This window comes from Thamnophis elegans, chromosome 5 (genome assembly GCF_009769535.1).
Source record: "Thamnophis elegans isolate rThaEle1 chromosome 5, rThaEle1.pri, whole genome shotgun sequence".
NCBI lineage: Eukaryota > Metazoa > Chordata > Lepidosauria > Squamata > Colubridae > Thamnophis > Thamnophis elegans.
This window is the reverse complement of record NC_045545.1, coordinates 63,622,710-63,750,988: the sequence shown is the minus strand read 5'-3', so window position 1 is coordinate 63,750,988 and position 128,279 is coordinate 63,622,710. Positions and strand designations below refer to the sequence as shown.

The 128,279-nt window shown below is 40.7% G+C and overlaps 3 protein-coding genes across 3 annotated transcripts; 2 read left to right on the top strand and 1 right to left on the bottom strand.

The window, feature by feature from the left end:
• Positions 1 to 21,323: 21,323 nt before the first annotated feature.
• Positions 21,324 to 36,439, top strand: PTPN7 (protein tyrosine phosphatase non-receptor type 7). The gene is made up of 10 exons (XM_032217280.1): positions 21,324 to 21,408; positions 21,868 to 22,098; positions 25,965 to 26,148; positions 27,117 to 27,201; positions 29,003 to 29,079; positions 29,176 to 29,313; positions 31,124 to 31,234; positions 33,071 to 33,228; positions 33,398 to 33,511; positions 34,649 to 36,439. Exons 2-10 carry the CDS (start codon positions 22,007 to 22,009, stop codon positions 34,740 to 34,742), a joined length of 1,053 nt encoding a protein of 350 aa, XP_032073171.1. The 5' UTR covers positions 21,324 to 21,408; positions 21,868 to 22,006; the 3' UTR covers positions 34,743 to 36,439.
• A 9,208-nt stretch (positions 36,440 to 45,647) lies between these two features.
• On the top strand, positions 45,648 to 87,780 carry ARL8A (ADP ribosylation factor like GTPase 8A). Its single transcript, XM_032217955.1, has 7 exons — positions 45,648 to 46,069; positions 61,803 to 61,883; positions 62,881 to 62,954; positions 67,816 to 67,909; positions 69,609 to 69,676; positions 84,948 to 85,018; positions 85,839 to 87,780. Exons 1-7 carry the CDS (start codon positions 45,947 to 45,949, stop codon positions 85,886 to 85,888), a joined length of 561 nt encoding a protein of 186 aa, XP_032073846.1. The 5' UTR covers positions 45,648 to 45,946; the 3' UTR covers positions 85,889 to 87,780.
• Positions 87,781 to 96,080: 8,300 nt separating this feature from the next.
• On the bottom strand, positions 96,081 to 110,983 carry GPR37L1 (G protein-coupled receptor 37 like 1). The gene is made up of 2 exons (XM_032218962.1): positions 110,204 to 110,983; positions 96,081 to 96,890 (listed from the first exon to the last, which is right to left on the bottom strand). The coding sequence occupies exons 1-2, from the start codon at positions 110,981 to 110,983 to the stop codon at positions 96,081 to 96,083; spliced, it is 1,590 nt and encodes a 529-aa protein (XP_032074853.1).
• Positions 110,984 to 128,279: the final 17,296 nt, after the last annotated feature.

The window sequence follows — 128,279 nt, the reverse complement described above, 5'->3', positions numbered from 1 at the left end:
AAACTCAATAAATTTCTCAATTAGCAGCATGAATTTTGGGTTCAGTTGTGGTTGTAAGTTGAGGATTATCTGTAGTTATTTTCTCCCAGAAACATTGCCAGAAACCAGTCAAGAAAAAGAAATATAAAACCTTTCTAGTCCTAAGCACTGATTCCAGATCTTCTCAGACAACTGATGCCAGCATTTCCATTGATTTCGTCTTTGCGAGGTATTTCTGGAGTATTTTAAGCCTCTCTGCTATACTTCTGATTTGGAGGAAGGGAAGGTCTGCTTGCCAGAGTTGGAGAACATAACCTGCAAGGAACCTGTGTGTTTCTCCATTCATGCCTGACTGAAATCTAATTCCTGTTTATAGTTTCCTGGGACAATGAGAGATTTACCAGGCATGCATTATGCATTAGATTTTATGGGAAGAAAGCTTCTGTGACAGGAAAGAATCTGAGATGAAGAAATAGGTTAACATGTCTCAACATGAAGAGACAGGAGCAAAAGCTTTTCTGTTATTATTAATAGGCATATTAATACAATTTAGGAGGTAATGGTCCCTCAGAAGTGAATTACCTATTTTAAAAGAAACTACCCTGCTTTGAAAACATGTAGGGCTAATAAAAATATTTGGAAAATTGTTGCAAATATTTTCAACTTTTTTTTAAAGATACCGGATCTGCCCTCCATAGTGTGGAATTGTTTTTAAATTTTACTACATCTCGGTAGGCTTGATGTATCTCGTGTCAGCCCCTTGTGGATAGGAACAACCTAGGGAAAGGAAACTTTCAATGGGCAAAAATGTTGGTTGCATAAAACATGTTCTAAATGACTCTCTTGCTCTCGGTTGTGTGCTTAACAAGGAGAGAATATAAAATGTGTTACCCAGTTTGAGTGGTGGTATGTTGGCGGTCATAAACAAAATAAAAAGTCATTTTATGGATTAAATCTTAGATCTGCGATGGAGGACCTTGGTTTTACCTTGCTAAAGGAACTGCTCAGACCTGCGCACCCAAATGTCATCATGGATGTTTCCCAAGGTCCCTATGTTGGAATAGGGCTTTATAGGCTGAACAGGCTAAGGTTATGTGACCTAAAACCATACTTCTCTCTTACTTTTGTTTAAAAGACATAATTACCTGCCTAACATGCAAATTATGAGATGATCATTAAGTGTTTATGCTCACGTTATGAAGAGTTTGCTCCAAATCACCACAGAATCTGCCTTCCCCCGCCCCCCTCCAAAGGATGGAATTTAGGTTTAACTTCCAGGCGAACTTTTTAATCCTAACTGACAATCAAAAATCACATGCTGATATTTCTGTGACCACATTTTCAGGAATTTCTTTCATGTTAACAGACTGCAATCCAACAGTTATAGTTCTTATCAGTCATTTGTATAAATGTATACATCCGATCTATAAAGATGGTTCAATTCATAACAAAGCAGCTTCACATACTTTGTAATTTTCTTGGTTAATATGTAATTCCCTTGATTAAAAAAGAAGATCCTGCCTCTTGCACACAGTTGCTCTTCTGATGTTATGCTAGTTCCGTGGGCTGATAACTTGCTTGAGCAATATAATTACAGGTTTAGTGAGCTATTTTAAATCAGTAATGGCTTTTAGAAACATTCCACAGTGAGTAGGAAGCAGCAGCAGTCCCTTTGTGAATTACTGGTCTGCTTTCCATTATTTTGGTTATTTAATAAAGGAGGAACTGAAATGCCTACCTTATTTAGGGGTGCAAAAATTGTAGAAATTTCCTTAAAACCATAGACAGCTCTGTTGGAAGAGGCCAATATTCTATTAAATCTGTGTTCTGTTTCTAACTATGGCCCATCAGATTCTTCTGAAAACTACAAGGTTAGGTTTGTTTTATTTATTTTATTGTTTTATTTATAAAACCTAAGGATGATTAATATCTACAAGCTGATATGTAGACATTTCAGATCCAATAAAAATAAACAGATTCCCTACATTGTTAAATTATGTAGTTCATATACAACCGATATAATTGCAGTTATTAATCAGGATGGTCTTAAAAGATGAGGGGATAAAATAGCTTCTAGAAATGATGGCTGTAACTCAATTCCAGGATGGGAGGAAGTATGCTTCTGAATCAGTGGTGGGATTCAAATTTTTTTTACTACCTGTTCTGGGGGCGTGGCTGGGTGGGCTACTGTAAAATCTCAATTCCCACTCCACTCCAAGGAAAGGTTATTGCGAAATCCTCATTTCCTCCCGATCAGCTGGGACTCGGGAGGCAGAGCAGGACCAGTCAGAGGTGATATTTACTGGTTCTCCAAACTACTCAAAATTTCTGCCAGTGGTTCTCCAGAACTGGTCAGAACCTGCAGAATACAACCTCTGTTCTTAATGTTAGTTACTGGAGAATGCAAGTGGAATTGTTCTATAGCATATTGTCTTGCATGAGAGTGTATTTTTGACCACTGAATGTTAGGTGATGTAGAACTTTGATCTGAACTAGCAAAACTGATCACAGATGTTATATTCGAATGCAAGAAATATGGTTAACTCTGCTAGAGTTTTTTAAAACTTCATTTACTTGGTGATGATAATGGTTGAATATCAAACTTTTTTTAAAGCCAGCAAAATATACATAATCATTTACATATTGTTTTAATCCATTGCAACTGAGGAACAATTGCAGAACAGCAGTACTCTTTCACACTAATTACCACAAAATAAAAGCATTATACAACCTCATTTGCCTTCCCAACTTTCCCACAATTTAATTTGACTGGCTATAATTTTATAATCATGTCACTAAAATTTCCTCTGGAAATGCAGCCCATAATAATGCAGTACAGCTGTGGGGGGAGGGAGAACCTGAAACAGAATCTCTGATGTCATTCTAGATGATTGGGAAGAGACTTACTGGTCAAATATAAAAGCCACCAGAGCCAAAAGGCAGTCCTGTTGGTAGCATATAAATATTTTCAATAGTCAAAGCTATCAAAGTCTGAATTACTTCTAATCTATGATTATAAATGTTAGATCGGATAAAGGAGGCACAAAAGGCTTCAGTAAACAACAGCTCTTTATTCCAAGTCAAGTAAACATCTGGCTGGAGAATAGTCGGACAGCATCCCCTTTTAAAGGGATCTGACAGACCTCTGGGCCAATGAGATTCAACCTCTGTTCCCGCCAGAACAGAGGACCTTGGTGGAAACCTCTGTCAGTGGGGGGGGGGGGTATTTAACAATAAATTCCACAAATTAATTTTTAGATGCAGAACAGATGCCTAGGGTTGGGAAAGAACTTTCTAGACCTAGAGAGTTATTCAATTATATGAACTAACCTCATACTTAATAATAAAATAACTTCAAATATTTGCTCCAAGTACTTACTTTATCTGGGCACAAGCCTACACCAAAACAATTGCACTGGAAAACAAAAGGATTAGGGGAAGGTTTATAATATCTAAAAGCAATTTTCTTAAAATGGTACCGTACAATGTGTTGGGTATCTCCCATCATTCTCATGTTGTATATGTTTAATGGGTATTATAGTCCTTGCAGTATAAACTGTTGCAATGTGCTCTACATGAGGCTGGCTGGAAGCTACAGCTGGTCCAAAATGCAGCAGTACAAGCAGTGGTGGATTCATTAAGCCCATATAGCTTAGAAAGAAACTGTATGAATCATACCCTGTTCTTGGTTCTTAATAATAGCAAAACTACCATACCTAAATCCAAATCTGAATATATCTTGAAAGGGCTCTCTTTAATTGGGTAGATATATGCATCAATAGTACACAGACATTTCATCTCTATTAGGCTTTCACCCCTCCCCCCAATGATTATATCTATTTGGCTACATCTCAAAAGGACTCTCTTTGTGAGAAGAAGCTCAGTGGCAATTGACAAAGGACCTGGAGGCTATGGATGGCTTTGCATTGGGTTTGCACATTCAGGTGACTTTTTCTGCTGGATAATGGGGGAAGAAATGAGGGAAGGGGAGGGGATGGAGCTTCTTGCCAAAGCAGAAGAGGAGCCAGCTGGCTTCTGGATGGGTAGCTGTTTGGAAAGGCTGATTTCCAGGAGTCTGTGGTTGCAAAGAACCAGCTCAGGCTTTTCATTTCTCTTGGAACTGGAATTGCTTCCAGCTTTAATCCCTCAACTAGGCAGATCTCAGTCAGCATAGTATATAATAAGGTATCTTCTGTAGCAGAGCTAAGTAGAAAGAACCAAAGATGGGTTTTTAACAGACATCCTTAGCAAAAGTAAGGGTAGAGGAAAACGGAGGAAGTATTAGCTAGTTTGTAGTTAGAATAAGAATTATTCTTCTCAGGGTTTCATGTGCTTATGAATGAAAAAGGGGAATCTGTTGGGCTCCAAGATGCTCCAGCCTAGTTCCATGAACACAAAGCAAAATTGGATTCTGTGCACATGATGTCAATCTTTTTTTTTATTTTAACTATGAGTATAATGTGTTGGAATTTCAATTTCCATAAGCTGCCAGGAGGATGACAACACATCAGAAGGACACTGCCCTGGAAAAAGCTGAGCTGTACAGTGCAAGAGTCTTGATGCAATAAATATTGTCCAAAGCTTTGAATATGCAGCAATTTATTTTTGAAAAGTCAATTCAGTTATATATAAACATCTAAAAAAATATTCATATCTTGTCAAACAAATTACAAATAATTTTAAAACAACCAAAGCATTTTATAGAGTATGACAGAATTGTTTAAGTGAAACAATTTGGTGTGCCAACTATGTACTAAAACTTGGATTTCTTCCATTTTAATATTCATAATCTAAAGTAGCTTATCCAGATTTGATGGAATTTCATGAAATGGCCTCCCTTTAGCAAAAAGTTAAAAATAAAGAGTGAGGCTTCTGAGGATTGTCAAGAATAATTTTAAATTATAAAGAACTGGCCATTAAGGTCGCTAATTGAGGAAAGGGAGGTCTTGAGGGAAATATTGTCAGAGTGACATTTCAATCTACTCCAAGGAAAAACAGTTAAAGAACATCCATGTAATGGCCATAAAAATACTACAATCCATACCATGTGCAAGTGTTTAAAATCTGCTGATTTCTCTATCAGTCCTCTCTCACTTTCCATCTTAAAAGTTTGATCATGTAAACTTCTGTATCACATCATATTTTCCCCTCTCTTCTCTCCTTTTTTGCATTATTCTGCCTATCTGTTCTCATTTCATCTGTTTCACCCACATATTACCATCTTTGAGCTTGGAAGCAGATACTGTCAACATGCTTGCTCTATACCCAAACTAAATGTTCCTCTTGGTCTTCATTGACTTACTACACCTGCTAACACATGTTAATAAATTTAATTCAGAACACATCCAAATCCTTTCACTTCAGCCACTCATTAGAAAAGACGAGAATGCTATCACCCTTATCTTGCAAGGAGGCAAGATATATAGATTTAGATTTAGATTTAGATTTTAGATTTTATTAGTATTTGTAGGCCGCCCTTTTCCCTGAGGGGACTCAGGGCGGCTCACATAAAATCGGGGAAGGGGAATACAGACGTTAAGATAGAGACATATAATAAAATAGTAAACAACATACATTCATCATTCGGGAGGGGTAACTATCCTTGTCCCCAGGCCTGACGGGCGAGCCAGTTCTTAAGGGCTGTGTGGAAGGCCTGGACGGTGGAGAGGGTGCGAATCTCTACGGGGAGCTCGTTCCAAAGGGTTGGGGCTACTACTGAGAAGGCCCTCCTCCTTGTAGTTGCCAGCCGACATTGGCTGGCCGATGGAATGCGGAGGAGGCCTAATCTATGTGATCTTATTGGTCGCAGGGATGTAATTGGCAGAAGGCGGTCTCTCAAGTATCCAGATCCACTGCCATGTAGGGCTTTATGGGTGACTAATAGCACCTTGAAGCGCATCCGGAGATCAACAGGTAGCCAGCGCAGCTCGCGGAGGATAGGTGTTATGCGGGTGAACCGAGGTGCACCCACAATCACTCGCGCGGCCGCGTTCTGTACTAGCTGAAGTCGCCGGATGCTCTTCAAGGGCAGCCCCATGTAGAGCACATTGCAGTATTCCAGCCTAGAGGTCACAAGGGCCCGGGTGACTGTTGTGAGAGCCTCCCGATTCAGGTAGGGTCGCAACTGGCGCACCAGGCGAACCTGGGCGAATGCCCCCCTGGTCACAGCCATTAAATGGTGGTCAAACGATAGCTGTGGATCCAGGAGGACTCCCAAGTTGCGAACCCTCTCTGAGGGGTATAAAATTTGACCCCCCAGCCTGAGAGATGGAATATTGGTCGAATTTTTGGGAGGGAAACACAACAGCCACTCGGTCTTTTCTGGGTTGAGCACAAGCTTGTTAACCCTCATCCAGTCCATAACAGCTTCAAGGCCTCGGTTCATCACGTCTGCCGCTTCATTGAGTTGGCACGGGGCGGACAGATACAATTGAGTATCGTCCGCATATTGATGGTATCTAATCCCGTGCCTGCGAATGATCTCTCCCAGCGGTTTCATGTAGATGTTGAATAGTAGGGGGGATAAGACCGAGCCCTGAGGCACCCCATAAGTTAGGGGCCTAGGGGACGATCTCTGCCCCCCCACTAACACCGACTGCGACCTGTCCGAGAGGTAGGAGGAGAACCACCGCAACACGGTGCCTCCCACTCCCACCTCCCGCAGTCGTCGCAGAAGGATACCATGGTCGATGGTATCGAAAGCCGCTGAGAGGTCAAGGAGGACCAGGATGGAGGAATGTCCTCCATCTCTGGCTCTCCAGAGATCATCAATCAATGCGACCAAAGCGGTTTCTGTGCTGTAACCGGGTCTGAAGCCTGACTGGAAGGGGTCTAGATAGTTTGCTTCCTCCAAGGACCGCTGGAGCTGGAAGGCCACCACCTTCTCAACAACCTTCCCCAGGAAGGGGAGGTTGGAAACTGGACGATAGTTATTAAGGATAGCTGGATCCAAAGATGGTTTCTTCAGGAGGGGTCTCACCACCGCTGCTTTCAGTGCAGCGGGGAAGTTCCCCTCCCGAAGCGAGGCGGTCACAACCGCCTGGATCCAGCCTCGTGTCACCTCACTGCAGTTAGTAACCAGCCATGAGGGACACGGATCCAGTACACAGGTGGAGGTACTTACAGCCCTCATGGCCTTGTCCACATCCCCAGGGGTAACGTCCTGAAACTCAACCCAGAGCTGTTCTGGTTGATCCTCCTGTGCCTCGGCTGGAACTGCGGGGGTGGAGTCCAAGTCCAGATATAATATCTGTGGAACATTTCCTGTGCAAATTCTGCAAGCGTGTCTCATCAATCCCTCCAATATAAGGAGAGCTCAGCCAACCTGGAACAGCAACAGGCAACCCTAGTTACTTAAATTGCTTGTACAGAGCTTCTGCTTTAATCCCTGAGAAAGGATGACAAACCAATGGAGGAGCAATTAAAGAGCTGAGAAGCTGAGTTCTTCTCCTTCTGCCCTCTACCTTTGACATTAGATAGAGCTGGACTCAAAGCAAGAGATTCCTCCACCCAGTGGCTGGCTGGAATAAGGTTGTTGAGTCATCACATTTTCCATCAAGCAGTGGAAGCCACCACTGGGATTAGGTTATGTGCACAGGGGTGGATTCGGAATGAGAAGTGAAGATGTAGCATTAAGACATACTGTAATTAAAAACAGGACAGCCAGAAGGCAGATTGGCAGAGAAATTGGAATCCTACGATCTTTTTAGAGACCTGCAAATTTTCATTGCAGAAATTGTTGTGAGTTGTTTGATGGGGAGGAGTGGGGAGAAGAGCACTGTGCATATTTGCTAAAACTGGAGAACATATGGAGGGTGTTACTCATATGTTCCCAAACTTTGTCACCTCTAAATGTCCTGGATTCATATTTCCTGACCAGAATTATCAAAAGGGAGTAAGGGAAAAGCAGCATATAATAGAGAAAAAGGGAAGTTAGTTCTACATTTTATAATTCTCCGGAATGACTGGTGACCAAATGTCAAGAAAATTAATGATGACTCAGAAAAGAAAATCTGCGATTTGCTGAGATTCTTTCTCTTTAACATCAGAGATGCAGTGACCTTGTCCATTTTGCATTAGTCGCCACTTTTAAAAACCATTTGTCAGACTGACTGCTCCTAAATACTGTCCCAAGGCAATAGCCAGCATTATACCAGGACAGAAAAGTTAGTAAGTCTATTTCGCTTTTCTCAATCTTTTTTGATTCTTAGTGCCAGCGCCTGCTCTATATACACGGAACGGGTTATACCAGTTTTCAGGAGGTTGGAGAATACCAGATCAATCTGTTATTGGCTGTGTCCTGTGTTCTCAGCCCCATTGGAATCAAGTTTCTCTCCAAGCCAAATGGCAGATATTGTGCAGAACCACATGTCCAAGTTCAGCCATTACTATTAGAGTTTGGATTTGGATCCATTACCTGACAAAGTCCACAGGATTGTAAAATCCACCAATGGTGAAATGTTCCAAAACCAGCAAGTCATCCTTCTCACAATCTACCCCCCCACCCCCCCAATTATGCTGGCTGGAAATGATGGAGATTCATCAGGAAGTTGCCATGGAACTGCCATCAGGAAGTATATACATTTTTTTCCTTCTGTGTTTTCCATTCCAAGAATATTGAATTATTTCAGCAGAAAGTTGCACTTTGTCCCTCTTTCTCTACAGAATAGGAATCTGTAGTTTCCCTTCACATTTGTTTCCATTTTTGAAAGCTGGAACCTGAGAACTATGTTTCCATTTTAAAAATCATTTTCCTCGACAAGTATCTTCCCATCTGAAGCTCGGCATGATAAGCAAACTTGCCTTGTGCTAATCCTCACAGGCGACAGTTTTCAGGATTTGGGTTCACATGTATCAGCCCTTTAGGGTAGACCAGACATAGACATTATGTGGGTTTAAAGCTACTTTTATTAAAACAGCTATAGTAACAAAATTTTGCAAGCAGGTCTGAAACAACTTCTCGTCCTCCTGTTAGCTTCATGAGAATTAAAAGAGGCCTGACTGAGGCATTTTTGTAAAACCACTTTATTGGCATGAGCTCAAGCCATGTTTATCTGATGTTGCCTTGGTAATGGATTTTTCTTCTGTCCTTCAAGGCCCTCCTCTATACACCCTACAACATGTCACATTTAACCATTGTTGTTTATTCAGACATGTTAAGCCATAAATTTAGAAACTGCAATGGCTATATTTATTTAAAAAAACCTATATGCATTATAATACATGCACAAACTAGGGAGGCACCAAAATCCAAAAACTAAGTTCCAAATGAGCTATCCTAGAAGGGAAAGTAATTTTCCAGTACAGTAGGGAGGAATGCAGGCATAATGTCACTCCATACACCTATAGGCAGATGTTAAAGAGCTATACCAGAGGTGGTATTCAGTTGGTTCTGACCAGTTCTGGAGAACCTGTAGCAGAAATTTTGAGCAGTTCAGAGAACTGCTCATCCTCTGACTGGCCCTGCCCCCATCTATTCTCTGCCTCCTGAGTCTCAGCTGATCAGGAGGAAATGAGGAGTTTGCAGTAACCTTCTCCTGCCACGCCCATCAAGCCATGCCATGCCCACCAAGCCACACCCACCCCTGAGCTACACCTATGTCAAACATGAATTCACCATTTATATTCTTCTCTTTCCTCACCATCCAGCCCCAAACTGGAATAAATTTCCTCCTGGAAATTTCTGTTTTGGGAGCGCCTACCTGGTTTGCTCTTTATTCCAATATCCACTCGGCAAAAATCTTTCTTGGCTGCACAGTGAACAAACAGTGCTATTGGCCTCCCATCTCTCTTCTATAGTTGCACAACATAGCTAACAAGTCCCAGCTGGCCATTTGGATAGCTTGCTTGGGCTTGTCCCAAACTTCTTTCCAAAAGAGAGGAAGCACTGGAGGAATCAAAAGCCTGCTCTAAAATGGTCTGCTCTATAGTCTATACCATCTCCTGCTGGCATGTATTTCTGCTTTGCTTCCCAGTCACATGTTTCTGGAGTAGAAAACATCTTCTTTCACCTTCTGGCTTCATTCTGCCTTTGTCTCAACACCTCAGTTTCCATTCTAGGCCTGCTTTCTATTCTTGCCAGTCTTATTTCTTGCCAAACCTTAGACTAGACTTTGCCAAACCAAAGTCAAGCAAAATAATACTACATTTACAATAAGATTATAGTAACAGAATGTTGCATGTTTAAATATTTCCCCCTTTCTCCCTCCCTTTGTCTTTGAGAGAACTGGGGAGGATCTTATCTAAGGCTGTTACTTCTATTATGATTCTGCCCAGAACTCCCATTTCTTTTATCTGACTGTCGTCTTGGTTGTCAAGGTTCCAAGTAACACCCCCAATGATACTCCCCCCCCAAATGCAGGGGGTTAACATTGGTGGCATCTATTTCTCCTGTTCCTTGAGGTTATTCACTTTTCCCATTATATCACTTGGCTTTGGATTTGCCATAAAACTGACACAGTTTTCATGGGTTATAATTTTTTTTACACTGTAATTTTAATAATGATTACAACTTATAACCATCAAAATTAATGCAAACTAAAAAAAATTAAAAAATTAAAGATGCTGGAAAAAAGAAGGAACAGAAAACACAAAAGAAAGAAAAAATAGAATAGAAAAGCTCTATATAAAGAAATGACTTTCTTGTTCATTACAAGGTTAATAAATTATAATAACTTACCACTTTCTTTTAAAATATAGCAAATGATCTCTTCTCACTGTACGGATCCCATCTCCTCTCTATGAGCAAATGTCAGCAAAAATCTATTAAGAATTACCAGATATAACAACATATCTATTTTAACCTTGGTGAAATAAATCAAGGTCATATTATTTCCTTTTCCTTTTAAAAATCATGACCTTTAGTCCCTTCAAATAATGTCCTAAAACTTTATTTCTTTTCATTTTTCTTTGTCCTTTCTCACAAAATTCATTATAAATCCAGTATAAGAAAATTATCCAGGTAAATCGCTTACTTTTAATGGTATATCCCTTTTTTAATAATTAAGACATCAGGTGTTTTCTTTTGTATGTCCAGTGCAAATCTTTTTCCATATCAGTCCAATCACCTGCCATTTTTAAATCCATTTTCAGATCAGTCTCACTCATGGCAGGTAATATTTGTTCTTCCATAGCACTTTTTCAACAAGTCTGTCTATAGAAGCAGATACCCTTAAACTTAACTTCTGGGCCAATTGTTCAAAAATATCCTTCAGTATGTCCAATGTTAAAATACTTTGCATTATTCTGTATTAATAAATTGAGTATGAGTGTTCTTCTTTGTTCATTGTAATCTTTAGCTCCTTCTTGTTCTCTCTAGGGTCCAGTTTTTAAAGTCTTATTCTTTAAAAAAAGAATTCAAAAAGAAAGTATTTTCCCATGGGAAGGATTCTTTATAATTAGTTCCAAAATTTATCTGAGTCCTTAGTCTGTAAGTTTCAAAAATCAAAGTTTTAACCATCCTTTTGCTGTTTATTCCAGGAAAAAAATAAGTCCTAAACTTGTACTTAAAACTTCTATGGATTGCAGGAAACTTACCAAGTGCTGTAAAACTTGTCAATCCAAAGGTTCCTAATAATGGAAAAGTAAGAAGTAATTTCCAAAAGTGATTAGAAAAAGAAGTATATGAACCCTATATCCTTTTAAAAGAAGCATCCATGAATTGAACTGTTCCCTCATCTCTCCAAAGCTCTAAATCCCCCAGAGACTGCTGCCTTACAAAGAAGCAACTATCTGGAGCACTTGTAGGTGGAAGAAATTACAAAGCGTTGGCTTACTTGCTGCCTATTCATTTCACTACAGTTCTTCAGCTGTGCTTTTTTTGCAAAACCATCTTCTGTTTGCCACTTCTTCCCCAGAATTCAATGTCAAAAAACTTTGAAAATGATATTAAGAACTGTTTCCCTGTCTCTTCCTTTTCTCCATAATTGTTTAATGATCCCTCCTCATGTCTCTTTTTTTCTTTGCTGTCCTTCAGAGGATATATGTTTCGCAAATAAACATGGAACAATCATCTTTTTAACTGCACAAAGGAAGCAGTTTGGATAGTAGAGTCCCTGGAATTTGAGATTGTACTGTTGCGTCTTGTAATCCAGCCCATATATGTAAGAGAGGCCCTCTTAAGTAGAATAGAAACACCAAAGGTACTTAGTGAGTAATTTCACTATATTCTGCCAATAGCTGTCAGAGTAAGATGTGTTACAACCAGAGCATCCCAAGTTCATTTTCCAGCTTTTTCAGATTAGAGTTGGGAATAGTTGGAAACACAGATAATTGCTGCCTATTAGTGTAGATTAGTATTGTCTCAGCCTTGGCAATTTTAAGATGTGTAGACTTCAGTTTCCAGAATCCCCCAAGCAGCATGTTGGGAGTTGAAGTTCATACTAAGATGTACAAGTTCCTGAAGTTGAGAAACACTGATGTAAACAGTATTGAGCCTGCTGAATAAATGATCAGAGTTTAAACAAAACATTACAAACACATACTTATCATACTATTCATTAGGAATAAGCAATATTACGCAAGTCCATTTTTCCACTCAGCAAAAAAAGAAATTATGTGGAATATTTATATCTTTGTATAATAAGGTATACAATGTTCACAGCTTTTTAGTTCAGATTAAAAAGTGACTGATGTTTTGTCTGTCTGTCTGTCTGTCTGTCTCTCTCTCTCTCTCTCTGTCTATCTATCTATCTATCTATCTATCCATCCATCCATCCATCCATCCATCCATCATCCATCCATTCTTTTGTCTTCTGTCTATCCTCTATCTATCTATCTATCTATCTATCTATCTATCTATCTATCTATCTATCTATCTATCTATCTATCTATCTATCTATCTATCATCTATCTTCTCTAATATAATATTAGAAGTGTTGTTGGCCACCCAGAGTTACCCTGTGATAAATAAGATAGGTGGTCAATAAATTTGATAAATATAAATAATAGATAGATAGATGATAGATGATAGATGATAGATGATAGATGATAGATGATAGATGATAGATGATAGATGATAGATGATAGATGATAGATGATAGATGATAGATGATAGATGATAGATGATAGATGATAGATGATAGATGATAGATGATAGATGATAGATGGATAGATGGATGGATAGGTAGATAGATGATAGATAGATAGATAGATAGATAGATAGATAGATAGATAGATAGATAGATAGATAGATAGACAGACAGACAGATAGATAGATATAGTGGTGGTATTCAGCCGGTTTTCTAAGCTATGAACATGTGTGCAAGCTGTGCTTGCAAGCAAAGTACATGCGTGGAAGGCCGCACACTCACATTGTCAGTGTGTAGCGAACTGGTAGTAAATGTATGTGAAACCCTCTGGAGATAGATAGATGATAGATAGATAGATAGATAGATAGATAGATAGATAGATAGATAGATAGATAGATGATGGATAGATAGATAGATGGATGAAAGACATGCAGACAAAAAGAAAGAAGAAAGAAAGAAAGAAAAGAAAGAAAGAAAGAAAGAAAGAAAGAAAGAAAGAAAGAAAGAAAGAAAGAAGAGCCATCTAAAGAAGCGAAGCATTCACAAAAATATACAGATACCCAGCAACTAAAAAGGAACAGTATTCCATTCAACTCTCTCCTGCCTTGAGGATTTCAGGTTGCAAAGTAGCTGGTGACAAGAGACAGCAGAAAGCAAGATCAGCCAAGATCAAGTAAATCTACAATTATCACAAGATTTAAGAGTCACCAATCTTCAATTACTATTGGATAGCAATTTTTGGATGGTAAAAGGTACAAGCTGGTACAGAAACATGCTTTGGATTCTACTCAGAACTGAAATTTAAAAATGAGTTTGACAGATAAAATAGGTATCAGGAATTTTTCTTGCATCTGCAAGGCAGGCTGAAGAAATGCTCAGGAACATGAAAGCTAACCGAGATTGCAAAGAAATCAGTCGGAGCTGCCACTGAGATAAGCCAGATTTGATGAGGGATTCAAAACACATTTTACTTATAGCCCAAGATGTGGTGAAAGAATACCAGAAAGTAGAACATAATAGATACTGCCAGATAATAGAAATATTATGTTTTTTCCCCCTGCAATGCTTAGGGGGGAAGAATGCAGCCCTCAAGAAAGAGAAATAGGTCTGTTAGATCTGGAGAAATGATGCCCTCTAGTGATAAGTGTTCAAAAGGTATTACAGCCGTTCAAAACCAAAAGTGAACAGTCTGAATGTTTTAAGCTATTATGTTCTTTGGTTATGTTAATGAACTTATTATTCACAAATTAGGGTGCTTCTAAATGGAGAGTCCTGATGTTACTGATTAAAATAGATTGCAATTATTCTAGCCTCCCTCCCTCCCTCTCTCCCTCTCCCTCCCACCATCCCTTCGTGTGTGTGTGTGTGTGTGTGTGTGTGTGTCTGTCTGTCTGTTTGTCTGTCTGTCTGTCTGTCTGGATATGGTGTGAAGAAAAGCTGGAAGAAGTACTGGAAAACCCAATATGCAGTACTTGCAAGTGAAATATGCCTACAAAAAATATAATATAGTATTTAAAAATGCCTGAGCAACTGGAGAACAATAGCATGGAAGATACTGTATATGTGCTTTGGACAAGTGGACATATAGTTCCTGAGATGATCAGAAAGGTCTTTGAACACATGGCTAAAATCAAAGATGGAATTACAAAAAGTTGGTGTAAAAATAGTTTTAAGGCAAATTTAGCTCTGTAAAGATTTTGTAGAGAAGTTTTTGAAGACTTGGAAACATCATTTAATCCCACCCTTCCCTCACCATTACTGATTGTTGAAATGTAACCACCACACTCACAACTAGCCTCTGGTTTGAAAGCATATTTTAAAGCTCTTTTGCTGTTGAAAGATTTTATCCCTTAAGACATTTCTTCTAAAGTTTAGACAAAACATACTTTTCTGCAAGTTTCACCCTTTATCTTTATTCCTTCTTTCTGAAACCGGAAAGCAGATCTACTTTCTAAGAATCTGTTCATCATATATTAGCATGTCAGTACAAATATAGAAAAATATAAATAGGGTAGAATATAACCGATTTTCAAGATATTCAAAGCATTATAAATACAATGTGAAAATAGAAGAACAAATTGAGATAAAGATGCTTCAGGTTGGACACAGAATTTTTAGGGAGGAGGCCAATCTATCTAGTCAGATCAGTCTGACTGATCTGGTTTAGGCATCAGGCTAAAAGCCAGGAGACTGGGAGTTCTAGCCCTGCCTCAGATACAAAAGCTGGCTATGTGATTTTGAGCCAGGCGCTTTCTCTCTCAGCTCAGCTCAGCTTACCTCACAGGGCTGCTTTTGTGGGGGAAATAGAAGGAGTAAAGAATACAGTATTAGATGTATTTGTTGCCTTGAGATGTTAATAAAAATATTGAAGGTGGGAAATAGGTAAAATTAGTAAACAAATATTTTTTTTTAGTATTATAAACATGGTGTCTTACAGGACCATCTACTGGGGATTGTGGACATTGTTTGACAGTAAGCTACAGTGGTGGGATTCAAATAATTTAACAACCGGTTCTCTGCCCTAATGACCAGCTGGGTAGGTGGGGCTCGGTGGTCATGTGACTGAATGGGTGTGGCAACTTGACATCACTCAGGTTGATGGGCGCTTCGCCTTAGCTGTTGCAATGTAATAAGGGCTAACCGGAGAGGCAGTTTCTGTAAGCAGGGCAATAAAGATTAGGCTAGAAACAACACCAGAATGTTTCCTTCCTGCCTTCCTTACAGGATTAGCCCTGTAAAGTGGAGAAAAACAAAATGAGATTTCTTCCAACAACTGGTTCTCTGAACTGCTTGGAAAGTTACTAACCGGTTCTCCCGAATAGGTGCGAACTGGCTGAATCCCACCACTGGTAAGCTACCTCTATTAGTGGACGGTTTTTGCTTGTGATGGTGGAGAATGAAAGGTTGACTCAATGGCATCTGCTATGTTGAGTGCTGTAGGGCAGAGTTTCCCAACCTTTCCACCTTGCAGAAGCAGGCGTGCACATACAGCTCCATTTGTGTGAGTGTTAGACATGCACACACACTACTCATGGAAAGGGAACGTGCACATATGTGCTCACCTGCTGTTCACACAAGTGAGGATGTGCACTTGTGCACTTGCCTGCCACTTCCACAATCCAGTTCTGAACTGCTCAAGGCCCAGTAGTGGGCTGCGGTGTTGGCGTTGGGGACCCCTGCTATGGGGACTTGTCCCTATTCTTTAACATTTGTATGAAATGTTATGGGAGAGCTCATCTAATACTTTGGGGAAAAATATCATTGGTATGCTGAGGATACCTGATTGTCAGGTGTGCATGCATGCCAGTAATCGGAAGACTAGCTGGCACACCGGAAACCAGGAGTTCATTTTCCAGCACAAACATGCCTCCTGGGCAATTCCTCTTCCGGGTTGCAGCCCCAACAAATGCGCGCAGACATGCTCCCTTTTCAGCACTCACACACTGAAAAGGTTTGCCAGCATTGACATATATTTACTGGCTCTTGGTGTTGGGAGTGGTAATGTATAATGGATTCTGTGGGCTCTGGTTGACAGTGGGTTTCTGAGTATAGTTTAAAATGCTGGTGTTAACCTATAAAGCTCTTTAAGACTTGGTGTCTGGGAATTTGCTGTTCAATCAGAACTTAAACATCTCACTAGATCTTGTAAGGAGAAGTTTTTAATAGCCCTTCCAAGGGAGTCCCTTTCCTGCTAATCTAGGAAAATATTTAGGTATAAGTTACAACTATCCCTTTCTTGGTGTGGCAGACATCTTGTACATTGATCTCCCCACTCCATCTCTAAATGTCTATTTTCTGGTCCAGATAGATAGATATATTTTTTTCTTTTGTGCCTAACCGTTGAGTTTTTTGGGGTAGTGTTGAGTAGAGTTTGAGGCAATTGACTTCCATGCAAATAAGCACAAGTGATCCAATATTGCATTTGACTTTAATCTTCTGGTTTGATTCTATACATTCACACTAAGCAATCCACATTTGTGCAATTGAAATTCATTCTCTTGATTTTTTTTCTTTAAAGCAAGCTGAAATAAGGAGCTTCTGTTCTGATCTACCAAACTCAGAAATGATCCCAGGAACAATAAAAATCCCAAGACAGGTCTGGCAAAGGTTTTCTTTTTCTAAGAGCTTGCAAAGGCTAGCAGCAGACAAAACAAACATTTTTCAGCCACTTCCTTTTCCGTCTCCTCTGCTCTTTCTGCCTTTTTCAACCATAATGCAAATTTCACTTCCTGTTACTGGTAATTATAATCCAAATTCAAAGGAAGGTTAGGTTTCTCTTTCCCTCCATCCCTTAGAAATAATCTGAGTCTATAAATGTGTGAGCACATTGTATTTGATTATTGCGCTGTTGGTTAATAGTATGCAAACATTGTGCATTCATCAATTTCTATCTTGCAGCATTTGAATTTTAGAATAAAGCTATTTTCAAATCAAACGGGCAGGCAATTTAAATGTAACTTATTTGTTTAACACTAAGATCATAGGAAATCAAAGTTTCATGCATTAAGTAATATTAGAAATGGTCAGCTATTTCTTAAAAGTAAAAATTCTAAGAGATTAGAGAGCAGGTTCCCACAATGTTAAAGTACTGGTTTATGCTCCATGCAGCATTCCCCAAAGAAATAAAAGGTTCTTCAAGAGCTTATTTTTAGTTTTCATGAATCATCACTTTTTTAAAAATTTTCATGAATCATCACTTTGGTGAAAAATAATGCTCCTTATTCTTCTCACACTTTAATCCAAACAATACAATTTCCTTTGCAGAAAAAAACACACATTTTAAATCAAGAGCTGAGGTGGTGCAGTGATTAGAGTGCAGTATTGCAGGCTACTTCAGCTGACTGCTAGCTGCAGTTCAGCAGTTCAAATCCCACCAAGTTCAAGGTTGACTCAGCCTTCCATCCTTCCGAGGTGGGTAAAATGATGACCCAGATTGTTGGGGGCAAGATGCTGACTTTGTAAACCACTTAGAGAGAGCTGTAAAGCACTGTGAAGCGGTGCTATTCATGCAGTTTAGACTGCAGTGCAAAATTGCCCTTAGTCCAGTGTATGATGGTTTATCACTGCAAAGCAGTTTCCATAGATATATACTGATAGGGGATAATGGGAGTTGTAGTGCAATGTCCTTGAAGAATGTAAGGTTAGAAGAAGCAGATTTATTCTGCATAGAAAATATATTGGGATCAATTTAGACCACTCCAATCATTCACATTCTAGGCAGTATATAAATAAGAAAAATCATACCATGGTTATTGTGAGATTTTCTGAAGGGGAGGAGGCAAGATGGCAACTAGATAATCAAAGCATCACACATTTTAATATGTGTCGTGTGAGATGTATAAAAAAAGGAGATGGAGCTTAATGATGTGGTTGCAACTGCCATCTTGACTTTTTTTGACATCCCAATCATTGTTTCAGGAAAAGTTCAGTTCAGTTTGGGATGTAGTTTTTAAAAAAAATAAATGTTTTTTTTTAAAAAAAACTATACAAAACAAGAAGGCAAATAATTTATGTTTAAAAGCCTTAAACATTACATTCACCCTATGTGACAACAAATTACATTGGAGTATGTTAGATTTGTTTGTTGATAAATACATAATAAAGAATTGCAGCTACAGCCTGAGAGTTTTCAACATATTTATGCAAGAATATCCTGTATTCCTGCCAATATTGCAAGTAGCGATGTAAATATAACTTGTATACATGTTTTCAAATGGATTGTTATTAAACCCTTTCAAGGAGTAAGTTTGTGGCATTTCATTGGATGACTTTAAAACAGGAGCACATTAGCATTTCCAAATACATGAAATATTGTATTTGTTGATTCAGCAGAAAATCATCAATTAAAATGCAAGAAAACAAAAAATATGAAACGTGGAAGCAGCACTGGTAGAAAGCTCCCCTTTTTAATTCTCCTCATTGTTTAGTATGGAAGAAAACATTATATTCTTAATCTTAATATATTTCTTGCTTTAGTTGCTAATAGCTTTGGTATACAGCTACTCATTAGGAATGCATGGATACTGATTTATCTTAATATATCATCTTTTTTAATACCGTTTAGGAATTGTATAACAAAATTCCAAAATCCGGACAATTTTTTTTTCAGTTAGAGCTTTTCATTGTTAGGTAAAAACAAAAGATTTTTATTTTACTGAGTAGCATTTTGATAATTACTATCGACCAATTAGATATTTCCAGTCTCTATTCAGAAATATAAGGGAAGATTGTCAAGGAACAGTCAGTAATCGGTTTAAATGATTCCTATCAAAAGTCTTAATATATGATTGTTATATGATTAAATATGCCCATTTCAATCACCATCACAAATCACATTTAATTTTAGTTCTATGTTTAATTTGGAGAATGCTTAAAAACTGTCATTTTTTATTTCTATAAAAAGTATACCTGCAGATTGAAACCTACTTTAGAATGTCACTTAGCTGTGTATAAAGAAGTTTCATCCAGGGAATACAGTACCATTTTTATAGATGTAAGATCTCTTCGTACAAACTACGAAGCCAAAGATTTGTGAATCAACTTTAAAAAAAATATTTGTTCAACCAGTGTTTTTGAAATTCAAATTTTAAGAGGTCAGAGGGAATCTTCCCATAATTTTAAACATGGTTCATAACACCCACAAAATAAAATTCAGTTAAAAAAAGTAGTCTTTTTACATTTTAAATTTACAAAACAAGATGTTTTCCCCCTTTTTTCAAGTCACAGTTAAGGAAGGGCTTTTTTCCAATATTCACCTGTTTCTTGTTGAGCTTTTCAGTATTGTTAAAGTTGCAGTCAGTTTTACTGCATAAAATTTTAGTTTACAGAAATTAATCTATATGAAAATTGTTTGGAATATAGTCCTCACTTTAAAGTCATTGTCTCTTTGAATGGCTGTCAGTTTCTGGGTGAAGACAAAAATTCTCAATGGAAGCTAACCTCTTGAAATTGTCCATCAACAGAAAAATTAGCAGGCATAGCTGATATTACTTTTTCAGGTAAAATTGCCACAGATGATCATCATACAGTAATTAAGGTTAAAGAGCAAAATATCCCCATATTTACGAGCAAAGGAACTGTTATTTTAAGAGTCTTTGAATATTTTGATTTAATTATTTTGTTGCCCAAACTACTGCTTTCTGATGCACATTGCCTAGTCCTTCAAATCCTCATCTGTCACTTGACACTCTATGAATTCTAATATTATAATGCCTATAGTTCACTATTAGCTTCATGGATATCCAGTATAAAACTGTTTTCTGTGATGGTTTTGTTTTTGTACCATCACAGTAATTGAAAACAGTTTTCTACTGGATTATCATGACTCTGTTCCTAGCCACTTAAATGTACACAGGTTTTCCCTGAATCTTTCATTAACTTAATTTGAAGATTTTTCACTTTTACTATATATTCAAAATAGGTTGCAAACATTAATACCAAGTCTGGCAGGAAAAATTTCCCAAAATGTTATACAATCCTCTTAAAAAAATTGTTTGATATATTTTCCAGCACATTTGTCAGCTAAATATTTTTTTGCCAATGTCCTTTTTAAAGAGCTATAGCTTGTTGAAATGCCTATGCTTCATTGCTTAGAATAGAAAGAGGTTTCCTAATAATCATCTGCAACAGATGTGCATTGTGGTATTTTTCAACTGAAACTGTGTTGCCCAATTGCATTATTGCGTAATATTGCACATGGACTTCCTTTGCATATTTAGGTTATCCAGCTCAGCCTTCTCCAATATGGTATTTTGTAGATCTGTTCAATAACCAGTTGAAATATTCCCCAAGTAATCACACGCAGAACATTTTTATATTCAAAAATGCCATGATTTTAAAATTGCACCAACAAATATAAATCTCCAGGGAATTAAGCCTATCATAAGAGGGTAGAGGGAGGATTTCAGAGGGGAGCTATTACTGCAGACTTCACAAGATTTGTATAATTATGAAATCACACACAGTAAAAATGTTGCTTCCTATTATATCACAAAGCTCAATAGCTCATAGTCAGGGATTCGTATTTTTGTCAATAGAGTGGCATTATATTCTAGACTGCAATAAGTATACCAAGTGAATTACTGCATTCTTGGTTGTAAAAATAACAGAAATATCTGATCATCCTAAAGCAAAAACTGGTAGGGTCTAACTGTCCAGGCAGCCTTGCAAAAGTTCACCAAGAAGCTGAAGGTATCTGTGGAAGGAACTGTGAAGTTGTGGCCAGAATGTGTGTGGGTGGCTATAAGGGTGGAGCAAGAGGAGGAAGTGTCAAAGAGCAACCACCAGCCTCAGAGATAAGGAATTTCCTGTATTCACTTTCTTTTCACTCTGCATGTACATCTCCTAGAGCCACAGACTCTAGTTGAAGCCTTAGAGATGATGAAGTTACTGGCAGAATGAGGTGAGAGAGGATTTTATGGGAAAGGACAGGCAGGGGAGAACATCTCAGTTTAAGGGAATCATTTCTTGGGAATATGAAGATGGGGAACAAAGCTGCAAAATATGGGGCAATGAACAAACTGCATAGTATTCCTCCAGTCCTCATATATCTGGAGCAAGGAATAAGTGAAGGATCTCCTCTGTTCACTGAATCTGCAATAGCCTCAAACAAAGAGTACCCATTTTATTCAGTGGATTTTGATTTTCCCCAAACACATTTGTTGGACTGAGTTGTAAATGTTTCTCTCTCTTTGGCTTTTTAAACATTTTTTTCAAAAACACCAAGCTAACTGGCATCTTCTGGACAAGGCTCTGGTGTGTCTGATTTAAATGGGGTTTGCTGTACTTGGGGTTAGTCCTTCGGAGGAGAGAAAGACAGTGAAGTTCTTAGTAATGATCAATTTTCTTGATGATTTTCTAGGTGCTTTCTCGGAGACATGGCTTCATTGAGCTTCATTCTTCCTGTGGTTACTGGCCTCTCTTACCTAAGTTCAACGAATCCTTGCTAGCAGAGCCCAGTCCTGGCCTGTTCAGCATGTCTGAGAAATCATAGTTTCTGCATGCTGCAGAAGCAAACAAGAAGAAAACTGAGAATGGAAAAGGCTACCCACAGCAATCAGGAAGTTAAGAAACATGTGCGCCTGCAAGATCGGTGAGTCAGTAGTACTCCAAATTCCATGCATAGGTTCTGAGATTCTAGATGTAAGTTAAGTATTCTGCTGTTTCTATTAGACAAAATTAAAATTCTCCAACACGATGTATAGCTTTGCTGAATCTGGTTATCATAGCTGGGAATTATAGGAGTAATAGAGAGCATAAAGCTGGGAATGCTGATTAAATAAATTAAAATGGATGCAGGTAGTCCTCAATTTAGGACCAGTCACTTAGCGACCATTCAAAGTTGCAATGGATCCTGTAAATGGGACTTACAACCCAGCTTTGAAGTTCCAACATCCACGTTTCTCCATCACAGTCAGATGACCACATTTTGGGCACTTGGCAACTAGCCTGAGTTGATTTATGACATGTTTGATGGAAACCGGCATTTACTTTTGGTTTCCATCAAAACCAGCCCTATAATGAACAATGGGTTTGCTTAACAACTGTAGTGTTTACTTTACAACCACAATGCTCACTTAATGACTGCCGCAAAAAAGGTCATGTGTCTGATTCAGTCAAATGGTGACTTGCTTTACTACTGCCATGACCTGTGACCAAAATTATGGGCTCAATTATAAGTCAAGAACTACCTGAACATTTAGGGAAATAGACTGTTATATAGTTCATTCACAAAGCACAAAGTTATGCTAACAAATCAGAGGTGGTATCCAGCAGGTTCTGACCAGTTCTGCAGAACCAGTAGCAGAAATTTTGAGTAGTTCGGAGAACTGGTAAATACCACCTCTGACTGGCCCCATCTGCCTCTATTCTCTGCTTCCCGAGTTCTGGATGATCAGGAGGAAATGGGGACTTTGCAGTAACCTTCCCTGAAGTGGGGAAGGAATGGAGATTTTACAGTATCTTTCCCCTGCCACACCCACCAAGCCACGCCCACAGAACCGGTAGTAAAAAAATTTGAATCCCACCACTATAACAAACCATATGCTTTGTTGAATAGGTCTGAGTTAGCTAGTTTCAGCTAGTTTCATGCATGCAACTAAGCATGCAAGCTGTAGTGGCTAATTTACACATGAATGTGTAAATATTAAAACCACAGTTTCCATAGCAGTTTAATCAAGACCAGGTGGCATTCAACGGTATGTACTTCTATTTTTGGTGAGGTAGAGGTTTTGTTTTGCTTTATTTTAATCAATCATTTTGTTGGCATAAAGTGGCTTGACATGGGTTCTTCAGGTTTGTAGTCCTAATACCTCTGTAGTCAAAGTCCTGGGGACCTGGTGCGTATTTAAGTATTGCTTTAATGCTGTGATTGATTTAGCTTCTCTTCTTCCCAGTGAAGTCAATGACAATCTTCCATTAAATATTAGATGAAATATTGTTGATCATTAACAAAGGCAGGACTTGAAACTTCCTTCCTGGAAACCCATCTGATTAGGGGGGTAGCTAATCATTCCAAAGGAGATAATTCAACAAAAGCATGCATATCTGGGTGCTGATGACACCCAGTTCTACTGCTCCCACCAATTGTAAGAAAGCAACTATAATCTTTGAAGGCTAACTAATGTTATAATTAAGTTGAATTGAGTGAGTAGAAGCTAAAATTAGATTCAGATATGCTAGAAGTCAGAAGCTATTGGTAAGGAGAAAATTGTTTGGCGAACAGAAGTGAAGCCTATTCTAGATAAGACTGTACTCCTCAGCAGATTCAAGATTTGAGAGGTTTTTTGACTGCCCAACTATTACTGTATTTGCCATTCAGAGCAACTGTGACTGATGTGCTGCTAAGCCAGTTTCGTATTGTGGTTAAGGTGCTGGAGTAAAAACAGGGGCAGTCACTCTTTTGTAGCCCAACTCACTTCACAAGCTTGTTGGTGTGTGGAAAATAGAAAGAAGAAGGTATTATGTATGTTCACCATCTTGAGTTTCTTATTAAGCATAATAAAGGAAATAGAAAAAAAATCTAACAAATACATAATTCTTGAGCAGACCTGTTAGCAGTTATCCATGCCTTGGCTACTTAACTACACTAACACTTTCTACAGAAGGCTCCCTTGAAAATTGTCCAGAAATTGCAGCTGGTGCAAAATGTAGTATTGTATGGTTAACTGTTCTGACCCCCTCCTCCGTCCAGTAACGAATGCCGAGACAAGCTTAACTGGAATGTACTTTATTAGCAAGAAACCAAAACCTTGGTGGCTGAAAGCCAAGCATAACAAACAGATAAGGACCTTAGCAGCAACTCAGACAAGCCTTGGCAGCAATCCAGCCTGCCAAGCTAGTTACAAAAGTTCTCCAACTTTTAGTCAATGCGTTGACTTCTGCAAGAGGGGCCTGTGCACAAGCAGTCTTTTTATAGTCTGGAAAGGAGCCTAATGACCACCAGCTGAGTGCAATTACCTCCTGTACTTGCGCATCTGTTCCTGATGCCTATTAGCCCTTCGGTGCCGGGCATCCAGGAACAACTCACTACTGGCATCCGGATCACTCTCCCTTGTCTCCTCCCCACTGGTCCAAGGCTCAGGTGCCTCCTGGTGGCCAACCAGCCTCTCTGTGCCCTGCTTGGAGTCGGAACCCTGTCCAGGGTCCTCCACATCCTCCAGAGCCAACTCATAGGGCCCCTCGCTGTCGGAGTCTGGTGGCAGCTCCAACGGCTCCTGCTGGGCCACAACAGTTAACTATGGGAATTATATGATACCTGTATACTGAAAAAGCTGGATATATTTCAAATTGGCATTGACAATTAATATACTAATCACCTTAGAGTCTGTCATGATGAACAGGACTAGTTATTCCAATCAGCAGCAGAGGTCTTTTCAAAATGCTTCTCCTGCCACAGGATCTGTCTGAAAGGTGAGGGAAGACCTTCTCTTTCATGGCTCCTATCTGTGCAATGCCCTCCTGATGGTATTGCATTTAACCCCCACTCTTTTAGTGTTTAGAAAATGTCAAAACGGTATCTTTTTGTTTAAAACAATTTTTCCCATCCTATGCTAATATAAGCCCTCCCATGCAGACATTCTAGGTTTGAAGGAGGAAGAAACCCTTGCAGGTTTTAATGATTTACTAGACTACACTTGGTAATTGCAAGTCTCCCTGCTACCATTCAGTTGGTGAACTCTTGAGTCTCCTTGGCCATTTTTGTATAGTTGCCAGATGCACCAGATACTTGACTGTTACTGACCGAGGTTGTTCTGACATACTGTAGAATACTGACTTTCTGGAAGTCACAGAAATTGGCACAGAAAGACCAGAAGATGTGTTCCAACATGCACTTCCTGCAAATAATTTATCTGAAAGTCAGACAGCTCATTGAGTTACTGCACAAACATAAAGTGGACAACAGTGAAGCCATTGCATAATTTTCAATGACCAGGCCAGGATTAAGCCACTGCAGTTTGAGTTGCTGAGCAAATCAGAAGCTTGATGCAAATATATATACACGCATACAGAAAAACTTGGAGTGGCTCTTCTGGCAAAGCACTAAGGCCCACCAGAGCAGAAGTCCTGTTGTGGCAACTGGAATTTGTTTTCCAATTGATAGGTGATGTAGGATGGGAAGGGAAAAGATGGCAGAGTTTCTTCCAACTGTTGGTCTGAAACTACCTGTTATTACAGCGTATGCAGGCAGCAACCCTAACCTGCCCCATTGCTGAGTCATGGTACGGGATGTGGGGGCAGTGCTTCTCATATGGAAATACTTTCTTCCTGACTTCGGAGGAAAGTGAATGGGTGTGGTTAATAGAGATAGGGCTGAATATTGATTCAGGCCAAATCATTTTGATAACAACAATTGTTTTTGTGATAGTCAGCACAACAATCTCATTTTGTCAGCTGCTATAGCATAGGCTGCTTTCTCTAGTTTGATGGTTTGTAACCAGGATTTTTTTTGTCTTGCAGAAGGGGTTCCAATGTGTCATTGGTGTTGGACATGAGTTCTCTGAGCAACACTGAACCCATTGTGCAAATCTCCACTCCTAGAGATGTCACAGTGCAGTTTTTGAACACTGCCAGTCATGTCCTAACACAGAAGATACTCCAGGAATGGAGCTGCAATCTGGAAGAGCTTCAAGAGGAGTTTGCGGTGAGATTCCCAAAACTGCCTACCAACTGCCTGATTTGATTCCAGTTTAAGCTCCTCCAGTGCGTCAATTCCTTCCTGCTGCCCCTAAGTGATTCACAGTATGAGTAGCAGGATCAAATAGCCTTTTTCCTAGGCTAGAGATAGCTGGTAGAGAGGTATGAGATCTGTAGGTCTCTCTCAGGCATCTGTAGAAACGTCCTGCTTTTGTCAAAATAATTAAACCTTTAGAGCATATGTGCAGTCCTGATGCACATACAAAATGGGCAGGATTTGCAGCATAATGGTGCAATGCTGCTTTTGTCATTCTGACACACACCCCCACCTCGTCTCTCTCACACAGCAACTATGCTCTGCTGGGCCCTCAAAATGTGTTTGAACATCAAGTAATGCATGTAGAGTAGATAGTTCCCAGAGCAGGAATACTGATTATGTCAAAAATCAATTACCACTTAGTACCAAGCTTAAGTAATATAAAGCGAAGTGTCTTTAAGTGGAGGGAATTGTAGGAAAAGGAAATACAGGGTTGAACTGCAATGGAAATTTAAAAAATATCACAGAGGAGAATCAGCTGCTTAAAGTACAGAGTAAAAATTGCTAGCTGGGCTGAGAATCTGAACAGGTTTGTGTGTGTGTGTGTGTGTGCGCGTGCACGCGTAAGCCTGCCTACTTTTTCCAGTGGAACTCTGGCATGCCATTCAGGCACCAAGTTTGACTTTAAATATCACTGCCCTGATGCACTGAGGCTGAATTAGTATAGTTGGTCATGAATCTTAGACAGCAGCAACTGAGCAGAGCAGTAATTCTGAGTTATGCATTTCCCCCCACCTCCTTTCTGCTGAGCTCTCTTTGTGGGAAGATGGGACTGGGAAACTGCCTACTTGAAAAAATAAAAGGCCCTGATGATATTGTTTTCAACTCTCTGGGTACCATGCCAAAAGGGAATTAATTCAGCAATTCCTCCTTAACAGAAAATCCCCTCAAACTTCATCACTCCAGAAGAACTCAACATTCCTGGTCGGGCAGCGAAGGATAGATACAAATCCATCCTACCAAGTATGTTTACTTTGCAATCATATTTGAACAGAAAGAAACTGGGATTGGGAAAGAAAAACAAAGAACGTTGAGTTTTGACTCCAGATTTATATTCCATAACCTACTGCAGAGCATGGTTTCTGCAACACTGACAGATCCCTGTTTTCAGTAAAATCTCCTGTCAGGTGTCTTGAGGATGCATGGCTCAGAGTTTGAAGCTGTCATTAATATCAGCAGGGAACATAGCTGTCAGTCAATGTTTCTATACCAGGTGATAAAGTTCCTATTTTAGATTTCAGAAAATAGTTTTCAATCCGCTGAATAAAATGACAAAAAGCAGGATAGGCATTTGGAAATCCCTGAGGGGGTCAATATATCATACTGGGTGGGAAGTCTGGAATGTTAGTCCAAACAGTTCTGAAGAATGCTTGGTTGGACAAATGGAATGTAGAGTACTGAACTGGAGAAACCTGCCACACATGGAACATCACTGTGGAACATGAAGTAGTTACAAAGGGTACTTCTGGATGGAGGACTCCTAACGCTACCAGTTAAGTGAATCATTCATTCCTTGGGTATGAAATATCAAAGAAACATGGAAAGGTTCTAAGTAATAGAAGACAATATATTCAAGGGCTCCAGTAGAATTCCATGAATAAGACAGAATGATTAGCAATAGCAATAGCAGTTAGACTTATATACCACTTCATAGGGCTTTCAGCCCTCTCTAAGCGGTTTTACAGAGTCGGCATATTGCCCCCACAATCTGGGTCCTCATTTTACCCACCTCGGAAGGATGAAAGGCTGAGTCAACCCTGAGCCGGTGAGATTTGAACCGCTGAACTGCAGAACTAGCAGTCAGCTGAAGTGGCTGCAGTAGTGCACCCTAACCACTGTGTCACCTTGGCTCTTGTGCAATAAACGTTTCATTGGAAATTGGAAGCACAATTTCTCTCTAGTGGGATATCTCAGTGAAAAAAAAAGGAAAGAAAAGGATGACTTGAATTCTTCAGTAGAATGGTAAAATTTGAAATATAGGTATAATAAAGCAGTATCATATTCCTATATTTTTGAGCCTTGTGTGCTATTTTTGAGCATGTTGTAGCTCCTTTTCTTTCAGTTACAGGGAATCAAAAATTATTTATTGCTCTGAGAAGCACTGAATGCTGAAACTGTTGTAAATTGTGGAAAAGCCAATCCAGAAATTTTTAACTTCTGCTCCCATTATCCCCAGGCTTGGCTGGATGGAAATAATGTGAAGTAAAATCCAAGTTACCTGGATGGTTGGGGAAGGCTGCTTTTAAAGCTGTGGTGTGATAAAATGCAAGCATTCATACACATACATAAGAATTTCTTGCTGATGCTGTCATTCTTGCACAAGACTGTAAAGGAAAATATAATTTAATGTGGAAAAAAGATGAATAAAATTCCCAGTTGGGCCACTTTGTTGTAGGATGCACATTCCTCCAAGTTTAAGAGAAATAAAATAATACTTGTTTTTACTTATGAGAGGAACTTTAGAAACTCAAGGTATCAGGGGGAAAAACTATTGGTTCAGCCCAGTAGGCATTTAACTTCTGGACTTTTTATTTTTGTCATCTTTTTTTTAAATATAGGGTTTTGAAATCCCTTTTATACTCCTATAATTAGATTATAACTGTATATTTGTAATGAAAAGTGGGTGAAATAAGGGCCACAAACCAAACTGATAGGAAACCAGACATATTTCAAAACCATTTTTCTGTGGAATAGTTTGGCCCAACTGATAGTAAATGCTATATTAAGCCCTTAGCTATCTCACCTAACTAAAATATTCCTCTAGATCCCCAGAGCCGTGTCTGTCTCAAGAGAGTCAACAGCCAAGAAGAGGAGTCTTACATAAATGCAAATTACATCCGGGTGAGCCAGATAATTATTTAGAGGTGAGAATAACAAAGATGGTGGCTCCAATGTTTCTTATTAGTTCATAGTTGTTATTTCTCTCCCATTGTCTAGGGTTATGCGAGCCAGAAGAAGGCCTATATTGCCACACAGGGACCCATGCTAAATACAATCAATGACTTCTGGACAATGGTGTGGCAAGAAGAAACTCCACTCATAGTTATGCTCACCAAACTCAAAGAAACGAAAGAGGTATTGTTGTAGAGATGTATACCAATTCTGATTATTGAGAAGTTTCAAAGTTTTCTGTGTTTATCCTGGGTTCTGTGTCCTTTGGAAGGGATTTCTGGAGATCAGTGCCATTGCTATAGTATAACATCTGTACATAGTTATATGCAAGTTGGCTGTTAGATTGGGAAATGCAAAGGCACACTCAGACTAAAGGCAACAGCAGCTCTTTATTGTAACAGAACAAGTATGTACAATCCAGAAAAGGTTTAGTCTGACAGCAGCCCTTTTATAGGGAGCTGTCAGACCCTTCGACCAATGAGATTAAACCTCTGTTCCCGCTGGAACAGAGGACCTTGGTGGAAACCATTATAACAATTGCTAGTATCTAACATTGGCAAAATATTCAGAAACCTAATAAATAGCCACCTATAGCCATAGTAATATTGTGGCATACTTTGGCTATTCTAGAGGAACACATAATGCTATTATATTTTCTGCAAGATTTCAGATTCAAGATTTGTAATATTCTGGATTATTTTCTTCTCATGGAGTAATGAGGCTATTTTTACGAATTTAAATGAATTGAATGAAATGTTTATACGCTGTCTTTTAACTCAGAGATCCTAAAACTCCAGTTTCAGGCCAAATTTGACTCACTAAATGTCCCCTTCTGGCCTATGAACTTATAAAGCTGTCCTTCTTCTGCCTCTGTAAAGATCCACTCTTTGCAAGATAAGCTGCCATTACAAAGTCTTGCTCATATTTTGAAGCTGCTTTCCTACTAATTTTTTTTTCTTTCCCTGTTTTGGTGCTTTTCTTTCTCTTAGTTTCAACTAATGACTTCTAGAGCAGAAGTGGTTTTTTATAGTGGTTTCTCCTTTGCAGATGGATGATACCTCTGCATGAAGTTTTGAAAGGTGTTGTATGAGACTTCTGGAAGGAGTTTTAGTATCACCTACTGATGTGCAGGAAGGTTGCTTATTGCTAAACCTATTGCTTATTGTTTAACTTATTGCTAAACAAGGGCCCTGGCAGGGATGGGCTGCTGGGGGTTCACCAGGTTTCAGGAGAACCTCCAGCTAAGATTCTGTGCAGTTTGGAGAACCCCCAAATCCCACTCCTGGCTGGCCCCGCCCCACCCAGCCCTCCCAGGAGTTCCCATGTGGCCCATTTTGGATGCAGGTAAGTGCAGGGTGCTTGGAGGGCCTCTGGAGCCTGGGGAGGCATTTTTGCTCTCACAGAGGCTTGAGAAAAGCCTCTGGAGCTCGGACAGGGCAAAAATGTCCCCTCCCCCGCCATGTTGCAGGAGGCCAACTATGCCACACCCACCATGGCCACGCCCACCCAGAACCAGGCAAAGAACCTTTTGCTAAAATTTTTGAAGCCCACCCATGGGCCCTGCATGCGCAATTGTTTAAAAATAAAAAACAAGAAAGGAACATCTGGCAAATGTGCCGAGATTGTGGCTTTATTATTTCTGGAAGCTTTGTTAACCAGCACAAATCTCTGCAGACCTAATGAATACAAATGTGGTGGCAAGGGAGTATTAATAGCTACATCTCAAGTGTATTTTTTTTAACGCTAAGATTTTCCTAAGCCTTTTCTTTCCATAGGGAAGCTTTAGAAAATGCATTAAAAACTCACATGTGGGGTTTCTGAGCCTCAGCGAGCTTGCTATTGTTTGCTTTGTAGAACCACTCCTGCAGCCCATTTGCTATGGGGAGATAGGTCAGTAAATGTTAGTTCTAATTTCCTCTTTTCTTTGGGGATTTAGTGTCAGCCACTTGGTTGACATCTTTATGGATGAGAATCCCTACCTTTATAATTTCAGAAATGTATCTGTTACTGGCCTGAAAGAGAAGCATCCTATGGACCATTTAGAATTCAAGTGCAAGACATTTGGGAATGTGATGACTACACCATTCGTAGCTTTTCCCTGCAGGTATAATTTTTTTTATTGATGAAGAAGAGCTTTGGCAGGATGATTTTCCTGCACAGTTCACCCTTCCCTCCAAATCTCTATGCAAGTATTGTCAAAACCTGCCCCTTAAGTTAAACTGCTACTGGAAATAGGACATGTCCTGATACTAAGCCCAATCGGGCTTTTCAGAACATGGGCTAAAATACCCCCCCCCCAACTACTAAAATGACCCTGCCATGAACCTGATTTTGTCCGGGGAAGGCTTTGATGGTTTCAATGCACCCCCCAGCTGCCTTCTGGAGTTGGCCAGGCCCAGCCAATCCATAGATTCTTTGGCAGCCCGCTGCCTGGCCGGCCATGCACCAGTCTCCCACTTCGGTGGTGGCTTCAGGCCGGAACCCAGCGCCTGCTGCCTGCATGGCGGGTGCTTCCTCAACTATTCGGGAAGCCAGCCACTGCCCCCGGCTCTCCTGGCCAGGCAGAATTCCTGCGCACCAGTGTCCTGTTTCAATTCGTGGAGTGGTGGTGTCGCAGGCATGCACAGCCGCTTTGGAAAGCCACCTGTTGCTCTCCCCTATCCTGCCGGGGGACTTCATGCCACCAGTGCCTGAGCATTTTCCGCTGCCGCTGGGCTCGGATCTCCAGGCGGCTCTGCAGCAGTGCCAGAACGTGGTGCTGATGATGAAGCAGATGGCGGCCACACAAGGCCAATCTCAGCTACTCTGTCCACCAGGCCTGCAGCAGGTTGGGCATCATCCACACCCTCATGCTGCCATCACCAATCCCCATACCAGCACCTGGGCGAAGCTGCTTTCGAGGCACAGGAAGGTGCTTGGTTCCCACCGTTTCATCCTCTGGCAGGTAGTGGAGATTTGCTGTTCTGACAAAGGAATAGGCAGGTTGCAGGAGCTTCCACACTGCCCCATCCACTGCCCCACCTACCAACCCCCAAATTGCGTCCCAGAACATCTTACCTTTACACTTCCATTGTGTTTCTTGCCATTGTATCCTGGGAAACACTTTGTAAAAAAAAGCCCTTCTCGCGAGTTTATTGAACTCACGAGAAGGGTGTTTTCCTGGACACAACGGTAAGGAATGTGATGGAGCTGGAAAGGTAAGACGTGTGCCTCGCTTCTCAACCACCCCATTTACCAGCTGCTCGAAAACAATACTCCCCCCCCGATAATAAGGCTAAGGCCATATTTCGGATGTCAAGAGAAAATAAGACCCTGCCTTATTTTCAGGGAAACACGGTATACATTTTGTTTTTCTTAATAAACCATTTATTTTGAATTATTTTTCATGTTTCTTTCTTTGAGCTTTGTTACTTTGTTATTATGTATATAATATTTTATGTTATTGCATTATATATCTATTATTATATCTATTTTATTATAGACTGTATTATATACATACATACATACATGGATATATGGTACCAAAATGATGGTACCATTTTGGCTGTATAAGAAATTCCTTTCTGGTACTTATTAGTGTATATGAATGCACCAGGCACAAAACTTTGCAATCTGGATTATTTCTATTTTATTTTCTATTTGTAGACAGAATATTCCCTTTCATTTAATTTCCCACTTAATTTTTATTCTGTCTAAAATTATTAATGACCATTTCATTTAGCATTTCATTCACTCACTTAGTTGTCATGAGGTTATTGTGAGGAAGGGAGGTGTTTTCCCCTCAGGACTTTTGTCTCCTTAAAGATGTTTGTGTAGCTGTATGTTTTGGAATTCCAATAAGTACCTTGATATCTTCTCTCTTGGATAGATGCAGGCACATATATGTGAATACTTGAAAGAGTAAAAGTAATGCTAGCTTGTATTTCATCATGATTTTTAGTTCAAAGACGAATTTCGCACTGTGAAACACATTGTCTTCTCATCCTGGCCAGACCAGAGGACACCAGAATCAGCCAAGGTGCTCTTGCATTTGATTTTTGAGGTGGAGAAAATTCTAATGGCTGCCCAAAACGAGGGACCAATTGTTGTGCACTGTAGGTGAGAAATTCTTCTTGTAGCTCCATAGTGTTGGATATTTGAAATCTCCATTCTGAAATGATGCAACTACAGATCTAGCAAACACTTTTGATGGTCAGATATATTTCTACACCTTTCTCCTTCATATCACCAAAAATGCAATCTGACATGTAGTTGTTGTTCTATTTAGTGCAGGCATTGGACGGACAGGCTGCTTTATTGCTATTCAGATTGGATGCCAGCAACTAAAGGACAAAGGAGAAGTAGATATTTTGGGAATTGTCTGCCAGCTACGCATAGACAGGTATGGATGAAGAGCGGTATATAGGCGAAGTTCTGAGACTATTTCAAGAAAAACTGAAGGGGTCTCTAGTTAGCTTATCTTTTTGTTTTGTATGTATACTATCCACTTAACAATATTTTCCAATCAAGTTAAACGTATTGAAACTTCTACATCATGCTATAGTACATACTTTGAAGCTGTTTGGAAGCATCTTGATAAATGTAGTTTCCTAAATGCAGATAATTTGATATGAAAGTAATGAAATTAGTTGGTTAAGTATTCAAGCAAAATCACAGCGGTCATTAATGCTTTTGTAACAAGCCAGTTTATGGTGAGTCATGTATCCCAGGCATTTTTGTAGGAAACATAATAGGGTTCATGATCTGGTACTGCCAATGACATCTTTTCAGTAGATACATAGAAATAAGTAAGTTTTATTCCTAAACAAATCAGACTCACTTTGCATATCTCAATCTAAGATTTGTATTTGTCTTATTCTGTATTGTCACCTTATACACAAAGGCACCAAACAAATGATATCCAGTAATAAACTTATTTATGTATTGTTACATTAGATTTAATCTCCACTTCTATATAGAGTTGTGATAAATCAAGTAACCTACCAAGCCCCATTAAAATTATTTCAATGTAACACTTGTGGTAAAATGTTATAGCTCTAAATGTGATACAAGAATGTATGACAATGTGACATAACATTATTAGTGCAACTTGTACTGTGCTTCAGGAGATCATGGAGCAAAATACAGTGCCAAGAAATATATGCAATTCTTTATATATCAAATACATTAAAGAATGCATTCTTTATGAATGAAGCCAAATATACATGTCTCAGGATAATGTTGCAGGATCCAATCTGTTTAGTAATGCTATTTTAGTTTTATTTAAGAAGTTTTAAAGGTTATAGTTTCAGTCCTCATTATTTAATCTGTAGATGTTTTATTTTACAAGATTTTTTGCAATTTCTTGAAGAGGCATTTGCAATTGAATTGTTTTGCAAAGCATATGTAATTCTCAACCTGCTTTGTAAGGTGCTCTGCTATGGTCTGCAAAGATTGTAAATGATCTAAGATAGCCACTGTTTGCAAAACAAATGTATTGTTCTTCCCAGTATATTTAAATGATTTTCTTTGTTTGCAGAGGTGGAATGATACAAACCAGTGAACAATACCAGTTTATCCATCATATACTTGCTATGTATGCCTCACAGCTTTCCGAGTTCACAGACAACTAATCCATCACGCTGTGGAACTGTTTATATCTTGACACTGCTTGGAGAGCCTTTTCCTGATATCAAGATAGTATTTATATTTCAGCCTTGAAATATATGCCATAGCTCAAACAAGAACTGTTAGGTTGTTGGTTTTATATAAAAGGAATTTAACTGGATGTAGAGTTTTAATTTCATTTTTTAATATTTGAACTGTATGTTTACAAAACATAATATTCATTTCAAGTTCATTAAAATACTGTTGTGTTAAACACGCACACACCCCTGTACATCTTTTCCCAGTGTCTGGAGGTGTGGACATTCTGGAAGCAAAATGCTCAAGCTTGATCCTGACAATGAGTGGTTATGGTTTTGGATCCCTTGAGAGCAGTGGCATCCATGAATAAGCTTGCAGTTTTCCCTTCAAAACTGGTACACAATATGGAGGTATTCTTAAACTCACATCTCCTACTTAAGGAGCAGGTAACAGCTATGGCTAAGAAGGCTTTTGCACAAGTCTATCTTGTGTGCCAATTATAATCCTACCTGAACTAGATAGTTGTTCAGTTAGTCACTCTATCATCTCACATATGACTCTTGTAATGCAGTCTACATAGGGCTGCCTTGAAAAACACTCAGAAGTTGCAACTAGTCCAGAATGCACTACTATGGTGTACATTATGGATGTGTCACATGATGGTTGTGACATCATATCACAATTCAATGGGTTGGCTATCCTTGTATGTTCCAGGTCAATTAAGTGTCATGTAATGAAATTAAGAAATATGGCTTCTTGGTCACAGCACCTGCTCTCTGGAACATTTTCCCTGAGACTTGTTTGGCTCTTATCCCATCTGAGTTGAAAGAAACACTTAAAATCTAACTGTTTCTCTAGGCCTTGAATTGGGTTGCAGAACCTGTGGGTTTTATTAACTTAAAATGAACAGTTTTCTTTTCTTCAGATGCTTGTGATTGTATTTTTACTTTTATAATTATTTCATTAATACAGGGTGTCCAGGATTGCTATGGAGTTAAGAAGTCCTATAAATTGAATTAATTGGTTTGTATTCAGTCATGAAATACAGCCTGATTTAAACAAGGTACTTTAAATGAGAAAGTGAGACTTCCATGTAGAGGCGATTTAAATATATGGTTAACCTACGAAATATTCAATTTAAATATATGGTTAACCTACGAAATATTCAATCAGTCTGTAAGCATTAACACACAATAGGTTAGCTGAATGTATTATTGGCTTGCTAGTGTTATGTTCAAATGGATGACTATATAAAATATGCATATTTTATATACTTAAATAAAATTGGAAAACATATTGTAATATATTTCTTTCCATCCCCAGTTTTGTATAAGTTAGATGCTCTGTAACTAATAAATTAGGGCTAAAATACATAGGAAGTTGACTTAAAATAAGCAAAAGCGCTAATCCACTTTACTCAGCATTGGTGATATTATCTGAAATGGGGATACCAACTTTCCCAGCCATATTTTCAGGTGTCTGGTAAAATCCACAATAACATATTACAGGTCACATTGTCATGCAGATGTTACAGATTACAGTACTGTATGTACTTTGTGTCATGTGCAAATAATACCACTTGCATTCATTGTCAAGCCTAGCCATATCTGGAGGGCTTATGCATACAGAATAAATGTTCTACCTCTGAATTGTATGTTTTTATTATGTTTTCTCTCACTGTAGAAAAAAGTAAACCATATTTGTTAAAAGAATAAAGTTGCGCTGTATTCTTTCTGATCTTTTCCCACCAAGCAAGGCTAGTGACCCCAATATAATAAATAATTTGCATGCATGAATCTTTAACATTCCACTTTAAAGCATAAAAATGTAGTCACTGACCTCTTTATTTCTACTGTGGTTTTTATATGAAGAAAATACTAAGGAAATTATCCTCTATCCACGTGATTGCAAACCTATGGCACCTATGCCGAAGGTGGCACATACGCTATCGCCAGCTGCTCTTCGGGTTTCTGGCGCGCACCAGTTGATCTTCACACATGCTGGAGTGCCAAAACCCAAAGATCAGCTGGCGGGTGCGCATGCCACCTTGTCTTCAGGTTTGTGGCGCTCTGGCATGCATGAAGACCAGCTGGCTGTTATGCATGTGCATGCCAGGAACCAGAAGACCAGGTGCCTGGTGCGCACATAAGCACTGGCCAGGGGGTCTTTGAGTTTTCAGGGCTCCAGCGAGCACATGCGTGCATGTGTGCACACACATTCCAGTTTGGGCACTCGGTGCCAAAAAGGTTCGCCATCACTAATCTAACCTGATCAAAATGGAGAATAATCAAAAAAGAAATCTTAGTTAATTGTGATAGAAATACTTTTTGCATGAGTTTTCCTGAAGCTTATCTTAAAATGAAGCGGTGTGTTTTTGACAGTAAGAATTCATATGCCTTTGAAAATGTATTTTTAATCTTATTTTTGAATTTAGGAGCAGTTGCCCAAAGCAGTGGTTATCTCATGCTAATTGTGCATAAAAGCAGGACATTTCTATATACCCTACAGGTTAGGATATTAGAAGGTAGTATTTATATAGCATGCAGTTGCTAAGGTTTACGCATAAATGCTTTGTTAAAGTATTCAGTGAAGCTGAAAAGAAAAGAAGGAGGTGGAAGCAGGGGGGAGATATTGGAACAAGCAGTTCACAAAAAGCCAAAATTTTCTCATTCAGAATAAATTCTGCCACAATAAATTTATTTTATAGTGTGAACATTTTATGGTGTGAAATTTGGAACACATGTTTCTCCTGTGCAGAGTAGAAAAATTACATTAGCAATCTCTAATCCTCTGAGGATTAGAAGGTGCATCATACTTTCTCATTTATATAATCCATCTACCTTGTTACAGATGAGAAGGGGATAGATCCCAAGAGTCTTCCATTTGAAAATGGGTTGAGCGGAAATAACAAGTGAAAAGAATTATGAAAGAATAAGTGGGTAAACAGGAAAAAACATTCATAGGTGCCTTTGAAATATATATCCCTAGGCTTAATGAATATTGCTTGATTTTAGCCCGATATGAACATAGTCGTGGTTTATAAGTATTATGTGTCTGAATCCATACAGTGCGACCTTTTCACATGCTATAACTAAAAGAATCATGACGTAAACTGTGAATGCAATCCATGTCTGGCCCGCCTTTGTTGCTGTTGTAGGCTGCTTACTATCCATGAATAGTCTACATTGTTGTGGAAAAAAGAGGTCTACTGAAAAATGAACCAAAGCAATGGAGAACTGAAACCAATTTTCTTTATTAAAACACGCTATTATAGTAATCACTGAGCTCCTGGCCAAATGGACCAACAGCCCCAACAATAGATGATATAGTAGTATTATACTAGTTAAAAAGGTGCATCAACAGTCATGAATAATTAATTACATTACATAGACACGAAAAAACCCCAAGTCTGTATCAGCAATAAATAGTCAATCAGCTTCAGTCTTGTAGCTGGCGCCTTGATCTTGTCATCAATCCTGGTCTATGTTCCTTTTTGTTTTATGGTTTCTTACTCGGGATCACTTTAAACTGAATTACAGTATCAAAGGGCATCATAAATCCCAACCATTTTGATTCTATGTAATCTCCTATCAACCCAGGACACATGATTTAAAAATAAAAATCAAAGTCCTAATTAATCACATTTACTTTTAAAAAATATTAACTTTCAACTCCACAGTTTATTGTTAATACAAACCAGTGTGATGCTCTTTTGGGTTCTGGAGAGCAGATGAATGTCCTTGCATGCTGAGACAAGGGTAACAAGAGAAACTATGAAATGAAGGGAAGTTTGCAATTTTAAAAGGAGTGCAATGCAGTTCTTTCTGACCCTAAAAATTAGTGGATTTTCCAAATCAACTAGCCTGAATCACCTTAGAAGTATTTCAAAGAATAATGGACAAGGTCTCCTGGAATTGATAGCATGTAGGATTGTTTGTGTGTATGTATACAGGTAGTCCTCAATCTATGACTGTAATGGAGTTTGCCCATTATGGTCACAAATGGTGACAACCATTACATGAGATAGCTTCACTTAATGCCCCCACCCCCTTGCTCTCCTTGAAATCACCACTAAATGAATGTGCAGGTCATTAAGCAAGCATGGGGTAGCTCAAGGGTGGAGGAAACCCCGGTAAACCCATTACCAGCAGAGTCCATAAAGGAAGCAGACAAGCAGCAAAAAGCCAAAAACAGCAGCAGGAAAGAAGAGCCTAGATTAGGGCCCAAAACCATGTTCCAAACAAGCTTTGGTGGGAGCAGAGGTAAAATGCTACCGGTAGTAAAATACTTTAAAAAGTAAAAAAAACAAAAAAAAAACCCAACAGTTCCGACGATAGAACGTTGCATAGCTGAACTTCGGAACTTAAAAAAAAAAAACATTTTAAGCATTTCTTTAACTACAGATTCTCTGGAAACGTGGGGTGGGGTATCTGCTTTTGCTCCCAGCAGGCTTCCCTAAAAGAAAGGAGAAAGAAGGGAGAAAGAAAGAAAAAGAGAGGAAGGGAGGGAAAAAGGAGAGAAAGGAAAGACTACAAACCTGGCACTAGACGTAGCTTCAGAGGATAATCCAGGGGAAGGTACCTGGAGGTCATCTAGTCCAACCCTGCTCCAGCAGGACATTGTTAAAGTGAGTTTCTGTCTTTTGATTCCCCAGTTACATGACTACATAGCCACGCCCACCCAGTCACAGGACTCCCACCAAGCCATGTCCACCGAGCCATGTCCACAGAACCGGTAGTAAAAAATTTAGATTTCACCACTGGAGCTGGGCCTCTGCTCTAATCAGCTGGCTATTGGGAGGTTGCAAACCTCACTTGACTCTTGCTAGGCTTTGGGGCATCCAGCCACCTGCACACAAAGGATGAGCTTCCCAAAACCTTTACCATGCTTAAATCTTGGTCGATTCTAATATTTTCTCTGAAGTTCTATCCAATCCCTAAAGGGACTAAAGATCAAGACTATCAGAAGTAAAAGCAAAGGTTTTAAATTTGGTTTTTTGATCAAGGCTAAAATAGATATGTTGTTATCTGCGATACCTTCAACGGATTTTTGCTGATATCAATACTGAAATGATGAAGCCTTAAAATTTTGTTTACAGATGAGATATGGAAGAAGATATTGCATACTGTATTTTAAACTAGCATTGTTTACACTTGTATGAAGGGGTAAGTATTTATTTATTGTCTCCCTTTTATTAGTCTTTTTTCTTCCCAGGATACAAACCAGAGGTGGTATTCAGCCAGTTTTGACAGGTTCTGGAGAACTGGTAGCTGAAATTTTGAGTAGTTTGGAGAACCGGCAAATTGGCTGGCCCTGGCCCTGCTGCTTCCCACGTGATCTTCTTTTGTTGCCCTGAACAGGAGGAGCTGTAGTAATCTTCCTCTGCCACGCCCATAAAGCCACACCCACAGAACCGGTAGTAAAAAACATTTGAATCCCACCATTGATACAAACTCAACTATGAGAAAGCCAGGCAGATGGGGAAAACTCATCCACCTCAACGCTGCGATCATTAGCAAGAAGAGAATTGATGGTTGCATTTGTATTTATTGCAGAGGAAGCAAAGAGAATAAGCAGGCACACAATCGGAAATATAGATTAAAAAAAATGTACCGGTGCTGTTTTTTTTTTGTACAGCATTTCACAGCTGTAAGTGCAAACTGCTTAGGAGGCAAACAAAACCTTTATGAAACCGATCAGGGTCTTATCAATTTCAGGCACCAGCTGCAAACCTACTAAGCCCTCTATTCTAATTAACAATTGAGATCACAGAGCTGTGCTTGTTCACCTGTGGTTAATACTTTTTAGGAATACTGTACACTGCTAGGGAGAAATGAGATCACTTGTTTAGCCAATCTCACTATTCTTCAAGGCTGGAAGCAAAAGAAAAAACACAGATCAGGCACTGGATAATGCATACTAACTCACTGTATTGGCAAATACCAGACTGAGAAAGAAAGATGCTGCAAAGATCTTAAATGCATACATTCATCATCATCATTGTAAATGGCAATAGTAATAGTTGCTATCTGGGGCAGACGCTAAATGAGGATTATCTGTATTTCTTTCAGGCATGAAAAGGATTAGGAGCTGAGTTCTGGAAATGGAATAGTTTCCTTAGATATGACAGGATTATGCAAATAGAGAAGGTGGACCTCGTTTCTGTCACATCCATAGAAGATGTTCTAAAAATACATTCTTTTTTATTTCAGCCATAATGCTACACTATTTGGAGGTGCCATAGTTTTATGGCAGATATACTTCTTAAAATAACAAGTTTCCCATTTGGTAGACTTAGTGAAAAGGTTACTTTGTTCTGTAAATCTAACCAGCATTATTACTGCATAAATATTGTGGAAAGATAATCCTTATTCTTAAAGATTTTAAATATCACAGGAATTTTACTCATAGCTGTATGGTTAATGTCATTATATAATAAAATCACTAAAGAGCATTGGTCTTCCATCTTTTTAGAATCTTTAGAGCTTTAAAATTACATGAAATGGGATCAGATCATTTGCTGGACCATCTCCCCTGTTATATCATCTACCTGTCCCATCAGATCTGGCAGGAAGGATAGGTTATGGGTTCAGTCTGCTAAAAAATTCCATCTGATGCCCAGGGGATGAGCCTTTTCTGTCATGGAAGGTATCTGGAAATGTTTAGCTCCAACCATATTAATTTTCTGGAAAATCTCTAAAAATAAGGTTTCTCCTATAGCCTGGGCAATTGCCTGGAGACAGGGAGCCTACAAGATGGCTATATTGTATTCAGGTGGTCCTCACTTATTGACCACTCATTCAGCAACTATTCAAAATTACAATGGTAATTTATGACAGATCCTCAAAATTGAAGCTACTATAGGGTCCCCATGGCCATGTGATCACATTTAAGCACTTAGCAACTGGTGTACATTTATAATGTTTGCAACTTCTCACAGTCACAGTCACATAATTGCCTTTTTCAATCTTGTCAGTGGGCTTCCAACAAGCAAAAGGTGCTGAAGATCTGGTTTTGCTAGTGGGCCTGGGGAACCCAGAACGGGATGGAGCCCATTAAATGGCTCGTGAGATCTGCCGTCACCGGGGCAAGGGGTGATTATATTTGTTATGTTATATTATTATATATTATAATATTATAGTAATGTAATGTAATGTAATATAATATAATATATTATTACATTACATTATATTATTATATTATTTGATCCTTTTTATTGTTTTCAGTTTATTGTTTTAAATGATGTTTTATATTCTGTAAGCCACCTTGAGTTGCCATGTGCAAATAGGCAGCAATATAAATTCAATAATTAAAAAATAATTAAAAATAAACTCAATTGGGAAGGAAACAGGAATTGCAAATGTTGCAGTTAGGTAACATGCTCAGCAACTGCAGGTGAGTTGCTTAATGATAGCAGGTGGAACTGAATTGATTTTGAATTGAATTGAATTGATTTTATTTGTAGGCCGCCCTTTTCCCTGAGGGGACTCAGGGCGGCTCACAGAAACCAGGGAGAGGGGAATACAATACAATACAGTACTAAGACAACAACACATAATAAAAATGATACACAACATGCATACAACATTCGGGCGGGGTAATGGTCCTTATCCCCAGGCCTGACGGGCGAGCCAGTTCTTCAAGGCTGTGCGGAAGGCCTGGACGGTGGAGAGGGTACGAATCTCTACGGGGAGCTCGTTCCAAAGGGTCGGGGCCGCTACTGAGAAGGCCCTCCTCCTTGTGGTTGCCAGCCGACATTGGCTGGCCGATGGGATGCGGAGGAGGCCTAACCTATGAGATCTTATAGGCCGTAGGGAGGTAATTGGCAGAAGGCGGTCTCTCAAGTATCCAGATCCACTGCCATGTAGGGCTTTATGGGTGGTCAATAGCACCTTGAAGCGCATCCGGAGATCGACAGGTAGCCAGCGCAGCTCGCGGAGGATAGGTGTAATGCGGGTGAATCGGGGTGCACCCGCAATCACTCGCGCGGCTGCGTTCTGCACTAGCTGAAGTCGCCGGATGCTCTTCAAGGGCAGCCCCATGTAGAGCACATTGCAGTATTCCAGCCTAGAAATCACGAGGGCCCGAGTGACTGTTGTGAGGGCCTCCCGGTTCAGGTAGGGTCGCAACTGGAACTGATGTAAGTTAGCACGCCACATGGCATTTCACTTTGACCATGTTGTTTAAGCAATGGAGTTGACAGTCCTAAACGTGGTTGGTAAGTAAGGACTACTTATATAGGATGTGGGTCCATTCTCTCACAATTTTATGTATAGTTAATTATTTCTAGAAGTTGTTTATGCTTGTTTTTAACATTTGTTTTATTGTAGACTTCCCAAGATCACATTTGTGAGATGGGCAGCTATATAAATTCGATTAGTCGAGAGGTTAGAGTTATAATTAACCAGAGACAATGCTATTTTGCCTAACTTTCTAAGGTACAGATTGGTTGAAACTAAATAACAGCCTTCCTTTAGTTTTTGAAGGATTTGGAAAAGGCAATGAGCTCATTTTTTTTCAGTGGGAACAAAATAGCTGTTACTCCTATAATTAAAGCATAATACTCCTCATTTGTGCTAATTCAGATTTGTATTTTTATATAGTATGCAGATCATTCAGGATTTAGTTTAAGGAGTGCAGAAACCAGCTGGCTTTATCTCTTAAGCCATTACCTTTACTTTATCTGGTTGATGGAGCTTCGCTTTTTAAAAACAGAAATCAAAGATCCCATAAAACTGAATTCTGTTTTACAGTATGGCAATAGTTCAAAAGATAAGTTGTACCTTGTATTTCTTCATGGTTTAGAATTGAAGTGTCTTTTGACCCTGATTGGCAAGAGTGAAGAAAACAAGAGTTATAGCTGGAAGCAGAAATTAAAGGCTTTTGAAAAAGCATAATTTGAAGGAAGACATGCAATTACACTACCGTATTGAAGAATGAAACCTGATTAAAGCAATCTTTCAGATGGCAAATGAACCATAACATTTAAACTGATTGACTCCACTTCATTTAGTAGCTTCTGCTATTTGTCTTTCTTTGCCATTTTTCTAAGACAACAAGTTGAAACCATCAAATTGTCACACCTGCACAAACAGGTCACATATATTTTTCAAAAACTGCTTGTAAAATTCATGAATAAATGCTAGCCATATTTGAATTTTAGATGATTTGGTTTGATTAAGTATTCATATTTATTTGTTTACCATATATAAACCCTGCTTTCTCCCAGTAAAACCAGGTTTCTAGTTAATCTTGTAAGACAACATAAGCAATAAAATCTGACAATTACAAAAATACAGATCTCCAAAAATATAAAATTCATAAGCAACAATAATAAAACAACAGCAAGAAAAAAATCCAAACGCACCAATTGTAAAACCAGAATCCTAACAGGAGTCATTTGAGTATAAAAATAAGTGTTTAATCTCTTCCTGAAGCAGAGATGAGAAGAACTGAACTGCATTTCAAGGGAAAGGGAATTCTATCAAGAAGTATTCTTACTTTTGTATATTCCAACAGACTCAAGATCAGACTTCATAGTAGTAACTCCTTTGAGGAAGACTGGAACTCCTGATTTGTAGTATGGAGAAAATAGGTTCAAATAGATAGGACTAAATCCATGGGATAGTGCAATTATTATAAATATATGTCAGTTGCCAAACACAGGAATTTTGATCATGTGACCATGGAGATACTACAACAATCATAAGTGTGAGCACTGGTCATAAGTCACTTTTACAGTGCCATTCTAATGGTCCCTAAACATATGGTTGTAAGTCAAGGACTCCCTGTAGAATCTTTCAACCATTGTAAGTAGTTAATAAGGATATTGTGGTTCTGTGTTGGAAGCACCCAAATGCTTCCGTGGAAAGGATTTACCAGTTGCCTGGGGGACGCCCAGTTGGGAGTGCCTTTCGTGTTTCCAAGAAATTGTTCACCAAAGTGGTACCTATTTATCGGCTTGTGGTCGCCCACTTTCGAACTGTTAGATTGGCAGGAGCTGGAGCATGTAACGGGAGCTCACCCCACTCAGCAGCAGCAACAGGTCTTGAACTCAAGGCTGCCAATCATTAGCCTAGCATTCTAACCTCATCAGCCACCGTGTCCCCTTGAGAGTATAGTACTAAAGACTTTTGAGAGATCTAGAGGACAGGGATGGTCACATTTCCCATAAACCCCACCACATACTATTCATTAGAGCAGTAATTGTACTGTATCTAGATCCAGATCTGAATCCTGACAGAGGATTATGTGTGTGTTTGTGTGTGTATCCACACAATCTGCTTTTCCCAAGGTTGTTTGTAATTACCATCCCTCTAGCTTCTCTACCATCTTCCTGCAAAAGAGAAGGTTGATGATAGGGCAACAAGAATCCCAAACTGCTGAGTCCTTGAGAGGTAAGGGATGAAGGTAAGTACCTTCTCCAAGACAGCTGGGATTTTCTTTCTGCAATAAAGCAATGGCTGTTTCAAGGCCCTAGTTTTTTGCCTCCTCCTCAATAGCCTGTACTTACCAAGTGGGACACAAATGAAGCTCCAAGTGGCAAACTGGCATCTACAATTTATTTTTTTTACTCTTACAACAGGAACATTTCTCTGAATCAGAAATGGGTTTTTGTGCAACAATTCCGAGCTTTAACAAGCGCTGCCCGAATGGCTGTGTTCTTGCACAACAGATTTACCCTTGATTTAATTTAACCGTGATTTATTCAATTAAGCTAATTTCCGAAGGTTCCCCGTATGGCCGGTAAACCATAAATTAATCACACGGTCGGCTTCACACAACCCCCTGAAACGTGACTCGCTGGCGTGTGTCAGACGAACGCCAGCCTGCCTCAGCCATTGGCTCTGGCGGATCTTGAGCTTCTACCGCAAAGCAAAGTAGATCTGACGTCCGACTGCGTCCTAGGCCTCGGCAGAAGGAATCGAGGTCCTCGCCTCGGCGCGGAGTCCTCCGCTTCTCTAGAGGCCACTGCTGGGTTGGGCGCCAGAGACCGTCGAGATCAGCGGCTCCACCCCGGCCGGAGAGCTGCTGACTGACCCCACCCATCAGCGGCTGCTGAGCGACTGGAGCGAGGCGAGCTCAAGACCCCGGCGGCTGTAGCGGCAAGGCCGGATCGTTCCGGGGGGGGAAGAGTAAAGGCGCTGGGCCTGGCTGCGCTGAACGATCGGGGCCGGGAGTCGAAGGCACGATGCTGGCGCTCTTCACGAAGCTGCTGGACTGGTTCCGGGCGCTCTTCTGGAAGGAGGAGATGGAGCTGACCCTGGTGGGGCTGCAGTACTCGGGCAAGACCACCTTCGTCAACGTGATCGCGGTAAGATGCCGGGTGGCGAGCATCACGGCGGGGGCCGGTGGAGGGTGGGGTGGGGGTAGCACCGAACATTCTTCTCCGGGCCGGTGCCGTCCAGATGTGCCTAGGTGTAATGGGACTACCGCTCCCAAGATTGCCAGGTAGGCCTTCGGATGCCTTGGCTCACAGTGCTGGTGCCGTGATCCCGGGGAGTGTTGGGTGGGCAACACGTTGGGGAACGTCGGCCCCGATGAAGGCGCTGCCACCTTCTCATGCTTGAGCATCTCTCAGCCTTAAAGGCCTTCCTCCGCCCAGGGAAAGATAAAAGCCCCCTCCCTCCTCCATCAGCACACCCTATTCTTTCAAGGAAAGCCATCTCGCCATCTACCCACTTCTCTAATAAGGGGACATTGCTGCTTTCCTTTCCTCTTCTTCCCAGTGATGAAATCCTCCCTTTTTCTGCAAAAAAAAAGGGTAGTTGCTCTCCTTTCACACTATTTTGCCCTTCCACGATATCAGTGGAAATAGCGTATTCAACATGAGCAAAGCCTTTCAGGTCACATTATCCACTACCCCACCCACTGTCTCAGATGGTGGTCCTGAGATGCGAAAGAGATCACAAAAAGGAAAAACAAATGTTGCGTTTTGTTTTTAAATTATCCTAATGTATCCTAATACTTCAGTTCTTAATGTCCCCTCTGCATTTGATTGGTTTGATAGTCTTCTGCTTTTGTGGTGCCTGAAATGTATGTTTGAGTAGGTCCTGGAGGGGGTGGGGTGGTGGTAGAAGGATGCTGTTTCATCTTCTGTGGTGAATGGTAATTTTATCTCCCATCTTTCCCAATCAATATGTCAGTTAACACTATGTATGTGCCATGCATCTGTGTGTGAGTGATCTTTTATTTTAAGTGAATTTAACATTACAGTAGGATTTGCTGTTGAAATATCTTGGAGGAATACATTTTAAGAGGCTGCTTTGAGGAATGATAACTGTACAGTTGCAGAAAATATCCTTACTCTGGCTATTTTGACTTCGTCTGCCTTGCAGGTTTTTTCTCTCCTGCCTCCCTCCTATGCATCTGCAGTAATGGCTTCAAAGTATGCATTTATGGAAAGGGCCAAGGAAGACATTAGAGAGCATATGGGATGGAGAACATTGACCATTGGGAATACTGATAGCAATCCAAAGCTTTCCGTCTTCAGGGCCTCCCACGTAGCTGGCCCTGCATATTTATTCCTTCATATTTATACTGTTGTCTTGTCAGTTGTAAAACTGAACTTCTTCGATCTTATCCTCTTCCTGGGAAGAAAACTAAAGCATGGATCAGATCAAATTCATGTGGCAGCTTCTCTGAATACTGAGCATTTTAGTTGGTAGAAAACAGTAGGCATGAAGATTGCATATTTTCCTACTATATTTTCCCATTACTGTAGTTTTAATGGAGCCATTTTAAGATGCAGTAGTAGAGACAAGCTTTCTTTATTTAAAAAAAATAATGACTGGCATTTTTGTGTTTTGGGGCAGAATATTTTAACTTATATTGTAAATAATTTATTGTAGCTAATACTGGAAACTCAAATTTAACATGTTTCTAAATTAAAAGGTATATTTTCAGATACTTTATTTTGAATAAAATCTGTGCTCTAGAATTTATGCTAACTGGTATTCTCTCTTTTGTTACTGCTTTGTTTGTTCTGGAAATTTGTAGTTATTGCTACATAATTTCCTAAGATGTTCGATGTTGTTTTCTGAATACTGGAGATCTGAGTGAATAAATTGATAATATGCTAAATAGGAAAATCTGTGAAACATGATGTGCTTTGTTACTGCTCACTGATTCAGCACTGGCTATTGGACAAACCACGGATATTGCAAATAATTAGTGAGGGTCCCTGCCATTTCTTGTACCTGCATTTTTTAATGTGCTTGATATTAATTTTCTTTCCTACACTATCCGAGGCATTAAAAATATTTTCTTTGAATTAAGTTGTAATTCTTGGTGACTTCATGAATATGTTTTTGTAATTTTCTTGTCAATCATATAGAGATGGCTTGCCATTACAATACTTTCTTGAAGTAGTTTCTTGATTATTCAATCTACCCTAAAGGTCTGGGATTTTCTGATAATGTACCATCCAAGTATTTTGATTATCAAGTTGGATAAGTAATACTATCTAGCTGACACCTTTGGATAAGTAAAATACTCATCTCCTTTTATCTATAAGATAATGAAGAGAACGAGACAAGTAGTCCTTGACTTAGGACACATTGTTTTATGACTATTCTGAGTTATGACGGCCTTGGAATAGTACTTTACAGCTTGTAAAGTACTTCTGCCCTTCATAAAATGTCACATACCCACATACACAATCATGTGACCAGATTTTTGGCACTTTAATTGGCTTACCTTTGGGCCTGGCCGTGATTTTCATCGCTTTTTGCCAATTTCTGGCAAAAAAAAACTCCACCCATTCAAGACAATGGATTTGTTTAACAATCACAGTTTACTTAATGACCATGTTAACTACTGTTGTTATTTGTTTAACGACTGCCCAATGTGGGTGTCTTAATTTAGGACTGCAAAACAACTTACGATTTCCAGTCTCAATTGTGGTTGTAAATTGAGCATCTTAATGGATCTTAGAATAATCTTAGTGATTATTCTTGGTGTAACCAAGTGAATTTTTCTGCTCATTAGTGGTTTGATTTAAAGGTAGTGAAACATATTTCCAGGCCTTGTTTGAGCAAAGTCTTTTACTATCAAGATAAATCCTTTCTAACCTGTTCCTGCAACTTGTCAATTCTTAATGTTTTTCCCAGTTATATTAAAGTCAATTCTTAATATTTCCCCAAAACACTTTCTTCTTTTCAACCAGTTAAATTTGGTTATTATGAACCAAGACTTTATCAGTTGGTATTCTGAAATCCTACAATTTTTAACCTTCTCATTTTTAACCAGTTTTTCAACTCTGTGTTCCCACCAATTTCTCATTACTGCCACGTAATACTTTTTACATATGTTTTACATATATTCCAGTGAATCATTTTGACTATTTTATTTTGTTCATTACACTCAATTTGTATGATCTTCTTGCATGAACTGAGTTCATGATCTATTGTTTCTTCTGCTTCTTTGCACAATCTTCACTTTGAATCATTTGATTATTTTTCAATTCCAACCTATTTTATTCTCCCCTTTCTAATGTACAATTTAAGGCAGAGAACATATTTAATACTCCTGCCTCCTATTTTTGCATATAATAATTCTGTGAGCTAGCTTGGGCTGAGAGAGTGACTTATCAGACAAGATCTCTAATATATATATACTAGAACACCTGTTATTTTAAAAATTGTTAAATAAGCAAATAGTAATAATTTGATTGGAATGCATATCCAGTTGTCTTTAAAAATCTGGTGTGGGTGTAATGTGAAATTTCATGTCTTTGTTCATGCCATATGTGAAAGTAATGGATTGAGAAATCCTTCATTCATGGCACTCATCCAGTAATGTATTGAATAATGTGGCCTTAGATACATTAGTCTGACTATGTCTCCATCCATATTGTACCAATGTTATGATACTGATCCACCTTAGAGATTTATTGTACAGATTATAAAGAGAATGTATACTAAATGCTTAAAATATTTGTTGTCCAGTAATTTTCTTCCTTGCAAGCAGGTAAGAAAAATAACAGACTGTTGCATTGTATAACATGGTTATAGTATTAGAGTTACTACTACTACTACTACTAGTACTACTGCTGCTGCTGCTGCTGTTGTTGTTGTTGTTATAGTTATCATCATCATATAACACAAGCTAGAGCACATTTGCATCTTAGAGTAGCATGATTTTTGTAAACATCAACACAAATACAATAGCCATTTTGCAAATCAGACTGACTGTCCTTGGACACATGCTCTCTCAAAGTCTTTATTGCAATACTAAAAGACACTTGAGAGCTGCAGACTCTTAAGTGATGCTATACATAATTTCCCTTTCAATGTATACAATTTCTCTATATATACTTGTGTAAGGAGGGGGGATTAGGGTTAGAGGTTGGTTTTGAAAAAAAAGGAAGTTGTTTCTGAGAGTGTTTTATAGTCCATTGAACTGTAACTGAAAGCATGTAATTTGTGAACATATTTTTGTGGCTAGAAAGCAGTCTTTAGGCTGGGTATTGTAAAATTTTTAAAAAATGGGACATGGGAATTTTGAGTAGAATTTTAAAATGTTAATTATACTGTTAGTAAGGCATTTATAAGTGTATTTTAAGCAAACTTGTTCTTTTTTTTAAAAAAATAGCAAATAAATTATTTTTACAAATTAAAAAAAACCCTTCATTTTCAGCAAGTCAGGTTTTGCTCTTTGAACATCTGATGTCATTGTGTTTGCTCTCTATATAAAGTTTTTTCAGGAAAACAGACTGAACAAGTCTTGAATGTCAAATGAGCAGGGAGCTCATTGGTAGAGGGAAAAAATTACAGGCTAATTTTTAGGCTAATCTTAGAAATAGTCACATCTGGAAGCACCAGTGTAAAGAAATCCCCCCTTCTTTTTTTTAGCACAAAGTCGGAGCCTGACAAATGTTCAGGTAAGGCAATATCGAATAGGCCTTAGGGTAGCTAACATGCACAATACTATATAGGGGCTAAAAGGTTGTGGTGGAAAGTAGGTGGTGGAGCTTTTCATAATTATAACCCTTTTTCTCCATTATTGTTGAAGAATAGGTGTAACAAATTGGAGAGTCAATTTTGGTTAGGGTAAAACAGAAGACAGTGAGTTCTAGTAACACCTTAGCTATGAAAGACAGCTAAGTGACTTTGGGCCAGTCACTTTCTCTCAGTCCCATCCACCTCACAGGGTTGTTGTTGTGGTAAAAATACAAGAAGGACGTTGCGTTGGATATGTTCACCACCTTGAGCTATCTGTAAAAATAATGTCAGGATACAAATAAAATAAAATAAATATTTTATTTATCACATTTGTATCCTATGTTAACCTTCAAAAAGTAACTAAAGCATCTGTACCATCCAGAATCTTGAGATAGAATGATATACAATTCTATAAATAAATGTTTTTGACTCTCGCTTTATCCTCAAATTCCTTGGAGGTAAGTTAAATGGAAGGACAGTGATTGGCCTGGTGTGTTATACTGTACATTAGCTGTAGTTTTTCAATATTGCCTGAGATCCAAGGAGTAACTTCAAGTTTCTGAAATTTTAAGATTTGTCAGAGGCATACTTTAAAATAATATCCCTCAAGTGAAGTTTAATTTCATGTGAACAGTGGTTTTTTTGTTTGTTTGTTTTGCCCGTGAATGATTACTTTGTGTTCTTGTAATTTTGCTGAAACCTGGAAGAAGACCCTTCAACCAGTGGGAGCAATCTGCTTATTTATTTCGGCTTTTGTGCTCCTCCATTTCTGAAGACTCATCTGCAGTTTGGGTACAAAAAGGAATAAGGGAAATCTCTTTTGGTCATTGTTGCTATTTCAGTGTCAGGTAAAAAAAATCATTGGCTATACCCATTTTGCTTTTTTATTTTACTTCCTTGCCTGTTGTGAGGATAGCAGGAGCAAGAGACAGAAGTACCATCTGAGAATGGATAGAAGCTGACAAATTCAGTTTTCTTTGAATTAGAGCTGATTTTGGGGTTGGAAGAGCTGTGTAGATTTTACCTCATGTAAGGCATGTGTAGGTATGGAAGGCTGACAAATGAGCTTTGCACAGTATCATTCTTATCAAGTAGGCCGGACAGGAAACATGACCAGATAACCCAATTCTACTTTATGGTAAAGTTACAGATTAACAGAATCTTGCAAATCTGAAAAGTACAGTTCTGTCAATTTCCTTTACAGCCTCAGAAACTAAGGAGGATTCCTTCTGAGCCTCTTGCCCTGCTCACTATCCAGGTGTGAGCTGTGCTGTCTCTTACCTGACCCTTCCCTAGACAGCATCTCTTTGCCCTGTCTCCCAGGGTTTTTCTCATATACCATTACAAAAAGACAGTTTGGCACAAAAATGATGAAAGTATGAAATAGGGGAAAGATTCAGTTTTGAGAAAATGGGATTAATGGTTAGGGTATGGAGAGAAAAAATGGAGATAAGAAACAAAGTTGATGAATATTGCTGGATATATTTACCATCATGAGTTATTTATAAAAATGATAAAGCCGGGATAAGAAATCAAAATAAAGCAGGGATAAGGGGAAAGTGTCAAGCTCAGTTTGACTGAAAAACAGTGTTTTGAATCATGTGATTTCTTATATGTATCATGGTGTCAGCACAGCTATGATATCATTTAAGTCAGTCCATGATCCACTATGTTGTGTCTTATAAATTGGAATGAAATTTGAAGGGAATTGAAAGATGGTTTAAATTCCTACATGGACTTGAATTCATAGGGGTGTTTGACAGTGATTGACATGACATTAAAGTGGAATTGTTCCACCCCCTTTATATGGCTAAGATTCACTGAATGAATTGTTGGTATGCAAATGATACAGTATTGCATAATGGTTTTGAAATCACCATTATGTCTCTAAAAACAGATTTGCTATAGTGGGGATATGTGCTAATCTGCACATAACAAACCTAATACAACCCTATAACCTTATTGAAGAAACGGTCAGTCACTGGAAACATAGTAACATTTTAGGTGACTTGCATTGTACAAAATACAGATTTGTGAAATCTAAATCCCAAGATCAGAACTTGATGTAGAAGATACAGGCTCAAACAAAGAATGTTAAGTTTTAGGATGTTTTACTCCTAAAAGCATTTAAGAAAACTGGCTCTTTTATCTCTGGTAATTGTGATCAGTTGCTGAAAGGAAAAAAAATCGGTATTAAATAGTTTTAATTTAATCTACCTCTGTTTTAGATCAGGTGCTTTAATTGTAATGTGTAACTTGAGATGGATGAAAGTGACAAAAAGATGCACTCTTCTCAGTGCCATTGGTGTCATACTGGGATATAATGTTGCCTTGTAGTTTGTGGTAAGCGTCTGAAAAAGGGGCAAAATTAGTATTGCTAATGTGCTCATGGAAGAATGCCTGATCTTGATTTTAAATAAATATGCTTGAATGGAATGAAAAATTATTCTATTTTACATATAGATGACCAGTTGGCACCTGAAAAATAATAGCAATGGGAGCTCAGCAGGAAATCCAAGTCTATGCAAGATTTTAAAAAATCAGCAACAGTCACTTTTGTGTGCAGATTTTTTGTGCAATATTTGCTTTTTAAAAATTAAATGGAACTTTTAGAATTAGCTTTCAAGATAAATGTGAAATTCTGTCTATGCAGTTTAGGCAGAGGGACCTTAAAGAAAAGAATGATGTGAAGAGAAAAAAAGTCAGTGTTGCTTTGATATAGTACAGTAACGGTTGATTTTCATGTTTCCTTTCACGTTTTCATTATTTTAAAGAATTTTCAAGTCCTTGTATAATCACTACAACAATTCAAGAAGGAGTTTGTGTCAGGATGTTCCGCATTATAAAGTTGGAAATGATTTCAACATCATTATGCAAGATGTAACAGTTTCTTTGCTTTAACTGACAGGCAACAGATTCTTACTGCTTTTTCCGGTATTTAAACTGATTCTTTGGAATGGAAGCAAATACAATTTAGCTTCATCCAAAGTGATCACATTTTAAATACCAAATATATAATATAGCATCAGGAATAAATCAAAAGTTTTCATGTTTGTAAAATTCTAATTTATGATCACACTTTCATTTTCTTGTAGAAGAGTCTCTTGCTTGCCTGGTCATTTGAACAAGTTGTGTGTATTGAGATGGATGATCACAAACCTGACTCCTCTTGCATTACAGGTAGTCCTCATTTAGCAACCATTGTTGGAATCCACAATGTGGTCATTAAGTGTTGCAAAGTGAAACCATCACTGTGCTTATGATCTTACTTCAGCTTTCTTTTGTTTTATAAACCTGCAGAGTTTGTAAATGAGAGGATTAGTCATAAAAGTTATTTCATCACTGTCATAACTCTACATAGTTGCTAAACAAGACAATCAACCTTGCCACTTTCTTTTACCTCGAGTGTGGAGCAATATTGGCAGAATATTTACACCTCTGTCCCTTTAAGATAAGGAAATGTAGGATTTTTATCTTATAAAACCCCTTTTTTACATAGAGACCAAGCCATGTGGGACTATCCCAAGTCCTTCTAGGATAGCTGTGGATAAGAGGTATTTTCAGCCTAGGAAAACCCGCATGCAGGAACATGTGTCAGAGCATTTTCTATGCTGACTCAGTCTAAAGTCATCAATATTTTTGCAGAAGGAAAAAGCAAAAAGCAAAGATGAAGATAGTAAATGTAAGCAGACAGGGGAGGAGATGTAGGGGTAGGAAAAGCGTGGTTATGCTCAGTCAACTTAGATACTGACAAAGCTGTTTTAATGATCAACAGGAAACTGCACATAGGACTACATAAGCAGCAGCTTGAAATTCTGCCATATCTTTACAATAATTTCAATTGAACTCTGCACATATATGATCTCCCAAGTAATTTATTCCTGAAGCTATTATTTATGTAAAGTTACAGACCTCTTCCCCAACAGTGCTATAACTACCAAAGGAAAGAGGATTTCCTTTTCAGTGACGAAATTAAAGTGGACAATAATTCTAAATGATTCCACGCAATGTTTGTAAGATCACACACACACACCTCAATAAAAGGAGTAAGATAGCAAATAACCAAGATAGTCACTTTTAGTAAATACAAAGGAGTGTTCTTCAATATAACTGCAATCATTTGTTGGCCTTGCCTGTGAAACTTAAAATGTTGCTTTTGAAACTGTAATTTTAGCAGGCAGGACCAACTAGTATGTTACTAAGGATATAGAAAACACCGTTTTAACATACAGACAGTCACAGCTGTTGGTGGAAGAGGAGAATAAGGCTGCATTATGAGGGCATGTTCTTAACAAATGGTTAGCAAGGCATTTGAACACTTCATTGACAGGAAAATTATGGGTTACTTCTGGTACTAGCTGTCCTCAGTCATGTGTCTATTCATCCTTTTAGATCTGGCAGGAAGGGCATGCTCCAGGTGCTGTCTGTAAAGGAATATCATTTGTCAGGATCCAGGAAGAGAGCTTTTTCTGCCACTGTCTGGAACATCATCCCTTCAGAATTTGAACTTGCCCTGACATTGTTGGCCTTTCACAAGGCATTAAAATACTTTGTCCTTGAGCCTAGGGCCCTGATAGCATCAGAATGCTCATATCATGGCTTGTTAGGGTGGTTGCAGGTCTACTTGGTTGCTATTTTTATATCATATTTGTTGTTTGTAACTTCTTGTTTTTATAGTTTTTATTCTGTTTTAATTGTGAGCCTACTAGAGTCACGTAGCTGAGATGGAAATTTATAGATGCCTATAAATTCATTAACTTACTACAACAATTGAGCCTAGAATTATGATTGTACATTGTTGCAGTCATTAAACGAAGTGCTCACTTGATCACTTTGCTTAATGATTGCAGTCCTGGTTTTCTTTGTTGTTGTCATAAAGCTACCACTGGGTTGTTAAATGAAATATGGGGTGCCTAAGAGGGAATAGGATGGCTCTGGGAGAGGTGGAGCAGTCCCGGGCCTGTCCTGCAGTATCTTCCTGGATCACTTATAGCACTTAGCAATAGCAATAGCACTTATATACTGCTTCACAGAGCTTTACAGCCCTCTCTAAGTGGTTTACAGAGTCAGCATATTGCCCCCAACAATTTGAGTCCTCATTTTACCCACCTCGGAAGGATGAAAGCCTTAGTCAATCTTAAACTTGGTGAGATTTGAACTGCCAAATTGCAGGCAGCTAGCAGTCAGCAGAAGTAGCCTGCAATACTGTACTGTAACCACTCCACTGAGGCTGGGGTTTTTTGTACCCTAACTCTTAGAACTGGATACAACAGTTTATTGATTTAGACATCAATTTACATAGCAGATTAACTCTTTGTCAGAGTTAATTCGTGATTTGGATTATGGTTGCAACTACTGTAATACAAATGACAGAATATCATTTTGAATATTGTACCAAGCAATAGTTAAGGCTTTTTTCTTCTTTGATATGAAGTTCTTATTTTTATTAACAAACTTGCGCACAAGATCAGTTTGCGACAGTGCATATGCCCACAGAGAGCATGCCATAGGTTCACTATCATGGTTCTAGTGTGTTCTATGTGATGATAAACTGCAGATCAATTGTGGCCTTCAGTTTTATAATAAGTCCATCTCTTCCTTTAAATATCAGTTGGAATAGTGACCTGCTTCTATTTCCATGAATTTGATTAATTGCAGAATTATATCTGAAGCTGTTTTGCAGTTTGAGTTGATATGAAAAACAATTTCCCTGCAGTCTTTCCCCTGTCTGCAGTAGCCTGAGAGACTGACAGAGCAGCCCTTTCCGTATATGTTCCTCTCTCACATGCTTGTCCTCAGCCGACTGCTCTGTAGGATCAAAACAGTAGAATTATCATGGTTGTGCTATTAATTAAGCATTAATTAGACATTTATTGTTCAATGACATTTCAGTGCCATTCTGTTTTTAATTGCACATAATATTTGCTCTCTGTAATTTAAACTAGTACGATAGATATCCTAAGTGTATATTGCTAACATATATTAAACAGATACTTTGTATCTTTAAGATTACTAACTATAAAATAAGATTACAATACTATCAGCTAGTTGTAATCCAAGTGACTGAATTTTCCAGATACCAGCATTTATAAGTTCCTATCATTTTGGGGACATGTAAAAAGGGGACAAATTTTCCAGGCCAGTACATAACAAATGGATAAACTATGTATGAAAACAACACTATAAAAGATATCACTTTGAAAGGTAAATATTATTAAAGCAGATATATGAGTCCTAGGCAATATCAAGGGCTTGAAAATCTTAGCTGCTAAACAGAGAGAAATATGCAGAGATGACATGAGAAATCTGATATTGTCAGTATCTTCAAGACATAATTATATCAAGCACTATAAACATTCTATCCAGATTTGCAAGCATCCCATCAGTACTGGCAAAATTTCCCAATAATTGAATATCTGTGAATCTGAAATTAACAGCTGTTAAATTATTGCAGCTCTGGAAAATCTCAGTTTGAGAATTCCATTAAGGGAAATCTATGTCACAGCATATATTGATTGTATAAAGCAGATTTGGGAATCCATTGTTGTCTGTTGTCATTGATTCTATGCTAGGATAGTTTTTGTTTGTCCTTATGGTTATGAAGAAGATTTGCACAATTATCTTCTTTTGTATTGAAAGGTGGTATGAGGATTATTATTAAGAGATTGCACACCATGAGACACACTTCTGCTTTTGCATAAGAAAAGCTTCTGTGTATGTATTAGCGTACAGTGGTACTCAACATTAATTGGTTATAGGAAACACAATGACTACCAGAAATGATGACTACCAAACAAATTTTCCCATAAAGAATAATGTAATGAACCACAAGGCAGCCGACACAAACAAGTTCTAGCTTGTGCAGTGAGTATCAAACAAATGATGAGTACTGGGACAAAATTTTCTTGTCAAAATTTTGAGTACCCAATTCGATGAGTTTCAAAACAATTGAATACCAAGGTAGCACTGTATGAGCTTCTCCAAAAGGAGGGGATTTTGATTGGGCCTTTTCCAATGGCAGCAATTAAAATATTATTTTGGGGAACTGTATTTGCTGTTGTGATTGTGAGCACAAATTCAGGCTTTTCAGAATTAAATTCAATAGATTGTATTTAATTTGCTGAGTAAAAATACCTTGCTCATATTTATCCTATGCAGGTGACGAAATGCTGTATGAATGAGCATATCTAAAGGAAAAAATGCCTCATGTTATTTTCATCCCTGACATGGTTATCTATGCTGGATTTCATTTATACAGAAAATAATAGTAATTGCTCTTACATTTAACTATTATTTAGATTAAGCTATGTGTTACTTTGCATTATTTTACAGTTAGCTGTAAAATATAGACTAGCCATTATAAAATTGCATTATTTTGTATGACACCTTAAATCTGAACATTTGATAATCCTAAATTATTTGTAAAATGATAGAAATGTTGATAGGTTTTATACTTTCTCCTACTCTCCTGAAATTCTGCAAAGATGCAAAGTGTATAGAAATAATTCTATACAGCTTGAATTTATTTCTTAACTTTATTTAAGTAGGAATAGAATAGAAAATAGAATAGAATAGAACAGAACAGAACAGAACTGGAAGGGGTCTTGGAGATCTTCTACTTCAGCCCCCTGTTCAAGCCGGAGAACCTATTTATAGGTTAACGAGAAGACAACTGGTTAATTGTCCTCACTGTTAGGAAGTTTCTCCTTAATTACAGGTTGCTTTTCTCTTTGATTAGTTTTCAACCATTGAATGAATCTGAGGAAAACCATGAAGGTCTGTCAGTGTAGTCTTCACTCATTTGATCAAGCACATGTACATTAGAGCAGGGGTCCCTAACCCTTGAGCTGTAGCCCATTACTGGTCTAGGAAAGTGGGCACAGTTCCAGACAGCTATAGCAATAGCAATAGCAGTTAGACTTATATACCGCTTCATAGGGCTTTCAGCCCGCTCTAAGCGGTTTACAGAGTCAGCATATCGCCCCCACAGTCTGGGTCCTCATTTCACCCACCTCGGAAGGATGGAAGGCTGAGTCAACCTTGAGCCGGTGAGATTAGAACCGCTGAACTGCAGATAACAGTCAGCTGAAGTGGCCTGCAGTACTGCACCCTAACCACTGCGCCACCTGTACTCACACCATCTGATGAATATAGGAAACATGTGAATCCCACTGTTATATTTGGGGGGGGAAAAGATGATGCTGGAAGCTGTGTCACATTTGTCACTATAGATAGCAAATCTCATTTTGGAAGTGTCCATTGTAATACATAGAAATAAAAATATGCTGTCTTTCTGTAGCATGGCTGTATCTCTGTTACAACTAGCTGCAGCTTTATTGAGCTTGCCAGTATTCAGGTATATTTTACTTCTGTACAATTTTCTGAGCATGCTTTTATTTTGGTATCACCTGCATGCCAAGGATAAATCATCAAGGCATATGAATAGGTTGTGAGAGCTCTTGAATTATGGAAGTTGCTTTGCCTGATTAAATTTTGGGTGTAATATATTTTTGGCTACCACTCAGTAACTCATGTAAGGAAGGCAGACTAGTCATTTGGCTTCCAATTCCCATAAACCCTAGCAATTTTGATGAATAAAAAAGGACTGTGAAAATTGTAATCCAAAAAACTGGGCACAGGTGTCTTGACTCTTTCTAGTGCTGAAAGACAGCATACAATATAATGTTTTTATTTTCTCTTGTGTCCTGATTTAACTGCTGTGGCATTTTGACATTTGGTTTTATATTTGTTCCTTTTATGTGTGCTTTGAACCATTGGATTGGGCTGTAAAAATTAAACAACATATATTCATAAATTTTTAAGTTTCTTTAAAATGGTCTTTGGCTAGAATTACAAATAAATGGTTCAAATGAATAGTTTTATATGACTGTAGGTTTCTAAATGGGCTAAACTGTATACAATACAATAGTTAGGCAGCTATTTTAATCATAAACAGCCATAAACACTTGAATTGCTACTGGAATGTAATTTACCCCTTGCTGGTATAAAATTTTGTTATAGCTAATGCATAATGCTGTCTGCCTATGGGCAACAGAAGTCACTGAATTAACCTGGACTGTTAATTTTCTAGACCCCTGAAACAATGCCAAAATATTTAAAACATTTATTTTTTTTCCAGTTCATGGGAGTCAATTATGCACTTGTATTTTTGTCTTTTATGGGAAAAACTAAAAGTTTGGATTTATTGAATGTTGAATGTTTATTTAATTTGTATGCCGCCCCACTCGGGGCGGCTAACAATCAAAGGGGGGGGAGGGGATACAAATAAGACCAAAGACAAAGTAAAAACAACAGCAGTCACAACATTTCAAGTGGGGCTGGAAATTCTTCAGCCCCAGGCCTGCCGGAACAACCAGGTCTTCTGCTTAGTTCTCCAGTGCTGTGTGTGTGTGTGTGTGTGTGTGTGTGTGTGTGTGTGTGTTTGCATACATCTCCCCTCAGCCCCCCCCAATACACACTAAGAACTCAAGATCTCAAAAGGAATAGTGTCTACCGTATTTTTTGGAGTATAAGACACACCTTTTTCCCTCAAAAAAGAGGCTGAAAATCTGGGTACGTCTTATACATCGAATACAGCATTTTTTGCCTCTTGAAGCCCCACCCCTTCACCAAAATGGCCGTGCATAGCTTGTAGGAGGCTTTCAGAGAGCTCCTGGGGACTGAGGAGCGAAAATTGGGCCGTTTTTTGCTCAATCTTGTCCCCGCAGCCCCCAGGAGCACTTTATAAGCCTCCATAAATCTATGCATGCAATTTTCTTGACAAAAAATGGGGCCGTTTTTGGGAAAGATAGCCTTAAATTTTCACAGTGTCTTTCAAATATCTTTTGAACTCTTGCTTATTTCCTCTGTTAGGAATATCATCATAATAAAAATTTTCTAATGTTCAGTATTAATGGCCTGTTTTAGAAAAAAAATATTGACAGAAAAACCAGGATATGTGAGTCTGTTGCTTAAGTAAAAACTTACCATTGTTGGATAAAAAGGTCTAGAGTAGCATGTTGCATTAAATCCCAGTGCAGTGTAAGCTGGTTGGCCTATTGAAGCATGTAGCTTTTGAGCAGTCTATTATTATCTCTCTGGCAAGATCAGGACATGCCTTTTAAAATGAAAAGCTGAGGGAGAAAATACAGAGATTGAGACTCATGGAAGATTTGCTGATGTGCCAAATCTTTAAAAGCCAGAGGCTAAAAGCTCTCCATTTTAAAAATCAGAATTAGATAAATTCATTGCTGACACTTCAATATACTTGCAAGATTCTTAAATCTCTTCTGCCAAATTTAAAATTATAAATGTTTAAATGCTGGTTATTTTTAACTTGTAAATTATTGAAAAAAGAGCAGTGGATAGATAAAATTAATTTCTAAGATTATTCTGAGGCAAATGTTACAAGATATATGGAAGACAAATCCAGGACAACTGAAGTTACAATAAGCGAAAAACCTTTTATCTTTCATCTGACATTGTTCATTTTTATACTTTTATAATATAATAATAATTCCCCCCTTTTGTGAAGATAAAATCATAATAATAAATAATCAGATAAATAATAAGCAGATTGCAATAAATTCTATTCTAAATTCTAAGATAAGTTTACATTCCTATACATCTTATGGATATGAGTATTAGTTGCAATTTTAATTATAGTTGTATGTTAACTAGACTATAGCAACAATAACATGACAGTTATTTTTTGTTAATTGAGGACACCAAGTGCTTCATACTAGATAGTATAATGAACACCTGGGGTACCAATGGGATTCACTTGATCTATTTAAGAATTGTCTATGGTCTATCCATATAGATAGTTGGTGTAGCTTTTACTTCAGGTCTTTGAGACTGCTTCTTCTCCTCTTTCTCCTCCCAATTACTTTATTTACTGGATGGGATTATTGTTTGATATGTTGTTCAATATGCTTGACTATCTGAAAAAAAGTAGCAGCCATTCTTATGCTATCTAGGAATTATCCCTTCAGTCCTCTGATTTCTATTATATATCTCCCATTATAAGGATAAGGCTGCTGTAGCTAAACAGGAAGACATTTCTAACAAATGACTGATCTTTTATTTATTTTTTTAATTTAGTCTGGACAGTTCAATGAAGATATGATCCCAACAGTGGGCTTCAACATGAGAAAAATCACCAAGGGAAATGTAACTATAAAGGTAAGATACAACACATCTTGACTAAATTTCAGACATAGTGTTTGGGATATTCTAAATCAGGGCTGTGAGACTCACATTGTCATGGCATCGTCACGTGACATTTCGGGACTGTTTTCCCCTTAGTTTAAACTGAGTGTGGGCATGGCCAGTGCGTGATGCAACTGGCCCATGGGCCGGGAGTTTGACAGCCCTGCTCTAGATTGTGCCACCCAGGCAGATTAAGAAATTAAATTGAATCAACAGGAATTAAAATTGATCTGCTTCTTTCACATGTAAAATCATACTGAAATAAGATGACTCTCTTGCCTTTGGATGCTGTGATAGATGTTGATGAAAATTGATTTGGAGGAGATTGGGAAGTATGCTATAAAGACTAAGGTCCATATTATTCTCAGAGACTGCTGTACCCTGTTTTTGAGGCATGGGTTCCCAACTCTAGGCTAACTCAGCTAAAATAAGGGCAGATTGATTGACATTTGTTTATTAAGACAATTTTTCTGTAGATTATGTAGATGATTTATTATACAGCTTTTTAGGAAAAAGGGGGACTTCAGTGAGAAAGAACTTTAGTGGGAATTTTGAAAAGGAGTGTCAGCAACATATTAATAGTTGGTATTACAATGAAAAAAAAATATGAATGTGTTAATTTAGTGCACATGTCTCCTATCATTTCAATCTTTTTGGATATGTATTTAATACATATGAAGTATGAAGAGTTTTGCATGTTTTATGAATGTGAGAATGTTTCTAGATAGGAAGTAGAATTGCAGCTGAGGAATCCATTTTCTGGACTATCTTGGAAATCCTCCAGCTTTATTTTTCTTAGCTATAAATGAACATGGTCCACGAAGTAAGTGGGGAGAATTGTATCATATAAATACACTTAGGAAAATAGAATATGTATGAGGGTATGGCATATGCAAGTTATGGGTAAATCTATTTGTAAGGCCTCATATCCTCCTCTTTTCTCATCCTTTTTGCTTCTACCTCCTTATAGCTCTGGGACATTGGAGGTCAACCTCGTTTTCGTAGCATGTGGGAGAGGTATTGCCGTGGTGTCAGTGCAATAGTGTAAGTAATTCTTGTCTACATACTAAGGGTATGGTAAGTAAGATGTGCTTGATGCTTCCCCATAAAGGGAAAGGAATAATGCACAAGGAACGATGGAAACCTGCAATTAGCTCTACTTCTTTAACTATAGTATGGGTAAGCGCAGGTTAGACATCATAACAAACTTTTGCCTCCCCCTTTTCACAACTGTGGATAGGGGGCTTTCCCCTGATTTTGTTCAATATGCTAGTTGTGCCTGGACCATGCATCTCTTCTCATAGTCACTCAGGTTGTCCCAAAGGTTCGTTTTCAAGAGACAGCTGGACTTTCTGACAAGAAAGTGACCTGAAGAAGCTTCTTGGATGAGAAGTGAAATGTCTTGAAAGGGAAACCAGAAAGCCTAGATACCTCTTGAAAAGCACCTTTGGGACAACCATGAGCTGGATGACAGAGGATCTCCATAGACAGTCTCTCAGGTTCTAGTCACCTCACATGTAAACAATTGCAATGCATTCAATATGGGACTGCCCTGGAAGACATCTTGGAAACTGCAGCTGCCGAATATGGTGGTGCAGGTAGTTACGGAGGCACTTTTGTATATCTGTGTTTGCTGCACAGACTGCACTGGTTACCAAAGAAGCTTCTGGATACAATTCAAGATTATCTATAAAGGGCCTGAATGACAGATTGCTCCAGCCTGCGCAGGAAGATCTGACAAAAAAGGCAGGTTTTAAGTAGTTAAAATAATGTCTTAAATGGACCTAGGCATCATGCCTTCTCTGTTGTGGGACCTGCCCTGTGGAAAAGTTATTGCCAGTGATGAAATTCAATTTTTTTTACTACTGGTTCTGTGGGCATGATTTGGTGGGCATGGAAGGGGAAGGATACTGTAAAATCTCCATTCCCTCCCCAGTCTTGGGGGAAGGATATTGTAAAATCTCCATTCCCACTCCTCTCTGGGGCCAGCCATAGGTGGTATTTTCCTTTTCTCTGAACTACTCAAAATTTCCGTTACCAGTTCTCCAGAACCTGTCAGAACTTGCTGAATTTCACCCCTGGTTACCGCCCTTCAGGTTTAAATGACCTCATGACTCTTCAGGGATACTGAGTGCAGGACAGCCAAAATGCCAGAAATGGAGGAAGATAGGCAAGAGGGGGAGTTAAAGCACACCCAGTGGTTGTAAATGTGGATAGACTGAAGTTTGATCATGTGACAGTCCCGTCTCATCCTGTCCCCCCCCCCCCCGGTCAAGTTGTATAGGACAAGCTATGACTACTATTTGTCAAGCACCATGATAACTTCAAATGGTTGTTGAATGAGTGATCATTACGTGAGGACTACTTACATTCCACCTCCCATATCAACTGTCTTTTCTGTTTAATGTCTTTTCTACAAGCAGATTTTCTTCGTTAATGTCGAGGTATTTTGAGTGAATTAGATGATACTAATGTTGAAAATGTCCCTCTGTCCTTTGCACTAGTTGTATGCTTAATAATAATAGCCTTTGGAATAATATAAGAATCTGTCCTTAAATCTTTCAAGTCTCATTCTGATAAAACTGTTTGCTGATTTTTTTTCTCATTTTTATTCATAGTGATATCTATTGACATACCACAGAGGCATCAAGAAGAAGTACAATAAAGAAAGACATAATACTAAAACATTGTGCATTTTATGGTGACATATATCACATAAAGTGAATAATGTGCATTATTTGGCCAGTAATATTTTTTACATTACTTCCCCTACTTCATGAATACTTTGACACACCAATACAAATTGGTGTGATTTGTGTTCTTTATAGGACAATATTTTTTATGGAATCCTACTATTGAACTCTTAAACACCCATAATTCAGAATATTCTTGTAACCATTGGATGTATTTTCTTATCTTTACTGTTTTCATATGTCATGCATAAAGAAACCACTTTTGTATTGGAATACTTTGACACAAAGAGTTGCGTATACACTCAGTGCTGCAGGAGATAAACTTCTTCAGGCTCCCATTTAATTCAAGATCTGATGGTAGGTTATAGGGCCAAGTTCTTATAGGCCGCTGAAGATTTTACCATTTCAGAAAAGTTATCTTATTTTGTTCTTTTTAATATTACTTTTTGTAAAACCGCACTCATTCTTAGGGTATGTGGACAGAATCACTTTAATCTATTCTTCCTTTTTGGAGAAAGTAGCTTATGGTCTCCTTTCTGAGAACAGTCAAAGCTTTTCAAATTCTCCACTTCAGACTACTAAACCATTTCTTGAAGTCTTTCCAGCCTACTTTTTTTTTAACCGCACTAGCATCTCCATCAATACCAGGCACTGTATTGTAATAATAAAAAATTGAAGGGCAGAATTAATAGATGTTTCCTGTTACTCAATGCCTTTAACTAGAAATTCACACAATTTTCAATTCTAGTACTGCTTACAGGAATTCTAGGAATTGAAATCCATATAATGGAACACTATCCAGTTCAAGACTACTGTTTTTTGAAGCTGTGTTCTATTTCACCCATGGTTGTCTTTTCCCTTATCAGTGAGTGCAACCTCCAGTAGTGGCCAATCCCTCTATTACTTCTGCAGATATACATGCTGAATTAACTCTGTTTTGTCTGGGCCTCCCTTTCCATATAGGCAAGCCAGTAGATAGTGTTCTTTGCCCTTGTTCAAATATATTGGCAAATGTTACAAAATAATCCACTATCCCCTTGCTATCAAGTAAATGAGCTTAATCTGGACTCTGGACCAAACTGAGTTTTGGTTCCTGATGCAATGGATATTAATATATAGTATGTGGCACTGTATAAAATAGCATAATCAAAAAGATACATTTCTGCATGCTAAAAATTATGAAGCTCAGCCTGTAGATACATTTGGCATCTAGCATAATCTTTGATATTAATAGACTGATAGTTTGTATTTCTTTATTCTGAAAATTTCTTGGTTTCTGTTTCCTGTAGACCAGATTTTGGACTACTACTCAACTGAGTTTGTGAAGATCAAACTCAGTTGAATTCAGCTTTGTTCAAAATATTGTACTGGATACTGTATTCCAATTGGATTTTTATTTATTGGATTCTCCTTGACCACTCTATAGCATAATGTTTTCATGTTTTTCTATAACATAAAAAATGAATCTAGAAAATTTGCAGACATTGTACTATATTTGCTTCCTGCTGTTTTTTTTAAATAGAACTAGCCTAGCACATTTTATCTAGTGAATAATTGAACATAGATGTAAGTTTGCCTGTGGTGAATGAAATTGCTGTGTGCAACCAACAGTTAGATTAGCTGACTGTTGAATTACCCAATACCTTATCAGTTTCCTTTGGGTTGTTGGTGGTTGCAGTTCTGAAAAGGGTCGTGAGTCAGAATGGTCCAATGAAGGTAGAAAGATGGGCAAATTCAGGAAGCTGTTAAGATGAAGTAAGAGCTAAAGCCTAAATAATGGCAAAGGTTCTGTTTTCTTGGAAGTTTAAGAAGCTGATAATAAGTGACTCTTAAAATCCAAAATGTCGTCTATATTGAATGTATCTGTAAACAGAATCAATAGTTTACAATACCGCCTTCATTCTCTGCTGTTATCTCTTTTCCTAACCAACCCTTAAGAACTTTAATAACTTTAGTAACTTCTTACCAAGATATGGTTCAGAATATCTGACAAACCTCCTGTCTACTCTATACAGCTCTTCTGTGTCATTTATACTTTTTAATGAAAGTAATCTTAAAATGCATATGAATATAGATTGTACAAGTAGAATTGTGCATACTTTAGAAAAGTCTGAGAAGGAAGTACTTTCTGATCTTGAGTAAGTACAACACTTCTCTATTATTCATTCAGCAAGTTCTAATTTTTTTCTGTGGTGCTGCTTTAAGAGTGGGTTTCTTAAAGTTGTGATGGAGACTGCTTGTTTTAATAAATAGCAGAGAGGTGTTGTGCGAGATCTCAAGCATGTCTAATACATTCTTTTCAAAGTATGTTCAGCCCTGCCTAAGCACTTCTATGCACATATTTGTAGCACTAGAATCCAAGTGTCACAAGGAGAGTAAGTACCTCCTAAGGCAGTGATGGTGAACCTTTTTCGCCTCGGATGACAAAAGTATGCGTGCGCTCGCATGCCCACCCTCATAATTTAATGCCCACCTGCCCCCAGGGCATACACGTGTCACCCATCCCTGCTGCCCCATGCATGTGCGCACGGCTTTCTTGGAGCCTGGACAGGGCAAAAATGGCCTCTTCGCCCCCGGAGGCCGGAAACAGACTGTTTTTTTGCCTTCCCCAGGCTCCAGAAGCTTTCTAGGAACTTGGGGAGGGCAAAAACTGCCTCCCCCGTCCCCCAAAGGCCCTCTGGAAGCCGGAAATGGCCCATTTTCCGACTTCCAGTGACCCAGTAGGTCCGTTTTTTGCCATCCCCAGGCTCTAGAGGCTTGTAGGAGCCTGGGGTGGGTGAAAAATGGCCCCAACAACCAAATCGGAAGTTTGGAAATGGACTTCCGGGTTGCCCATTGGGCCATTTTTCTTCCTCCGGAGGGTGAAAAATGGCCAAACATCAAGGCTGAAAATCAGCTGGCCAGCACTTGCAGGCACACTGGAGCTGACAGGGCAATGCCATGCGTCCAATTAGAAATGGCTCGGCGTGCCACCTGTAGCACACATGTTCTAAGGTATTCACAGAAAAAGGTGAATAAAGATGCTGTCCAAATCCAAGTTTTGTAACCAGTCAGTTAATGAGACTCTAATAAAGTTTCAGAATAATCTATCTTTTTTACTGGGGGTTGGTTAGCTGAAGTTGTATTAAGCTCCTACATAGTATCTTAGGCTGCCACCTGCAACTGCTTCTATCACCTTTCCAGCTCAGTAGTAATGTGTTGTTTCATTCTAGATACATGGTAGATGCTGCAGATCAGGAGAAGATTGAAGCTTCAAAGAATGAACTGCACAACCTGCTTGATAAACCACAACTCCAAGGCATTCCTGTAAGTTGATCCAATTCTGGAAAGGCTAAAATATATACAAATTAATCTATATGACGGATTGAGTAAAAAAAATCATCTTAATGTAATTTATTTTCAAAAACTACAGTCTAGATTTTGGAACCAGCTCCTTTTCATTTTCATGACTATTCCACATGAGATATTTCTTTCTAGGATGTGTACGTTTTTATGGAAGGATTGTGCTGCAAAAGTAAGTAAAGGGCAGAAATTACTTTTACAACATTGCAGGAGATAGGTGTGTCCCTCTTGTTTGAAATGCAAAAAAGGAAATTTTCACAGAATTAGTTCCTAGAAAGTAAGGCTGAAGTTTACTAATGTAAATAATAGTTTTTTAGCCCATCCAGAATTAAATATTTTCTCAGCTTCTGATGACTGCATGGATATAATCATATAGTTTTCTTGGCGATAGTAAGGAAGGAGCTTGCTACTCTGTTCTTCCAGACTGTTTTTATTTTTTCCACTTTAGTCCATAGCTCTGGAATGTCCTGATGATCCCATCCAAATGCTAACAGAGCCTGACACAGAGCCAGAGTTGGGAAAGTGCTCCGACTGGCTACTGTTCAGATAGAAAATAGAAGATAGAAATAACACACTGTATTATTATTGCACACACTGTAAAGATATATGTAAATCTAAGTGCAACTCGAATATTTCTACCTTCTATGAATTAAAATCCTTTCCTTGGGGGTTTCATTTTTTTTAAAGTTAGACAGTGAAATAGCTTATTTAAGGCAAAAAAATGTAAATATGTAACACATATTTGCAATTATATTAAATATATGGAGAAGGTCATTTCACTCCTTTCTTTAAACCAGCTGCCTACACAAAAATGCACTATGTTGCCTTTTAAAAGGTTTGTAATTTCCACTGCCTGCCAGATCCTTCAACTTTTTCACTAGTGTTAAAGACCATAAGTATGGTCTTTATCAAAATAAATGAGAGGTAGATGATGTCTTTAGGAGAGAGTTTCATGGTCAAAATCTTAATGAGAATAGCTCCTGAAAATTAGGTAGTCAAGAATTGTGTATGGTCCAGATAATATTTTAAAAGACAAAACAGTTATCAATCAGGATGCTGCCATTTGAACTGGCCCATAGGGAGCATTGCCAAGGGTGAAGTAATTGCAGAGAAAAGAAGCAGATACTGTTTTGGGTAGCTAGGTTTTAATAGCATATCTGGACACTAGACAACTTTCTGTTTATTGGTTACAAAGGATGTATTGGCTGCCCCCAGGAGTACATTTAAAGGTTAATCAAATGCCCCCCATGTGCATTTGAATTTTCCCATGAATGTCTTTCTAAGTGAACCACTTAAATTATTTTACATGGCTAATATTTTTATTAATATCTACATTAGCCTTAAAGCAAGGCAATGTTTTGCTTCTTTAATATATGGCTTTATAAAGTCAACATAGCATTTTATAAATTGGTATTTTAAATAGTTGTAGAGACAGCTTTCCTATTATCTTTTCTCTTTCAAGCCAAGTTGTGTTTTTTCCAACTACATGCTTGGCAGAGTTTCCCTGGATTATAAAGGAAATTCTTGAATTCAGAAAGTGTATTGAAAACCCTGATGCACAAGATAGATCATGTTTGAACAATGGAGTCACTTCAGACTGTTCCATAGCACTTTGCAGCTTGCACGTATAAGACTAAGAGCACTGCCCTATTCTCTTTTGCAGGTCTTAGTTCTTGGGAACAAGCGAGATCTGGCTGGTGCCTTGGATGAGAAAGAGCTCATTGAAAAAATGTAAGTGTTTATTGTTGTCTTCAGTATCTCCAGTTTGGCTGGAGTTCTTCCATTGCAGCAATAACTTGAGTTTAGTTTCTTGGAAATCACATCTGGATATATTCAGCATGATTATGCAATATACTATTTTTATATAAAAGGCAAAATAAAAATATAATAGTAATAATAAAAATAATAAATGCCAGTTATGGAATTATAAAATTACTCTGCTTATATGCCACCCATTCTCGCCAGTTTAAAAGATATAAACATAAAATACTCCAGCTGGCTGCATGACTTTGGGCCAGTCACTCCCTCTCAGCCCAATTCACTTCAAAGGACTGCTATTGTGAGGAAACATAGGGAGAAGGGAGGAGTATAAGATATTCCAAAGGTTTTTTTTTTTTTTTTACAAAAGGCAATTGGACTTGCTTGTTTTCCTTGAAAACGTTTTCACTTCTCATCCAAGAAGCTTCTTCAGTTCTGACTGAAGGAGGAAAACAAGAAAGTCCAGTTGCCTTTTGAAAAAGTACCTTTGGCACAACCATGGCCTGGACGACTGAGAATCTCCATATAGTATTAGATATGTTTATCACCTTGAGGTATTTATAAAAAATAATAAAAGCAGAAAATAAAAATTTAATAATAATAAAAATATCTAATACATCCAAGTTTCAGGTTACCCCAGCAAAACCCTTCATGGCCCAGGGCCAGATTTCCTGAAGGGCTATCTGTTTCCAATTGTTTCTGCCCATCTGTTAAGATCCAGCAGAATGGGTATGCTTTGAGTTCCCTTGATTAAACAATGTTATCTGTTGGGGCCTTGGAATCCCGCCTTCTGCACTGTTGTGCCTGTGCTCTGGAATAGTATTTCCCAGAAATCTATATGGCTCCTACTCTGATGATGTTCCATGACCTCACTGAAAACATTACATTTTGTAGATATTGGGGCAAGGTAGTGGTTAAGCTCCTATAAACTTTTGTGTGCCATGTATTGTATAGTTCTTTTCTGAATGCATATCAGTTATTTCTTTTTATTTCTGTTCTTTTGGACAGACCAGGATTTGGACTTTATATTTTTTGTTATGTATCTGGAGTCAGATGTGAGTCAGAAGTGCCTTGCAGGGACAGTGATTTGGGATGGGGTCCGAGCCTCTAAGCCCTGTCAATGCGCGTAGGCTGTCGCTAGGGCTGGAGCGACTGTAACTGCTGCAAACGGCTTCCCTCGCCTCAAAATTGACGCCGCTTGCTTTGCCTTCGGCTTCACGTTTCTAACTGCCCTTTCATCCCATCGGAGGTGTTAATTGCTCCCACGGCTCCCTGCTGGGAACACGCTCCGCCGCTCCTGTCAGACAGTTGAGCGACGAACCGCGGCAGCTCCGTGACTATATTACAATCAAAATACACGCTGCGGCGGAGCGCCCCAGAGGGAGACTTAAAGGGAAGAAAATCACAAAAATACTAATATGAGCACTGCTAAAGTTACTGTGCGAACAGCATCAATATCAATCCTATTGTTTTTAGCGCGGGCTCTACAGCAGTTTAAAAAGGGCACAAATTGCCATTTTGAGAGGCTCCTGTCAGTTTCTGTCAGTGGTCAGCATGGCAGCCGCTCTTAATGCTGAAACTTCCACGACGGCGCCAGAGTTGCCTGGGGAGGCACAAGTAATTCAGTCACTTGAAGGGGCCTCGGCGCCTTATTCCTCTCCCCCCAGCCCTCCACAGCTGATGGCAGGGAATTGGGCAAGGCTAGTAAGAAAACTGTGCGAACTGCAGTTAAAGCAAAAAAATAAAAAAAGACACCTAAGCCCAGTTCGCGCTATGAAAAGCAAAAGGACAAAGCACTAGAATGTATTTATAAGAGAGCAGCCAGTAGAAAGGCTTCTTCCACCCAGCCATCTGATCAACCACCTCCAGCTCAAGGCCAATTATCATTGCTGCTTTCCCCAGGAGGCCATCTTCCCTATTGATGTCTCAAATATCTGGGGGCCTGTTCAAGAGCCTCAGGCCCCTCTGCCTGTCAGGGATGACATGCTTCTCAGCTGCCCAGAGAATGGATGCGCTCCCATCCACCTCCAGCGCAGCAATTCTGGGCCAGGCACATCCTATGTATTTGCCTAATTTCCAAGATATTATTGCCAGTGCCATATCACAGGGCATCACAGCAGGGTTGCAACAATGGGATGCCCTGGCACAAAGACAGGCTACTGCCCCTGTAGCAACTCCGCCGGCTCCTACTCCAGTGGTGCCCCCTGCAGGGCAGGTGGTATCTGATCAGGAGGACCAGGATGATTCCTCTGAATCAGAGGAGGGCGAGCTCAAGGAGGCTGAGCTATCCGAGGATGAGGTCAGGGAGACGGAGCAAAAAGCCTTCTCAGGCCTCTTCCCTCCGGTTCTTTTCCAATCCTTGCTAGGCAAAGCCAAAGTAGCCTCAAAAATTGGGTCCCAGCCAGCGGCTTCCACCCCTTGACCAGCAGCTGTTTGCGCTGAATCCTTGTATTCTGAGCAGTCTCCCCCAGCTGAAACAGTGCCAATGCCAAAGATATTTGTGGATTTAATTCAGCTCCCACATCTGGGCCAAGCCCCTCCACCTCAGATAAAAAGTTTTTCAATGTTGCTAATGAATTGGCGCAGTGTCTGTCTATCCCTACTATAGATGCTCCAGTAATTGCTCTCTATATGCCAGCCCATATGCTAGGAGCTCCAGAGGACGTCCTGAAGCCAGAAGAAATGAAGGCGGACCTCACACTGCAAAAAGGACACCAGCCAACTGCTTGGGCAGTCCGAGCCTCTACCACGGCCTCCTTTTTCACCCAACCCTGTCTTCTTTGGCTACAGGAGCTGCAACAGCGTATCCCCATTGCGGATATACGCACACACCACGACATTGTGAAGCTAGTGGCAGCTATGCAATTCGCTTCGAATGCCACCCTGTTGTCTGCGAGATTTGCAGCTAGGGCCATGGCTTCCTCGGTGGTATCCCACAGGCTCCTGTGACCGGCAGTGGCAGGCTGATATGCGCGCCACAAGTGGCGACTGGCTTCTGCTCCATTCAAAAGTAATTCTCTCTTTGGGGATGCCTTGGATCCCTATTTGGTGGAGAATAAGGAGAAGAGGAAGGTCCTCCCTACTGCACCTAAGAAGGGCTTCAATCGTCAGGCTCCTTATCCCAGGCGTTCTTCCTTTTGAGGGCAAGATTTTGGTTCATCCTTTTGGAACCAGGACTATAGTTCGTCCTTTCGGGGGGCAGACTATGGCAACCAGGGATATAGGCAGCAGGGAGGTTACTCTTCCAGGCAGAGAGCCCAACTTGACCGCTATCAGTGGATAAAGTCATCTAGGCACCCCTTTCGGGGAGAAGGGGAATGTTATTACAGCCGAACCTAGCTCCTCGGGGGCCAGTTATCTCATCGGGGGTAGGTTAGCCTTCTTTGCTGATGTGTGCGACACAACCACCTCCGACATTTGGGTTAGATCAACTGTTAGAGAAGGGCTTGCTCTTGAGTTCATCTCCAACCCCCCTAGGATCTTCAGGACCTGCCCAATCTCATCCAACCCAGCTCGCAGACGTCTCATGCAGGAGGCGGTCCAACATCTCCTCGACATACGGGCAATACAACCTGTACCGGCGGACGAATGTGGGCTGGGGTTTTATTCAATCCTCTTTGTCATTCCTAAGGCCTCGAGGGGCTGGAGAGCCATCCTTGATCTTAAAAAATTAAACAAGTTCATTTGTTATAAACGTTTCAAGATGCATTCTTTGCATACCATTTTGGGTTCCATCAGATATGGTGATTTTTTAACTTCAATTGACTTAACGGAGGCCTACCTCCATATTCTGTTTTTTCCCCTCCATAGACAGTTTCTCCGTTTTTCTTATCTGGGGCAGCAGTTCCAATATACTGCCCTTCCCTTTGGACTGTCCTCGGCACCTCAGCTATTTACGAAGGTGCTAGCGGCCTTGGTCGCGGCACTACAGGAGGTACCTACTAGAATACAGGCCCACCTTGATGACATTCTTATTCAATCATCGTCACCTAGGCAGGCACGAAGGGACCTGGCAACCACCATTCAGGCCCTTCATGGGTTCTCAATCAATGTACCCAAGAGCCACTTCCATCCATCCACCAGGTTGGTGCATTTGGGAGTGTTGATCGACACAGCTGAATGCAGGGTTTTCTTGTCCCGCAATCGACAGAACTCTGTCAGGGCCTTGGCAGTTCATGTGGCTAGGGCACGGAGGTGTTCCTTGGCTTCCCTCTCTAAATTGCTAGGGACCATGGTGTCGGCCACTGGGATTGTTCCGTGGGCGCGTTTGCATTCAAGAGACCTCCATTGGTTCCTCTTGCCTTTTCAGAGGAGACTCTTAAGCTGTTCCTTGGCCAAGGTGCACATCCCAGTGGAGGTCTCCCGTTCACTCATGTGATGGACATCTCAGGCCATCACCAAGGACCGACTTTTCAAGGACCATGACTCATTGACTGTCACGACAGATGCCAGCCTTTTCAGCTGGGCGGCCCACCTTCAGGCCCAGGTAGCACAAGGCCAATGGGACCAGGTGGACCGCACCCATAATATCAACTGGCTGGAGTTGAGGGTGGTTCATCTGGCTCTCCGCCACTTCCTTCCATCGGTGGTGGGCAAACGTGTTAACGGACAATGTGTCTGCCAAGGTGCACATAAACCGCCAGAGTGGGTATTAAATCATGCATCTCATGAACGAAGCCATGAAGTTGGGACTTTGGGCCGAGAGGAACTTGCTCTTTCTCACCGCGGAGCATATTTCGGGTGTGACGAATGTGCAGGCAGATTGGCTCAATCGCGAGGTTCTGGACAACACCGAATGGCACCTGCACCCCTCGATTTTCCAGTACATTATGGACAGATTCAGCATGCCGGTGATCGATCTATTCACCACCCCCAACAACACCCAGCTCCTGTGGTTCTTCTCTCGGTTCCCAGCACAATGGTCGGAGGGGGTGGACACCTTGCGATGCAGCTGGCCACCCGGCCTTCTATACGTCTTTCCCCCATTGCCTCTTCTTCCCAGAGTAGTCCAGAAGATCATTGCAGAGAAGGCTGAGATCGTGTTGGTCACCCCCCACTGGCCACGCAGGACTTGGTTTGCCAACCTGCGGACACTCTCGGTGGACAGACCCTGGAGGATTCCTCAGGACAGGATCTCCCTCAGCCAGGGGTCACTGGAACACCCGTACCCTCAATGGTTTCAGTTGACCGCCTGGCGCTTGAGCAGAGCATCCTAAGGAGGGACAATTTCTCCTCCAGGGTCATATAGGCGATTCAGGCTACTAGGCGACCATCCACCGACAGAATATACGATGCCACCTGGAGATCTTTCTGCTCCTGGTGTTCCGGTAAGACATTAGAACCTACTAAGGCCACAATCCCTCACGTCCTTCAGTTTCTGCAGGGTGGCTTCGATAAAGGGTTAGCCCCCAACACCATCTGGAGACAGGTGGCGGCTATCTCATCTGTTTTGACATGTGGGTGTTCTCCTTCGTCGTCTCAACTGCCTACGGTGCGCCGTTTCCTTAAGGGGGCATCTAATCTCAAGCATCCTGCAGTGCACAGATATCCCTCCTGGGATTTACCCAAGGTCCTCGAAGCTTTGGCTAGGGCTCATTTAAACCTCCGAGGGATGTTCCTCTCAGGTTCCTGACCTTAAAGATCTCTTTCCTGGTGGCCATTACCTCCGCTCAGAGGATTTCAGAATTGCGGGCACTTTCAGCCAGGGAGGATTTATGTGTTTTCCATCAAGACCATCTGGACTTACGACTGGACCCTTCCTTCATTCCCAAGGTGTGTTCCTGTTTCCATCGAGTTCAAGAGCTCATTTTGCCAAATTTCTGTCCCCGTCCAGTTCACCCATTGGAACACAAGTGGCACACTTTGGACGTAAGGAGGGCTCTCAAGATTTATTTGAAACGCACGTCTGAATTTTGAAAATATGAGACTCTCTTTGTGTCCTTCCAGCCGGCTTCCTTAGGCAATAAAGTTACCTCTCCTACCATAGGCAGGTGGTTGAAGGCCTGCATTTCATTGGCGTACCAGTCCCAATCCTCACAGCTGCCAGGTAGGATTACTGCGCATTGTACACGGAGTGCGGCCACCTCAGCAGCCTGGGCTGCTCAGGCCTCCTTGCAGGAAATTTGCAAGGCCGCAACTTGGGCCACTCTGTCGGCCTTTATCAAGAATTACAAACTGGACTCCTTTGCATCTGCAGATGCGGCCTTTGGCCGCAGGGTGCTACAGTCAATGGTTAGGGCTGAGACTTCACCAAACCAGTCTTAGACCCCCCCTGGAACAGGTACAGCTTTGGTACGTCCCAGCCTGGATGCTGCCTCCACCACTATGGAGAAAGGGTGTTGGTTCTTACCTGAGATGCCTCTTCTCATAGAGTGGAGACAGCATCCAGCCCCTTTGTGCACGGAACTGGTTCCAAAAGGGGCCGTTTTTGTCAATTGATTATGCTGTTCATGTGATTGACTTATGTGACTGACCTCTACATTAGAAACCTCAGCAGGAATATTCACGTTGATGGCCGGATTATATGTACATAACGACTGAGACGGATAACCCACTGAGTCTGGAGTTTTTCTTCGTCAAAAGCTGGATTGCCTAGCAACAGGGGCGAAGTTTAACAACTTTACCAGACTCAGTCCTCGTGATGAGTGGATGAAGGTTAATCCAGCCTGGATGCTGCCTCCACCCTATGAGAAGAACCAGGTAAGAACCAACGCCCTATTCAGAAGGCTATCATGGTCGATGGCATCAAAAAATGCTGAGAATTCAAGGAGGATTATAAAGTCCAGATCCTGGTCTGTCCAAAAGTCATCCACAGGCCCAAAGTTTCCATGCTTTATTTTGCCTTGACAATTAAGACTCCATATCTATTGTCTCTAGAATCCTTTGCAGCAATAGGATCACTACTTTTCCCACAATATTTCAGAGGTAAAAAGAGACCAAACAGGTCTATAATAATCCACCACTGTATTGAGTAAAGCTTTCTGACTGGGATCTGACTACTGCCTCCTTCAGATATGAGAGAAACATACCGTATATACTCGAGTATAGGCCGACCCGAATATAAGCCGAGGCACCTAATTTTACCACAAAAAACTGGAAAAGTTATTGACTCGAGTATAAGCCTAGGGTGGGAAATGCAGCAGCTACCGATAAATTTCAAAAATAAAAATAGATACCAATAATGCCATTGCCCATTGAATAACATATACAGCCTGCCTGTGCCCATTAAATATACAGTAGCCATTGTAAAAATTTGCTCTGCATAACAAATTATTATCACACAATACCGGTGTATTCAATGAAATACTTCACTCACCTCATGATGCTGATGTCCCGCTGTGATGATGATGTCCCGCCTCCTATGACACACGGCACAGTGATTCCTATCATTGGATCACTGTACCAGAGGAGGTGGGACATCGCTATGTGGCTGCTTGCCATAACAAGGAGGAGGTGGGACATCGTTGCAGAGCGGCAGGAGGGGGAGGAAGGGGAATCGTAAGATAGCCCTGCATTACATTAGAACGTGAGGAGGGGGGATGGTGCGGTGCACGCTGCGCGACAAACTGACACAGAGGGAGGGGAAACTCAGGGGCGCTGGGCCATTCACGAGCGTCACCCAGCGGCATGGCCCCGCCCCTTTTCTCCTCCATTTCGGGCAAATTTTTCACTGACTCGAGTATAAGCCGAGGCGGCTTTTTTCAGCTCAAAAAGGGGGCTGAAAAACTAGGCTTATACTTGAGTATATACAGTACACTCAGGCAAACATTGATCCAACCCAGCACTTCATAACCAACAATAAGGGAAAGATATCCAGTAACAAAGCAAACATTGCAACTTCATTGAGACGTATAGTCTCAAAATAATTCCATAAAATTTCACAAGGTGAGGCCATAATAATCTGCATTGGCATCGTCAATGGTGGGAACACCCTTGACTGACAGATGCTGTGAAAACTCTTCACAAAGGCCTTTCAAATGGTCTTTGTGAACATTCTTCCCTAAAAAAGTGAACAGGTCATCTTAAAAAGGGTCAAGGAGTATCCTTTGGTGGATGGTTTTTTTTTTTTGGCACTGCTTGAATTATCAGAGTACAAGCATTAACTTGAGTTTCTACTAGTGCCTAGTCAGACTCGAGATGGATCCTGATTTAGTAATGTTCCAGGCATCTCCTCTGGCACTCATCTTTTAAACTCTTCACTAAAGTAAGGGGCTGCGATGTATATGCAAACAGGAAGAAGCTGCTCTGAAGTAACTGAATTCCTACCTTGGGCATCATTTTATACCTTTGGGCAATCAAAGCCTTAGCTGAATTGTCTGCCAGAGTCTTGAGAAACTCCCAAAGAGTCTTCTGAAAACTGTCAGACAAATCTAATAAATAAGTCCTTTCCCACTTAGGAGGGTGGTGGTGGTGGTTTACAGTGTAGAACTCCAGAGCAAACTGAGAGTGATCTGTCCATGAAAAAGGGTGAAATTCAAAGCCCCTCCCCCCCCACTGTTTCAAGGCATGTCACAGCTGTCCTGAGACACCCTCTCCTCCCAAAACTATTGTGTGATCACTCAAGTTTCATGCCCTTGCCTTGCTTAGGTCCATGGTTGTCATGGTGGCTATGAACTCCTGGTCCATTTCATTTTATAAGTCTAGGAGAGTTAAAATGGCATCCCCCCAACCAGGGGAAATCCATTGCTATCTCTATTGGCATCAGTAGAGTCTCATACACTACAACAGCCACTTCCCTCCCCTGCCCAAGAATTGTGGCTGATGTCAAACCTGAAACCCGAGGGGGTAGAATTTTTAGAGAAAAATTCCCCTATCCAGAGGGATACAAACTAGGTTTGCCCTTTCATTAATTAAATCATGAATGAGGAAGATCACTGTAGACAGATGTCATTAAATTGCAGCAATTGGAGCCCTTGAGCTATTGGTATGAAAACTAAAAGCTGGAAGAGAGAATCACAAAAAAATTCTAAATGTCAAACAAGTATTTTCATTCTCAGTCTCCTACTATATGTTCCTTGCCCATCATTCCATTCCTCTATAATTCCCCTTACTCTTCTAACTAGCATCTTCTACTGTTCAATAAGAAGCTGAACCTAACGCAAGGACTTTCAACAAAGCTCTTTAGGTTTATATGACTTTCAGCCATTTCCCTCAACAAACTACTGCCTATAAAACATTTTGTATACTACCCTGGTCCTCATTTATAGAATTGCCCAATTGCACCCAAGATAAAAACCCAAAGCTTCTAGGAATTAATGCTGAGAAAGTTCAGCAACCACACTTCTCAGTCCAGGTGATGGTGAAAGGACTAAGCTAGTGGGACGGAGGAGCAGATACTTCCAAATTGACCTTTGGAACAGCCAGATACACAAAAACATCTGGACAGCAAAATCCAGTTGGAGAGTCCATGAGCTCTGTATTCATAGTTTCAGATCTCCTAGCACATGCCCAACATCTACCTTGAAAATTCTGTCTGCGCCTGCTGCTATCAAGTTCAAGTTTTCACAAAATAGACAGGCTGCCAAAATGGCAGTTTTCAACATCAAATACTAGTGTCTGAAATCAACTGGCAATCAAGACAAGATCCCCAGGTAATAGCAAGACCAGTGGTGGATTCAGGATCCTGTTCCAACCGGTACGGTTGGAACGGGCCCGGCAGCGTCCACATGGATGTGCGCAGCATGCACATGCTTTTTAGTGCCTCCGTGAGCTTCTGCAATGCTTCAGCTGCTCAGTGGAGCATCGTGCAGGCGCTGTACGTGCCGTGCGCGGAAGCGCCAAAGACTTAAACTACCAGTAAGGAGTTCGGGCGGGTGGGCTCTCCGGAGCACCATACCGGAATGGTATCCAGTGCTTTGGGAAAGCTCTGGTACTCCCATACCAGGGCGTACTGCCTGCAGCCCACCACTGAGCAAGACCCATGCTTTAACCTGCAGCATTGCATTCCTTTCTAATGATCAGCCAAGAAGAGCGCTCCACACTTTCCACTTAGCTGGTGCTGCCTCCACTCATCTTATTAAAAATAATTGGATAGATGTGCATATGAGGTTGCCAGAAGTAAAAATCAACTGAAGAGATTACATTTTTAATAACTGTTACTTTAGTGGACAACCAACTAGAAGAAATTAGCAAAATTATTCCTACAAACACAAAGTAATAAAAAGTAGGAAAAAGAAAAAGGAACAAACGCATACATTACATGGATATGTTATGCAGGTGTAACAGATTTTAATCAACAAATCAAACCTTGTCTTTACAGAATCATTTTGATCAATCAGTATCTCCATTGTGTTAATAACAAACCAGTTCAAAGACCGAAAGTGAGCCATATCTTCAGTCCAGATTTTAAGTCAATTCAATTCAATTTCAATTTACTTTATTTGTATGCTGCCCTTTTCCCTGAGGGGACTCAGGGCGGCTCACAATTCAAGGGAGGGGGGAAAAACAAACAAAGTGACAGAACATAAAGATCATACACAGCTAAAAAACACAACAATCATACCATTCGGAGTGGGGCTGTAAGTCTTTAGCTCCAGGCCTGTCGGAACAGCCAGGTTTTAAGGGCTATGCGGAAGGCCTGGAGGGTGGTGAGGGTACGAATCTCCACGGGGTGTTCGTTCCACAGGGTCGGAGCAGCCACAGAGAAGGCCCTCCTCCGGGTAGTCGCCAGTCGACACTGGGAGGCTGATGGAATTCGGAGGAGGCCTAGTCTGTGGGATCTTATTGGTCTAGTGGAGGTAATTGGCAGCAGGCGGTCTCTCAAGTACCCAGATCCAATACCATGAAGGGCTTTGTAGGTGACAACTAGCACCTTGAAGCGAATCCAGAGATCAACAGGCAGCCAGTGCAGCTCGCGGAGGATAGGTGTTACGTGGGTGAAACGAGGCGCACCCACGATCGCTCGCGCGGCTGCATTCTGGACTAGCTGAAGTCGCCGAATACTCTTCAAGGGCAGCCCCATGTAGAGCACGTTGCAGTACTCCAGCCTAGAGGTCACAAGGGCACGAGTGACTGTTGTGAGAGCCTCCCAGTTCAGGTAGGGACGCAACTGGTGCACCAAGTCTCTAGTAGCAATTTCTTTCCAACAGAGCGAAATCATGTTCGTGATTCTATGTTAAGCTTGATAAATCCAAAGTTCTTCATAAACTAATAAATTCCAAGTTTTCACTATACCACAGTTCCTTTCATGTTTTTTTTATTTTCACCAATCATTTTAACAACAGTTTGAGTATCAACCTTAAATCAGGAGTAGGCCACCCGGAGTCACTGTGAGTTGGCTAGACCTATAAATCTCCTTAATAAAAAAACAAAGCTCCAAATCTCTTCAAGCCTCACTTTTACTGGTGGGATTTTTGAAGAGATGTGGAGCATACCTCAAATTGCTTCAGTCCTGTGTATTTTATTACTGCAGTCTTGCACATTTTATTGCTCCATGTTTCTTTTTTCTCTCGCACAAAAGCAATTTATTAAGCAGCATTTGAGTTCCAGATTAATCAGCGCACATGCTTCTTTCCCCCCACTATTGCAGTATCTTCTTTTTTAAAATCCAATTTGATACTCCTGGTTTTCTCTTTACCATCAATGGAAAGGAATTATTTTCACCGCCAGAACCTTCCTGAACAATGACTCCTGAGATTTTTGAAAGAGGGAAATCTGCTTCTAAGGAAATTCAGGCCTAATATCCAGGCAGTATTTCTGTAGACTTTTACCTAGTTGAATATCTATCAAACTATGATACTGAAGCTTGCCAAGGTATTCATTCCTGAACTTGTACAAGTCTAGCTAACTTGATTTATGGACTGTATTTTTTTCAGATGTACATTTGCTATTTAGATTACTTGCCTTTCCAGAGCTGCTATGAATTAATGTCCCTCATTGTTGAAAATCTTGATTATAAAATAAAACTTAATTCATTACAGTTACGTCTCATAATAGAAGTCCAAAGAGGAACCATTTTAATTTGCTATAAAAAAGGCAGCATAGAATTTATTGTCATTTGCATTTGGTAGTGGTAATGAATAACTTGTGTAATAATTTTGTTTTAGTGAATATATATATATATATTTGCAAATCATCTGAGGCCTTGGAGAATACTATGTTCAAGTATAGTGTAGTTTATTGATAATACCTTGTAGGTTTTTTTAAACCAGAAAAGCAGGTAACATCTTTGGGGCTACTATCCCATGAATACATATAATGATGATGGTGGTGGTGATAAATCTCAGGAAGAGCAAGAGGCTTTGGGGAGAAGAACAAAAAAGCATTGCTCTGTATCAGCTATTTGCTTCAGAATTTAAATAATTGGAAAAGAGCACAATGAGAAAACATATTGCACGCTACATGGTTTTAAGCATTGAGAAAGCATAGAATATATAGAATCATAGGGCTGGAATAGTCCAACCCATAGCAGGAGACCTTGAACCCTCTTGGACAAATGAATATCCAATCTTCTGTTGAGAACCTCCAGCAATGGAGTACCCACAACTCCAGGAGATAAGCTGTTCTGTTGATTAATTTTTCTTACTGTCAGAAAATTTCTCTTTAGTCCTTAGCATATTTCAAGACAAACTATGGGGCTAGAGCCATCCACAATTTTTTATTTTCAACAGATGGTTTCACAACCCCTAGGGGATTAAAAGCCATCTTCAAAATCAAAATGCAACTGGATATCCCATTGTCTGAACACTGATAATAGGGTTTCTGGCCATGAAGCTCCTTCCTTAGATTGTGTGTTCTATTGTTATAGAACAAAACAAATACCACTTACTGAGAATATCACAGTCCAGGGATAGCCCTGTAAATAAAAGCACTATGAACCCATATCGGGTCACAGAAATACAATTTCCTGAAAGAAACTAATATGCTCTGAGTTTTTCACTGCATTTGCCACATGGTGGCAGTATAGGCAGGCAAGTATTTCTCATTTCTCCTTTTTTCCCAGATAGGCTGAACAATTGTTGGCAGGGTTCATATATTTGAGGAATTGTTTTTATAGTAATATTTTCTGCTATAATAAGAAGAAGACTCAAGAAAGCAAGGACTCATTCAAACTGGCAGCTTAAAAAAATTGAAGGGGATTAGAAGAAGTAAGGAAATATCCTTGGCCAGGTTCTGCCTATGATGGAGCCTATGAGGGATTCTTCTATCCTTATTACCGTATATACTCGAGTATAGGCCGACCCGAATATAAGCCGAGGCACCTAATTTTACCACAAAAAACTGGAAAAGTTATTGACTCGAGTATAAGCCTAGGGTGGGAAATGCAGCAGCTACCGATAAATTTCAAAAATAAAAATAGATACCAATAATGCCATTGCCCATTGAATAACATATACAGCCTGCCTGTGCCCATTAAATATACAGTAGCCATTGTAAAAATTTGCTCTGCATAACAAATTATTATCACACAATACCGGTGTATTCAATGAAATACTTCACTCACCTCATGATGCTGATGTCCCGCTGTGATGATGATGTCCCGCCTCCTATGACACACGGCACAGTGATTCCTATCATTGGATCACTGTACCAGAGGAGGTGGGACATCGCTATGTGGCTGCTTGCCATAACAAGGAGGAGGTGGGACATCGTTGCAGAGCGGCAGGAGGGGGAGGAAGGGGAATCGTAAGATAGCCCTGCATTACATTAGAACGTGAGGAGGGGGGATGGTGCGGTGCACGCTGCGTGACAAACTGACACAGAGGGAGGGGAAACTCAGGGGCGCTGGGCCATTCACGAGCATCACCCAGCGGCATGGCCCCGCCCCTTTTCTCCTCCATTTCGGGCAAATTTTTCACTGACTCGAGTATAAGCCGAGGCGGCTTTTTTCAGCTCAAAAAGTGGGCTGAAAAACTAGGCTTATACTTGAGTATATACAGTAGGTTCCACTTTCTTTGTAAGATTATGATTTTGAAACTTGTTCCTTAGCACTTTTCAACACCCAGCAATAAGAAACTAATATTTCCCCATAAAGATGGTGTAAGCTAAGATGATTGTATCTGAAGGAGCCCATAATCTTATGCAGACCTTCTTAGCCAAGTAAGACAGTGGAGTTACCAAATCTTCCCTACCCCCCCTCCCAGCCCCCATCGGCAAGTGTGTTTAGGCAGTGAAGGATGAGCACTATTGTGTGCCAGTGTCATTAGTATTTTTGGGTGGAGGTAGCAACCATTTTCCTTTCAGCTCTTCAGAAGAGGCTGAGGTGAGAGAGATAACAAGAGCTAACACGTACTATTTTATTTTGCTGTTTGGTGTGCTTTCTGTGAATGATGCCCAAGTCTGCTCATCCAGCAAAGTTACCCATCTGGGTTTGAATGGCATGGATTTTGGAGGCAACTTGATCTCACAGATGCCAACAGATCCCAGCCTTTCTCAAGCTTTGAATATAGGCCACAATTGTTAACCTCCAGCTTTCACCTTTGCAGCTTCAAAGTTAAGAGAGGGTTGACCACTCAGTAGAAGGCAGTCTCATACATTGATCTGCTATTCAAAATCTAGGGATGCTTATTTACAAGAAGAAACTCTCATGTTGCTTACACACTCAAGCTCATAGACTTTTCTGGAATAGCAGAGTTCATGTTAGTCCTAATTGTTGGGTGGACCTTTGTACAGCATATTTTAATCCGATATGGCTGTCAGAGCTAATTTAGGCAATCTGTTCCATATGCATACAGTAATGAAATCATGATTTTTTAAAACCATACCAAAGTGTGCAAATATGAAAACTTTCTCGCTTGTCTGTCTCCGGAACACACTGACAGTCGGAATTTGTCAATCTTCAACATTTAAGAGCTTTCCTATTACTGTTGTTATCCATTTATTGCACTTTAGCAATGGAAAGTTATTATATTTATTTTTATTAATTCCCCCCCTCATACTTTATCCTGGAAATCAAGTTAAAATGGATTTTATTTTTAAAGGTGTCGGGTTCTTGTAAATGCTTGCATGAAGCCTATGTGAACAATACTTGACTCTTAAATCAGATTGGCTGTGGGATAACATCCCCAAAGTTTTAGGAGATCCAGAGTGAATAGAGACGATAAATGAGGATAGCAGGATCTCATGAGTAGTGAGGTCATCATTCAAAAGGAAATGTACTGATCTCATCCTCTTGTCATTATTTTTGAAGATGCAGGTTGCTGGGACACATTTTATCACTCTTTTTGGCTGGCAATGATCCTTTTATGTGAGTTGTCCTTTTCTTTTCCAAGACCTCTGATCTTTCGTGCTGTTACTTCTCTTTCAGGAACTTGTCTGCCATCCAGGACCGAGAGATCTGTTGCTATTCAATCTCTTGCAAAGAAAAAGACAACATTGGTAAGCTGGAAAAGCAAAGACTGGGAAAGATTAAAAGGTCAGAGTATGTAACAACTCAAAAGTCTTGATGGAGGCTGAATTTGCAGCAAAATCTTAAGAGTTCTTCCAAGGAGACACCCAGTTGCTGGTTTTGCCCATAACGTGGACAGGTTCAGCCAAGTCAGCTGAGCTCTATAGTCAACTTTATTATGTGGGTTCTGTACAGGGCCGTCTCAACAGCATTATGAGCCCTGAGCAAAGCAGTGTACTGGGGCCCCTATGACAACTACTCACAGGAATAAAAATGTAAATGGTCGATAAAATTAAACATATATTTCTTTTATTGGCATATCCAACAAAATCGGGTTTGAAACATTAAAAACACAGGGGTCGTCTCATGATCTTCAGAAAAAAAATTCTATTACTGCATGTTAGTATTAATAAAAAATGCAGTAAAATGTAATAAATATGTTGCTGTGTGTATATGATACAAGGTGCATTGAAGGGTTAACGTACACAGTTTAGTATGGGGCCCCAGTGCTCGTGGGGCTCATGGACAAGTGCCCACCAGGTCCATGCGTTAAGACAGCACTGGTTCTGTATGCCTTGGGGTTTCCATTCATTTCATAGTTGGAAGAGGGAAGATTTGGGTCCCATCACCCTTTGCCCTTATCAATTCTGGTGGGTTGCAAGACTGAATCAGCCAGCGTTTGATAAAGTTCTGGCTTTTAATTGGGCAGACCTCTGCACATTTTATTTCACCTCCAGGTAAGCAGAAGAAAGTTTAGCATATCTTCCTTTTCTTCTCAATGGTCATAAACTGTTACCTTCTCTTTGACAGATATCACCCTACAGTGGCTTATTCAGCATTCAAAGTCCCGGCGAAGCTGAGAGCTCTTTGTCCAAGTTTTGGATCGGGAAGATGCGATTGTAAAAGCCAGGCGCACCTCCTCCCCCTTTCTCTTTCCCCATCTCCTGCTCTTTCCATCCCTCTTGCCCACCTCTTTTTCCCTAGATGGGTATTTTTAGGGGACACCAGAACCCTCTTCAGCTGAGATTGAACTCCTGTTTTTATTATAAAGAAACTGTCTGCCCCCTCCTCTCTTTTGCTCCTTACTCTGATTTTGGCACTGTTCTGTTGTTGTCAGTGTGTGTACAGTATATATATATATATAAATATATGTATATATATTTTAATTTTTTTAATTTAAGCAATTATACTGTTACTAAATGGGGCCTGTCAGCTGTCAAGGGGGCAGCAGCTAATGGATGGGGTGGGAAAGTAACAAATGCAGTATTGGGGACGTCACAAGCAGCCACAGAACAAGTGGGATCTTGCTGGGTACAGAGCATAACTTTGGGTGATACTCTCCCTACAAGATAACTCTCTCCTTCCATCTTTAGCACCTCTTTTCTCCTTCTGTATATGGTATGATTATTTGGGGTGGGGGGGCATCTCCAGGAGAGCGTCCTAGAGCAGTATTTGCATTTAATTGTCTGTGCAAGACTTTAGGGAAGAGCCAATGCAGGGTTGTTTTTTTCTTTGCCATTAAATCCTTAGAAACAATGGCCAGCAGGCAGGAGTGAAGCCCTTTGATCTGAGCTTTAAATCTCATTCACCTTGCACTTGAAGATACAGAACATCATCTCTTGCTGCTGCTGTGTTTCAGAACCATACTTGATATATGCTGGATGCGCTCCCTCTCTTTGAAAACCCGAAAGGCAGCTTTCTTTACAAGGATCAAGATATTTCCCTGAACGGAAGCAGGCAGTGCATGATGTACATCCTGTGACTTATGCAGATGACTTAGAATTCTGGTGTGCTGCCAAAGCGACTAGTTTTGGATCACCAGCATTCACTGAGTCCATGTTTTAGGATGTCTCGTCCCTCAGACATTTGTGGATTGTTGAGGAACAGAATGACTTCTGCAAAGGTCCCATTCAAAAGCCTTTTGAGCAAGACAGAGCTCATAGAATGGTTCACTCAAAGCACAGACCTGATTTGAATTCTAGAGCAAGGAGGGTATGCAGAAGAGGCTGTCTTTGCCCAGAGCTCAGGATGAAGCTGTAAGAAGCCAGGATTCTTTTCTAGGTGTCCTTTAAGCTTAAATCTCCCCCCCGCCCCACTTTTCCTTCCACCAATGCACGGCGAGCTATGGAAACTCTGCTTCTCAAACTCAAGGATGATGTTTAGGATAATAGAGTAGAAGAGGGAATTTCATTCTGTGGGTTTGTATAAGAAACCCCTTGGATTATACCGTGCTTGAGTTTCTGGCAAAGGCCATGATATTCCTCACTAAGGGAGGTCAATTTAGGCTACTGCTTCTATGTCTCCTTTTGAATCACCCTAGGACTTAAAGCAGCTGCAGAGAAGCTCAGGAAGTGAAGCGATGGAAAATATTTAAAGATGCGATAAGCTAATACTGTTTCTTGTAAAGGTAGTTGATGCTGCTGGGTGGCTATATCTCTTTCTGTCCCATGTAAGCTATGGACAGGTGTACAGTCGCAGGGCCCATCCTGCCATGAGCTGCTTCCCTCAAGAGGGGGAGGGTGCTTTCTAATTTCATGTTTTCTTTTCTCCTCATTTTCACAAAGCTGCACAAGGAAGCATTTTATGTTTTTTAATTTAATCAATTGTATAGTGTCATTTATTCCTTTTTTTAAAAATACATTTTTGGCTCATACGTTGACCTTCTCTGGAAAACAAATCTTGTAACAGTACTTTTTTTGGCTCAAAATAACAATAAATTAACAATTTTATGTTGGTGGTGGTTGCACTGTTACCTTTTTTCTTCAGGTGGTTTGTTCATACTTTCTTTTCCATGCTGTATCCGAAGATTTGATTCTTCTGGGGTTTTTCCCCCCTATTGTGGAAGAGCAAAAAACACTCCATTGCCTTGAAAACAGAGACCAAAATAATAAATAAAGGAGTTTGTTCTTGAAATGTTACAAATGTCATTCTAGAAAGGTTAGGAAGGAACCAAGCTAAACCTCTCCTAGTATTATTATTCTGGTAAAGATGTGAAGGCTCTTTGTGGGGAAGTTTCAGTGAGATTTCTGCAACAGCATATTCTTCAAGTCAATCAGACTACAATTCCCATTATTCTCAGCTAACATTTTCACTGACCATTGAAATATTAGGCTAATAAAGGGAATAAATCTGGTGTTAAGAAACAGATGTTTAGCAGAGACATCAAGAGAATATTTGAGGCAATTAATAAATGGCTTCTTGCTTGATGATGAGACATTGCTATTGGTGTTCCTTCAGACAACAAAGTAGTGTAGCTCCATTTCTAGAATGTAACATAACTTCTCTGATACCAAACTGACTGGAACACTCTTAATAAAACTCAATATTTTGACTTTAATTTAAAGGGTATTCTTTCCAATTTCTGATCCATGGTAACTTCAGCATTATTTTAGAATCTGGTTCAGGATTAATTCAAGAAACTATATTGTATAAGTGATTGGATGTCTCCGGAATAAAAACAGGAATGGTCTGAGCAAGTGCTAAAACAATCAGCACAACTAAGTCTGGCCAAGTCAGTGATAATTTTTGTGTAAAACAAGAATCTGGAGGGCTCCAGATTATCCATATCTTAGGTCTGTTCTCCCCTCCCCCTTAATGCTTTCCAGTTGTTTGGGATTTCTGTAGATCCTCTGTCAATGTGATTGGCATGTTTCCTCTCGGCCCCTAAGTAAATTTTGATTTGAATTGAGCATGACTAGCTGCTTTGAATTTGGATTAATTCCCCAGTCTAGCATGCTAATAGCCACTGAAAATCCCAGAGTATGATCTGTTTACATTTTTAAGTTAAACGTCTAAGAAATCTCCATATTGGTTTGTGTTATTGAGGAAACTCCTACAACTAGCCATGGAAACCCTGCTTTCTGTGGTGGATAATGGAATATATATGACTATAAATTCATTCTACATAGTCAGAATTCACTTTTGCCCAACCATGCATTGCAAAATAAAATTTTGGAGTGATCTATCAATTGAGTTATAGGATTGCTAATAGAAACAATTTCCCTTTCCGTGATGATACCTTGATTATGGAACCTTCTTCTATGCTTGGTCTTGTTACAATCTTCACCTAGCGACTGCTCATGTTTTCCATACAGGTCCATAGTTAAAACTGCTCCGCTGCTGTATTCTTACCCTTACGCACTGTACAAAATGACGGTACCTCAGATATTTCCCCAGATCTTGTGAACTACAGGAATATGACTGCTTTTTTAAAAACTTTACATCAGCAACTATGCAAATCATTAAACAATTTCTGCCATCTCACCCTTGTATACTAGGAACATTCGAGTTTCTTTTTATTCCAACAGTAACACATCTGAGCAATTGTCTTGGAAATAGCTGTCCTGTGTACTTTGCCTGCTTTGGGGGTGGGGAGGGGACAGGGGCAGTTGAATTGAATGATATTCACCCTTCCTGATTTCAACTTCTTTGAAATTCTCAACCCTTTCCTTTCTTGCCCTCCCCCAGTTCTGCAATATTCCAGGAAGGCTTGATTGGTCCCCTTTTTTTTCCACCCTCCATTCCCCACCCCCAGTGTTCTGACCAACCAGGAGCTGTGACAACAAGCCTAGCATTGTTCTTGCTTGGCCCTTGCTCAGAGGAAGCCAGCAGGGAAAGCATAATATGAATAGCTGCTCCCATCCATTCCCCTCTTATACTGCTAGATATTCAGGTCACACTAGTGCTTTGGCTGCACACCCTTCAACCATCCTGGTAGGGCTTGGATCAAGAGTCATGAATCAAGACAGCAGCCTCATCTCACCCTGTATCTGTGTCATAATTGTTCAGTCTGGCTTCAATCACTTGAGATTCCAGCACATTATCAGCTTCTATGTTGGTAACAATTATATGTTAGCTTACATGTATGTAGTCTCCTGAGTTTTTTTTCTTTCTTAAAACTGGAGGGGCTCATTACCACCATCCCTAATAGTTTTGTTGTTGCTAGAGATGGGAATTACAGTCCAGCATCATCTCTACCACTGAATTACAAAGTGATGCAAATAAAAATGATTGAGTCATTTTTTTTCTGATATACTTTTATGTGAAGGCTTCGTGGAGATGAGAAAGGATGTGTCTATGGTTGTATTGATGTTATGGCCAAAATTTGGAGAAGTGCAGATTTATCAAACCATTGCTGTTTCACTGTCTTCTGTGATTTATGTACAGCTGCTGGTGCTGCTTCATCAACTCTAGCCCCATAGACTTTGTTGAAGTGGGTGGAGTCTAAGTGATGTACATAAATAAATTAAATAAACAGCACATTTATGTGAACAATTTCTTCCTTCCCTCCCATTCCTTGTCTTTTGAGTATAAGCCAAAGAAGATAGTGTAATAAATTAATACATTGTGGGACAAGGTTCTAGCAGCTTTTTGAGGATGTGGGAGGCTCACAAGAGGAATATTGGGGAAATCAACCTGAGGCTGTAGAGTTAGCTAAGTTGAGAGATGCAAGAGACGGGTTTTTTTGTCCATGTATGGCATCTTGTCATTGTATTCTCACAATTTTTGAAACTTCCAGGCTTTCTTGAAACAGATGTTTACTATGGCTCATCCCAAAAAACTATGCATGGTCTAGACGAGCAACAGGTTTTTCCCTGTTTCTCAGGAGAGGGAGAATCGGGGAATAGAAAGGGAGAAAAGTCTGGTTGGCCGAGAAGAGATGATTCCTCAAGAGACAGAAAGCATGGCTGCCCCAGGCATTCTCCTGTTTGCTAATGGGGGCAGCAGTCCAAACATCACTTTCTTTGTACATAGACAGAGGCTTTGTCTCCATGGCAGCAGGCCCATGAAGGGACTGTGGGTGTCATTCCCTATACAAAGCCCTTACTGATCCCCTTGTAGCAGTTGCAGCCCATCCCTTAGCAACTGCCTCCCTCTCTCCGGGCGTTTTTCCCTTCTGAGGGTGCAATCCAAAGAAAGCAGAATACAGAGAGTTTCAACCCTCAGCAAACTGAGCTGGGAGTCTCTCTTCACAGGGAAATTACGGGGAAGAGCACCCCCAAAAGCAAAAAGAGCTGCAGCCAAGCGAACACTCCTGTGAAGATGCTTGTTTTATTCTTCAACTATCCCTGAACAGAGAGAAACCTCTGGGCCAAGCAGGAGTATTGGAGCTTTATGAAACTGAGCCTCTCCCTGCTTGTTTGAAGGAGTTTAGCTATTCTGCAAAAAACCAGCATAGGGATGGCAGCTCCTTTCCTTGGGATGGAATTTGGATAATGATCCCTTTAATGTTGGTCTCATTCATACATCAGAACATACCATACTGTGCTGGTGGTGTAGGGAGATATTTGGCAGTGTTTTGCTTTGTAAATTTATCCTGGTTTAAAGCTTAGTGGTTTTATTATCTATGTTAAACGAACTCGGATGTAAAGTAAGTACCCTGTCAAAAAGTCAGGCCATTAGACCATAACTATTTGAAAAGCTTTCTCCACTGAGTCCTTTAGCACTATAGAAGGAGCTTAAATCCTTACAATTCAAAAATGCACAGTGAATATTAGATTTGTTTTCCCTTTCCACGTTCCTTATGTTGTTGGCAGAAGTATTTCCCATCACTAAGTACTTGACGTCTATGAGTAAGAAATATATACAAACAAAACTCATAACAAAACATTCTGAACTAACTCACTCGTCCTAACTGTAACAAATTGCTGTGATTTGTACCACTACTTATGTCTAAAAATGAGGTGAAATTTATCCTTCTAAAAGAGAAATATTCCATCCAGGCGTAAGCTATAGTTGTAATATTGACACATTAATATTATGGATTAGATTTAGCTGCCTTTATTCCTCTTAAAAACCCATGATGGTGTACCTATTCCTACCTTTTATCCTCACAACTCCGTGAACTAGGAGAGATATACTAATGGAGCCTAATTTGCCACATGGGTGAACTGAAACTGAAACAAGTATAGTTTTTGCCTGGATGAAAAATGCAGTTTGGGAAAGGTCATATTGTGATCTGTTTAAATGTTACACAAATGCACATAATGGTAGACAGTGATTCCAATCAACTTTGGAATAATTACAAATCCAGTAATACTGGAGCATTCCCAAACTAGCCATGCTTTATTTTAGTGAATTGAAACGTGGTTAGTTTATCCTTCAGTATTGTACAGTCACAATATTGTTGACTGGTTAACCCTTGAAAAGCTTGTCTTGCAAAGACAGCTGCTGATAGTAAGAACATCACTAAAATGGATTCTGGGACAGGTAAGTTCTTCCTCATAGATTTACAAGCAAACTCTGGATAATCACTTCCTGCCTCTAACATTATATATTACACTATATCCCTGCATAGCTCTTCCAATTCATATTCTGTGCAGAATGCACAGTTTATAGTGTAAAAGCTATGGTAACTATCAGGAATTCTGATGTGAAAGTTTTGCTTTCAGATATTGGATAGGAAGAAACTAATTGTGTTTCCTCCTGGACATATGATTGTACCTTTAAGACAGGGTGAAATACATTCATTTTTCAAATATTAGACACTTAATTTCCCCATAATAATGTTTGGATTGATGGGGAATTGTGGTTTAGTACTATCTGAAAAGTTCTCTACCTTTAGGGGTGTCAAACTCAAGGCTCAAGGGCTGGATCCAGTCCACAGGGTGCTTAGATCTAGTCTGTGGGGCCACCTGGAAACAGTGAAGGACCGGCCCGTGGTGCTTCTGCCAGCAAAAGCTCCTTTTTCCCTAGCAGAGCACTTGGGTCACAACATGTGCCCCGACATGAGTGATGTTGAGCTGGCCACGCCCAACCCACTCCCCCATGGTCAAACATAACCTTGATGTAGCCCTCAATGAAATCGAGTTGGACACCCCTGGTTTAGAACATCCTTTGCCAACATAGTAGGATTATAGTCGTTGTAATCCAATATGTTTGAAGGGAATTGGATTGGAGGGGCTAGATTAATAAGAGTACACCAGAAAATTGCTTGACAGAGGCATCTCACATTGCTTAATTCAAGCTTTCTGCTTCTTGGCGTTACTTATACTTCAACTCTTGTCTATATTCTGTGACACTTTCATATAAAATCTGTGGATAGGGCCTTGATCTGTGTGCTTAACATAAGCAAGCTTTGCACAACCAAAATTGCTAAGTGTAAAGTTCCATGGAGGCCAATGTGATAAATAAATGGCTGCTTTCCATCTTGTGTGTTTAAAAATGTTCGTATTACACACAGATCATATTCCCCCAGCTGTTTACTGAAAGTACAAAAAAAAAATCAATGAGATTCTCAGTGTCCAAATCCTTTACGTGTGGTGCTAGTGCAATGAGGGTAAAGGCAGAGAGTTTTCACTATTGAACTTAAAGTCTCTAGCTGACTGTCAGTCACCCACAAAAAGCTGTGCAATACCATATAGTGACAAAAATTTGTCATTCTGGTAAACATTTCATGTGCTACAAGAAATACTATGTATCAGATCTGCAACTGAATGCCAACTAGGCTTTCCAATAGGGTCAATTCTACATTTTTAATGCCACCTGAATATCAGTGTACATGAGAACTGGAAACCATATATCCACTACTATTGATCAATAATCTTCTACTTTGGATATCAGGGCTATTGTTTATCTAATTTATTCATGAAGTTACTTAATGCTCTAAAAGAAGACAGTTAAAATCTGAGAAAATAAATACAAGTAAATACCTGAGATCTACATACAGAGGTTGGGGGCAGGGAGTGTGAAAGCTCTTTATATACAAAGTGCCCCAAATATCATAATTTTGAACATGTGTCTTGAGCCTCTTAAGGACCTCTTGACCTACTACTGGTTTAAAGTGAAATCTTAAACTGGAAGATGATCTGTGCTGTGCTGTTTAAATTGGCTCAATGTCGACAGGTCACTTGCAATAGTTGGAATGAAGGTGGAGAGACATAACTGGGCTACATAGTCTAGGAAACAGAAATGAAGCAGAATGATTTACAGGTAGTCCTCTTTTAGTCATCAGCAACTGTTCAAATTTACAATGACACTGAACAAGCGGTAGTTCTGGCTGGATCTTGTACTTTTGACCATCCCCGCATGCTGGAGTCACATGACCTTCCTGTCAGATTCCCACAATAGTGAGTGGAAAAGCTAACAGGAAATAGGAAGTCATGGTGATGTGAGGTCATTGATTAAGGAATGGCACAATCATGGTTTTTCAACTTACAATTGCATTGCTTAACAGAGTTTCCAATCCCAATTATTGTAGTTAAATTAGGACTGCCTGTACCTGTTTCTGCCAATCTAATCATTTCTTCATTTGTTCACCGCTAACAGTTTTGCAGCAACAAAAACAACATGCATCTATGTAGACACCACCAGAAAGAGTTACAGAAATCAAATTTACAGGTAGTCTCAACTTACAACCATTTGAAGTTATGATAGCACTGAGAAAATTGAGTTACAACTTGCCCTTGCATTTATGACTGGTGCACCTTCTCCATGTCACATGATTAAATGGCAACCAACATGTATTTATGACAATTGCAGCACTCCAGAGTCACATGATCAGCAGGGGGCTGACCTCAATGGAGGCTTCCAAAAAGGAAAGTCAGTGGGGAAAACTGTATTTACTTAACAGTTGTGTGATTTGCTTAACAAGTATCAGAGGTGGTTTGCTCCCGGTTTGGCCCAGATCAGGTGAACCGGTAGTAGCAATGGTGGGAGGCTCCGCCCACCCACCCGGACACTTCTGCGCATGCACAGAAGTGTTACACATGTGCATGAGAGAACCAATAGTAAAAAAAATAGAAACCTACCACTGACAAGTGTGGCAGAAAAATGTTATAAAATTAGGCGTAGCTTACTTAATTGCATTGCTTAGTGACAGATGTTCCAGTCCCAACTGTGGTTATAAGTCAGGACTACCTTTATATTATTGTCACAAGGTGGTGGAAAATCTCCATTACAACAGCAAAGAGCCAGGAGAAAATTGTGGAACAGATAATGTGCATGTTACAAATGAAAGAACTAAAGCAGAAGAACAAAGCCATGCAGTTCCCAGTGGTACAATCGACCCATCATTTTGAAGGAAAACATCAGCCTGTATTTTAAATTTCTGAGCCTCATTAATAGGAATTGTAGAATGAAATAAAGAAGTTGGTAAAAATGAATGCGAAAAGAGACTGTCAAAGATTAAGATATAAAAGAAAAAAAACTGGATGCCTGAAAGAACAGAGAAAATTGCCAAGAAAGCTGCTATTGATGCCACCATGAGTTAATTGCTCTACACTAAAATACAGCATATGAGTGTAGTCACCTGAAACCATGGATAGATCAAAATACCCCAAACGGTATAAAACGAATAAAATAAGTGTGAATAAAAAAAACCCAGAACCAGTTCCTGTAAACCCCCCACTCCCCTACACACACACACACACACACACACACACACACACACACACACACACAGACAGACAGACCCCACAAGATACAGTGAAACCTGGTGGAAAATCCTGATTCCTTGGTTAAACAAGAATTCTAGTTTATACAGTCTGGACAAATTAACTTTTTTTAATAGAAATACTGACAGAATGATCAATTGTCCAACCACATTTTGAATAAAATGACGGGAACCTTTTTCTACTTAGTCTACTGGTTTATTGAGGCTAGGATAGTGCTGACTTTGTGTACAAGGCTGTCTCTGGGGCAGACATGAAGTAGAGGACAGTACTGGTCCTGCATCAGTGCAGAATAGGTTAGTGTGTACTATGAACTCTTTTAAAACAAGTGATTTCTCCATTCTGGAAAGGGTTGCAAGTGGGCCTTTCCACAGCATCTTTCGCATTCAGAACAGCATCCTTTCTATCCGTGGTAGATCAGGGCAGTCAATGGCACCCTTGATAGCTGTTCAGCAGAGAAGAGATACAGTAGCTATTGGTGATGCCTTGTTTTTAAGTTGTTCTTACAAGACAGTGCTGGAACAAGCAGATGATACACACCAGCTCCCAGCTCCAGTGTCCAGCTATTTCACCAATTAATACTAAAAGAAAATCACAACTTTTGGTCTTGGGAAAAGGTAGCGGAAGAATTGCTGTTGATCTACCACTAGGATGATTGAACTTAGCATGGAGTGCCAATGGACCCTACGGGGGGAGGTGACTCTCTGGTCTTGTCAAAGAAAATATTTGAGGACATCTCGGTTTTGATTTTGCTTTCAGAACCACTATCACTGGAAGTAGTTTCTTGACCACATTCGTCACAGCAGCAGCAGCAGCAGTCCATGAAGGCCTGCCCCAGGGGTTTGCAAAGGCATAGTAGAAGCACAGGAGTAACTGAACATTTGAAGAACAGGAAGAACTGGTTGACCAAGCTTAATAGGTCCAAAGTCTGTTTTGTCATGTCAGGAGACAGATAGGCCACAACAATATTACTGACATTTTCAGGGATGGTGCAGAGACCATAGATTACTGTCAGGCCAATCACTGTGCAGTTGAGTTGGCTCTCACACTGCCCATGCTTATTGCCACGGCATTCGGTCTTCTCTGTGCTGCTGATCCTTCTGGTGACCAGCTGGCAGCTGACGGTAAAGAGGATCGGCAGGCAGAAGTAGCATCCAAAATACCACCACATTCTAGCATTCTGATAAGTGAGAACCAGAGAGTAAATGGACTCGGGCAGCTCCTGAAAAGGTTTCATTGTGCAGTAGTCAGACACTACACCAGAGACTGGTGAGGTATCCTGTGCCAGCTGCCAAAGAAGGAGCTCTGGGATTGAAAGGGTCATGGAACCCACCCAAATGACAGCCAGCTTGGCAATGATGGAGTGGCAGTGTTCAATCGGGCGGAGCTTGGCTTGAGGGCTGGTAGCCGCATGGAATCTGTCAATGCCCAAGGCACAGAGGCTGAAGGTGGTGATTCCCAGAGAGGTCACCTAGGAGCATAACAAAGAGAAGTGGTTGAACTGAGATGGCCAAAGAGAGAAATGAAACATTTGCCTGTCCCTAACTTTCAAGTTAGTGAGGAAATACAGATGTTTTTTCACTTTTGTGCAAAAGGATTTCAAAGAAAAAATAAACACTGTCTCTAGCATAGAAAATTTATTTACTATGTAGAACAATGAGGATTCCAAATTATGCCAAAATAAAATGGGATGCACAAAACAGGAAAAGTCATTCCAGTCCCCAGCACTTTTTAAATGCTTCAAGAGCAACTATACAAGTTTGTGCAATAATTCTCCAGAATACAGATAGCAGCATGGGAAATGACAAATACCCCCAAATCAGGAGTGGGATTCAGCTGGTTCAGCCTGATTCAGGCAAACTGGATGCTAATTTTACATCTGGTTCACCCGAACTGATAGTTGAAAGGACTGGCTGACTCGTCCTGCCCCTCCCCTCCTAGGAGTCTCCCTGCAGCCTGTTTTGGATACTAAGTAAGTGCAGGGCCCACGGGGACGCTCTGGGAGGGCGAAAAGCCTTCCGGAAATGCGGAAATGGGCCCGTTTCCAGCCTCTGGAAGGCCTCCGAAGCTCGGGGGAGGCTGTTTTCACCCTCCTGAAGGTTCGAGGAAAGCCTCCAGAGCCTGGGGAGGATGAAAATGCCCCCTCCCACTGTGGTGCAGGAGGCTGAATAGGCATGCCCACCATGGCCACACTCAACTGGTCAGAAAACCGGTTGCTAAAACTTTTCAATCCCACTCCTGCCCCGAATGAAAAGATGCATATTTAAATATTAGTGTCTGTTATGAGAATAATGATCCCATTTAGTTCTGTAACCTGAACAGAATAAGTCACATTTGGGGGATCAACTCTACTAAGGAATGTGTGTGACTTTCTCATATATCAGCTTTTATTCTTGAGCATTTCTATGTAGAGTTGATACTGAAATTGTATCATATGCCATGTTTCCCAAAACATTTCCCTACATTTCTTTTAGTAACTACAAACATCAATATGGTAGCTGCAGCTTAGTGAAGATTGTTTTGTACAATTTTAAAACAAGCATATTGACTTTCTTTTATCAGGAGGATATGAAAAAAAGTGTCTAACTCTCTGTTTATTATCTTTCCTTAGCCAGTTCTTTACAATGTATGAGGACACTTTGGATCCAACATTGTTTAACAAAACCAAATGTATGGACATTGATATGTGGTTGATTTTCTAATTCTTTATTTGTTATTAAATGATTAAATATTCATCTAAGTAACAATCTTGCTTCCCTGCTCCATTTATTCCAATTGGTTTTCCCTCTTTTATATTTCCATCCTTTTTGGATTCCTTGTATTCAAACTGAGCAGAAGGAGACTTAGAACCTTGGTGGACCTTCAAATAATTAGCAGTAGATCATGAAAGTTACTAACTGCTAATGATAAAACAATGTTAACAGCAGAAAGCCCATTCTCCACCTCAATTAGAGTCCTAAAATCAAGGGTGGGTTTGTTAGAAAAGAGAAGCATGTGACAATTCACTGTGCTAACAGGGACCATTTTGGGAGCTGGTACATTTTCAGATTGCTTTATACTCATTTCAGTTTCTACATCCCATAACTCCTGTTTTGCAGCTGCCTTCATTTGGTTCATATGAAAATAGATCTTGCAGGCTTAAAAACAGTTTTGGCACTGTCAGCACTGTTTGCACTTCTATTTTAATTCTAACCAACAAATGCAGAAGGGTGCCACTTCTTATTTCTTTGCAAACTTTCAATTTTAAAAACTATAATGTGACTATGTAACTAATTTCTGCTGACTATGACATCACTCTTTGTCTCTCAGCAGGTGCCAGCACATGGCTCAGAAGCTAAGCAATTTCAATCCTGGTTCGTTCTTGGATGGGAAACCATTTGTCAAAAGAAGGTTTTTTTTTAAATCCCAGGAGAAAACAACTTCATAGATATATCCATGTGGTTGTTAGGAGTTGAACTGACTCAAAGACACTGTCCCTAAATAATTACAGGATAAATACTATGTTACTGTACAGTGACACAAAAATCAAGAGGCTTTACTAACAAATGTAATTAAAAAGGAGTAATATTCTCATTCTCTCTTTCTCTCTCCCCCGCTCTTTCCCCAAAAATTATACATTTAGTGGAATATAGTTGAATACACTGTACAAGGACAAAGTCAAATTGAAAATGCCCCCTTAAACTGTTGGCCACCTGTGTAAATATTGTAGAAAATGTATATGGAAGTGAAAGAATCGTGGCACGACAAAACCATGGTCCACTAAAGCGTGCCCGATTAAATCACGTCGCTGACGACGTCAGCAGCACGACAACAACAACCGCGGAGAAAAAAGGGTGCTTTAAAAAGCGCTTTTAAAGCAAGCCGATTCACGTAAAGGTAAGGGTTAGGGTTAGGGTTAGGTTAAGGGTTAGGGTTAGGTTTAGGGTTACGTTAAGCGTTAGGGTTAGGTTTAGTGTTAGGTTAAGGGTTAGCGTTAGGTTTAGGTTTATGCGTTAATTTTAGCTTTACCGCTCACAGCGTGCTTTTTTCATCGCGCTGTGATTACGTCAGGTACGCGGTTTCGTCGAGCGCACTTTAGTCGACCGCAGTTTTGTGGTGGAACCGAAAGAATAGATTAGAATTTTTCCCTTATAGTTCGCATGATATTCTCTACCATTAAAAAAATTCATTCTATCAAAATGGATGTGTTTTCTAAAAGCTTTTCATCTCCCATCCCTTTATTCTCTTCCTTGTATATCATGCTTCCCTGATCTACATGCTTCTTTTTTTACAGAGGGCAATTAAGAAGGAAAAACCAATGGGAGAAACACCTTAGAAGATCAGGAGAGATTCTTAGGTCATTACTTAGTACTCCTTAAGCAACCTTTGGTCCTTTCCCAAAAATTCACTGAGTCAAAATGCATTTACTTTTTGAGCATCAAATGAGTTAAGTGAGTTTGTTGATGTCCCAAAGTAGCTTTTGTTAATTTCCGCTGCATTCAGAATCCCAGGAAAACATCCTTCTCTGCCAAAAGGGAAGATGGCAAAGCGTGGAGGAGAAAAGGCCAAACACTGGGTGGGTTGGACAGACAATGTGGAACATGAATAAATATCAGCCGGGGGGTGTGGAGAAGGGCTTGCCTCCTTGCACAACACTCTCCATTACAAATGCTGTGCTTTCCTTCGGTTCAGGAAATACTACGCCTCATTTGGACAGTTGTTCATAGACTGCTGAAGAGCTCTGGGCCCTAATTGCAGGCACCCGCTCACTTCTCAGAGGAAAAAGGGACATTCATTTAACACCGGAAGCTTTGGAAACTAAGCAAAGAGGCTTACTTTCTTTATTCTTCCTCCCCTCCCCCACTTTCCCTGTCTCATGTTCTTTAAACTACAGCCAAACCAGCACAAAACAGAGTCATTCCAGGGTACAATCTCACGGCGTTTATTAAAGTATGCGCTTTCAATGGATGCTTAAAAAACTGAGGCAAGATCATATTCGTATCTATAAGCATCATATTGATGAATGCTAAAGAAAGATGGAGAGCCTGTTTGAAAAGCCAACCCGAATAAAGAATTTGAAGTTCCAAGCAGTTACACTATGTGATTTGAAGGACTTCGTAGATTATTGCGGAGGTTGCTTGGCTGCTTCTGCTGGATAGTACAACGATGTCTGAATGAATATCCAGTTAGGTTGTACCATCAGCTATTTCTAAAATATAAGTTAAGAGATTTCAAAATGTCTATGGAGATTCTCGGTTATCCAAGTCATGGTTGTCCCAAAGGTGCTTTTTCAAGATTCCCTACCATCCAGTCAGAGCCAAAGAAGCTTCTTGGATGAGAAGCGAGACGTCTTCAAAGAAAAACCAGAAATAGATTAACAGATTAACAGAGTTGGAAGGGACCTCATAGGTCATCTAGTCCAACCCTCCACTCAAGCAGGAGACCCTACACCATTTCTGACAAATGGTAGTCCAATCTCTTCTTGAAAGTCTCAAGTGATGGAGCTCCTACAACTTCTGAAGGCAACTTCTGTTCCATTAGTTGATTGTTCTCACTGTCAGAAAGTTCCTCCTTATTTCTAGGTTGAATCTCTCATTGGTCAGTTTCCATCAATTATTCCTTGTCTGGGCTTCAGGTGCTTTGGAAAATAGCTTGATCCCCTCCTCTCTGTGGCAGCCCCTCAAATATTGGAACACTGCTATCATGTCTCCCCTGGTCCTCCTCTTCACTAGACTAGCTATGCCAAGTTCCTGTAACCATTCTTCATATGTTTTAGTCTCCAGTCCCCCAATCATCCTGATTGCTCTCCTCTGCACTTTTTCTAGAGTTTCAACATTTTTATAGTGTGGTGACCAAAACTGGATGCGTGTTTGAGAAAGTCCAGTTGCCTCTTGAAAAAGCAACTTTGGGAAATATTTCAAGATGGGTACCTATGTTAGCATAATACAGCAAATAGGAATAGATTCAAAATGAATACATTCATTAAGGTGCAAATTGTCATTTGAAACTTGAATTCTGCTGTTTTACTATAATACTATGATCAACTATAACACTTTGTGTGTGTGTGTGTGTGTGTGTGTGTGTGTGTGTGTGTATCTGCCTTGAGGAAAATATGTCTTCCGGTGAATGCCTGGACTAATCCCTACAGGTTTTTTTGACAAGGTTTTCCAGAGGTGGTTTGCCATTGTCAACTTAGGCACACTAAAAAAAAAAGCAGAACAAGTCTGTGTTGGTTGAAATTAAGAGGCATCTGGAGTAAAATTCGGGTAAGAAAACCTTTGTGGAGAAAATACAAAGCTGTGTAAGATTCAGAGAATCAGTCTATAATGGAACTGCAAATTTGCAGCAGGGTTCCTGATGTGCCAGACAGCAGAGAGGGTTGGCAGCTGCAACAAAATCTAGTTCCATTTAAAATAACTGTTCTTTAAATAGATGCTATCCAGATCTCTTAAAGTAGATCTCTACATTTTATCACATTTTACAGAATATTCCTATTGGGTTTCTTTTATGAAGAATAATACAAACCTACAATCTTTCCATCTGCAACCTGAACAAGTCCCTGAGGAAAAAAGAAATGCAGCATGTAGTAATTGCTGCTTTGGTAAAAAACTTTTTATACAACTGTGCTTAGAATCACAGCCATAAAGTTATTAGCATAACAGGAAAATATTAGACTCTCTATTGCAGTTCTTGAATTAACAATTCAACTATCAATATTGTAGGAGCAGCAGTGCAAATATAGCTATCTGCGTTGATGACATCAGGAGAATTGGGGTGATATTCCTATGCAGGTCTGCACATTTTTATATTTAGTTAACCAAGGAAAAAGGAAACAGTTGTTCCTATATGACCTAAATGTTTACTGTGACTTCACTAATATAGATAAAATTATCTAGTGTTAATTTTAGATAATATTTTGTTATGAAGCTATCAACTTTTAGAATATAATCTATTAGTTATTCTGAGATAAATAAAACAGGTGGAAAAATAAAGACAAATATTCAGTGAGATGAGGGGAAGTCAGTAGTGTTTATTTAAGAACTGTGGTGGCGCAGTGATTAGAATGCAGTATTGCAAGCTAACTCTGCACTCCGTTGCCAAGAGTTCGATTCTCATTGACTCAAGGTTGACTCAGCCTTCCATACTGCCAAGGTGAGTAAAATGAGGACCCAGATTGTTGGGGGCAATATGCTGATTCTGTAAACCACTTAGAAAGGGTTGTAAAGCACTTTGAAGTGGTATTTAAGTCTAAGTGCTATTGATATTGCTAAGGCAATTTTCTGTGAATTCTATGAACCTATGAATCCCAAGGCAGCTCGTAGTTTGAAGGAAGTACAGTATGACAAAATGCAACTCTGGTTTTGCCATTTTTCCACTGCAAATTATCCCTTTCAAGACACCTTTGCTATTTTCTGATATGGATATCTGCATGTCTCTTAAATGTAAAACCAAACACAATGATACAGAACAGTTTTTGCAAAAGAGAAGCTATTGGTTCATATGTAGAATTTACATGCAGAATTGCAGATGTCCTATTCCCCTAGAAGATAAAAACTTGCCAAAATAAACAAATAACCAATACATCAGTGACTGTCAGAATATGGTAGTTTAAATAAAATAATGCTCTTCAACCTTTCATAGGAACAAGATCAAATACCTTAATGCCCTATCTAAAAGGAAAATCATCTGAATGAATAAATATGAAGATGGCCAGTGCTTAATGCTAGTAGCTCTATTACATCTGGAGTGCAAAACCCCTTAAGATCAACTAGATGGCAGCAAAGCATTAGGTTATTCCCTTCTCTTTCCCACCATCTACTGTCATCTACTTTTTTGCAGCCTAGATCTTGTAACTCCAATTTCAACCTGATAGAAGGACAGAAAACTGCATAGAAAACCTAAATCTGCCTAGATTTTTCACAGTTAGCATGGTTTCTGGCAGTGATAGGATGTGTTGATTACAAGAATAAGTACTTTACCTATGATTGTGTGTTCTTATTTTGCAATGGGCTTTTGATGTGTCCAACTATTAGTGCCTTTGTCATATTACATCAAAGAGTCATTGTCTTCCCTGCCTCCTTCATATATGCTGTTGTCCCCTTAGTCAAGCTCTGAATCATTCACAGATGTCCATCGCCTGCTTGGCTCTCATATCTTCCTGCACTGAGCAGGGAAGCTATAGAAATTATGTTGAAATATTGTAGTTTCTAAGGGCGGGCTGTTCATCATGTTTGATAGAAAATAACTTGTATGCAAAGGATCATCTGTATGTTCAAATCAGATATATATCATTACAGCCTATTTTCAGTCTAAACAAACTTTATTTTCAGTATGTCCAATCCTATCTCATCCCAGCTTCTTTCTTCCAATTGCTTTTTTGAAGACAGAAGGAACCTGGTCTTTTGAAATTATATCTTGGGTATTATAGAAACACAAATTCACACCCCACTGTTTCTTGCTCTGTAAATGTTTCAGTTTTGCACATTAATAGGATGGCACTTGGGAGTCCTCCTGGATCCACAGCTGTCATTCGACCACCATTTAACGGCTGTGACCAGGGGGGCATTCGCCCAGGTACGCCTGGTGCGCCAGTTGCGACCCTACCTGGACCGGGAGGCCCTCACAACAGTCACTCGGGCCCTTGTGATCTCTAGGCTGGAATACTGCAATGTGCTCTACATGGGGCTGCCCTTGAGGAGCATCCGGCGACTTCAGCTAGTGCAGAACGCAGCCGCGCGAGTGATTGCGGGTGTCCCCCGATTCACCCGCATAACACCTATCCTCCGCGAGCTGCGCTGGCTACCTGTCGATCTCCGGATGCGCTTCAAGGTGCTATTAATCACCCATAAAGCCCTACATGGCAGTGGATCTGGATACTTGAGAGACCGCCTTCTGCCAATTACCTCCCTACGACCTATAAGATCCCATAGATTAGGCCTCCTCCGCATTCCATCGGCCAGCCAGTGTCGGCTGGCAACTACAAGGAGGAGGGCCTTCTCAGCAGTAGCCCCGACCCTTTGGAACGAGCTCCCCGTGGAGATTCGTACCCTCTCCACCGTCCAGGCCTTCCGCATAGCCTTGAAGAACTGGCTCGCCCGTCAGGCCTGGGGATAAGAATTGCTACCCCGCCCGAATGATGAATGAATGTTGTTTACTATTTTTATTATATGTTGTTGTCTTAATATTGTATTCCCCTCTCCCTGGTTTTCTGTGAGCCGCCCTGAGTCCCCTCAGGGAAAAGGGCGGCCTACAAATGCTAATAAACTATAAACTATAAACTATAAACTATGTTATAGTATCTTTTAAAGAATGCACAGTTCAAAATTCATTAAGAAGATTCAACAGAAAATGAGTAGAATGAAACAAATATATAAATAATAATGAAAGGAGTAGATAATTGTTTCAATTAATTTATTTTATTTTATTAAATATGTATGCTGCTTTTTGATTTGTCCAAGATAGCTTACATAATATTAAATATTTTTTTAAAAAAACCATTTAAAATAGTCATTAAAAATTAACAATACCTATTTTTATATAGCACACTTAGCCAGATTAGTTAAAGCCTCCCATCCAGCATTCTAAACTTGGTTTCGGTTAGTTAATTTTGGTTTGGGGGTTTTAAACTATTGGCTAGCTGAGAATTCAATGTATAAGTCAGAAAACATACTATATCAATAATCAGGTTAAAAACAATGTGTGAATCCAATGCATGTCCTTGAACACAATTGTACTGTAATTACAGTATGACATAGGACAGCGATGGCGAACTTTTTTTGGCTCGCGTGACATAAGTGGGCAGAGCGCAGGAGGGTTGTGTGTGGGCATGCCACACCCATAATGCAATGCACGACCCCCCTCCAGTGCGCATGCAGGCACTCCCCCCCATTTTTTGCATGCTTTTTTCACCCTCCCCAGGCTCCAGAGGCTTTATAGGAGCCTGGGGAGGGCAAAAACAGCCTCCCCGCCCCCCCCTGGAGGCCCTCCAGAGGCTTCAGGGACCTCCAGGAGGCTTCACTGAAGCCTCCGGAGCAGTCAAAACGACCCTCTGAGCAAACCGGAAGTGACTTCCTGTTTGCTCGGAGGGTCGTTTTAAGCGCTCCAAAGGCTTCAGGGAGCTTCAGGAGGCTTCCCTGAAGCCTTCGGAGCGCTCAAAATGACCCTCCAAGCAAACCGGAATTCCGTTCCCAAACTCCCGATTTGCCCATAAGGCCGTTTTTTTGAATGAAGCTTTTGGAGGGCCTCCGGGAGGAGGGCGGGGAAGGCTCTTTTCGCCCACCCCAGGCTCCTATAAAGCCTCTGGAGCCTGGAGAGGGCGAAAAATGGCTTTAAAAGGGTGAACTCAGCTGGCCAGTGCATGCATGTGTGCTGGCCTGCTGACAGGGCAGAGCCTGGCATGCCCTGACAAATGGCTCCACGTGCCACCTGTCCCAGGCATAGGGCCTAGTGTTGCTGTGTTCACAGAAAATGCCAACCCATGATTAACTTTGAGTAAACCATGATGGATAGATTTTTCTCCATGACAATCTGTTAGATGGAATGGTTAAATACCGTGACACGACAAAACCACACTCGACTAAAGCGCGCCCGATTAAACTGCGTCGCTGACGTCATCAACAGGGCGACAACAGCGAGCGCGGAGAAAGAAGGGCGCTTTAAATAGCACTTTGAAAGCAAGCTGATTCAAGTTAAGGTAAGGGTTAGGTTTAGGATTAGCTTTAGGGTTAGGCTTAGGGTTAGGTTAAGGGTTAGGTTTAGGGTTACGTTAAAGGTTAGGGTTAGGTTTAGGGTTAGGTTAAGGGTTAGGATTAGGTTTAGGGTTAGCTTAAGGGTTAGGTTTAGGGTTAGGTTTAGGTTTAGGGTTAGGTTTAGGATTAGGTTTAGGGGGGTTAGGTTTAGGTTTAGGGGTTAATTTTAGGTTTAGCGTTTACAGCGTGCTTCTGTCTCCACGCTGTTGTCCCCCTGTGATGACATCAGCTACGCGGTTTCGTCGAGCACCCTTTACTTGAATGCGGTTTTGTGGTGGAACCGTTAAATACTACTAAATAAGCAGCCCACTTCTATCTTCTCTTGTCCCACATCCACTACACAATATTTTCTTTCCTGTCTAATAGAGTATAAGAGATTGAACCTACTCTCTATTTCCCTAGAGGACGGAACCATATTAATTATTTAAAGCTGTAAGGATGTAGATTTAGGCCAGGTATCAGGAGGAATTTTCTGACTCTACACTATGCAGTAAACCAGTGGAACAGACTGTCACTGGTGTATTCTCCTTTGTGTGATGTCCAGACAGAATATGGATAGTGGTGATCTCTCAGTGATGCTCTACTCTAATGGATCTATGACACTGAGCTAGATGATTTGTGAGATCCCTTCCAATTTTGTAATTGTTTATGTCAGGCCCAAGACATCTTTCCATATAGCCTAAACTAAATCAATATTTTCAAGTAAAGGTCACAATCTGATCAAAGGCTTGAGGATAAGTGTGATGGTAGCACAGACCCTGTAAATTAGTTGCAGGCTCTGAAAAGTATGAAAAGTATATTAATGATTGTAAAAAATTGCTATCTGAATACTTTGTTCTGAATACGAATAAGGGTACATTCATGGAATTTGTAGGGGATGCAAGTAAAGCATATATGAGAGGAGTACTGATGAATATAAACAAAATACATAGACATAAACAAGGGCAAAAACGAAAAGAATTGGAAGAGGAAATTAAAAGAAAAATTTGAAATGTATCCAAATTGTGTTATAGAGGGAAGGAGGTGTTTCAACAGGAGGAGATTTAAAAGGCATTCCGGGAATTTTTTTTTTACAGAATTGTACAAAGGGGACAAAATTAAGGGTTTAGATATAGACAGATACTTAGATAAAGAGATAATACCCCTAGTTAGAGAAGACTACAGGCAAAAGTTGAACCAACAAATAACCTCTGGGGAAATCCTGCAGGTAATCAAACAACTAAGATTAGGAATAATGTAAACTGCTTAAAATTTGTGTAACGGCAAGAAGCTGAGTTCAACGCAGAGATTTTACTGACTTTTTTTCTTTTTTCTTTTTTTTAAAATTTCCTTGGTTTTAATATATTTTAGACTGTGTTTGATAAAAAGCTATACCGTGTACGGGCTCTGGGAAGTCGGGGGGGGGGGAAGGGAGGTGGGGTCCTAGGGGGGACGGGGGAGGGGGGAAATATAGTATGTGTTAGATTTTAAAGTAACATGATTGCACTTGTATACTGTTGCTTTTTAAATTCTAGTGTAAAAATAGGAAGCTGAATATATTGATAGATAGTAGAAATACACCGAAGGGAGGAGCAGAGGGAAAGAAGAAAGAGGGGTAGAGAGGGTGGGAGAGAGGATCGGAGGGAGGGTGAGATGGAAGGGAGGGAGTGTATTGGGAGAGAGGAGTGATAGAAGGGGAGGGGAAGTAGGGTAGAGGGGAATGTTGTAGGGGCGAAAGGAAAGTTGGAGGGGGGTGAAAGAAAGGGTGTATGGAGGGTTGAAGTGGTATATTGGGTTTGTATTTTGGGGAGTATTGTTGACAAGGATGGCTGTGTTTATTGCTCAATGTTATATGGCCCCGGTTATGCACAGTATATATGTGACTGTATGAAATGAAAATGAAAATAAAACATAAAAAACATAAACAAACAAACAAATAAATAAATAAATTAGTTGCAGGCCCAACCATTTCAGCAGGTTTTTATTGGTGCTGATTTCTGCCTAGGTTTTACTTCAGTGATGCTCATTTTTGGTGTGGCAGCCAGCTGATACCGTAGAAATGTAAGTCCATTGGAAGACTGGCTAATACATTTAAATAATAAATAAATACAAATAGCATCTAATGGCAAGATTGTGGAAGGCTGAATTCCATCCTTGCAATCCTTTTCTAAAAGATATGGTAAGATTTGAATTTATGAAAGTGAGGCAGTTGCAATCATATATAGTTAATTGTGTTTTTGTAAATCCCTAGTTCAGGAAAGTGAGGAAGAAGCAAGAGGAGAGAATGTGTGCCTGATACCTTTTAAATAAAATAAAATGCACTGATTTTAAAGTATGCATTTTGGTTGCAGGATAATCTAACCTTGCCCTAAGATGCTCCTTTGTTTAAGAACACTGAAGCTGTTCTGAGAGTATTTTGGATATTATTATCCAACAATCCTATGGCACAGTTGAAAGGAAATTAAAATGGCCTTTATCCTGCCCTTATTAACAAAGACTCACTGGTAATTTCAGCCAAATAGATTTTCCATGGAAACTTCACATCATTCAAAACACAGCTCCCATTTTCGTCTCCTTTTCAATTTAGGAGAAGCCCAACTCCTAGGGAATTCATGAGGGAAGACAGACATGTAACCTTCATGAGTTGCAAAGCTGAAGTTTTACACTACAGCAGGTTTTGTACAGATTTATGATCAGTTGCAAAGGTCACTTTGTTCAATGTCTCTTTCTCTCAGCCTGTCTTTATGAGATTAAGTTCAAGACTATGATATATACCCCAAACTCTCTCTCACTGGATATTGCTGGATGTAACTAGGGATGCTGATAGCTGTAGTTCAGCAATATTCAGAGACCCATAAATTCTTCACCCTGGTTATGCCTTCCAAATATTTGTCATTTACCTTGATTAAGGTAGTTAGTAATTCTTTATTAATTTAAACAGTCTCTGGGATTTAATTTTTTTTAAGAATAACAACTATTGTTGTGTCCTTGGAAGAAATTCAGCATTTTCAGGCAATGATTCAATGATAGTTAAGCCTTTACTTGCTATCATTTTCTACTATTAAAAGTAAAATTCCCTGGTTCAGGGAGAATAATTTAAGGAAGGCCATCCTTTCACAGTTAAATTGTCTTCTTCAACCAATTACAAATGATAATCTTTTACTTTTAGAAAAAAAGCTTGACTTGTTTCCTTCTTCATCCTGGGATCCTGTCCATCTCATGCCTGTGGTGAGCAGGTATAATCTGAAATGCACAGTATCCACTGGGCAAAAATTCCTCTTAGCCTGGCATTTTCTTTCAGAATTCTCAGGCTAGAATTACAGAAGAATCTTTACTCGGTGTAATTAAATGTGCATGATCTCTAAGGACTGATGGTTTGAGTCTAGGTCTTGAAATGTCAGGCTACAGGAGGCCTATATCTGCTAATTATAGATTCAGCACAAGCATTAGATGCACTTACTCTTTTTAATTAAGATTTTCTTTCTTGAGATAATTTTAAAGCCCCACTTTTATCTTCTTGATGTGAGAAATACCTAGTTCTCATTTATTAATGCAGCATCCCCTAACCTGTTGTTCTCTCTACATTAGTCCTAGCTATATGGAAGATACCAAGTTACTGGTCAGTCTATTAATAGTTAGAACATTAATATTAATGGTTGAATCATTAATATTAATTATTGATGATTGCATAAAAATTTGCACATGATTATCTCCTGGAAATATAAGGCATAGCTTCCACTTTGTATCTCTGGGGTGAACACAGAAACATTCTTCTCATCAAATAATTGGCATTGAAATAAGGATAACTGTGCTTGCTTCAATTTTTCCCAAAGGCATTTTTGTTATCCCCTTTGAAAGAGAGATGGTGTTTTCTATAACTCTTCAATCAATAACTCCTTAAACTTGATGTTAGGAAAGCTCATCTTATTGGGTATTAGTAAGGCCAAATGACATGGGATTAAGTCCAATTCAAAACATAAAGCTGGCTAAGTACAAATAACATTATCCCTCTCTTCCTTAACTGAAGACACAAAGTTATTAATGATACATACTAGAGGTTAGCAGAGGAAACTCTTACCTCCATGAAGGGCACAAGGCGACAGGAGAAGTTTCCCAGCAGTCTCTTCTTGGTAATTTCATTGAAGATGACCACAGGTAGACAGAAGAAGAGGATAAGGAAATCCCAGAAAGCAAGACTGGCCAAAATGGAATTCCAGGCACTTTTCATATAGTAGTTGTGCCAGACAATGCACATGACTGAGAGGTTCCCAACGATGCCCACAGCAAAGACAATGAGGGACAGGAACATGACAGCATAAGCGCTATAAGAACTTTCTGTCACTGGATAGAGAGGGTTCTGTATCTGAAAACGCTTTCCTAGTGCCACAGTTCTATTAACCTGGGCCTCTCTATTACCGTAGACCGCGGGGCTCTGTTGGTGGGGCTCAAATGGACCTGTGCTGGTTGGTGCTGGAGGCTCCGTTGGCTGTAATGTGGCTGGGCTCGCAGGCCGAGGAAATTCCACTTTGACTCCTGGAACATACTGCTGAACTGACTTGGCATCACTGTCTTTTGTTCCTCTACGTGTTCTTCTCCACCTCAGCTGTTCTTCTGAGAACCGTTGCTCTTCATGGTTGGCAGTTGGTCCTAAGTCTCTCATCCTGCCCAGTTCTCCAAGTAGCTCCATCAGGACGCCTTGGGAGTTGACGTGTCTTTGTAAGTGATCTTCTCCAGCCTTTGCCTCCATTCTGGAGGGTGCGTAGTTTCCTTCAATATACGGGACAGCTTCTTCTTTCATCAGGGTTTCCAGTGGCTGCAGAAAACTAAGCAAAAGCATACCTGTCCAAGGGAAAGACATCCTTCTTTCTGCAAAACAGAGGTAAAGAGAGGAGAGACGCAGAGAAAGCAATTCACCAAATCAACAGAGATGTCACTGCCCTCAGTGAAAAAAAGGGGGGAAAAAGTTTCTTCACTTTGACTGGTGGTCTTAAAAGAGGGCCAGGGGTATAGAAGAGAGTAAACGAGGAGATTGGAGTTTCAGTCCAGCTTGAGCGACGACAGAGAGACACTTTGGTCTGCTTTGCCAGCTCACTGCTGCTGTTTATTCCCTCAGATCTCTGGGCAGAATTAAAAAAGAAGGAAAAAAAATCAGTAATTCATTTCAATCCCCTTTTGTTGGCCCACAGGCCCCCTGGTGGCCAAGCTACAATGCCTACCAGCTCCTGTGAAAGGATCAAAAGCCTCACAGGCCTTGAGCGTCACAGGGAAAGAACGGTGGAAAGAAACCACCTGCTTTAGCCTTAGACCTTTGTGCAGGCAATTCTAGTTGTTTTTGTTTTGTATATTTGCTTTTGCGGTAAAGAGGGCATATTTCAGAAATAATCAGCAGCCTCTCACTGATATATTTCCCTTTGGCCAAACTCTAGGGAAATCCACATGGTAACTTCTAACATCAATGTATGGATTTTTATGGAGATAGAAAGATACTTTGAACAAGGACAAAATGAAAGAGACATTCATGTGACAGTGTAATAGGTTTCATAGCTGTCTGTGAGGGAACAGTTCAGAAAATCAAGCAGATGTGCCGGGACTGTTGGCTGAGTGAACCAAAGAACCAGTGGTGGGATTCAAAATACTGGTTCTGTGGGTGTTGAATACTAGCGCGGGAAATACAAGCGCGGGGATAAAGGACTCCCTTTCTGATTGGTTCCCGGGCGAAGCCGGTTCAAACCTCGCCCCGATTGGTCGAGCTAATTCGACGCCCATTGGCTCCTCATTCAAACCTGGGGGTATAAATGTTTGGCGCGAAACACGCCACGTTGAATCGTAGTCACTCTGTTCTCAATAAAGGTTGCTGTTGCATACCCGCTTGTCGCGTCCCCTTCCCTTCGCTCCAAGATGCAAAACTGGCGACGAAGGTGGGATCCCGATTCCCGCGACCACGGAGTAGTACAAGCCAGCTGCCACCGCGTCTGAATCAGCACGAACGTTACCTCAGGCTGAGAACTCCGGCAGCGAACGCAAATTTTTCTCCGCCCTCTTCCTCCCCCTCTCTGGCTCCACACCACGATGGCTTCAGCGCTTCCTCCTTTCGCGCCATTCGGATCCGCCGGAGAATCATGGGACGGCTTCATGGAGCGTTTCGAGTGCTACTTAATCGCATCGAGGAACCAGGCACAGACCGACGAGGAGAAATGCAGTTTCTTCTTGTCCTGCTGTGAGCCTTCCATGTTCGCCTCTGCGAGAGCCCTGGCCGCCCCGAGGCCAGCCTACAAACTCGGGTGGGACGAGCTGATGTCCAGGCTGAGGAACCACTACGCTCCCTCACCCTCTCTGATCGCCCGCCGCTTCACCTTCCGCCGCCGAGTGCAGAAGCCCAACGAATCCATCAGCCAGTTTCTAGAGGCTTTGCGCACCGTGGCCGCCCAGTGCGATTTTGCAGACCTGGAGGAGAACCTCGTAGAGCAGTTTGTATGCGGGGTCCGCGACGCGCATTTGCGCAGCCGAATGCTCCGGAACCACAAAATCACCTTGGTGCAAGCCGTGGAGACCGCGCGAGCAGCGGAGCTCTCCGAACAATCCACGGCCGACATCGAACGCCTCCAGCTGAAACCCCCCGCGCAAACCGCCGCGGGGCCTTCCACCCAGACGAACCTCGTCAACGACCTCTCCCCTGCTGAAGACGAGGAGGAGGAAACCGTCGGACAAATGAGGACGCAGCCGAAGCGGAGGCCACACCAGCAACCACCGACGCCAGCTCAGCCAGCCTCAAACGCACCTTGCCGCGGATGCGGCGGCCGCCACAGCCGCACATCCTGCCCGTTCCGTTCTGCCGTCTGCCGCCGCTGCCGAGGAGAAGGACACCTCGCCAGGGTCTGCCGGGCTCTCGTGCCAGCCCCATCGTTCATGCAGCCCAGCGACCAGCGCCAGGCACCGCAACGCCGCCAACAGCCACGTCCTGCGAGGCGAGCTGAGGACTGCCACTCAATCTACCAGCCCTCCAGCGCCGACTGCGTGGTCTACCAGGCTTCCCACGTTCCCGCCGGCGATCGCAAAATCAGCACCGCCGTCCGTCTCGAAGGTCAGCTTTGTCGAATGGAGGTGGACTCCGGGTTTTCCCGTTCTCTCCTATCTTGGGCCCTGTTTTCCCGCCTTTGTCCCGGGGTTCCCCAGAGCAAATTGCGCCCCGTCGGGGTCTCCCTCCTAGACTACCAGGGAAAGGGGATTCCCACGGCAGGAATATTCCACATCCGAGTGGAATACGGAGATTTTAAGGGGAAACTCCCAGTTCTAATCGTCAGGAACGATCTGCCCGCTCTCCTTGGGTTGGATTGGTTTCCCGCCTTGGGCCTCACCATAGAGGGGGTGCACAGGGTAGTTCCCCTCACCGTAGATAGCGTTCTAGATGAGTTCGCAGATGTGTTCGATGGGAAATTGGGCTGTTATAAGGGCACCCCCATTTCCCTCTGCCTCGATCCCCAGGTCGCTCCCATTAGGCTGAAGGCACGCAGGGTCCCCTTCGCATTGAGAGCAAAGGTAGACGCTGAACTTGATAAGCTTATAGAGCAGGGGGTAATCGAGCCCGTAGATCACGCCCGTTGGGAAACCCCCATAGTCCTCCCGGTCAAACCCGACGGATCGGTGAGAATATGTGCCGACTATAAGTCGACCATCAATTTGGCCCTGCAGGCAAATCCATATCCGGTCCCCGTAGTGCAACACCTACTCCACTCCTTAGGGCAAGGCCGCATTTTCGCCAAGCTAGATATGGCACAGGCCTACCAGCAGCTTCCCGTAGACGACGATGCGGCTACAGCCCAGACCATCGTCACCCACCGCGGGGCCTTCCGTTGCCGCCGCCTCCAGTTCGGCGTTTCGGTTGCCCCGGGGATTTTTCAGAGCCTCATGGAGCGGTTGCTCCACGGGCTCCCAGGCGTCGTTCCCTACTTCGACGACGTCCTGGTCGCAGCCCCCAGCCACTCGGAACTCCTAAAAATACTGCGGGAGGTCCTCACACGTTTTAGGGAGGCAGGACTGAAACTAAAGCGCAGCAAATGCGAAATTGCTGTTCCCAAAGTAGAATTCTTGGGTTTCCTCATTGATGCCCAAGGCATCCACCCCACTCCTTCCAAAGTTGCCGCCATCAAAAACGCACCTGCACCCACCTCTAGGGCGGAATTGCAGGCGTTCCTGGGGCTTTTAAATTTCTACGCCCCGTTTATTCCCCACAAGGCGTCGCTAGCTGAGCCGCTACACCGACTGCTTGACCGGTCAGCGGCCTGGCAATGGGGTAGCCGTGAAGCGCACGCGTTCGCGGCTATAAAAGACATTTTGACCTCGTCGGCAGTCCTAATTCAATATAGCGACAGGATGCCCCTAGTTCTGACTTGCGACGCCTCTCCCTATGGCATAGGGGCGGTCCTGAGCCATGCCCTCCCGAACGGCTCAGAGGCCCCCATAGCCTTTTATTCCCGGACACTCTCCTCCACGGAGCGGAACTACAGCCAAATCGATAAAGAAGCCCTGGCTGCAGTGTCCGGCATTAAGCGGTTCCATGACTACCTCTATGGTAGGAAATTCACCCTTGTCACGGATCACAAGCCACTCCTGGGGCTATTGGCAGGCGACAAGCCAACCCCCCCCATTTTGTCTCCCCGCATGACACGCTGGACGGAGTTCCTAACGGCGTATTCGTATACGCTGTTATACCGTCCGGGTAAGCAGCTAGGGCACGCAGACGCCCTGAGCCGTTGCCCCTTGCCAGAGACGGACACAGCCCACGTGCCCGCTCTCTCTATTTTGTCCATCGCCGAATCCGACCTCCCCGTCTCTGCCGCGGACGTCGCAGCTTGCACAAAGGCCGACCCCGTCCTATCCCAAGTAGCTTCATGGGTCTTGAGGGGTTGGCCCACGGAAAAGGTAGCGGAAGGATTCCGACCATTTAAAGCACGACAAGCAGAACTCGCCCTACACGGGGGTTGTCTTGTCTGGGGGGACAGGGTAGTGATCCCCACAGCCCTGCGGGCACGAATCCTGCCCGCACTCCACAAAAACCACCCAGGCATAGCGCGAATGAAAGCCTTAGCCCGTAGCTATGTGTGGTGGCCCTTGCTAGATTCAGAAATTGCAGACTACGTAGGCCGCTGCAGGATCTGCCAAAACTCTAGGCCGAATCCCCCCACAGCCCCCCCCCGGGAGTGGGAAATCCCTAGAGGCCCATGGTCCCGTTTACACATTGACTTCGCCAGCCCCTTCCACGGCCGAAACTTCATGATAGTAGTCGATGCTTACTCCAAGTGGGTGGAGCTGGTAATCATGACCTCCACCACAGCAGAGAGCACAGTGAGGGCCCTTCGTAAGATGTTCGCCACCCATGGGTTACCGGATGTGATAGTCTCAGATAATGGGCCCCAGTTTACCTCCACCACGTTCCAAGAATTCCTGGCCGAACAAGGAATCAGACACGCAGCCACAGCCCCTTATCACCCAGCTAGTAACGGCCGGGCGGAGCGCGCAGTTCGCTCAGCCAAAGAAGCCTTGGGCCGCATGGACCAGGGCGACTGGCAAGAAAGAGTGGCAGCTTACCTCTTGAGCCAGCACTCCATACCCTGCCCAACGACTAATAAAAGTCCCGCGGAGCTCTTGATGGGTAGGAGATTGCGTACCTCCCTAGACAGGCTCCATCCACTTTACGCAGGGGATCTGCCGAGCAACCTGGGGGCCCTCCCTTCCCACGCGTTTAAGTTAGGGGATCCTGTATGGGCCCGCTCCTTTTCTGGGGATCCACGGTGGGTTCCCGCAACCATCACAGCTCTGACCGGCCCCTGTTCCTTCAGGGTCGGTCTGGCCGACGGAACACAATGGAGGCGCCACGTGGACCAATTAAGGCGACGCCTCCCCACGGAAACAGACGGCCCGAGCCCCTCAGACACCCACTCCCAGCACGAGCCACCCTCGATGACCTTCCCCCCAACGGACCGCCTCCACCCGGGAAACGGGGGTCCAGCCGATACGAACCTTTCGGACAGACGCGCCTCACCCGGCTACTCCCTTCCTCGAAGCCCTTATCGAGACTCGGAACCTACACCCCAACCAGACTCCGCGGGGCCGCTGTCGGACACTCCTGTTGCCACGGAGACGCCACCCCGAACAAATGGACATTGGGCACGGGGCCGGGGGCCAGCGCCATCTCACGAGGCCGCATCGCAGATTCACCGCCCCGCCTCAGACACACCCCCGCCGGCGCCCCCCCCCCCCGACGACAACCGCCGGGGAGCTACGAAGGTCGGGACGAGAACGTCGCCGTCCCACCTATTTACAAGACTATGTTTGCCCTTCCTAAGGGAACTCTTTGACTAGGGGGGGGAGGGGTGTTGAATACTAGCGCGGGAAATACAAGCGCGGGGATAAAGGACTCCCTTTCTGATTGGTTCCCGGGCGAAGCCGGTTCAAACCTCGCCCCGATTGGTCGAGCTAATTCGACGCCCATTGGCTCCTCATTCAAACCTGGGGGTATAAATGTTTGGCGCGAAACACGCCACGTTGAATCGTAGTCACTCTGTTCTCAATAAAGGTTGCTGTTGCATACCCGCTTGTCGCGTCCCCTTCCCTTCGCTCCAAGATGCAAAAGTGGGCGTAGCTTGGTGGGTGTGGTGTGGCTTGGTGGGTGTGGCAGGGGAAGGTTACTGCAAAATCCCCATTCCCTCCTGATCAGCTGGGACTCAGGAAGCAGAGAATAGATGGGGGCGGGGACAGAGGTGGGTTCTTCCCAGTTCGGCCAGGATCGGGCAAACTGGTAGTAACGGTGGCAGAAGGCTCTGCTCACCTGCACAGATGCTTCTGCACATGCACGAGTGCGTGTGTGCGCATGAGAAAACCAGTAGTAAAAAAATGGAAACCCACCACTGGGTGGGGGTAGACAGAGGTTGTATTTACCGGTTCTCCGAACTACTCAAAATGTCTGCTACCAGTGCTCCAGAACTGGTCAGAACCTGCTGAATACCATCTCTGCAAACAACCTTCAGAAAACCTGTCCTTAAGCCACATTTTCCAAGAATATTTACTTTGTGTACATATTAAGGCATTCTATCCTGTCACTTTTTCACAATGTTGGACCTTCAGTTTTTCTTATTGCTTTCTTATTGCTTTCGAACAATTACAATTGGATTAAGACTGAGAATGACTCTGGTTTATATCCTGATCCTGATTCTGCCATGAGAACTGAATTATGCCCCTGGATAGGTTCAATCATTATCTGACAGCCTAAGCCACAGGTATCAAACTCGCAGTGTCATGTTGCCATAACGCGATGTTTCACTGTTTTTCTTATTTGCAGAGCAGGGGTGGGCATGGCCTGCGCACACAACACATCCAGCCCATGGGCCACCAGTTTAACAACCCAGAGAATTACTATGTGGATAACATTAGAGAAGCAAATATGGAACTGATGGTGGAAAGGTGAGGTATAAATCCACACATTAAAAAATCAGCCTCCGTTGTTTGGTATTATATAGGTTTCTCTCTCAGCTTTACATATGATAGTATAGCTAAACTATCAAAATACAATTGAGATGCCTAATCTAATTGGACTGAGAAAAGATCGAGATGTGGTGGAAACAGTGAGCTCTCTGTCTCAATAAGGCTTACTTTACATCTTACTTTCTAGATGTCTTAAGAAACTATTTATATCAATATGACATTTTCATCTATCATTTTACAATTTTGCTTCAAAAAATGTCATCGATGTTCTCTATCCAGGCAATATGCTCTATATTTTAAAACTGAATTGTATGCTAAATATTTTCCTCTTCTGTTTAAATTGCTTGCTTCTTAAAGGACCGCATCAAGAAAAGTTCTAGTTTTGTATTGTGATCCCCTAATATTGTTGTATCTGGCAGCTGAACCAGTATGTTTTCAGCCCAGCTATTGTGCAACTAGAAATAATGTCAGTGTGGTTTTCCAGTTGAATAACTGGAAATTCTCATAGCTTGAGGATGGACCAAATTTTTGCATTAAATTATAGTTCTTGTCATTCCAACTAATATTGCTATTGTCTGATCTGAATTTTTATGTGACACATCTGAAATGCAGCAGGCTGGACAAAAGTGCTGTGAATAGACAGGCATGGATTTTTCAAATTCTGTTCCTTCTTGCTGCGTAGTGTATAGAGCAATTGATGGATTTTTTTTTGGTCACTTGCATGCTTTCTTTCCGGAGGCAAAAGATTGCACTGATCTCAAAGTTCTTTTATTCCCACAGTACAGAACTGGAATTGGCATAATAAACACACACACACAAACAGAGAGAGAAAGAGGGAGGGAGAAAGAGAGAGAGAGAGAGAAAGAAAGATCATTCGATGTAATCATTTAATTCTATCAGCATTTTTGGAAGATAGACTTAGTCTCTAGATAATGTCCAATTTGCTGGCTGGGCCCAGGACATTATAGATGCTATATTATCCTTGTTTGGATAAACCCAGTAAAATGTAGTCCAATCTACATTGTATAAAGTTGGAGATAAGCAGTAGAAAGCAACAAGGCAAGAAGAACAAGGATTAAGAAGGGTCTGCTTATAAACATTCAAGCAAAAAACATAATGTCTTGCCAATCGAACACCCCTTTGGCAACTCTGCTTCTGGAAGTCAAGGGGAACAAAGTTAAGGAGAATCATCTCAAACACCCAGGAGGTTGGAGTAACACAGATTTCACAAGAATACAGCCCTAGCCATAAAAGTTTTTCTTGTTATTTGTGTCTTCATCCATACCTCTGTTGTATGGCTCAACTAGCTGAACTCATTCTTCCTCAGCAGTTAATTCACATATGACATAAGAAGACTAGCCTAGATGATGCTCCATTTTCATCCAGAGATATAGTAGCCAACATGACCTCTAAGAGATAACTCTGCTTTTATGGAAACAAATCAAGTACAAGTACAAATCAAGGATGGAAATTTTTAGAAGAGGTTTTAGGTGATATCCTAATAGGACTAAAGGGCAAAAAGATATTATCTCTAAACAACAGAAAACACGAAGAAAAGAGCACCTCTCCTGTGAGGCTCTGACAACCTCATTTATTCCTTTCATCCCCAAAGAGGCTCTTGAGACACAACAAACATTTAACATCCGACAAAGGGGAGAAACCTTAAAACTACCTCTTAAGAAGATTGTATTTGAGATACATATCAAAATCTTTTGTACCAAATCTAAGACTCAAATCAGCAGTAGTAAGAATGTGCTGTCATTATTATTTTGAGGTCCTGTTTTCACCTTATGCATAGCCCAGATTACCTTTCCCTTCCTTATGTTCATATCACCAACACACTCATGCAATCCCACTGTTTTCCTCCTATTTATTGATTGAAACTCTCGAAGGCATCATAATAAACATATCAAGATGGCATTTTGGACTAACTATGAAGTAATATTTCCCTAAGCAATAAAATTCTACATGTTATTTAACCATTAACAAAGCCTTAGGAGATATCAGTCCTTGTAAATGACAAGAGTTGATCATGTGATCCAATCAGGCCATTTATGGAAGTGAGATGGGCAGTTTTATTTTCCAAATAGTGTACCTTCCCGCATGGAAGAACCCTGGCATGATGGTTGCATTACGACAGATGTACAGTGACTTTTTGCAGTTGCTCAACATTCAGATAATTAAAGCCTTGGTATTATCTCAGCTAAAGCCCCAGGCACTCCCTGTCCTAGCAAGAACCAGAGATGGAAATCAAACTTTAAATACATATGGATTACAAAAAGGTTGTATCATGAAGATTAACTGAAGCTTTTAAAAAGGCACTGGCATGGAATTTTACTTTGTCCCTGCATGCCATCTGAATGAGGCAGCATTTTTATAAGTTCTATGTGGTGTGGGGCCAGATTACTTGCAGAACTGCCTATCTTTAGTGGTCTTTGTCCCACCAAATCTGAAACAGTAGACATGCTCTGGGTCTCCTTGGTGAAGCAGGATCTGCTGCTAGGATTTAGGAAGCATATCTTCTCTGTCATGGCATTGCCTCATGGAAAAACCCTCCTTGGAAATTCAGGAGGTTCCCACCCCAGCTCCCCTCTGCTCCTGCCCTCCACTGCAAGAATGGGTTGCTCCCAGCATTACTGCCAGCTTCGCTCACATGCATGCCAGATGTGCGCTCCACGCATGTGCAAAATATTAAAAAAGGGAAATAAAGTTGTGCAATTACAATTGTTTTGCACATGTGCAGAACTGAAAATCAAGATGGCGGCCACATAGGAGAACTGGTTCGGGGGTGTAGCAGACTTGGGTCACTGCCAGTTCCAGTGACCAGGCCACCAAATCACTACCAGTTCGGCCAAATTGGTCTGAACTGGTAAGAACCCACCTCTGCTCCATAGGGACCAGGAACAGGATATTAGTGGAAGCCCAGTATGTGTATCTGAATACAGATTTTTTTTTACAAGGGCTTTAACTTAGTTCATATAATTGATTCTAATTTTCTATTGTCACTCAGAGAAGATAGGTTTTCCACTTAGATTTATTGGGTGAGGATTTGTTTTGCATTATTTTATACTGAAGTTTGGAGGAGTGTTTCCTTCAGATAAGTGATTACTTGCAATCAGGTTTGTGGGAGCATAGTTTGGGATTGCGCACTGTACAGGTCTGCCTCATATTTACTTTATATATCTAGCTTTCAAGAAGAACAGAATCAGTGGACGAGCCTCTGTTAAACACTTGAAATAAGACCGTTCGACTACACCAGTTCCCTTAAGTTTGTATTTTTTCATTTCTGCTTTGAATATTCCAGGTTTGTCCACAGACCAGCAAGATTTGGAAATAATAAGCAAGATAGCCTGAGGGCAGAGCCAGTATAGCTGGACTGGGAACACTCCAGGGGTGGGTTCCTGCCAGTTCTAACCTCTTCTATAGAAGAGATTCCACAAACCTACAGTGCCGTTTAGAACCGGTTCCAGCTCCCTCCCCCTGCCCGTCCGCACATCATCAAGATGAAGAGCGAGAGGAGGAATTCTGGGAGTTGAAGTCCACAAGTCTTAAAGCTGTCAAGTTTGAACACCCCTGGGGTTTTTTTTTCTAAAGGGGGGGTGCAAGGGTCTTGTAACTTGACAGCTTTTAGACTTGCACACTTCAATGCCAAAGTTCCTGAGCCAACATGACTGGAGGAGTAATTCTGGGAGTTGAAGTCCACAAGTCTTTATTTTTTTTATTTTTTATTTTTTAGTAAATATGTTTTATTTTCATTTTCATTTTCATTTCATACAGTCACATATATACTGTGCATAACCGGGGCCATATAACATTGAGCAATAAACACAGCCATCCTTGTCAACAATACTCCCCAAAATACAAACCCAATATACCACTTCAACCCTCCATATACCCTTTCTTTCACCCCCCTCCAACTTTCCTTTCTCCCCTACAACATTCCCCTCTACCCTACTTCCCCTCCCCCTCTATCACTCCTCTCTCCCAATACACTCCCTCCCTTCCATCTCACCCTCCCTCCGGTCCTCTCTCCCACCCTCTCTACCCCTCTGTCTTCTTTCCCTCTGCTCCTCCCTTCGGTGTATTTCTACAATCTATCAATATATTCAGCTTCCTATTTTTACACTAGAATTAAAAAAGCAATAGTATACAAGTGCAATCATGTTACTTTAAAATCTAACACATACTATATTTCCCCCCTAGGACCCCACCTCCCCCCCCCCCGACTTCCCAGAGCCCGTACACGGTATAGCTTTTTATCAAACACAGTCTAAAATATATTAAAACCAAGGAAATTTAAAAAAAGAAAAGAAAAAAGAAAAAAAGTCAGTAAAATCTCTGCGTTGAACTCAGCTTCTTGCCGTTACACAAACTTTAAGCAGTTTACATTATTCCTAATCTTAGTTGTTTGATTACCTGCAGGATTTCCCCAGAGGTTATTTGTTGGTTCAACTTTTGCCTGTACTCTTCTCTAACTAGGGGTATTATCTCTTTATCTAAGTATCTGTCTATATCTAAACCCTTAATTTTGTCCCCTTTGTACAATTCTGTAAAAAAATATATCCCGGAATGCCTTTTAAATCTCCTCCTGTTGAAACACTTCCTTCCCTCTATAACACAATTTGGATACATTTCAAATTTTTCTTTTAATTTCCTCTTCCAATTCTTTTCATTTTTGCCCTTGTTTATGTCTATGTATTTTGTTTATATTCATCAGTACTCCTCTCATATATGCTTTACTTGCATCCCCTACAAATTCCATGAATGTACCCTTATTCGTATTCAGAACAAAGTATTCAGATAGCAATTTTTTACAATCATTAATATACTTTTCATATCTAAATAAACTCTCATTCGACCTCCAAGACCTTCTTGCCTGCACTACCCTTCCCAATTCCGTCCAGACTGGCTTATGATCCGAAAGGACCCTCGCCGCAATCTTTGTCTTCTTCACCCTAGAAAATAAATCATTAGTGATTTGTATAAAATCAATCCTTGAAAGGGATTGATGTCCATCAGAAAAAAGGGTGAAGTCATATGCCTCTGCATTTCTTTCTCACCAAACATTTCTCAATTCGAAGTTGTCCATCAAGTCTTTTTCCCTTCTAGAATTAGGTCTAATGCGATATATCTTCCAAAGGGATCTGCTTCAATTAGTTCAGCCTTAATGTCTTTTCTTAAGTATACAACTATACCATTTTTCTTTTCCGTAGCAGAGGTCACAAAATATTGACCAAGTTCAGGGTTGAACAAATATTTTTGATCAGTTGATTTGATATGAATTTCTTGCAGACAAATTATATCGTTCTTGAACTGTTTGAGATAGTGAAATATTTTCTTTCTCTTCTGTAAAGAGTTCAGACCACAACTCCTTGATCAATGGCCAATGATTATTGAGGTTGTTGCAATGTACCTTGTTTTCCCATTCGTCTGGTAGTCATACGGCTAGATCTTTGTTCCCTGACCCCTTGCCCTTCCGGAAGGAGGAAATGGTGCTTTTTGTCTTGTAGTTGTGTGATTTGCTGTTTATCTTGTCCTTCTCGTGGTCTTTCTCCAGATCCAGATGATTCAGGGTGTCCCACCTTCAGGATCTTGTGATAGAAATCTCGGGCTTCCCATACAGAGTTGAGACGATATTTTTGCTTATCAAATGTAATTATAATACCAAATGGCACATCCCATCTCTACTGTATCTGACGGTTTCTGAGTTCTTCCACTAGAAAAGCATAATCTCTCCTGGCTCTTAGCATTTCAAGACAATCAAGTCCTGTCCGCCAATTTGAAGCCTGGTATTATAAGACTATTGTAGTATCATGTTTCTGAACTCTCTTGTAGCAAAGTATATAATTACATCTCGGGGGAGTTGCTTCTGTTTTGCCACCCAAGAGTTAGCGCGATAAATTTTTTCGATCTGCCAGTCAAAGTTGGACCCCGGTCTTTCCACCAGATGGTTAAAAGCCTCTGAAAAAATCTGCTTCAAGTTCTCCTGTTCGTCCGCGCAGCCCCCTGACTCTTAATGCAAGCTCCATCTGTCTGTACTGTATCATAACAATTTGTTTTTCAGCGTTTTCAACTTTTTGTTGCACCACTTCAGTTTTGGATGACAAATTAGTGTTGGCTTCATTAAGAACCTCTAGCTTATCTTCCATTCCAGAAACATATTCTGTCAATACAGTTACAAGTCCCACCATATCATCCTTTGTTTTGGCAATCCTAGTATCAAGCTTATCATATAAGTCTGCTTTAAATTTCTTTATCTCCTCTCTGAATTCTCTGAAAGTTTCTAAATTCTGCTCTCTAAATTCTCTAAAAGTTTCAAAAAAAAGTTCTTTCGTTAGCAAATCTCCAGTAGGGGGCATAGAGGGTGGAAGCTGTGACTTTGTGCCAAGTGTGTGAGATGTACTCCTAAGAAGAGGTTTCCCCGAATTTAATTTTGATGCCATTATATCTTTTCTTCAAACAATTATTCAACAATTATTCAAACTTTACTGGCCCGCTGTGTAGCTTACGAGGAAAGAAAGTATTAAGTCCCCCCTTTATTTGTTCTTAGAGGTTTTTCAAAAGGTTTCAGAAAAGGGCATTGTAACAAAGCAGGTTTCAAAAGAATAGCATTGTAACAAAACAGTTCAGCATATTCATCTCTGTTTGGAATGTCTCTATATTAACAAGGAGTCTTTTAAAACTTTTAAAAGTTGATAGGAAAAAAATCTTGTAAGCTCTTCAGAGAAGTGAAACCAATTAGTAAGAGACTGTTGGCTGGCTGTTCCTTTGATCTTTTTTATCACTGTTCTTTGCCGGATAGTTAGGAATGTGGCACAATCGCCATTTTAGGAGCTTATTTTTTAAGGAAAAAAAAAAACCAAGTGCACGAAGGAAGCTCTTGTAAAAATGAAGCTAGGATTTTTTTTTTAAAAAAAGGCAGATAAGGTTCTCAGGTACGGACTCTGCTTGTATTAATCTCAAATAAATATATCAAAAATTGTCCTAAGCGGAGGTTCCTTACTTTGCTCCGTAATGATTACAGCAGGAATTTCTGGCACGGAGATGTGATTCAGCCTTGGCTGGCCCCCCTTCCATTCGCAGCAAAAAAAAAAAAAAAGCTGCAAACTTCAAAGAAAAGCTCTTACCAGCTGGATCTCTTTCTCACTCTTCTTTGCCTGAAGAATGAGGTATCTACCAGGTATTTAGGCAGATAATGCGGCCAGAAACCCGGGGGCAGCTCGTTAAGCTGCCGCCATCAGCAAGGTCCCGCCCCGGAAGTCCGTCCACAAGTCTTAAAGCTGTCAAGTTTGAACATCCCTGGGTTTTTTTTCTAAAGGGTTAGGGGTTCAAGGGTCTTGTAACTTGTCAGCTTTTACACTTACGTGCTTCAAATGCCAGAGTTTTTGAGCCAACATTTTGGTTGCTAAGCAAAAGCATTGTTAAGTGAGTTTCACCACATTTTACAAGTTGGCCATGCCCACCCCGTCACATGGCTGGCAAACCACTCCTACAAAGCAGGCCACACCTACAGAAGAGGTTCTAAAAAAATTTGAAACCCACCACTGGAACACTCCCTAAATATCTTCCCTGCAAAGGACACAGTTATTCGGGGGTTTTCAAACAGATTCAAAAGCTATTAGTTAAAAACAACTCTGATCATGAAGCAAAACCCTGGTGATAGGAAAATTGGCTGCTTTCAAATGAACTTGGGATTTTGGCTTTTTTTGTCCTTTGTTTCTCATGGAATCCTAGGGAGGTCTATACAAAAGCCCTGTGGTTCTTCATTCTTCCCCTTCTAACTCAAGGTTGCCTACCCCGACTTGCAAAGTCTCTCGGTTAGCTTTGTAGAAGCCTTTCCCATCTATGGTTACTGATCCTTTCCAAACAGCTTGCAAAGCAAGTTCAATAATTCAGGACTTTGAAGTGTTCAGAAATTGCAAGGAACATAGGAGCAGTTTCTCTTATTAGTGTTTGTCTTCTTTACAGTGACCTAGAAATTGAGCAATTTCACCAAGGCAATTTCCTGTCATAAAGAGAACTATTTTTAGTTCACAAGAAGGTTACACAATGGGGCTGATGTGTCATGAAATTTCTGCAGTGACAACAGCCACCTATTGTTTAAAGAACGCTCCCAAAACTGACACTCCCACATGCATCCACAGGAGGTGGCGACATGGACAGCTAGGATATAGCTAGACCAAGTCTTCAAGCCAAATTGCATTTGTATTAATCTGAGTATTAGATTCAGATCCTGATTCTAACCTCATCATTTTCTGATCACAGCCTAGTATTCCGGATTAATTTCACAGTTTAAAATTCATTCCCTGTGGGTTTAAAGCCTTTGCTTAAAGAATTCTCAGCAGTCAAGGGTCATTGGTTCACTGTGGCTCAATGTAGGTTTTGTAATTCAGAGCATTTGTGCTTAAGGACTAGCATGACTCACCTGAGTAATTCTATGCTTCTGATATTCTAAGTGAGAGGCATACAGCTGGGACATGGAAGTTGTATTCTATTATACTTAACACTACTCTAGTTGTATTAGTGCGACTGTTATGTTGCTACAATGGCCAAGCAGGAGATACTTAAAGGATTTATTGTAGAGTTGGGGAAGGCATTGATATAGGAAGGGACACATGAAAGAACTTCTTCCATCTCATTCCTGCAACGTAATTTTATTTTCTTCTTCTATAATGTGATAGCCATTTTGTTGGATTAACTTTTTTGTTTGTGTGCTTTTGACTCAAAGTCTAGTCCCTGCAATTTTCTTGGCAAGTTTTCTGAAGCGGTTTGCCGGTGCCTCCTTCCCAGGGCTAAGAGAGACCAAGTGGCCAAGGTCACCTAAACTGGATTTGCACACTACACCAAACTGCTCTTTAACATATATTCATTACCACAAAGTAAGTAAACAAACAAATAAATAAAACAAATAATTTTTTTGCATGTTTATTTACTTTCTTTAGATCTAAACATATCTAGTTAGAATTTCTGATATCCACAGTGAGATGCTGATTGCAAACATTTCACTCTTGAACTTTTTCACTATTAAAATGTTCTTAACATAAGTAATTTCTCTCATGGTTTGTTGGTTTATTTGTCAATATTTCCAGACTGTCTTTTGATATTATTTTATTTTATCTCTAATATGTATTTTGCAAAGTCCTGCATGCTCTTTGGTTTAGTGGTTACAGCACCAGGCTAGAAAGCAGGAGACCATGAGTTTGAGTCCTGCCTTTCCATGGAAGCCAGCTGGGGGACTTTGGATCAGTCACTCTCTCTTAGCCCAACCCACTTCCCAGGGTTGTTGTTGTTGGGAAAAATATGAGGCGGAAGGTGTATTGGATATGTTCATCACCTTGAGTTATTTGTAAAAATAACAAGGGCGGGATACAAATAAATAAAATATATAAATATAACACTTTGAAAAGATAACATCATGGAGCTTAGTAACAGGTTCTAGAAGAAAGACCTGGTTCGCGTCTTTTCGAATCCCCTGGGGTGCGGGATTCAGATATTCAAACTCAGTCCTAGCTTGAATTTTTTTGGTACTTTATGATTATGTGATGTTCTTCCTTCCCTCCAATTTCAGCGATTTGGATCCAGACCAAGTTGTTGAACTCAGACACAACTGATGATTTTGGAACAACTTAGCTATGATGTAAGTCCCTTAAATTAAAGTAACAATTTGGATTTAAGCCAATGGGTTAATGACTCTGTTGTCTCAACAATATATCTACATCTATACTGGAGACAGATTAGCCTATTTATAAAAAGGCAATACTCCCTGTATTACAGGCATGAATGCTCCACTGGATCACATCCAAATGAATGTCTTTATAAGTATGCACTGTTAAACAACATTGCCTAACAGTCTCTTTGTTTTATCCAAAATGGTCCCTATGCTAAACATTTTATTTTCTCATTGCGTATTGAGCATGATGAGATACCAGATTCATCCTGTTTCGGTATTCCACCTAGACGTGTATTTATATAGCTGGTAGACTATGCCAGTGCTATTGCACTGAACTGAAGCAGAGTTGGGATTTTGGGGGATGGCATCAGCATCTTCTTATGTGGGAATAAACTACCTTGTTCAGATCAGCATATGAACGCTTGAATAGTTTCTCTGTTTTTCCTTATACTGGCATCAGATAGAATTAACTGTTCCAAAATACACACTGCTTTGTCCTGTTATTTGTTTTGGCCCTCTAGGTTTATCTCTTCGCAGTGCTTTTATAGGCTCATTGCTATTTGTTGTATTGTTCATTTATTCCCATCCTATCTTTGTCAAGGAGCAACAATGAACTCGGTCTACATCAATATTGTAGGAACTCTTGCCAAGAGAAGTTGACAGAGAAGAAATGGATTGGGTTTGGTTATAGTGAAGGCCATGCTATTACAGAAAGTTTTGTAACTTCTTCAACTTGCAGGAGCCTGGGAATTTCTGTCTAAAAGGAATGGGAGCTGCCCCTGATCTGAAGTCTGTTTGTCTGAAGAACCTGACATCATATCATGTTCCTTTAAATGAGTTTTTGTCTACTTTCTCTTTCAGCAGAGATGCAGAAATCCTGCATAGTTTTGAAACTGTGCAGCAAATGAACTTTCCCAGGATATCACAGATGAGCCAATTCAAAGTGTTATTCCCAGAACACCCATATTCTGTATGTGGCTTCTTGTTATAGCCAATTGGCATAGGA

What these genes read in the sequence shown, in the direction of transcription:
- GPR37L1 (XM_032218962.1), bottom strand. Translation starts at nt 110,983, where the DNA reads ATGTCTTTCCCTTGGACAGGTATGCTTTTGCTTAGTTTTCTGCAGCCA. An exon ending in GCCTTGTGCCCTTCATGGAG is followed by an intron (nt 96,891 to 110,203) that starts GTAAGAGTTTCC and finishes TTATGCTCCTAG; the next exon opens with GTGACCTCTCTGGGAATCAC.
- ARL8A (XM_032217955.1), top strand. Translation starts at nt 45,947, where the DNA reads ATGCTGGCGCTCTTCACGAAGCTGCTGGACTGGTTCCGGGCGCTCTTC. An exon ending in CCTTCGTCAACGTGATCGCG is followed by an intron (nt 46,070 to 61,802) that starts GTAAGATGCCGG and finishes TTTTTAATTTAG; the next exon opens with TCTGGACAGTTCAATGAAGA. An exon ending in CGTGGTGTCAGTGCAATAGT is followed by an intron (nt 62,955 to 67,815) that starts GTAAGTAATTCT and finishes GTTTCATTCTAG; the next exon opens with ATACATGGTAGATGCTGCAG.
- PTPN7 (XM_032217280.1), top strand. Translation starts at nt 22,007, where the DNA reads ATGCTGCAGAAGCAAACAAGAAGAAAACTGAGAATGGAAAAGGCTACC. An exon ending in AGCTTCAAGAGGAGTTTGCG is followed by an intron (nt 26,149 to 27,116) that starts GTGAGATTCCCA and finishes CCTCCTTAACAG; the next exon opens with AAAATCCCCTCAAACTTCAT. An exon ending in AACTCAAAGAAACGAAAGAG is followed by an intron (nt 29,314 to 31,123) that starts GTATTGTTGTAG and finishes TTATAATTTCAG; the next exon opens with AAATGTATCTGTTACTGGCC.